Raw genomic sequence first — 144179 nt, 5'->3', positions numbered from 1 at the left:
CTGACTGGTCTCATTATTGAGGTCACTCAGAGATCTGGCAGGTTTCCTTTGCTGGGATGGCAGAGCACTGTTCTGTTCAAGCCACGGATATCCTCAGGAAGCCCTCTAAAAGGGTTGGGCTGTGGCCCCTGCCCTCACCTTCCTCGACAGTCTTCCTCCAGTGGCTCCCATGACTAACAGGACATCTTTTAGTCAGACGTTTACTGGCTCTATGTTTTGTGGAATTCTCCACTGTAGCACCCTCAGTATTTTTCAGAATAACTGCATCTGGGTGATGCAACATGACACATGCACAGCCCCTTTGATTTTATTCACCCACCCGTCTTCTCTTATCTTTTTCCATATTTGTCATATCTGACTTCTTTTATCTTTCTGCTGTTTCCAATGAGTGGTTGGCAGAAAAGTGGCACTACTGTACCAGTCCAGGGAAAAAGATGGGGTTGGTGAAATCTTTACTGCTGGAGGAACTGGAATTGGATGGGTGGATGGAGGGCTGGGCGGAGTAAAGGATCAGTTACTTTTATGATGAGTTGTGTGGGGACTGTTGGACAGGCGATCTCTTGCGGGTTGGTTTTAAGCTGGTGTGTCCATGACTCAGGGGTAAATCTGGACAATTCTATTGGTTCACTTCTTGATGAAACTTTAGTACAATGCAACATAATACAAGCCAGTTGGTGGCAATTTCAACCTGCCGCTCCCGTCCTGAGGTTGTGTAGCAATTGAAAGTGATCATACTACTGACATTCTAGCATTACATCAGATGCATGGCTCTATTGTAAACTGTTGTCATTGTTCTTTCCCCTAGAGAATGGGTTAGTCACAAGGCCAGCCCTGTAACAATAGCTAATGCCATGTACACCACTATTGAACCTGTACGTAACCAAGCCCCAGTATGATGAACAGCCCTGACAGGAATGTGAGTCCAAAGGACTCAAAGGAAACCAGAGCAAACATGTTAGGCCCAGAGCTAATGGCTTTTAGCTTTTCCAGAATGTCTTTCTGTCTAGTTATAATAAACAAGCCCTTTCTTTGACACATCTAACATGATGTGAAAAACTTGAATTGAGTGTGACTTGATTGAGAGATTAGCTGTGCACCTTGGCAGTGATTCCTAAGCATGCAAGGAGACCCATGTTATCAGTGCCTTGCATGCTGGCTGTGGAATTTTTTAATAACCTTACAAGAGATGGCTTTAGTGGTGTGCCATTCAGATGCTTTGTAGTATTCAAGGTATTTATTTAGTGAAATGTAAAGGCGAACACTGCAAGATCCTCCAAGTGGAAGTGTTAAATGACAATCCTCAGGAAAGATATTCACCAGATTTCCTTGAATAACTTTGTGTACAATAGTTACAACTAAAACCCAGGAACTTTTTCTGTAATGAATAAAATGAATGGGTTGAATATATTCAATACTGTCAAATAGTGGGTTTTTGTATGAAAGGGGTTACCGGGTTTCATCCTGGTAGTTATTTTTCAGACTTTGGCTTTATGTTGTTGTTGTTTATGTTTCAGGTGTTTTTTTTAATAATATATAATAATATTATTGTAGTTTAAGTTTCAGGTATAAGCAATGTTGCCACTAAACGGCAGTTCAAAGTTTTTATTTGTTACATGTTAGGGTACAATGTACAGTAAGCAAAGCAGTAAAATGAAAAAGTTTTCCTATATCATGAAAAATATTGCATATGGTGGGAAATATCGCAATAGTCAATATTATCAAATAGGGGCCCAAGCCTCATAGTGGTGATGGAGAGTAAACTGGTCAAGATGATGTCTGTTTGTGGGTTGTAACTGACATAAAAATGACAGACACAGTAGTTAACAAAGCAGTGTACATTAACTAGTCATAAATATACTTTGGAAAAGTGAAATGTCAAGCCTTTTTAATAAATTGATCCTACTTCATATTGGCTCAGTGAATGTCTGTTGAGACAAACCACTGCAGTAGTAAGAATGCAAGGAATGCCATGGCTAATTGATTAAGTGAGAAATGGCTGCTGGGCCTTCATGCTTTTTCCATTCCTAACTATTTTTTAATGTTTGATTTCTGGCACGGGTGCTGATCATCTCCACTCCTCTGAGGTAATCTAGGTTGCATATTGTGTAAATCACTTGGTAATGGATTAGAAGCAATCCTATCAAACATTACTGAAATAGTCTTCCACTGTGGTGCAATACCAGTAATGTGTGTTTTGATCACAGCAGTCACTAACTCACAGTGATAGCTTTTACACAGACTAGCACTTCTCACAACTGTCTTCTAGCGCATTATCCCCTGACATTTATCCTGTTCTCTGTTTTGAGTTACACAAAGTCTTGGAACAGAAGTGGCATGTAGCACAGTTTTCTTCACTGAGGTCTGACACATTTCAGCTGCATTTTGGGAGTAGCCATCTTGATGGAACTGACAACATCTTGGACTTGAACAGCAAATGACACATATACGCTCTTTACTGTAAATACACACAAACTCACTTGCACATTCTTGCTTCGGTATTTGTATGTTTTGTGTGACTATTGTTGCTATTGTTCAACTGAAAATAGGGAGTTGGCCTCCCTCACATCCAGGGTGGAGTTACTGTTACATCAGCTCCAGTATTAGCTTCTACTGCAAACATCTATGAAACTAGATGTTTATAATATTAGTCAGTTCATTTGTAATATGAATTGAAAAGGATATTGAAAAGGAGTAAGAATTTATTTGAAGGTTATTGGTGCACTTGGTATGCTAACACACACCAGACCTGTGTTTTTTAGGTCAGATGGACTGTGATGGATTTAATACTCATGCATAGAATCTCTATTGTAGATGAAAGTTTTCTCTTTCCAGACTCCAGATGTTTTATCCCTCTCTCCACCCCAAAGCTGCCCTAGTCGATAGCCCACAAATCATCCCTTGTCCAGCCTCCACCCCCACCACCCTGCCCACATTTCTTAACTAGATGTGTGGACCGCTGTCAGATCCAGCATGCTCTTCCACCTTCACTCTCACTTAGACAGATTCTCCCCTCTCTGAAATGTGGATCAGTCTCCTGCTTCTCTGTTGACAGTGAATCTGACATACTGAGAAAGCAATCGGTTTATCTTTTTAGTTTGAACCCTTTCCCTCACCCACTGTGATTCACAAAAAGGCATTTGCAACACTTGCTTTCACATGCTGTGTTACAGTGGATATGCATAACTGAACATGTGCGGTATCACTTTACAAGGTGGTGGTGGAGGTGGGGGTATGAGGGTCAGCTGTGTTGCACTCCCCGTGAGCAAATGCCACTGGAGAATGGGAGGAATCTCAGTTATCTACGCACACACATGAATGTTTGCACACACAGGGATGCATATGGTCACAGACACACATCCATCTGAAAACAGCAAAGCACATGCAGCTTTACCTGTCCACGGCCGAGGTTTACGTTCAGTGTTCCCTCAGGCCGTGGGGGCAAGAAAATGGCATAGCTTAGATAATTAACTCTGCTGCTATGACCCAACTAATCTATCACTGTTAACACCGACTGAACTGGCAATCAAGAGTTGGTGTAATCTCAGGACAGGGTTCATTCTTATCTTCTGGATGTGGCAAAAAGTTCAGCACAGTCATGGCATGTGTATGTTGATTAGAACATCTTGGAGCTTTGTAATGAGAGCGTGCTTTCTTGTCAGTGTGAGGAATGAGGGGGAAAGCGTGTGTCTGCTCATGGAGCTTTCCCAGCGGGGATCTCTGTCATCTCAAACCATATGTCTGGCCAGAGCTGGATTTCTCAAGAAATGAGAGTGGGAGGAGGGATAGATCACAGCCAGCCAAACTTTACTTTTGAGACAGAACGTGTGTGTTCATGTTTTGTTGTTCATTCCACAATTAATAATCAGCATTTCATAACTCTGTCCACTGAGCTGTGTTGTGTAGGACTGGCTTGCTTCAGTTTGTTTTGGTCTGATGTTTTTGAAATCTCCTGCATGCATGTGTGTGCATGCTAATGTGTGTTCTCTCTGACTAGACACCCATCACTGAAGAAGGCCCTATACCCCCGTGTGTGTGTGTATATGTATGTGTGCGTGAGTGTGTGTGGGACACTCTCACTCACACTCAAAGTGATCCATTCATTTGTGGCCTGGCACCCAGATAGGGAGTCCGGTTGAGAAAGACAGAGACTGAGAGAGACTGTTCGGACCCTGCACAGTGACTCAATGCTAGCTGTCTGCCTGGCACAGATTAGATCAACACTGATGAATATTCAGCAGTTGGCCATCACTGCCAGAATGGCCTACATTTCGATCAAGGCGAGAGATGGGAGTCTCACTCTCACCCTTCATGCAAAAGACATTGCTCTACATCCTGCAGAGAGTCTGAAGGGCTTAATTCAAGAAATAAGTTAATTGTTTGTATTTTTTTTTCTAGTCTCATGGCAGAGCTATAAAGTTAGTCAGATAATTGAGAGGGCTAAAACCCAGATCATTTGTGCATATGTCCCAACTTAAAGATACAGTTCAGGTTTGGAACACAGTCTGATGTAAAAGGAACTAACTTAGCATAATCGGACCCCATGTGTTGATGAATTGTATTTGCTGTCTGGTTTCCATAATAAGCCAGGTCTGAAGTCACAACACTATGAATGTTTCCAAAAGTAACCTGGAGGCCCATCTTCAGCATTATACCCAAAGAATATTCTGTTGGGTGAGCTCCCTACTGTTTGAAGCACGGCTTCCTCCCTCAATCCTAAACACATGTCTACCAGACAAAGACAGGAACTGTGCGGATCTAAACTACAGCTAGCAGGAAGTGTGTGTTTGCTTTGGAGTTCATTGAATGTCTGAGGAGGTAAAGGGCATCCCAGATATGAGCCCGGACATCGACAAAACCATGCGACAAACCATGGTTCGCCAAAGACACTCACTGAATGGGACCCGATAAGAATCAATAAAGGTCCAAAGACCTTTTATTGAGGAGTATTTTTAGTTTTTTCTGTTTGTATGGAGAATGTTGATGAATATGAACAAAACATGCTTCAATACATGCATGTTTTCTCAGTTTGCACTAGTTGATGTGTGAGGCAGTGTAGGAAATGGCGATGCATGAGGGATTATGTTTGTGTGCCTGTGCCCCACCAAATCAGTTACGCTGGTACCTTCCATACACCACTAATTGTAAGTGGCTTTATAAAGCTGTGCTGAAGGTAAACGGAGAATAACAAGTCATCCAAATGGAGATTTGGCAGATGACAGCATTTTTGTTTCTGTCGAATTAGATTATCAGCTGTCCTTTTTTAGGATGTTGTATTTCCCAGGCTGAACCATTTCCTCTCTTCCTCTCTTCCAGGATGGTTCTCTGGGCAACATAGATGACCTTGCCCAGGAGTACTCTGAGTACTACAACACCTGCTTCAGTGACGTCAGCGACCGCATGGAGGAGCTGCGCAAACGACGAGTTTCCCAAGAGCTTGACATGGTAAATGCACGTTCAGACACAGACACACACACACACTAAGAAAAACCTTGTACAGCAACCAAAAACAGCTGTCATTTCATCTTGCTTGCCTACAAATTGCTTTGGACAAATGAGTCTTTTTTTGTTTTGTTTTTTGCAAATCCTTTAATAATGACCCCCAAAAAAATCCCTTTTAGAACAGTCTTGTGGCTTTACACTGTATAATTTCCACAATCATAGCCAACAACCTGGCAAAGACAAACAGCAACAGAAGGAATATGAATGTGCACTTAGGTTTAAGCCTTTCACCAAAGACATTTTTCCTTTTCTGGATGTGAATGCAGTGGTGTTCTGGGGGTTCATGGGGGACTTTGGGGGTCCTTTTCACAAGGATGTAGGGTAGTGGGGCACCCCTTTGGTTGCCAAGCTGCCAGCAAACGTAGGATGGTATGCTGCTGGTGCTGCACACACAAACCGGAGCAAGTGTGGAGTGCTATGCTAACTTCATATGACTTATTCATGGTGAATTAAATCAGTTTGAAGCTCTAGAAAATGTAATTTGGGATCAATAAAATCAATTAAACAAATATATATAAAAAAGCCTCTTCATTATGCCTTTCTGACTAAAGTTACAGTTTAGATCTGCTTGAAAGTAAGATGTCCAACTTAAATAAAATAAGGATGATAGGTGTCACAAATAAAACTGTTCATGACTCACACAGATTTTGCTCCTCAGCTTTTCTTATTTTAGCTCCCATCCAAATTGTCTCAGTTGATATATTTTTGTCTGACATTGCTGGTTTTCCAGTTTGATAGGAGGCCTCATCTGCTTGAAGACAGACATGTGGTTTTGCTTGGGCTGACAGGTATAGCTTGGATGGATAACTGATTTATTGCAAACAGACATCCTGTTCTCACAGCTTCCAGGAGACGGATAGGAATAGGATAGCATAAAAAAAAAATCATAGCTGTGGATATGTAGATGCATTTTGCCTCTGATCAAAGGTTAAATGTTCTCTCTCTGTGGCCACAGACTTAAATCTACCTTTTCCCTTCACGTGACTTTCACAGTAATAACGATTACCTCTGGATGTTTTGTAGTTTGAGAAAGTCTCATCCTGAGGAGATAAAACAGGGGAAGGGGAAGCAATCAGGGCAGATTTTTGCAGCCTGCGTAGAAGAAGAGAGAAAAGAGCTGACTGGGCCCTGAGCCTGAAGCCCAGCACAGGAGGAGGATAAGGATGTGAGCAGAGGAAGACGAAGGGAGGAGGATGAGGGGAATGAAGAGGAGGAGTGGGGAATGTGAGAGCCTGCAGCTGTCCTGCCACTCTGCAAAGTTTGGCACCAAAATATAGGAGATGAGAAGGGAAAAAAAACATGAAGGAAGGAATATGGGTCAGACAACACCTTATTGAGAGCTCTCAAAAGCGTATTATCAACCCACGCTATATGGCCTGACCTTTGCCTTGCATTTTGGTACAGTGCTTTTCTAAAATTAGGTTTTGAGAATATTCAAGTCTACAGCAGCCTTTTCTCTACCAAGTTTCCAAGGGTAAGAGTAGTTGAAGACAAAATTCATCCTCTTAGGCAATGTTGATGTTTTTGTTTTCAGCTTCATTTTTCTACTGGGCTGGACACCTTGATGGTCTCAGGCTATGGTGCAGTATCTTTAAAACGAAGTGAAATACATTGTGAAAGTAATACACAAGAGGAGACGGGGAGAGAGACAGGCAAATCACAAGAGGCTCAGATGAACTGAGAATAAGGCCAGACAGCTGAATGGACACCCAGTCAGAGAGAGAGAGAAGCAAACGACTATTGTATCTTGTGAAGTGTGTCCAGAAATCAGTGGCTGAGAGCCAGCGTCATGCAGCCGTCTCCCTCTGGGCCAATAGCAAATAATTAGAGAAGGTCACAATGTCCAAGAGCCACGTTAATGGGGAGACATTTAGCAAGTGGCATTCCTGAGGGACATGGCCTTTAGGGAAAGACCTGTCACTTGTAAAGGGTACAGGATGATGGTAGAGTAATCAGGTCTCCACAAGACCTACTCCCTCTCCGGTCATTGTCTTTCTTTTCGTCTGTATAAAGATCCATAGGTCAGCTTTTTTCTATTTTTGACACAGTAACTTCAATTCTTTCACGTCTCTGATGGGCTTGTGACCTTAACTTTGACCTGTCCTTGTCTTCACACTCTATAAGAGGAGACAGAGGTCAAGATAAAGGAGTGTAAAGTTAAAGTTTGATGACTGTCTGACTTAATATGTTAACTTTGTCTTGTCTGCCGACAACATATTTGGCAATTTGCTTTTAGAAAAGTCCCAGTGAAAGCCCCAGTGTCTATAGTTTAGCTGTGGTCCGAGCGGCGACACCAAAGAGAAAGAAGAAGCTCTCTTATTTAACTTTCTGTTCTCCAAAACCTTCTCAAGTTGACTTTCAGGCTGGCAAGTGTACAGATTTTTTTTTCAAAAATGGGAACATTTTGGTTTCTGTTTGAGTTTTTTTGTTTTGTTTTGTTTGTTTTGTTTGCTCTTTTTTTCTTGAGAAATGTTCTTGCAACATTAACATTTTTACGGAAATGTGTGGAACTTAACAGTAATGTTTGTTTTCGCTTGTACAACATGTCTGCCAACTCTTGAGGGGCCTCTCAATTAACAAAGTCTGTTGTGGTGACACCGGGAAGGTCTCCCTATTAGGAGCTGATGATAGAGGCTCTCAGAGATGCCTATCGACGTGCCCGCTTCCTGCGTGGTCTCAGCTGGGTTATTTCTATGCATCTTCGTGTTAGTTTTTGAGTAACAGGGACACAAGGAGTTAAATAAACATCCCCCTTTGGGAATGTGACCTATGGATTAGTGCTACGATGCACAGTTTCCCAGCGCTTCCATAGACAACAAGAGTTTGGATGGCTCTCACTGGCATGCTGATTTGGTGATGCGTAAGGTTTATTGTTGGAAGTGACAGGAAGTATTGAAATGGAGCAACAAGTTCAGCAACTTCAACAAAACAATGTTGTTTCAAGTGACAGGTCAGTGAACGGTCAGCCAAAAGGGTAAAGATTACCTTTTAGCCTGAGCTAGAAATTTCAGATCCATCCTTTGTGGTGGATAATTGCTGGTTTAATTGCTGTCAATGTAATTTTGTATAATTGTAGTTGTTTCTTCCACCTATTTAACAAATTATCAAAAAACATCAGCCATGACTCAGCCCATTAGAAATAACATGGTGCTTACAGGCACGAGTCTGTTTACTTACACATCATTTAATTTCCATACATCATTACAGAGCTTCTAAATTTGTTTTAGGTTTCTGTCATTGTTCTTTTCAGCTTTTCAGAAACTTTGTAAATTTTCTAGTCTTTTATGGATGGAAAGACATCCCAGAGGACCTCCAAGTACTTCCGACCTGCCTGTGCTCCATGTGTTACTCTGAAGATATCAAATCTTATGAATCAGAATAGGTGCACCAGTTTAGGAGGTGGATTTTAAAGCTTTCAAACTGGAGCTATAAAGAAAACTCTGGGAATAAAGGCTGTTATAAGGTTAACTCCCATGTTAACATACATTGTACACAGAGTGATTTGAAGCTGAGGTGACCAGAACACATTATCAGATCTGCATTTACTAATTGTCTGTCTTTTCTTTCTCATTTTCAGTTCCTTTTCACTAGAACATTGCTTCATTTCTTTAACTGTTGGCAACACAGCCACATAGTCACATTGTTCAGCATGACTGTCTTTTCTACTGAAGGTGAAAATATGCCAAATGGACATAGAAACTACAGGAGGGATCCCATCTAAGACGTGTAGAGACTGGTTGTTGGGATGGATAATTGTGTATAGCCGAGGGAGGAACACATCAAACTAGATGATAGCATCTCTCTTTTAAACCACAGTGATTAAACAAATGGCATGTATTAAATACAGATCAAGATGGATCGTTTTGGAGTTTGTGGTTGTAAGACAAACCTTTTTAACACATTTGTACATGCTGTAACCATGATGAGGCATTGCAACAGTATCTTTGGTAACCTGCTTCAGGCTAATTTTGAAGTTGTGGTAAACAGAGAGGTCATGAAGATTAAATCCTTTGATGCTTTGGCCAAAATTCTTTAGTTGTTGGTCTCACTGTTGACTTCATGACTGAAGCACTTTTGCCTCAGCTGGTGTCAGACTGATCTGCAGGCCTCAGGAATGCTTTGTTATGGTTTTCTAGCTGAGTAGTTGGACAGTTGGGGGTCAAGTACAGACTTGTGTTTTGTTTTGTCATGAGGTGAGGAACAGTGTGGTTAATGTGCTAATGCCTGTGTGAAGTTCGATCGACAAAGTGGGTCAGTTCAGCTGGGTTAAAGCTACAGTGCATAATAAAGACAAACTGTTGTGAATTCTGCTGCTTATTTCTCTTTTCTACCTTCAGGGTTTTGCCCAGAAACGTCGCGAGTCAACATGCTCAGACGGCGGTCTTTGTTGGTATAAGATCACTTTCAAATTATGTTGGCATAGCTGTTTTTAGCACCTGTGGAAAGCAAGTGGTATATTTGTAATTTTATTGTATGATTTATTAGTCAGTATTGGGATCATGACTGTCATTGGAATTTGTAATAACTCTGGTATTTGTGTTGAAATACCAAAACAATGATGATCCACACGGCTCAGGAATGCTTCGCACTGCAGGCATGCGAGCCTGTGCTGCAAATATGCACACACGCACACACACACACACACACACACAGTCTCAAAACTTCTGGAACGGAAGCAGTTTGAGGTGTTACTGAGTGTGGTCATGGTTTTTTGTTTCTCATAAGTGAATTTAAGCAGCTCAGAGGTGGCATGGCCCACTGGTTTATAGTGCCCACTGAAAACGTGAATTTCCTGTTTTTGTGTATGAGATTTTTAATGGCGGTGCATGCTCGTTTGTTTGTGTGTGTTTGTGTGTGTGTGTGCAATCATGTGAATGTGTGTAAAACTTGCTATGAGATCCTCCAAATGAGCAGGTCGTGCTGGCTTGCACCATACCATACTGGTTCTACCGCTAACGTCTTTTTGGGCTTGCACCAGGCTTTCCAGTTGGTACCTGTCCGTCCACATGCCCAGTCCTACCTGGCAACCTCATACTCACCCACTCAGTTTTACTCAGCCATTCCAGTTGGCATATCTCCACTAAGCCACCTGGTCTCTAGTTTTACCGCATACGCTCCCTATTTTTGACTCCGAGGTTGGCTCGGTAACTCTGCTGTGGGAAACTCATGTCTCTGGTTGGCCTTGGAGTCATGTTCGGACTAAACTGCTGCTATTTAACACTCATCTGTGTTTCTATCCTTTCCCTCTCATTAGCAGTCTGGTCCTGCAGCAGCAAAACAGAATTTAGCAGTAGTTTCTGGGTTAATGATGGAAAGCAACTTGGTGCTTGGAATTGCAGTCACTTTACAGGAGCTTTTGATGATGTAGTGTGTGTGTGTGTGTGTGTGTGTGTGTGTGTGTGTGTGTGTGTGTGTGTGTGCGTGTGTGCGCGCGCGCGTGCGTGTGCGTGCGTGTGCGTGTGTCTGCGCGTTTGCTCGTTTGTTTGTGTGTGTACTGGGGCTGGGTCACTTCTGATGCAAGCTTCCCTGTCTGCCGACATCGTGATCCTCATTAGCCAGAGCCCTCTCTCTTGCATGCTCCCTTACTGCCTCCTCTCTCTTTTATTTTAACTCAATTCAGTCACGCTTAAGCAATCAGAGTCTTGCGTTCACATCACACTTGCACGCCCGTACACACAGAGTGGATTGTGCACAAACAACCCTTTGGACATCTGGAGGGAAAACACATGGCACACGCACATACACATAGTTTGCCAATTCGGGGTAAGTAGGGCAGTATCTCAAACTGATGCTGGTGATTTTATGCAAAGGAGAGCATTCCCCCTCTGGGAATGTGATGTGAGAACTAAGGTTCACACACGCACACACACACACACATACAGACACCACCACAAATACGCATCGATTAGATATTCTCTTTCTGAGATTCTCAGTTCTGCTGGCAACCTCTTCACCGTTCACTTTTGCTTCTCCATTAGAGATGCATAAGTCTGAGAGAAGCCCAAGTTTACTTTGGGAAGCTTTTACACAAATTTTCTCTCCACATCCTGCGTTGTGACAAATTCATCTCACGGATCTGCAGTGTAAGGCAAACGGGATGTAGGTTTTGTTTGTTTTTCACTGATCTTCTCCTCGTCTTTTCACCCTCTCACTCCCTCTTTCCATGTCAGAGATGGCACACACAGACAGGGAGTAAGGGGAAGCTGAGGAGGAGGAACAGAGAGCTGCTTTGTGTCTGTCTCTTAGGGGCTCTATCTGTGGAAGTGGAGGCGAGCTGTGTGTGTAGGTGCTCCTTAGTTTGGGTGTCTGTTTAGGTTTATGTCTGTGGTGGCATGTATGTGACTATGTCAGGGTCTGTGTCTGTATTTTTTTGAGTGTGTCCCTGTGTGATGCAGTGAGCTGAGAGTTTGGCAGTGTGTTTTTAAAAATAATTTTAACAAGCAGCTGGCATGGTGCCTGTAGTTATCCACTGGCATGACAGCCATATCTCTCCTGTTACTGCAGTCCAGAGAAGTCATCAAAGAGGATCTGATAGCAGAACCAATCTGCCACTACCCTTGTGAAAGTATCCGTGACTGTGCATGTGGACACACATGTTGTTCACAGTGCCTCTCCTTCTTTATGCACCTTTTTTTTTCTGAGTACACCCACATTATTCTGCACAATGCTGTTGTTTAAACGGAGCTGATTGCCAAAGTTGTGCTTGTTTAAGGGATAGATGTGTTGTTTCTTTGTCTCACATAAGCTCTGCCTCCGCAAAAAAAAAAGGAGCCACACAGCCCTGTCCCAGATTTTCCCTGTGCACAGCCTGGTAATGTAATGAGACAAGCCCTTGTACGTGTGTAGGCCTGGTAGATGAAGTTTTTGTGACCTTAGGCATGTACCTGCTCTCTGACTTATGGGAATCCCTATATTCAATGGGATGGACAAATAGTTTTTGCTTGCCAAAGAAACTTCCGGACCCGTGCCTCTGCCTGCTTGATCACCGTAACAGACAAATAGATAAACAGACAAATGAGCAAGGAGGACCTGCAGTGCTGAAGTTAAAGATAAAGCCAGCCAGACGGTCTCTCTAACATCTTTGCGCTCTGCCTGCAGTTGATTACAGCTGTGATAAGTGTAGGGTTCAGGCTAATTTTGAGGCTTTTAGCCACTTCAGCACTTTAGGTGTTCAGCTGATATGACCTGGAGGCTACAGGCTCTTAAAGAGCTCTTAAAGGAGGTTATGTCACCTTTGACTAAGTCCTTTAAGTATTACTCATGCTTAGTGGGTGAGGCTGTGGAAGGATTGTACTCCCCTCACCAAAGCCCAGTCAAAGAAGGAAAAAGGTTAAACTTAAGGTCACTCTGATTAGGAAGCATGAACAGACCCAGTGAAGGAAGCATATTACATTCAGCTTCCTGTGACTGTAATCCTACAACTGAATATCTGGGTGTGGGAAGAGAGGATGATGCACATTTCTCATGAATAACTGATTTGCTATTCCTGCTCTCCTTTTGGGAAACTCCAGATTTCATTTGTCATTTCTTTGTGACAGCAGCAGCAACTTCCATTTAGTGGTTTTGGGGAGGTAGTCACCTAGCAGCTGTCAGCCTGCCTCCTCAGGGCCCTGCAGGCATCCTCACTTCACTAATGTCAACTCCTTCATGCAAGCATTCTGATTCTCTAGTATGATTAAAAAGTTAAAATGCCCCTAAGATGATTGACTGATGAGTAGAATATCTGTACAAGATAAGGGAATTCACATCAGCTTTATCCGGGAAAGTTTTGTGTTAACCTTCAAGTGCAGCATCAGTCTGCTAGGGAAACAGAACAAGATGTGTGGGAGTGTGTGTTGTTTTTGTGTTATTAACATCCAAGTCCTTAAAACTTCTTTTTACTGCTTATTTTTTCATTTCATTTTGTACATGAACCAAAATACAAATTTGTAATATCAGCCAATGCATTTCCTGTAATTCTTCTGTATGTGATAAAATATGAAGTTAGACAGAAAGTAGAAACAGGAACTTGTTTTAGGTTATGTTTTCTCACTGGGACCTAAATGTCATGAACTGAATCTCAGCAATACCATGGCATTGACACTTCCTCAAAAATGTCCCAAAATATGGAGGCAGAGAGGTCATCACAAAGGGCTACGCTTAATATAGCTTTGACTAAAGAATCTTATTGACTAAGCTCATTCCCATGCCCCAGGCATGGAAAGTAAAGCCACATTTTTGTCATTGTGCAGTGAGCAGGAATATGACCACTAGAAATGAACAATGTTGACATGATAGTAACCTCAAGGTTAGGGATGCAGGCCTGTGAGAATCTGGATACTCGGCTTAAGCAAAGTGCTTTTTGTGGTGCTGAAGAGCCCACAGTATAAAACTGTGGCACAAAGAGTTAGGTAATCTCCTCCATGAGAGGAGACAAGAACACACCAGCAAGAAACTAGGAAGTGGACCGATCCCACAAGGCTCTTCATTGGCTTTGAGTGATCACATGCTGCAGGGTGAAATCTAAGTTGCAGACCTGCTGTGATACTGTAGTCCCCATGTCTGTCTACAGAAGCATTTGTTTCGAGGCACAGCTGTATCTGGATAAGCCATGATGAGCACACCTGCTTTAGGCATATGTGAGCACCAACAGTGAAAACAGCCCTGACACAGACATTTTCCACAGTTTTTGTACAAAACAGTCATTTGAGTAGTTTGTTCCTTAAATTCAAGTCCAAAGCTTTGCCCAGTCTGGATGTCTGTTTTCCATAGAAGCTATGTTGCCCTTGTGTGCTGCCATTTCATTTAGTCAAATGTGGTATGTTGTATTCTAAAGCAGCAGGTGTTACCTTATGTTGAGGGAGGGGCCCACTAACGTCATTGTGAGCACACAGTGGAATTCATGGAGCCACTTGCGTGGGTGCTTTTGTCATGTCTTGTTTTCTCGAAAAACACTGCACCACTGCCATCGGTATTCTCTAACAATTAAAACAGGTATTGCAGGTTCTGATACCTGAAGCAAGACTTGACTTGTCGAGCTGTCTGTGGAGGGGCGCACACACGTGCTTGTGTTTGTTTTCACTCACATGCAGGTGTGTCTACATGAACCTGACCAAAGAACGTCTTTCCCACATGAATACATTGTTAAGGATACCATCCACTGTTTCTGGTGTCAACTGACCTTTCTTCTCCATATGAAGAACTTGTTTTACCTTTTTAGTCTTCTCTGTTTTGTCCTTGCAGTTCATATTTCCCCAGTGTTATTAAGTGATTGATCTCTGACACTGACACCTGACCTTCTTTCTTCTCTCTCGCTCTCTCTTTTTTAGGAAAAACAGGACACAAGCACCACCTCTCTGCAGCTGCGTAATGAGATCCAGGTAGGCAGATATATTATGTTCGCACAACATAAAGTAACATGTAACAAGCTTTATGGTGTCAGTTTTACACATTCCTGTCTCCTTCTGTCTGTCCTCAGGAATCATTAGGCTTCAGCAGTGAGGTGTCGACTCCAGAAACGGACAGAAAGTAGGTTTTTTTTCCTTTTTTTTATTTTTTTATTTTTTCACTTTATCACTGTAACATGTGACCAGGGCCAGTGTGGAAACCATGAAATGGATGCTTGGATTGAAATGTGTGTCTGTTGCATGTCAAAACAATGTGCAGCGCAGCCTGCGTCTGGATCACATCAAGCCATATATGCCTGCACACGAAATCATGGATCACACATGGCCTTTCTGAATGTCTGCAGCTGAAGACGGAGGAGGCTAATGGAAATACACGCACCTCCACATGCAGCTCACGTGATTGATAGATCTCTTGTGTGATAGTTTGTACAAAAGGTCGCCCATGGGGTGCAGAGGAGGTCACCCCCTTAGGTGGAAAACTCTTAAATTCATGGATGAGATTGGTGATGTGTGAGTGAGCATTTGACACAGTCTCATCTTTGATTGACCTTGGTCTTAGATGTACTCACACATGAATGAAAATGCAGACGGACTGACACAATTCAGTTTCAGTAAATCCTTACAGTTAAGACATTGAAACATTTGATATATAAACAGAATAAGAAAAAAAAACATATAGTATATTTAGTACAATCGGATACAAATAGGCATTTGATTTGTAAGCTTTTTAAAGAAATAGTTTGACGTTTTGGAAAATACACAACAACTAATTGACACCATGTTACAGTGGGGTCCAAATGTCTGAGACAAACATTACGCATACGACCTGCAGTTGGTCCCCTAAACTCCCTCGGTCACATCCCTGCTGTGGCTAAAGGAAAACCACTGACTGCTTCCTCCGCCTGACCTGCTCAGTCCAGCAGCCATTCTCCGCTCCCTGGCCGTCCATGCTTCCTTCCTGCCTTTGTGTCCAGCAGAGGAGAGGGGGAGACAGAGAGGGTGATGGCCAAATGATTACAGCAAAGATGCATGAATGAAAGAGCAGGATGGAACCGGGCATGGGTGGGGTTCCTTTTCACTCGTTCCTGTAACCCAAAATGTGTGTGTGTGTTCATTATGCACATCACTGAATTTTGTCTGCATCAAATTTCTCCACCATGTTCCACCATGAGATCACTGTTATACTGTTATACATATTTAAAAAAATTCAAGTTAGTCAGCAAAAGAGCTTTTAAAATACTCTGTTGTCAAACAGAATTAAGTTCTCTGCGGTCTCATTCATTTGACCTCTTCATAAGCACCGGGTTCATTTGGTTTCTGTTAGGCAAGACCGAAGGTCAAGAATATATTCAAATTTTTGCTCACAAGATGATTAATGAAGCCTTGGAAAGTGTTGCTCATTGTTGATGATTAAAAAATATCCCCATCTCTTTAAAGAAGTGATTTAATGATGACGAGTGGATGGACAGATGAATGCAGGAACTGGGAGCCCCAGTCAAAGCCCAGTGCCATGTTTGCCAGGGCCAAAGGAGAAATAAATGTTAGTGTGACACCTTTATCGTCATTCTTCCTAATTATATGTATTTGTTCCTGACCATCACCCCTGCGTGACCCTCAGTGGAATTGTCATGTTCATGTGAAGACCACGTGCAGCAGAGGAAGTGCATACCACAGACATGATCTCCTCTCCTAAGGCTGTATATGTTGCACAGACAAATGCAGAGGATGATGGGAACCAGATGCCAGATTTCGAATGACGTCTCTCTGCTGTTCGAGAGAGGCCCTGTAACTGTGCTGCTCTCCCTCTTCCTCCTGTCAGCCTGTTTTTTCTCTGTCCTCCGTCTCCTTTTTCACAATATTCAGACTTTATCTCACAGTCAGTCTAATGTAACAGCTTTACATTTACCCCTCTCTTCACCTCTGTCACTTTCTCTCTTTCTTCTTCTTGCAAAAACCCAAGCTCCGTTTCTGGTGTGAAAGTTAGATATGAGGCGCTTTGTATCACCTTTATCTAATTAACCTCATTTTTAAAGTTTTTATGCTCGAGGACAAAATCCTGCCCCTCAGAACCTTTCTTTTTTCTAATCCATCCTTCACTGGCAGCCCCTCTCCTCTCGTTCACCGCAGCTCTGCTCTCTATAACAAAGCCCATTGTCCACTTTCCACTGTGGTGAATGGGTTGCAGGTAGAGTGATTTATCATGTGCAGGCAGACTGATAGACAAGCCCCCTCCATTCCTCAGACACATTCCTCACAGCCCCACAAGGAACACGCATGCACGTTCACACGCACACACGTGGATACCCCCGTCAACACCTCTCTGCAGGACAATAGCACCCAGAGGAGATTACCCAGACTTCATCTCGGGGCTGTGCCACCCCTACATCAGTGTGTCTCCTTGTCGTTTATTTAGCAGGAGGTGGGCACAGCTCCCATAATTCCTGCTATGCCAGAGATGATAACAGAGCACTCTCAGTAGGCTGTAGGGTTCAAGCTGGGGACTTCCTGTTTTGGAATGTGATTGATTGGTGGGTATTGTTGCGAAAAGGGGACCAGAAGCTTATCAGTGAGGTTAACAGCAGACGTAAATGGATCGTGGTGAAAGCACATGTGTTCACAGATACAAGATACAAATTGTTGATTGTTGGCTCTAACAGGGTTTGAAGGGTACATCTAGAAGCATTTGTGCCCAGCTCATGCAACTAATAATCAGATGGAATTTTTCTCACTTAATTTATCAATTTATCATTTGTGGAGCCCTCATGGAGCTGTTATTTGCTGCTAAGAGTGGACAGTGTGTGTATATGGCAGGAAAATACACACATACTTAAAGGCATCTTCAAATACATGTTCAGTTTTTTCAACTGTGTGCGTTTTATCTGTATGATTTTTTATTTTCCTGCCATATGACCTCCTGGCTTCCCTTCCATGTGACCTCTGACCTCTTTCATGGTCTTCCTGCTCTTCCTGTGGACACTGCCACTGTCGCACAGGGTCGCTGCCTTTCATTGTCTCGTCTAGAACACCGGAGATCACCTCGCTCCAGGTGGCCAGCCTTGTAACCACACAACAACACACAACTCGCTATACACACATACATGTGTGCATTGCTGTGATTTATGCTGAGCATGGTGAAAACTGCTGGTGAGACGGTGACACACAGCTGTGTGTCCAAATCTTGCTATGTGCTGTTCTGTCATCTTTTTCCTGGACAGCAGCTCAGTCACACAGTGTAGGAGCTGTGACTGAACCTGTGATTCATATGATAGTCGTCTATGCAATCATCACTTATTCAACCTTCATCCTTTTTCCTCCTGATGTTAACTAGCTGCTGGCTCTCTGGTGTGTTTTTCTTTTGTATTTTGTCTTTTTGTGTCTGGTTGTTGTATTTACTTGGGCAACTGGTGCATATTTTCCAAAACATTACTCATAGTATTACATCTCTGCAGTTGTGCCATATGTTGTGAAGCCTCATGCTAAAGCATTAACAGTATTCACAGCATATCATTTTGAAAATTACTAAAGCTTTACATCCCAGTCAGGTAACACACTGTCAGACATATAATTTTCACTGAGCAATAATTTTCACTTGCACTCATAGCTTCAGAGGTATTAGCCCATGTTTGATTCAGCATAGATTTGCCAACTCCTGTTAATTTGCACAATGCAAGAAGTATCATGGAAAGCAACTTTCACCTATTCTGCATAGGGTCAACCAAAAGTTAAGGTACTGTATTTTTTTAATAGGCCTTAAACAGAAAGTTAGCTTCTTATGCTAATGAGATAAAAGCTGTTAAATGTGCCTTACTCAATGCATAGAGCACAATCTAAATGGAAAGGCATGCCAAAGATTTAAGGTTAAACCAATTAAGTTGCCTAGCTGCACAATGCCTGGACTGACACACTCTTTGAAAGACATTCTCTGAAAATGAGTGCATGGATGTGCGTGGGTGCATGCATGTGTGTGCTGCACGGGAGGTTAATTTATAGAGCATGGAGGAGGGGGGAGCAGCGCTGCTACTGAAAAGCTTCCATTGAGTGAGTTCTTTTAGCATTAGCTTTGGCCCTAGCCTATCTGAGAGGGGGATGAGCAGAGGGGCAAACCATACAGGCCTCCATTCAATTAGCATCTCATTATGTTGCCATGGCAGCCAGGCTTTAAACCGCGTGAAGATTTCCCATTGCACCCAGAGAGGGCTGCCATGTCGGAACAAACATATGAACACGTGCACACACACACACACGCACGCAGCCACTGGAGAGGGAAGTGACCTGTACATCTTGCTTTGAACCTGTCACACACTTCACTAGCAGCCACCTGTCTCAGCTGTGTGCCCATGTGCAATTGGCTTTCGATCATAAAGGGTGTGTGTGAAGGTGTGCAAGCAAGAGACAGTAAAAGAGTGAGACAGTTACGCCTTTAGTAGCAAGATTTACTTAATAGGTCTCTGAGGGTCTCGACTGGACAAATTGGCTGTTCTTATCTCTCCCGTTCCCCCCTATGATTTATTTCCTTTTAATTGAAAGGATGGAAAAACTTAGTGTGCAGCAGCCACCACCACTCATTGTCATTCCCACACTCACACACACACAAACACACCTGTAGGGCGTTATCCACAGACATAATCTGTCCTGAGGCTTCACTTCCCCTTTACCATCTTACTCAGCCCACTTAGTCCATTCTGAAAACAAGTCTCTCTCTCTCTCTGTGAAGTTTTCTGCAGATACTTTGAACATGAACTGCTGATCCTCAGTTATTTTCCATCTCTTCCTCTCTTATGCTCTCTCTCTCTCCTCTCCCACTCCTCCTCTCTTCCTCGTGACTGTCTATCCTGTGGAGGGAAGTGGAAACACAAACAGGCTGAGTCTGCCCTGTGGTTTCTCTCCCCCCCCCCCCCCCCCCCCCCTCTCCTTCTGTTCTTCTCTTCCTCAGTCCCATACTTTCCCTCTTCACTTTCACGTGATTGCTGACTCTCTTTCTTCATCTTGTTGACATTACTCCTCTCTCTGCAGCTTCTGATACACTTTGCATTACCATCGACTTCATCTACCCTCTTGTTTCCACAACAGGGGTGTCACTCTCTCCTCTCCTCTCCTCCACCTTCTCCCTCTCAAGCCTCAGGAGCCTGGTTTGTTATCACTAAAGTACCACCACTGACCCCAAGTGGTGAATAAACTAAACTGCAACTCTGCTCCCAAAAACTGTGCACTACATTTATGCTTGAACATAGTCAGTGTGCTTTGAAGGCCTGTGGTTGACAGAGACGAGAGACTTTATGATACGATGTGAGAGTAGAAATGGAAATTTGCATTTTTCTAATGCTGATTCTTTCTTTATTCTTTTTGTCTAGAATGCCCCTGCACAAGTCCAGCTCTGAAGATGGATCTGGAGGTAAATTGAGAAGAATTTTCATGTTTAATATTTCCTGTAAGGATTGACATTTATTGGGTGAGACTGAATGATATGATTGAATCACAAGACAAATGTAAGGGTGATAGAAATGAAGCAATAAAGTGAATGGTCCATGTGCATGCAAATATGTACAGAACACAACAAAAAAACAGTGCGTAGTTGTGTATCAGGTGTGTGTTGCCTCTTGTGTGACTGATGCTTCCCTCCCCCTCAGGTAAATGGGACAACAAGAAGAAAAACAAATCTTTTTGGCAGAACTTCCGCAAGTCTCAGCATAAACCTGTCGTGCGTCAGACATCCAAAGGTTTGTGTGGCGCTATTTTCCAGATCTGCTTTACTGAGTGGATATTGCTTCATATTTGACCTTCTGCTCTTTGCTCTTTGCCCCCGTCAGGAGAGGACATTGGCTACGTGGCCAGTGAGATCACCATGAGCGATGAAGAGCGAATCCAGCTGATGATGATGGTGAAAGAAAAGATGATCACTGTAGAAGAAGCTCTAGCTCGGGTAGGAAACTCCACCAACCGCCCGCCTCATCCGTTGCACCTTCCGTCCATATGCCCTCCCCACTCCTCCTCTTAGGACTAGCGGTGTGAAGCCTTCCTTCAACCCCCCAGATCCCTTCACCTCCTCCTGGATTAGTTTCCACCCTTTCGCCCCTTCTTCTCCTTATTCCCACCATTTAGCACTGGCTTACTAAAATGACTCACTCTTACTAACCCAAATAAGGCCCTAAACACACACACACACACACATACACATACACACACACACACAAACTCCAGATCAGAGGTTGAGGAATCTGGGGATTTTAGGGTGTGAGTTCTTGGAGTGTGTGTGGGTGTGTTGCTCAGTTCATACTTGTGGGGTTGATGGTCATAGTAACTCCATAGCCCCATCTGTTGGGGTGACGCACTGGTGCATTGTGGTTTTTCTCTCTAGGTTGACATGGTGGATACTTCTTTGGCCTTCCTTTCAATTTCCCTACACTTTTCTTTTTGATCTGATTTTCAGTCAATTTCTTTTGATTGTTATTTTTCTCTTCATTCTTTCTTCACCTTCCCTCCTTCCATTCTGTCAATCACCTTATGTAATACCCTGCTCATGGGTAGCATGACTGTCCAGCAGCATCTCAGCACTGGATTGCTCTCCACAAGGCAGAAATTATTTATCCTCCTACAGTCCTCCAGGTTATTTTTTTTCCAGAACCAGCCAATGGCTTGATCTGAACTTCTCTCTCTAGTGATTGATACAAACCAATCAATTATCAGTCTTTGTGGATAGAGTTTTTGAAATGTTGTTGTGCTTGTGTGTGGTTGTGTTTGTTCTCTGTCTCATCATATTTTTTTAATTTAATTTTTGTATTTATTGCCAATATCGTGGTATGTAGTAGCCTATATGTCCAGAGATGTAGTGGACTATAAACACAATCATATTGAATCTGCCTTTCAGTCCTCTTTTATTTATAGAGCAAAGATTGACCAACTAAAATTTATGCCTTCTCTGCTATGACAAAAGTCATACCATGCATAAAAAAGTTTACAGGTGTATAGTGACTTTGACTAAAAAATATAGTGGACTTTTTTATTTTGATAATGGCTTGCATAATAAACACCAAACTCAAGCCAGGGTACACTTTCTGTTTACCACTACATCACTGGTTCTGTTCTGCGTGTGTGTGTGTGTGTGTGCGCACATGCAGTAGTCTGTTAGTATGTGCAGAGATGAAGCATGCAGGGTGAGAGTGGGTGGCCCCGACCTGTTCCTCTGCCTCTCTCTAAACTCTTCTTCTCCACGTAGCTGAAGGAGTATGAGCGCAGCAGACACTCCAGCAGTACTGACACTGCAGAGTGGACTGACGGATCTGCACCCAATCTAAACCAGTCCTCAAACTGCAACGTAAGTACACCCCCACCCCATTACCCCAACACCTGTAAAAACCCTGACCTTTCCCCTTTACTCTGCCTCTCGTAACACTCTCACCTCGACCACTCTCACCTCTCAGTTTGATTTTTCAGCCAAGGAGGTTGTGGAGGAGGACGGCCATTGTTTTTGATGTGTGTATGCGTGGGTGTGTGTGTTTATGTTAATCCAAATGTTAAGAACTGTAACCTTAACTAGTTTTCTTAGTTTGATGTCTACACTTTGTATACAACCCACCTGTAGACTTCCCTTTTTATTTGAAAAATTTTGAACAGTTCAAATGCCATTGTGTAAACTCAACTTTTATCTTGCCTCCCTCTCTCCTTCCTTCTCTTTATCTCCCCTTCTCTCTATGCTATTTACTCAATAACAGAACTACAATATATCTGCCTTTGCACATGCATTCTCTCCACCATGTCATGTGCATCCTAATAAGATGGGTGTTACCTCTGTGAATCTTGGCCCGTTGCTTACATTGGTTTTATTATGCAATATGTTGTGAGTCCTCTTCCATATTTTATCCATCAGGTTAATTCTGCCATATACTCATTTGAAATTTGTCCCAACAAAGTCATAATTGGCTGCAGTAGTGACAAGGTAATTGTCTCATGGAATTTTAGATCAGGTCAGTTTCCATCAATCAGTTGTAATTGTAACTTCCAGAAAGCCAAGTGGAGAGTCAGACAAAATCCAGCCAAAACCTCTTGTGGCATAAGTGCTTGTTAACATTGATTTTGTCAGCTGTGATCCTCGGAGTGAAAGCCTCCAAATCTCCCCAGTCACCTTTTAAATGAGTCAAGACCTCTGAGGATACTTCATGTTGTGAAGTTGGTCCCGTAACGGATGCCATGAGTTGTGGAGCTGGAGCTCAGACAATCACATCCTGTTGGATCTAGTTTGGTGTTTGTTGATAATCAGTTGTTTTTTTCTGTTGTATCTATGTTTGCATAAGCTGGAGCTGTTTCTTTTTCCTTTTTTAAATGTAGGCCAGCCCTAAAGCAGATTAAGGACTCACAGTGGTTATGGGCTTTTTGACTGGTTCTGTAACATATGGCATGGGAAAAGCATGCAGTCATACAGAGTCACACTCTGACCCAGTTTTATATAGGAAGTGAGTTTATCCAAACACAAAAATTCCAACTCCAATAAATAACTTCCTGCACATGTGTATCATTGATGTTTTTAAATGTGCTACTAATTCCGAGCTAAAAAGCACTGACATTTTCTAAAAAAACATCTCTTGCATTTATTCATATTCACTAATTGCAAATGAATGCATGTGCATTTTGTGTTCGCGTTGTTAAAGTAAATGGAAGGTTGACCCTACAGCCTTCAGACAGATGTGCTAAGATCCTGGCCAGCGCTGCATTTCCAGAATCACAGTTTCTCTTAAGTGAATTAGCATGCTTTCACAACTGATGTGCTTGACTTTTACACATTCATAGCTGACCCTGTGCCTCTTCAACTTCAAAGTAATCTTTGGTTTGCATTCATTAACACAAGAAAATCGGTTCTTTGTGGCTGTTTCTTCCTGTAACTGAATCAGTAAATCCATGAATAAGAACTCATGCACAATATTTTTCTCACATTGCCAAGGGTCCCTATTGAATTCTTCTTCTGGTTAGTAATTGATGATTTCCTTCCATATGAAAAACAGGTTAATTATACCATACATGACCTCTGCTCCGGCTTTCTCCACTGTCTGGCTGTCTCATGTGGGTGTGTGAATTCTGCATGAGTTTGCTGATCATCGCATCAGTCTGTTAACCCTCGCACTACCCCCTCTGCTGCCAGCTGCTCACTTCCTGCGGGAAGAAGATTGATCGATTGGGGGGTTTTATGGGACAGGGGAGAGGATGAAGAGTTACTGAAGGAGGATTGTGTAGAGGAACACACAGATTGGCTCTGGAGGCTGTGAACAAATGCAAGTGCTGCAGGCAGACAGGAAACAAGGGAGAGAGAGTGAAGATAAAGACTTTGCACTCACCCTCAGGGCCAGAAAAGGGGGGAGTTCTGTGTCTCCCCTTGCCCCGAGTTCCAAAATTGGCCACTACAGGAAAAATTTCTACTCTGCAGGGGCCTCTATTGGTGTCACATGTTGCCCCCTCTCCTCTATAATGAATGGAATTAGGTCATTCCCAAATTCAGATAGTAACAGTTCTGTGTGTCTGTATTCTCTATGCAGACATGTGAATATACAGTACATATGTGTAGCTGACTTGTTTGCAATATACAATTCTTTGGCTGCTCTGTGCCTTCTTTCTGATGCCGTGTTTCTCTGGTCCGTCTTCCCCCGACGATCGGAGCCCACATTCCAGGGCTGGCCATTAGCGATGTGGGGGCCAAGGCAGGGTCAGAGGGGCTCAAATGATGGGATTGTTCTCCGTGCACAACACGCCTTTTCTCTGCTAGCTGTGCAGCACGGCTCTTCCAAACAGTCCCTCATTCCTCTGAACTGAATTCACTAACAGGCTGCATCTGTATCTGCCAGCATGTGCACAGGGGCCCAGATATTATTTTGGATCATACATGCGTGAGAATGTGGTTGGCACATTATGGATTTGCTGGAGCTGCAATTGCTAACCTGTTGTATGTTAACACTGGAAGTGCTACCCTGCTGTTTTAACTGAGGTGGTAAGTTTTAAGGAACATTATTTCACTTCAGTATTAGATTTTCTTATATGATTGTCCTGTTCAGTTTTTGTGGTTCAGAGCAAGCAGAAAGATTTTCGTGTGCATGGGATTATAGTTTTTTAGGTTTAAGGGCATCTTCCAAGTTGTGGGAATGATCCTCAAGGTAATTTGTGAAGTGAAATGGCAATTATGGTGGTGGAATTGTTGCTTTGACCTTGTTTTTGATGGCGGCTTTCAGCTCTCCTTGATTCATGGCCTCATATGTTTGGGTTTCTTTCTGTGTGTGTCTGTCCCCCTGGTCATTTGCATGGATGGTGTCTCTCAGGGCTCGGTTAGGTCGTATATGTCAATGTCAGCTCTTTATCGTATCCTCTTCTTTTTCTCTTTCTGTCACACATGGAATAGAAGAAATCATGAGGGTTAACTGCTAAATTGCTGAGGCTTTTGTGTTATCCCCACATATCAGAGTCATATAACAAACTGACCTCATATGTTTTTTTGCACTTCTCAAAAACAGTTGTTTAGAGGAACCAAGATCCAGGAGCTGACTCAAATCCAAACCTTTGGTGTGCTCACTCATCTCAGTCTTTCTGCTGCCTCTTTTATCAATCCTCTAGGACACAGACTTGTTATTACACCACATTCTTTGAAGCTATTACACTCTAGCATTGTCCAGGGCAAATGGAAATTTAAGGGAATCACCACAGTGGCCAGAATTGTGTGGTTGACTTGAGGGATTGTCATGGAGAATTGGGCTGAGGGGTAGAGGAGTTATGGGTTTTCAGAGCCTATTTCTGCGGTTTGTCAGAGGCCAAATAAATGGCTGTGCCCCAGCTCTGGTCTGCTGCGCCAACATGATAGAAGACCTAAAAGTTGCTCATGCACCTATGAAGGTGGTTAAGTGATGGCACAGTGGGTTGAGTGTGATAGAATGGACTTCATAATGCTGCACTGATCAATATGTTAGCTGTTTTCTTTTCCTGCAGGGCAATGATAAGTCAGGGTTTGTTACACTCACACGTCTACAGGAATCAAAAGGTCATAATGTTGCTGTGGTGGTGTGGTGCCGTCAAGGATTTGCGGACAATGTCAGATTTGTTTGCTTCAACCAAGCCACAGTTGTTAACATCATCCCTACTGTAGGTCAACAGCCTCTGAGCCAGGCTTGCGGTCTAAACTCAACAACAGCGAGAAAGTGGTTTCTTGCTCATTGGCTTTAGAGCTGCAGGAGAAGACTGTGTTTTTTCAGACAGAGAGCTAAGCCCTGCAGGCCTCCTCTGTCAAGTGTTGTGTATGGAAGCGTGCATGTATGCATGAGTGTCCCTCTGCAAGCGATGCAGTCAACCTCGACCGCGGAACTGGCAGTGTGTGACCGGAGAGGTGGTGTTGCTGTGGAAACCAGTAGCAAATAGGAGCAAATTAAGTCGTTTGAGCTCCATGATAATTATGGTGGTTTCTGCCAGACAATCTTTATGCCAAAGCTCAGCTCATCACCATCCTCACATCAAGGCTGTAGCAAGAATATGCATACACACATAGAGCTTGGGAGCTTTCTCTGTGTATGTGTATAGATGCTCAGTCAGAGTAGGGCTTGTGCTGTATGTGTGTATGTGTGTGTGTGATGAAACTTAGCGACTTCATTATTCTATCTCTTTTCCGCTCCACTACCACTGTGCAGATTTAAACGCAGGGAGAAAAAAAACACCAAGATGATGACACCCATAACATACGACCAGTGTCCTTTCATTTCCTCTGGAGTAAACGGTCTCTGAAGGCAACATCAACAATAGACCGTTTATTGTAATACTGATTCACTGTGCAATTCAGTTTTACCCATTTTAAAAAAAAAAATATCTGTATCATCTGGTTCATTATTTCAGTGCATATTTTCTGCATTTGCTATGTATATGAACTTCACACAATGCAGTCTGCCACCATCCTTCCAATCCTCCATTCCTCACCTCACTAACTGTGACTCCATTCTAAAAAATGTTCCCATCTGTTGTATTATAACAGCATCTCAAAGCGTATTTGTCAAACTTTGTGCTTTATTTTCTCACTACCTTTATGTTAGATAAATTCAAAACAAAACCATGCATTTCTGTTATTACTGCTTTCATGAAATGTTTGGCCGAACTGGACAGAAGATTTTTGACCTGTTTGTCCCTTTTACCATATCATCCCTCCCTCTTTCTCTCTCCCACCAGTCTCGTGAACAGTCAGACGATGAGCAATCAGAGGACTCTGTGAAATTCAAACGGCTTCACAAACTGGTTAACTCAACACGCCGTGTCAGAAAAAAACTCATCAAGGTGGAAGAGGGCAAGAAACATGGCTCTGAAGGTTTGTAACCCTTTAATAGTGAATTCCTTTGGTTATCTTACAGCTCAACATGGTTTGAATCTGTCAATATCTGTTTATATCCATCAATGAATGCTCATGTGTTGTATTACCCAGGCACATAAAGGTCAGAGTTTTAGGCTTCATATGTCTACTGTATATACATTTCAACACTTCTAACATTACTTACTACAACTGTATTTTGCAAATCTGTTAGAAGCTCTAGATTAATCTGTTGGTCTTCACTAAAATGAAGCTGAAGTTCTGTCATAGTAAAAGTTGTGTTTTGTTTCCATCTGAGGGTTATTTGAAATTAATAACTCATGTGTTAAGGATTTTTTTTGCCAAAGTATTACATTCTCCTCCATTAAGGGTTTTGCCTGAAACTCAGACTTTAAGAATGTGTTTTGAAATGTTTGCTGGCTAGCTGTGGTTTGAAAAACCACAGATGGGTCATGGGACTGCACAGAATCTAATGTCTAAATCCTCCTGAGTAACAAACTAGTCATGTTTCTGTCTTGTTTAGATTTTCTGAATCTGGAGGCACCTCCCACCTGTGAGGACAACACAGCTCTGTATACAGGGGTCCTAAAGAAGCCACCTTTGCCCCAGGAGGCCTCTCTGCCCTCCCTCACCCAGGATCAACTCTCTCTCGATGGAGACACAGACAGTCTGACCACCTCCCCTTCCTCCAGCAGCTTGGACACCTGGTCTGGACACAAGTTGGTGAAGACCTTCAGTAAGTCTTCCAGCACCCACGGTCTCATCCGACCCCCAAGGAGGACCCCGGTCAGCTCTGGTGGTCTGGGAGGTTCCATCTCCGGCGTTGGAGGTAGTGGCTCGTCCTTCTCAGAGTTGGATGGCTGTGGATTGGACGACGAGGGGAAACTGTCACGCTCCACTACCGACAGCGAGATGCGGAAGGCCCTGGGCTCCATCTCCCATGGGGTAAGTAACAATGAGGCCCTCTATGCTTACTATGGCCTTACCAAACCTCGTCCCAAACCCCATGCCCAGTCTCGCTTCCTGATCTCCCTGGATGATGGTCCACAAGGCAGCCCTAAACACCAACCTGCCAACCGGCACCATGGCAGCTGGACACACCGGAAACCTGACCCCAACTACGCTTATTCCACCAAGCACCTACTGTACCAGCGCTCGCGCAATGCCAAGAACCCTGTCTCCCCCCTGTCTGTCACCCCCTCCTCCCCTGCCCGCTGTGATGTAGCCAAATCAAAGGGTTTTGGAAGTGGTGGAGGGGGCTGGGTGTTTCCCTCTCGCAGGCTGCGTGGTCGAACAGCAGTCAGTGAGCTGAACATCACCTATGTGGTGGAACGGAGCCTGTACGGTCACCTCAACTGGGCCCAGCTGGTCCGCCCAGTTACCCTCAGCCGCGCTGAGCGCCGCTGTCTGTTGGAGGAGGACCGCGACGCGGACAGGAAGTGGGCGGCCAGTGTGGACCGCTGCACCAAGCGTGTGCTCTTGCGCATCCAGCAGAAGTCTGTGAGTTTGGACCATGAGGTTCAAATCGACCGCCTCGTGTGAGCAGGACTCGGTGTACTTCAAAGTTGCAGAATAGCTCAGAGGTTATACTAGGAGGTGCAGCAGACATACATAACAAAAGACAAATGTCTTTAACCTATTTAGTTAATAATGCCTGTGTGACAAGACAGAAAGTAGTGCAGCTGTGCTCATGAATTGAAAACGTCAAGAACCAGCCTATCACAGACATAACTGCCCTTAGAGGAATGGTATCTTCCCTGACCTTTAAGTGAATGCCTTTGGCTTCAAACCTTTTTCTTTCAGCTGAAAATGAAATGATTATGGAATGTGCAGTGCCCCACTTGGGAGGTTAAGTCACAGCAGAGGTTTTATAAGTGCCTTTTATAAATGTCAGATCCCTGAAGAACAAATGCACTCGCGCAGTCACACTGATCCCTGTGGGCAGAGAAGATGCTGTACAAGCTTGGAGGAGCTCATTCTTAGAACTGCATAGCATGTAGCCTCAGAGACATACTCAATGAATGGCCTTAAGTCAAGTTCAGTGATAGATATGTGTTATCAACTTTTAAAGTGATCTTGTGAGGCCGAGCATAGCAATAAAAAAAGTGTAAACTACAGAAAGACAGACAGACTACATATACTAATACATATTTATACCACAGTGAATATAGAAGGCCAAATTTATAATGTTGGCAAGCATTAGTAGTTACAGATACTGTAGGTGGTGTTATAGAGGAGCTATCCTGCAGCTTTGAGGGTACCTGAATCCTATCGTGTACTAGTGAAATCACTGGAGGTCGTTCTCATCCAAAAACTCTCCGAATCCACTTTTTCTGTTGTTGCTTTTCGTTTCTTTTTTGGCCCGTGCCTCTATAGTTGCAGATGTGATTTTTTTTTTTTTTTTTTTTTTTTCCTTTTTTTCTGGTTGTTTTTCTTATCATATAATTATATTCGAAAGGCATTTATTTCTGGGTGCATGTCCATTCCATCAAACATCACCATTACATTCAGAGTTCTTTTTGGGCGTCTCTTCAAACATTTTTGTTCTCCAAATTGTGCTTTTCCTGGGAAGTTGCTATGTGGACTGCAGCTGTGGACATCTAATATAGAAACTATTTTCTTAATGTGCACTCAGAGGTTCTTCATCCAGGGTTTGTGGGAGTTTAGTTGAGTGGTTTAGAAGTTTTTGAAGCAAAGGAGAAATGCCACCAAGTACCCCACATGAACTGAGTGTTTATTTTTGGCAGAAGATGCTTTATGTGCATGTCTGTGTCTACATGTTTGTCTGTGACCTACTGCAGAGCTTGGGGAGGATTCAAAATGTCACAGCCAATTTAGTGATAAGGTCCTGGATCTTTTCCTCTCATGTCATAGTTCCTCTTTGTGTCTACCCCTTATTTTGCTGTTGACCTCTAAAGTCAAGAAAAAAACCTCCATATCACCCCTGTCCTCTCAGCAGAAACAATTTGCTCTCTCTGAAAATGTTTCTTGTGAGAATAACATATTGTCGGCTCTAAGCAACCAGCCTAACTGTTGTGCATGCTTGCATACTAAGCCCAGCTTTGCATTTCTCATAATTAACCACAAAACGAATTGCATCAGGCTGCACTGCAATGAATATACATTCACTTGTAAAAGTACACTTTTATGTTTTAGCTTTGCCACATCAAGTAAGGTTAATTTTGTCTAATATTTTCTCAAGGGATTCAAGTTTTAAAGCACATGAACAACTTGTCGGAGCCGACTGTGAGCTCTCCATGGTCAATATAACAGTTAATTTGCCTAGGACCATGCAGTAACTCGCAATTTTAAAGAGAAGCTCATATAACAGTTTGTGTTACATCATGTCTGTTGGCTGTCCACAGTCCCATATGACATCATGCCCCCACATATGTACAAACCATATACCCATGTTCATTAATCAAACTGTTGCCCGTGTCATGCCAAGCATGAGTCATTGTGAGTTGACCCTCGGTGGTTGTGGATGGGGATTTTGTGTAACATGACCTTCTGAGTCTAACTCATTTGATTGTATTTTGGCAGAGAACGTGTAGCTTCGGAGGCTTTGACCTGTCCAACCGTTCACTCCATGTGGTCAACACAGGCTCGGAGGCCAATGTAAGTGCTGGCAGCTTGTGAAATTAGAAGAGGCTGTGAGGGGCATGAGCGGAACTCCTGTCATACTAAATCCTCTTTTCTCCTCTGTTTTCTGCCTTGTTTTTGTGACCCCCCTCCCGCCATCCTTTTCTGTCTTGCCTTTCCTCCTCTCTTCAAATCACAGAATAAAGAACAGGAGGCTATATACAGAGAAGTGGTCAAATCCCCCACTACGTCTCGGATCTCACTGGGCAAGAAGGTCAAGTCGGTCAAGGAGACGATGAGGAAACGCATGTCGAAGAAGTACAGCAGCTCCTTGTCTGAGCAGGTTAGACATAAACACACTTGGACACGCACAAACACACATGTGGACGCAATGCTTATTTTGTAGAAAAGCTCAGGTTACTTTGAACATTGCACACTCTCCCTTGTTTTAGGGCAAGTCATGTATAAACAGTCAAACCTTAACGTTGTTTAAAAAGGAACACATAACTGGTCCCGCAATCTACACATTATGTGTTTAATCCTTCAAACAAGTGAGCCAAGCACAGCTGTAAAGACGTAAAAGCTGCCCATGTTCTGCAAACATTGAGAGGAAGTTTTGCAGTGTGTAAGCCACATACTCTGTCCACAGGCTGTGAGTGGGCGGGAGTATTTGTGTTAGTTACAGGATAAACACAGAGCACCGAAACACACGCACACACACATACATTTGGATTTCTCTCTCTCTGCTGTGCTGTCCCAGGGCCCAATGTGTAGGGTGGAGGTTGTGCTTCATGTTGAGCTCATGCAGTGATGCAAGTGTCCCCCAGGCCAGTTGTTAGGAAATGGAGAATGAAAGTGTGAGAGTGGACAATGGCCGTCTGATCTGCTCTGGCCTAATTTTTCTGGGCATCCAGTGGCTCCACCAGTGGCCTTGCCAGCCCTGTAGTTTGATGTCGCCCAATGAAATATGTCATTAATGTGGAGCTGAACATCTGTCCATCATGGTGGTCCTCAACACTGTGACCCACATTTCCTGGCATGAGTCATGGAGCCACTAGTTGGGAAGGAGCAAAGGAAAATTAATTGCCATGTCACAATGTCTCAACTGTGGTCATTTTATAGACCACAATGCCACCTAGTGGATTACTGAAACAAATAACACATGTACAGTAGTAGACAGTTTGTTGCTACTTCATGATTAGAGACTTTTTCACTTCTGGAAAGAAAAGACCAAAAATTAAAATTTTAAATAGTTAATAGTGGTTTGATTTAAACAAAGAAAAAATGTGGTTTTTTGTTAGGTAATATACCAGATTAAATGATGTTATTACTTCCATAATTTAAGGTCATTCCTGCTGAGGTAAGTTGTTCCAACAGGACATTAGTCAGTGAGGGATCTAGCATGAATGGAAACCAGTGGCCTGTCAGTTATGGCAGAAAAGAAAAAGTTTTTATTCATAATGACTTTACGGGTTGGACGCTTTTGTTGCCCTTGCTAGTGCAGCTTGACTTCAACACATAAAGGAACATCACATAAAGTTTTTCTTAATACAATGCTCAGGTGCCCATACGAACAGTGAAAGTGTTATTGTTCCCTGTCGTTGCTTCTGTTCATTTATGACTGTGGAGAAATTCCTTCCTAAAGCGACTCCAGTGTAAGTGATGGGGAACAAAGCCCGCAGTCTGTGTTAAAATGAGTTCAGCTAAAGTTGATATGAGGCTTTAGTTTGACTTGACAAATCAAGCGTCTTCCAACATTACAGTCTTTGTTACAGTCCTTGGCTCAGCAAGGACTTACTTTCAACGAAGACACAAACAAGATTCTTAACTAGAGGCTATAACTTATAAAGATACCAACTTTAGTTTTTGAGACCGTTGAAGCTTCATTTTCTTCAGAGACACTTTGGAGGTCATTCTCAGACAGGCTGAGGACTGTGGATATGTATCCTCAGCGCCTATATTTAAATAGAAAGTTTTGTCTTTACCATGCATATGAATAGGAGAAACAATTTTAGTAATTAAAACCTGTTTCAATGTTCATATGAGGACGTGAGTATTGTTTTGTTGCAGACTTGAAATATTGTGAACTAAACATACTGTTTTTGCAGGAAGTTCAGGTGCTAATATTATGAGGCCTTGAAAAGAAAGAATATGTCTACAATAATTGGGAAAATTTTGATTAATAGCTTAATCTCATTCATAGTGAAAACTCAGTTTTATAAGTGTACATCTGTTTTGGACATCAAAAAAATACCCCTCAGTTTTTCCACCACCTCCACCTACGATCTACATCCCTCCTCGTTTCCATTGTTTCTCCCACATGTCAACCTCTTAACCACCCTGTCCCAACTCTCACATCTCTTTATCTCTGCACAATATTCCCTTTGTGATCGTCCCTTGTGTCCTTTCATTACCCATCTGCATCTCCCCCTCTCTCTCTTTTTGTCTTTCAGTCCAGTCCAGATGGAGCCCCTGGTTCCCCTCAGTCCCCTCAGCCTGACACCGACTCTCTGGAGAAGCCGAAGCTTAAGGCTGGAGGCTCAGTGGAAAGTCTGCGTAGTTCACTCAGCGGACAGAGTTCAATGAGTAAGACAACAACCATAGGTTTAGAAAAGACATACTTGTTTTATCAGGCCTTTTGTTTTATTACACTGTGAATATGAGTAAAAGTTTCAAGATTGTTGTTTGCTTTTGTTTCTCAAAACCATTATTTCAAACCACTCATTCCTTGATTTTACTCTGTTAGTTTGAGAGCACTTAAATAAGATTATACTTTAGCCATGTAGTTCTAGGGTATCAATGTATTATTGTATAACTGATGTGAACATATTCTATATAAGTGAAGGTAATCTAAAGATCTAAATGGATTAAAACAGACAGCCTGGTTTGAGCAATGCATGACACTAGATGGTGCTCGTCACATTTGCTGTTAGCAGTTGTATATTTCAAATACAGGGCGATGACTTAACCTTCATGCTTCATGTTTTTTGTGGAGTGATCTCTCTCTTGATCACACCCAGTCCCACCAGCTGCCTTGTGCTTTGTGATCTCAGTGTGTTTTTTCCAAGTGTGTTTTGAGCTCTCAGGTCATCTTATATAATTACATCTTCTGATTACTTCAACCTGGTATTTCCGTCACATCTTTGTGGATAAGTGTTCAAGTTAAGAGTGAATTGAAGACTTGGCTGACGTACAGTGATTCAGGGCCATAGAACACACACACAAACATGAGAGCAGACAGGCAAACATACGGTAATGATTAGTTAGGAAGTCTTGCCTCTCCAATTCCCACACGTCGACATGATTTCAGCACTTTTCCCTCAGACACTGAGAAAAATATGCAGCAAACACTCTGCTTCACCCAGGATACGCAACACAACTGTTGAACTCCTCACTACTTACACAGAAACTGAGAAGATTAAGAAGTTGCAGAATAAAGTCAATGCAGTCTTTGAATAGTGTATCCAGCCTTGTGAAGCTCCTTGATACAAACATCCTTTTAAACAGTGATGATGAAGAGATTCAGTCAGGATTGACTGTGTTGATGATAAAAGAGAAGCCTCCAGTGAATCAGTGATTATAACTGCATTTTTGTATTCTTAATATTTACACACAGTAATTTTCTAACCTATATAAATGTTGACTTGTGTGTCTTTCTGTCCAGGTGGTCAGACAGTGAGCACCACCGACTCATCGGCCAGTAACAGAGAAAGTGTGAAGTCAGAGGACGGTGATGACGAGGAGCCACCTTACAGAGGACCCTTCTGTGGTCGTGCCCGAGTCCACACCGACTTCACCCCCAGCCCCTATGATACAGACTCCCTCAAACTAAAGGTGAAACACATTACGATTATGCACAGCTAGTTTGTATTCACTTATGTGCAAAGTCAATAGCCACAGTCTTTTATGCCTGAAAGTCTCTACCTCCCACAGTCTGTTCACCCTTTTGATTTCACTTCATGCTTGAAGACAGTTTTTGTAATCCAGTTTTTACAGATTGGAGCTGTAGAAAACTGCTTATATTTTAGAGCCACTCAGTGCAGTTAAATTCTTTTAATGGCCATGGAGCTGCTGCATGATATGAGTTCAGTATTCAGTGTAGCAACAGGGTCAAAAAGTGAAGGGTCATTCTTTCTAAATTCTTTTCTTTGTGCTCCTCCAGCGTGGTGATGTGATTGACATCATTAGTAAGCCACCCATGGGAACATGGATGGGCCTGCTCAACAATAAAGTGGGCACCTTCAAGTTCATCTATGTGGACGTGCTGAGTGAAGAAGAGGAGAAACCGAAAAGGCCCGTGAGGAGGAGGAGAAAGGGCCGACCACCCAAACCCACCTCTGTGGAGGAGCTGTTGGAGCGAATCAACCTCAAGGTAGAATACCAGACATGTTTGATTTGGTAGTGAATACCAAATACAGCAGGATGGATCTACAGCATCATGTCAGTTCACAAGTTTTCAATTGCAGTAAAGATACGTAGATTTACACTGATTTATGTCGAAACCATGCAGAAATCAGTGTATCATCCAAAAACCTCACCCACCTGGTACCTCAGTGGCAGATTTCAAGAAGAAAATGAAAATATTTTAGCTATATAACTTTTTTGCCAAATATATAACACATTTTGTTGACAAGCAGAGATAAATATAGTGCAGGTTATTATAGGCTGCACGCCTCGGGATGTTTGATCTGACACTGACGCATAAACACTATCACCCACATTCTCACAACCACACCCCAACAAATAACTCACATCTTTCATCAAAACCTACACATACATATGATGCTCCCTAAAATAGAGAAAGAGACTTTGTGGGTTTGTCTGTTTTATCTCTGGCCAGCCTAATGGCTATGTCACAGATTAAAGATGAATGTTACAGCAAAGGCTTCCTAAACTGTGATTCTGAGTGTTACAAGTGCATTAGAACAGACATGTCCCCATAGTCACCACCAGATTCCTGGATTGGGTGAGTTAGACTAAACACATATAGAACATTAGAGAGTTTCCAGGTTGCAGCCATTGTGCATTCTCTCTCCAGGTGTTTGAACCGCTCTGTGTTTGCTTTGTAGGCTGCTAATGATGAAAAAGTAAAAATAAATTCAACTGCCACAGTTTTCTTATCCAAGAAAAATGATCGTGTCAAGCATCATTTATATTTGAGTATTCAACTTGTTGGACATAAGTGGTCTTTATTTTTCTTGTTAGATATTCAACAAATGAGCAGACAACAAAGGTAAAAAATGTGGCTACCTAAATATAACTAAATGGCAATGTGTATAGCTTGATTTTTTGAAGCTTTTGTTTCTCAAATCAAGTCAGTTTTTTTCTAGTTTTAAGGTAAGAAGTGTTTGATACTGGCTGGTTTTTAATTATTGGCTCATTATTGGCGGGCTGTATAAAAACAACTGAATTGTGATTGAGCCACCATGGATGAAAGGTGTAGGAATATTGTTTTTGTTTACTTTTGATGTGCTAAATAACACTTGGTCAAACTGGCATGGTTTGGTTAAACAGTGCCTGTGTGTAACCATAAAGTGTAAACCTCCACACCCCTGTAACTTTTGGCCCGATGCATCGTCTCCCAAAAAATGGTTGGATTTGGAACATGTTGAATTTTTTGACTGGCTGAAAAGACAAAAGATGCCATGGCTGAGAGGAGCCTGCCTGTGTTTGTGTTAGTTGGTGGTCCTTTGTTTAGTCCTGCATCATCCAGCAGAAATAGAACAGAGACACACAGTTCTCTGCTGTGGACTCCACCATTGTAATTGATGGTCTTGCTGGTGACACAGAGTCTATGTGTTCGTCCAACAAAGTGTGTGGGTCACACAAACGTAGAGCCCAGTAATATTCAAAGTGGAAGCAGTTATGAGTGTTTGTGAATGAGAGTGTCAGCTGACAGGGCGTATCTAGATTTTAAACTTTGTTTTCTTTGTCTGTGTCCTCTTAGATAGCACAGTGGTTTGAGTGTGTGTTTCCGTGAGTGTGTGAAACTTAGTCTTCTGTGGTTGAGGAGTACTTTGATGCAGAGGTCTCCACCTTAAGTTTTTTTGTGTTCCCACATCACTTTGGCGAGTTTTCCTTTCAAGTCCTGTTTGCCATTTTGGTCACAGCTAGAATATCTTGGGGCTGTAGCCACACACTCCACGCTTTTACTTGTTTGCTACAGCTAACTCACTAATGTCGGCTACAACTCACTTTTGTGCCGTATTAAAGCGTGTTGACAGTTGAGGCAGCCTTAAAAGAATTAGCATGACTTAATGTGATTACATGCTATCTAAACAGAAGTTTAGATTTGGCTCACCGGTGGTCTATTTTACACGTCATCATTCACCCCATTCTACCTCTGTGTTTGTGCTTTATGTATTTAATGCTTCTACCGCAAAGTTGTTGTCACTGAGCCAATGACTCAGATCCAAAGTGTGTTTTTCCTTAGTCTTTAGACTCCCTCAATCTTAGCAACGCAGAGGAAATGTTAAACTCAGACTGCACCTTTCTGTCGCCCAGGAGCACATGCCTACTTTCCTGTTCAATGGCTACGAGGACCTGGACACATTCAAGTTGCTTGAAGAGGAGGACCTGGATGAGCTGAACATCAAAGATCCTCAGCACAGGGCCGTATTGCTCACTGCTGTAGAGCTGCTACAAGAGTATGACAGTAAGTAGACTTCAAAACATACACACATTTCGGATGAGTGAAGACAAACTCCCCGCCTGTTTAAAAGATGCATTATAATGTGTGGTTCAATTAGTGTACTCTCAATTCAGATCATGGTGTATATTGGGATTTTGCCTCAAAACGGACTATTTTCCTGAGAGAGATACCTGCTGAGTATGAGTGTGGCTGAAATAAAGACGCCATCTTGAAACCTCAGTACACAGCTCTCAACAAATGTCACTCCAATTTTATGGTAATGCAACTGAATAATTTGTTCAGCTGCAGTGGTTTCTTCCAATTATTTTTTATGATGCAGGTCAGCTGCATGCCGAAAAAATAAGAATGAAATGAAATGAATGAACCAACTAAATTTTAAAATCAATTCAAAAACTTCAAAACTTAATGCTGAGAGGTTTTTGTTTTTGACTGAAAAGAACAACAAATTAACAGGATTTAACACTATTAACATGAAAGAAACAATTCCACCCTAATTCTAATGATGATGCTATTTTCATTTCTTTGTATTTTTAGGCAGCAGTGATCCAGAGCGCAGCGGCCTGTCAGGCTCCCAGGAGAAGCTGCTGTCTGAGAGTCGGGGTCTGGTGGGAGACTCCCCGCGGGACTCCGGTTGCTATGAGAGCAATGAGAACCTGGAGAATGGTAATGATAGCTTTGCTTAGTGTAGTGTGCTTAGTGTTACCCAAGGATCACTGGGAATTAGCCTAGCTAAGGCCTAGCCCGTGTCTAGCGTAGTCCTAGTGCCACAGTGACTCCTCTGCCTCTTTCCTGTCTGGGCTGCCACCTCTGCTCCATCTCTTGCTATGCATCTGCGCTCTAACACCCGGCCCATCTCACTCCTCTGGACCAGCATCTGTCAGTCAAACAGCTCCTCTCTCTGCTGCATCTGCCCCCAAAACCTCACCTGCACACGCCTTTCACCCCTGTAGTTTGGGTGCTGCAGAGAAAGAGTCCCTTGTTACTTTCAAACCTTCTTACCTTTTACCTCTCTTTCACTGCACTTTCTTCAATACTCTTTCCATCCTATAGGCGCTGTGTATCATCAGTGCCCAAGTCCACTTGTAACTGAAAGGGAGCCAGGCCCCAGACCACTAAGCGTAGTCCACCGCACATTGCTGGGAGCACAGAGGGAGAGATGCTCTCCAATGCACAGAACTGTTCTGATGAGAGCACATTCATTGCCCAGTCATGGACTCAGATTCCCAGCTCTCCCACCTGTGGCTTCAAGGCCAGTGGATGGATACCAGGAAGACGAATATGGGCTCAGAGAGTATTTCTGTTAAGTGTTTTTAATATAGAAACAGAGCTTGCTGAGTAGCATGTCAAAATGCCTGTTTATTTGCAGTGGTGATTCTATAGGCTGATAAGGCTTTGAAAACATGTACAAGTCAGGTAATGATTCACAGCTGCCATTTAAATCTGTTGTCTTCATAGCATTTCTAGATGTCACTTCCCTTGTGTTCATAGTGACCATATTGCACAAACAAACAGTATGTGCCTAAACAAGATGTGGATGAAAATATTTTTAAATTGTAGTGCATAGATTGTAAGGAAGTTTTGATTATAGAAGTTTATTGAGGTCTTACTTGTTTTGTTTTGTTTTTGTTTTTTTTAGACTGCTCTGTATGCTTTCTTCTGCCACACAGATCATTCTTTTTAACAGCTCCATAACTCATAAATCACTGCTTTGTCAAACCTTGTCTTCTTTCTATATCTGTTGGGCCCCAGTGTATCTACTGGATTTCCCCTTTGTGTGTGTATGTGTCATTCAGGTTCAACAGTAAAGTGTGCAATCTGCCACAGTAGAGATTTAAGTTGTGGAATAAAAACCACGTCTTAAAAAAAAAAAAGAAAAAAAAAAAGACTCTGGGACTGCTTGCTTGATTTTTAAGTTTCTCCTTTTTTACTGTCTGTTTTTCCTTCCTTGCCACTAAACACTGTTCACAAACTAGTCGCATAACTTTTAGTAAACATTCTGCATTTCTTCTTGCTCGTTCAGGGCTCCACAGTGCAGCTATAAACACATAAAGTAACAGCATTTACTAGAATGAAGAATTAGCATCGGAAAACAATTCCATTTGAAATTAAATCATTGAAGCTAATTAAAAATCATCGCGCAGATTGAGTTTTTAAAGCATTCTCCATTGGAAAATAAAATGGCACTGTAGAGCCCTGAATGTATGCTCTTTTAATCAACAGACTTTCTTCAACATACATACATGTGTCCGATCAATTTCCTGTGACTATGTCATAATTCTACCTCATATCATCACGACCTCTGTAATCTATCTACCTTCACTCGTAATGTTCACATGCATACATATTATAGTGAGATATTGGTCAGTGAAATGAAAGGCGGGTAATTTGGAAAAAAAAAATCAATGATACACACCATAGTTTAACATGTTTTATTTGTTTTCATGTATCTTAAACCAGTCTAAACAATCACTTCATTTTAGTAATCATTAGATCAGTTTGGTCATAGGTATCACACTGTGTTCTTATTTGTGCATCTATAAAACACACTGATGATGTTGTAATCAATCCAGTAGCACATCATCACTTTTACTGATAAATAGCCACATGGTCTGAGCTTGTCTGGCATTTTAAATTTTGAAGGACTGTATGTCTCACTGGACATTCAGAAGACCTCACTCACCTCTGACTTCATTTCTGGAGATGAATGTTGTAATTAAAGTAAATACAGTATCTCTTGGACCTGTCAAGTCATTAATTTATTATATTCCCTTGTAAATAGCCATAGCAAAAAACACCAATATGCTTAACTACCTTTCTGAGAACTTGAAACATTTCATAACATTCCATCTATTGAACCTCTTTCTATCGTCCCACCACTTAAAGTCTTTGGCAAGTCACACTATGTGGCATCCACCCATTTCATCCATCCATTTTGCTCTGTAAGCCAAAGGATAGATGGTAAGTAGCTTCGGCTTTTTTGAACCAATGTTTTTGAAATATCCCATCCAGATCTTTTTATTTGAGGATTGCTATGACAACAATAAATCAGCCAGTTTGGTGTTGAGTCAAAGAGCTTATCCCAGTGGCGCTCCACCCCTTCTCCATAAACATTTCTGTGCTTTTGACTGTGGTTTACAGATAAGCCTGAGACAATAAGTTTATGTGAGTAGATTATTTATTTTCAAATGACCTGGCTTTGGCAGACTTGTGAAAAATAATTGATGCTGCGAACATGTTTTTTAATGATGCAAACATTTCATCACATCAGAATCCTCTACTGCTGCCAAAACTGCAGCCATCACAGGAAACAAAGTAAAACATTAGGGATGAAAGGCAGTAAAAAATAAAAAAAAAAAAAAAAAAAGCGCACTCTTTTAATATGCATCACATTTTATATTAATGAATGCATTGCTACAGCAAGCTGGAGAATGAGGGACTTATTTCCTGTTAGTATTCCTGAAAAGAGGAGAAACACTTTGAACTTTTTTAACAGTAAAGAAATTTGGTGACACTGGGTTGAGGATGAATATTTTTATTTTGCAGGCAAGAGCAGGAAAGCTTCCCGTTCCAGTCGTTCTTCAGCAGGCCTCCAGTCTCCAGACTACCCTACCCTCCCCATGACCCTTTCAACAGAGGCTCTGCAACAGAACAGCAAGAACCAGCGCACAAAGTTCCCGAAAAGCTTCTTCATCAAACCCTCCCTGAAGGGCTTCAACCTGCTGGGGCTGCGCAAAACCCAAAGACAGTCCCCCATCCCTGCCAGCCGCAGCTGTGAGGACCTGGATGGACCCCCACAGCCCACTGGACCCTGGAAACGCTCCCACTCTCTGGGAGATCTGCACTTGGAGCAGACTTATGAGCAGAAGACGGATCTCGGTGTGGAGTTTAAACCCACCAAGGAAGAACCCAAGTCAGGCAACAGTAGCCCCACCAAGGTCTGTAGAGACAAGGGTTCCCCACCTCAGAATGGGACTCCAACAGTGAGCCCTAAAGGAAGGGCTGAGAGGCCGCCCATACCCTCCCAGTTGCCTCTCCGCCCAACTTGTCCGACACCCCAATCCCCCACTCACCCAGAGCCCCTCTCCAGTCCTACTCCAAGTCCACCTGAGTCTAGTGGGGAGAGGGTCATTCGGACTCACCCTAAAAAGCCTCCAGTCCCTCCTCCTGTTCCTGCCAAAAAGTCTAAGGAAAGACTAGCCAATGGCCTGCGTCACCCCCCTCTCTCCCTGCCCTCCTCGCCATCCCCAACACCCTCCCCTACCCACTCCCTCACCCGTTCTCACCCCAGTAGTCCAATAATCAGAAGCAGCAGCAGCAGCCCCAGTGCCCCTGCTCTACCTGCCAAGACCCCGAGCACCCCTGCCAGCCCCTGTGCCACCTCATCGGCTTCATCCATGGGCGAGGAGTCAGGCACTCCCCCAGCAGTTCAGCCTCCTTGGCTCTCAGATCTTGGGGGCAAGGTGGCTGTTGCAAGAAAAGTTTCCCATACCAAGATGAGTCCTGACCTACTCACTCTGCTGGGACAACGGATGGAGGCCGAGGGAATTGATCTAACAGAGGAACCCTACTCTGACAAGGTCAGTGAAGTATCATTCATCTAAACATGAGATAACAAAAATCTCCAGGTCACATACGGGATGACTTCTGGTTGTGTTGCATATCGATACATACACCAATGCACCACTTGTATTCAGTTAATGCATCTTTATACACTTTAAACAGATGCTGTCATTCAGACATTTTACTAAAAGCACAAAACTTACAAATACTTAGATAAGTTTTTGTAGTAGGTAGTAAGGTGTGGAGATGAGGTGAGGAATTCTATTAGAAACCACATCCTTGCTAACGTATAACAAAAACATATGAAGTCATATTTCCATGGTTAGTGTGAAAATCAGGCTCCAAGACACCTCAGGGCTATACTTGTCTGGCGTCAGGCTCTTTTGGTTTAGCATTGTAACATGCCTAACTTAACTCAGTCATAATTTGACTGCAGCTTGGATCCAAATTGCTCTGTGTTAAGGCCAACAACATCAGTGGCTTGCTTTGGAACTCATTTAGTTTAAAAATAGACACTAATAGAGAGTCTAAAGTTTGTGTGTTTCTTTCTGTGTGCAGATGCCTTTTTGTATGCAAGGGCATTTATTTGTGAGTGAGGGTGTGTGGGTGTGTGTGTATGCACAATAATAAATACACTGCCTGGAGCTGAGGGGGGAAAGACTGTGGGTTGAGTTTCACTATGATGCGGTTGAGACTGTTAAGTTTATGGGCTGGATCTTACTGAAGGCAGACGGGGTTATAAAATCCTCTGCCACTCACCAGACCCCAGGCTGGGCCCCTTTAACATGGCAGAGCCTCCAACACTGGCAGGAAAACAACATACACACAAACACACACAGACATCAAGGGATGAGGTGAGAATTAGTGTCTTAGACCACAGCACAGCTCTGCTGGATTCCTGTTAGTCAGAAGTGGATTGGCAGAGACATGAGAGGCACCCTGCTGCTGCAGTAGCAACATGTAGGGCATTAACGCAGTCACTGGTGTCAAAGGACATACAGGTTGAAAACAGTGATTTCTTCCATTTGTAAATTGAAATTTGCTATAATAATAATTAATTAAAAATGTTTTTTGATAAGTCATAATTAGGGCTTGGTAACAAATATCAGTACCGACTTCAAAGTGTCTGTAGCAATGAGTATTTAAAATAGTCAGTTATCAAAAGTTGGCATCATTTTGAATCCTTTTTGATCATGTCTTCATATTTGCTGATTATAAATTGGGAAATCAGCAGACTTTAAAAACATCAGACACTTTTTTATTCAAGCAAACTTTTTGTAAGAGTTCAAGACATTCATAAAAAAAGTATTATTTTGGTAAAGGTACCAAATCTCAGATATCGTATTGGCAAGGCAGGGGTATTATGAAATTTCAAACAATATCCAGCTTTGGGTATAGTACAAGTGAATGAAATCATATTATTGTAGTACATCTTGAAACTCGTTCATTGTTGGCTAAAGGCATCAGGCCCAATATAATCCAGGCAGTGTGGAGGCTAGGCTTGTATGACCTGCTCTCCATCCCTCTCCCTGGAGGGATCAGTTCCTCCATCCACCCTCGCTTTCATCTTCAAAAGACCTCCGGTCCAGTTTGGCCAACCAAAACCAGGGCTTGCTGGAAACCTGCCAGTGCTCCAGGTGTAAACACAAAGGAGAAACAAAACAAAAGTGTTCTGTAAAAAAGTTCCGCTCTTTCAGTTCTCTGTCCTTCTTTTTCACATAGTCGCATTAGTTATGTTAGTGACAACAGGGATTAGAATATGGATGATTTTCTATAGAAGTAGCAGAAAACAAAGTTTAATTATACTGTCCTCTTTCTAGTGTCTTTGTCTTCATATTTCCCTGACTCCCTTTAGAATTGTGGTCATTACCTTGCCAGACGATGTTTTGTACTTTGGCCCATAACTTGAGACTGTTAGTCTGCTTCATTCATGAACTACCAGATTTGCATGATGTTCATAGTAAGCATATAAATCAAAATGCGCCTTTATCTCAGTCCACTTCACATTGCCCATAAGCCTCTCATTGGTTGTCTATCCAGGGCCTTTTAAAGCATCAAACAGTCTTCTTTAAAGCATAGATTGATGGTTTAAATGTATTCTTATTTCCATATATGCGTCTTTAATGTCATCTTTCTACACTTCTCTCCACCAGCATGGTCGTTGTGGGATCCCTCAGCCGCTGGTGCAGCGTTACTCAGAGGACTTGGAGCAGCCTGTCAAAGATGTGGCCTCCGCCATGGACCAGCTTAGAGTCAAAGAGCTCCGTAAACAACACCGCATGGCTGTAAGACAATAGCACTGATTTTACTTCATAGAGCTTCATATCAATGAAGACAATTATGGAGTTATAGAGTCATAGAGCTATAGATAAATGCTTAGTGAGGCTTTCCTAGAGTGTAACAATGCAGGCGTGAAAATAGGCCAGTTGTGACACTAAATTTCCCTGTATCCAAGTCTGGCGCCATCACTGAGGAACAGTGCAAATTGTACTTAAATATTTAACAACCCAGCTAAATGTGGAGATATACTTTTTATACTTAAGTGGCTTAAAATTAACTCAAGATAATAAACCCTATCTTTACCCCATAACTTTACACGATTTGGCAAATAAAAGTTTGGGAACACAGCTTGTGCTGCCAAAGTTGCCTGAAAATGTGAAACCTTGACTGTTTTGTCACCACATAGAGGAACTACTGTAAATAATGCTGTATTATCCAACTGTGTCACTCAGATCCCCTCCGGAGGTTTGACAGAGATGTGCCGAAAGCCTCTGCCCTCAGGTAACATCAGCACGGTCTCTGATTGGCTTGTCTCCATCGGCCTGCCCATGTATGCCACGTCCTTGGCAGCGGCAGGAGTCGACACGCTGAGTCGTGTGGCCTTGTTAACAGAGAGTAGTGTGTGGGAAGCTGGGGTGCGGGATCAAAGACACGCCCGCCGGCTGGTCAGTGAGGCACGATTGGTCAGCGCGCACAGAGAAGTGCAGTCCTAACCATGTTGGACTCAGCTTGGATAAACAGGTATCAACTCACTGGTCAGTACCGTCTCATTTAAACATGGTCAGTAGGTGGCCAAAGGCAAATTGGCCACAGGACTGAACTACCACGCAGCACTACAGTACTGCCTGTCTCGCACGCATCAAAAGACTGAAAGTGAGACAACTTGCTCTCTGATGTTGTCTCTATCATTCTGACTTTCCTAAAATGTTTACGACATTGAGGAGTTTCTCCTAACAGCCAAGACAAAATATCAGATGCCTTTTTAAAAAAGAAAGACTGTAGACTCACGCTGTGGGATGGCTTCCATTCTGAAGACACCCCCAAAGTCTTAAAATAAAGACCTGGATCTGCCTTTAAGGAAGATAGCACACTCTTTTGTAGGATGGATGTTCGTTTTGTTTTTTTTAAATACAGAAAGATGGTTTATTTCCTGCATATTTCATAAGTGCTCCATTTTCATCTCTTGTGGCAAAGCAACATTATCTGAGGGTCTTTAAGGAAGTCGCTTGGCCAAAGCGACTTCCTTCACACTCAGCTTCTCATTCCCACAAACAAAGGTTCATAATGACAATGACAGAGTTCACTCAGTGTCTGGACTTCTAATCCACTAAACAAAAAAGGAATAACTGGTGGTTTTGAGATGGCGTATTTTGTATTATGTTTCTGTATTATAGCATAATGCATATATTAATTTTAAAATGATTTATATGGTAAAATTTGTGTTTGCCTTTTGAATGTTGCAGCCTTATTTTGAGGTCAGCTGTCAGTCATTCCAAAGCTGAAACGGCTGACGTCACACCCTTATATTTCATATTATACTCTATGTCCTATATAACTGCGAATCTTGGATGCACATCCAGCTCCAATATGAATACAAGTCTTACATAAAGCTCTGTTTTACTCCAGTTATCTCAGTCAGCTTCATAGCAACAATACATTCCCTGTGTATCCAAGGACATTTTAGTTGCCTTACCATTATGAATGAATAGCTGGAAGGAATAGAACATATAGTGTTGACTTAACCATGACTGAGACTGAACTGTGCTAAAGGTGGAAGCCTTTTTTTCTGAATGTGTCAAAGTCTGAGGAATAATTGAGACACGGGTTTTATGAACGCATAAAAACACACACAGATCATATACATGTATGTGGACCACTGACCATGCTTCTGAGGAGATGTGGTTTTTATTCTTGTGAAGCTCAGACGATAAACCACAACACCACAGGCACCACCCAGACTTCACCGTATGTTGAACATCCCTTCACCCTGTTCAACACGGTCACTGGACATGTTCCGCACAGAGAGTTGTGGGACAGGAGGAAATAAAAATGTTCCAAAGACACAGCTGGCATCTGGACTGTCATATCTGGAATTTATTGGACTGTCTACACTTTGGTTGTAGCGTAGAGAAATTTGATTTATAGCTTTGTTTGTAGCTATAATTAATGCCAGTCTGAAATTCTTGATTGGACATTTGCCAAACACATTGAGGGTGGATGGTAAGAACAGTTACATCAGGTGAAAAGCTGACCTCCGAGGTCAGCATACACTATGACAGTGAACAGTCTTGAAAATCAGGGAAACACTGAGTCGGGTCAGCCTGTTACTTTGGGCCAAAAACAAAACTGAAAACACCCAGAAACTCTTTCATTTGCACACTCTGCATAAATGAATCTAACAAATATTCCTCTTTTTTTCTAACAGTAAAGTTCTATCTTTCATGACCAGGACTGAACTAAAGACTTATTCCATGGATTTCATATTTAAATTTGATGAAGTGTTATTGCTAAATTGCAAATAGCTTTTTTTTCTTTTGCAGTGGGCACTTGATAGATAGATGTTTGATGCCTTTTTTCACTTCAATCAAAGTGGTGCTCTGGGAAACTGAGGACAGGGGGTCATTATTGAAAAAGTAAAAGACCCAAGAAGTGTTTTGTAAAGAATGAAAATACTGACACTGTAAATGCACTTTAGAGGGTAAATCTAGCTGTTTTATAGGTAAAATTGGCTACATTTTGTTCACAGGTCCATTAATGGGCATCTATTGTCAGGTATTGTTAAGGGTTTTAATGGGTTATGCTGGTATTTTAATTTAGTATTGAGTTCCCGATGCCAAGTTTAATAACAATTCGCGAGTTAACCTGTTCCAGTTACTTACTTCCAGTTTGTTTTTGCGGTCTTACAAAAAATAAATTCTTAATTACATATATGAAATGCTTAGCAGAAGTTGCACATTCTGTATATGTAATTGATATTTAAATAACTTATTTTTGCTTTTTTTCATATCAACTGTAATTAGCTGTACTATATGAATAGCAATACCTTCCTGCATAATGCATATTGCTTAAGCCAGTGAGGAACTACAGTATGTATTGTAATATATGTGTACAAATTATTTTATTTGGTTTTCATCTACCTAATGATTGTCCATACAGATTTGCTTGTGTATTGAAACAACAAAAGTAATGTCCATAACTATTTGTCATTCTGAAATATAATAAAAACTGTTTCTTGCCATACACTGGCTTTCTGATTGCATTGACACACACACACACACACACACACACACACACACACACACACAGTAATGGAAAGACTTGGGCATGGCCTCCTGGCTCTTTTCATCATTGTGGTTAACTGTGACACTGCATATTGTCCTGTTGATAACTTTAATTATATTTTAGAAATAAAAATGAAAAAGCATTTATTCACAAAAAGAATAATAACACCGGTCTGTCAAACATGTCATTATTTTATTCTTAGCTTCCTTTCTTTGTCTTGCATTTAATATTAATTTGGGGTTTGGTCAAAAGGAAAAATATAAGACATTTCTGTAACCTTACTGGAAAGTGTACTCTAAAGTATATCTGAGTAACAAATTCCTGTACTTACTGTCAGAAGTAAGTATAGACCTCTGAAACCAAGGAGCTTAAAAACATTGTTTTGTTGTGTCTGGCTCATTTAGAAAACTATACACATGTGCTATGGATCAAGACAGCGAGTTCCTCTGCAGCTTTATTCTTCAGGTCAACTGCCTGTCTGGCTCTTGTTGCAGAGCAGCTGTTGTCAATGAAAACACGCCGAGGTTTTCTAGACCTAGCCATGTCAAGGAGCCCCAAACACAACAGGTACGCACCAGACCGCGGACCCCAGTTTGATAAAAATTCATTCCACAGGACAGCATCTGAGGAGATTTTCCTTGCATAGCTTCAATCTCAGCCTGTATTTGGCTTTCTCCTGATTGGAAATACACACAGACACAACTTAACAAGAATATCCTTGAAGAAGAATAAGGACACCTCCTGTTTAGTGTCTCAATTTACTAGCTGCTATTACCTTTAAAAAAAAAAAAAAAAAAAAAAAAAGGAGCCACTGCACAATAGTTTTCATCCAGCTGTAATGAGCAGTTAGCCTTCACTCCCCTGCTCTGTCTTCAGCAGATATAATAGCTCATCTAAATTAAAATATCTCAGGACAAAAAGTAACAGGGAGAATAACAATATCATATCATAATGATATCACTCCAGCATGCCTTGATATAACTCGATCATGGCATACTTCATCATTACAGAGCGTGAACGATTAGCAGGTATAAAGTCACAGGAGACTTCTCGTTATTACACAGATGCCCCAGAGTGCACTAATAAACTGTAAATCTCTTGCCTCTTGTTTACCCCAGGGAGGTTAAAACTAACTTAAATAGTTCCTCTCAAAGTTTGTGTTGTGAGTGAAGCTTACTTTACTATTGGAAGGCAAATCCAGCTATTTGAATTTGTAGCTCCCAGGGTTATTACCACTGCACCTGCTATTGATTCTTATCATGGTAGAGTAAACTCAATGAAGGGGCTTTTAATCTAAAGACTTGCTCCAGTGTGCATGCTCGAAATGAGGTTCATTTCTGTCGCTCTCCTACTCTGTTTCCAATTACATTATTTGCACTAATACCACTTTACTAGTGCACACAAAACTTTGAGGAGCCACAGGTGGACGGAGACTGTTTACTGAATCTGTGAAATTTTTTAAAACAGCATATCCAGAGGAACTTCAGTTGAGTTCAAGCCCCAGAATATTACAAACTAGTACGCAGACCTGCCACATCCTGAGGCACTGATTAAACGGCTAAAACCTGCCTCACGCAACTGAACTCATTACACTTTAAACATCTGTCCTGGTTGTTCTGTCTGTGAGGAGTTTGTGTGTGTTTTGATGCAATCCAAGGACATGTAACTGTGTCTAACTGGTTATCTGTTATCACTACAGGCTGGCAAACATGATGCATTGATGGATGATGTACATTAAAAAGATATTATACCATCAGAAATGAAGTGGTTTAAGTCCACTGGCCAGATCTTATGATTAGACTGAATCTGATTCACTGCAGTGACAGTACTGACATCCATACTGTAGTACTGTGTAATCAACTCCTGTGCTGCATGGCACACTGGGCTGGCAGGGCTGTAAACCTATAATGCATTCACCCTAATTGTGCCTAGCTTGCAATATGCAGTGTACTGCACTGTGCTATTTACAATTCATTCACCTGTAGAAGAGCCAAGGCAATGGGCCTCAACAGAATGATTCTGTTCCTCTTTATTGCCTTTGGTCCGTGAAGCCAAATTGTTTTTCACAGCCACTGTTGCTCCCTTGACTGCTGTAGCTTCACCAGTGAAAGTGGCTCAGCCTCTGTGCTGAATGACTGCTTTCGCCTCCTAAGTGCAGGTGTAGTCTAATTGTGGATTCTGGCCCTGCGTCGGAAAGATATATGGCTCAGTGTGCAGTCCTCACAGCTGGCCTGAGGGGAAAGAGAAAGTTTAAAACACACACACACACCAAAACCAAGTCTTACTCCTCAAACAGCGCTTTGAAGGTGTGTGGAAAGTGAGGACCGGCCAAAATGTCCTCACTTTCCCAACATGTTCAGTAGACTGATAACACAACTTCTTCCACCACTTCACACAGTGAATACACTGATGTTTCGGGTGTGGATTATGGCATTTTAATGTCAATTAAACCTCAATTATTAATAAACTAGAATAGACATTAAATTAGACATGAAATTGTCGATCTTCTGGTAAAGGACAAATCTTCACACTTACTGAAATTACAATTGCGTCAGTCTCCGTTCAGGCCGCTACAAATCAAACTGGTTTCAAGGAATCGCCACAGCCTGAACCTGTCTCTCTCTCTCTCTCTCTCTCTCTCTCTCTCTCTCTCTCTCTCTCTCTCTCTCTCTCTCCCTGGCCACTGGGTGACGCTCTTTTACGCGCTGCGGTCCACACCAAATCCCCCTGTATGAGGTGGAAGTTTTTCCTCTTTCCACGTTCAGTAATCTGACACCCAAAGGATTCGGAGCAGAAGGATGGACCCTTAACTCCGCTGGAAGGACGGAAGGAAGGAACAATCATCCAACGAGCGCAAACGAGAGGGACCGAGCAGAAGCGAAAGGCTGTGCGCAATAAACAACCCCGTGGCTGCGGCAGCGGAGGAGAGCTGGGTCTCCCAAATAACTGGCCGTCCGCCTCAAATGATCTCAAAGCGACAAGTTCCACTTTCCACAGGCGGATGGGTGACTTTCCTCGGCGCTTTGTGAGGAGGAGATGATGAAGAATTTCAGCAGCAGTCCCCTTCACAGCAACAGCCAGACTTCCAATCACATCAGAGAGCGAAATAACAGAAAGTACAGCTTACTCTCTACTATACCGTTGCGATTTTCCCTGCGAGGTTATGGTTTCTGCATGGCTACGCTGTTCCTCTTCTGTTTCGGCTCCCTCTTTTACCAGCTGAACGGAGGACCCCCTAAAATCCTGCTGGACATCCGACAGTATCTCGGTAAGAACTTTTTTCTTTTCCTCTGCTGGCTGAAACGCGTCATCAAGGAGATCCTTTTCAGTAAAAAAAAAAAAAGTTACACACGTATCTTTAGTTGCCCCTCTTTGATGGGACGTGTAAAAGAAAGTTTATTCACAGCGAATAAGAGAATGAAAGCGGCTTGCACCTCTCATTCACCGCCGGCTCCACCGGAGGCCACAGCGTCCCATCGACCCCTTTCACCCCAGATGAGTTATCCTCTTCTCCTGACACCATTCAGAATCTTTAAATCATCCAACTGGCTGTAAATGAAGTTGCTGTAGAGTAACACATATCCTCTTAAAAACGCGCCTTCATGCACAACCGTCTCATGTTAAATATTACAGTCTCCCGGTATCTGCAAGTCTTCCCCAAGTTTAAAATTCAAACTTTTCACAACAGATCCTGAGGAATGCGCCCTCCTCCTCACCATCTGATTATCAGTTCTGACTTGTCGGAGCATGATTGAGATCTATTATGGTAACAAGAACTTAGCAACTGTTAAAGCTGATAATGTATGTGGACGGAGACTAACACCTCCGCTTGCACAGCCAGCTGGTGCGCTCCTCTCAGCCACACGGCGCTCATTGCGCACGACGGGCACCGCCAGGACAAGGCGCAGCAGTGTTTCTAAAGGCTGGATTTATGCTGGTGTTTTGAGTCAGCCAAGCGCTTTTCTGTAAGTGATCAGAAGCAGGGGCACAAGGTTTCCAATTTAGAATATAAAGACCTGAAGGGAATACTTCGTTTAGATGTGACTTGGCACAGCTATATTACTGTCACTGCACTATACAGGGTGATATCAAGATGAGAGTGGATGTATGTGTGGCTGTGTCTCCATGGGTAGTCTTTAGGATGACACGTATCATGAGTCAAAAAAAGGGAAGTGTGTGTTTGTATGTTCATGTTTGTCCTTGTGTTCTAAAGCCAGCTGATTTCCTATCATCATGTCTGTGACTGCTTCAGTTTGGTGTGCAGCAGCAAAGTGTGTGTCTCTGTGTGTGTGTGTGTGTGTTGAAAGGAGGTTGTGTTCCTACCTATTTCTTACAGGGGGGTTGAGGCCTTTATGACGTGATAAACATCTGGAACAGAATGAGAGTCACTCACCAAGTCAGCCACTAATCCCATGGGTCAGATTGGTTTCCTGTAGACACACACACACTCAAACACATGGATACATGCGCACGTGCCTGCACACTACAGCTGCACAATACTGTCAAGAAATCATTTTGATTTGATTTGATTTGGTTCAGTGTTTCAAAACATAAGCACAGGCAGTTTTTTCTGGTGTTAAGTTTCTGCGGCATGTGAGAAAATATTTAAACAATCAAAGAGTCAGTCTTGACAGCTGGGTATCATGGAGAGCATGAATACTTTGCTAGGAAATGCAACTTGATTGCCTGAGCAGACTCTATATACACTGCACAACATTTACTCTGATGAAACTGTGCAGCCTAATGTGATTTAGAAATTGCAGCAGTCGATGCTTGTTCATTCTGTATTGCAGTAATTGCACAAAGCGATTGTGCACACAGTCAGATAGCCTGTAATGTCTCTGACTTTCTCACTAAGCAGCGCTCCACTCCTGAGAAGTGCTCTATAACCTGAAAAACATGCCCGCAAGTTTAAGTGATCAGCTGAATCTTTGACACCTCATCACACAGGATGGAGTGTGGTATTAGCACACAAACACATCTGCAAACACACCCACATTTCAAAACCTTTTTTGCACCATCAAAATCCACCAGCAGTCGTCCATGTGTGCACCACGAGGGCGAGGAATCTCCCTGTTAGAAGACGAATGAGTGTCTGGGCCCACCTGCGCGACGTGATCCTCACTGCAGCTCTGCACAGAGACCCTGAGGGCCAGAGCCTTGTCAAACACTGACGCCTCTATACTCTTCAAGAGTGGGCTTCCTTATATAACAATGACACAACTCCAGTGTAGCACCTCCACTGGGCTCTGGATGAGTAATCGTCTCCACTCATTAAGATGCTGAGGCGAGGAGAAAAAGCTTTGTTTCTGACTGCAACGAGTGACAGTGTTAAAGTGGTCATATGAAGTTACAAGCAGCAATTAAATTTTATGTTTTGGATAGTCTTCTGATTCCTGAGCCTTAGTCAAGTAGCAGGATTGTGATAAAATAATAAAGCGTTGTAGTGGATTCAGATGTGGTCTGCTCATTGTCTTCATTCTGAATAAACCGGTGGTCTTGAGTACTTGAAGAAGAGAATAAAGAAATCTGGTAGAAAAGAGGGAAGGTGGAGAGTTTCGCTGTGCAGGATCCTCATGTGCTTTGGTGGAAAAAGAGCCTGTGCCGGCGCTTTGAAAGAAAGTTTGGAGGGAAGTTATTTTCGTGAAGAACTTCACATTCCCTGGTTTCCCCCTTTGTCACCTTCACCCATGTCAATTACAGACACGCTTGTCTCCACCTCAGTCTCTCTCTCAGTCTTCACTCTCTCTGTGTCATACACGGTTGTGTGAAACAGCTTGCCACCTGAGTCAGGAACTGGATGTAAACTCCAGCAAACACTGTTGGAATGAATAAGAGAATAAAGAGGAGATGCAGCATTAATAATCCTCCTCCTGTATGTGAGCAGCCTCTTATGAGCAACCAGTGATTGGTTGATTTATTTACCTTAAGCTGACTTTTGTTACTTTTGGCTGCACTGTGGCAAGATGAAGGTGTGGATTCCTGGTGGGGTAAGTGAATGTGGGTGTGTATCTGGAGGAGAGTAGTAGGTTGATTTTGTGCAAGTGTGTCTTAAGTGTGTGTGCTTCTCTCAGGCACACACACCGCAGAGGGAACAGAGCCTGTTTTGTTTGGGCCAGCGGCGAGTTTGGTGTCTGAGGGTGTCACTCAACGTATAGCTGCAGTAACTAAAACGGCGTGCAGACCTTTAGACCTGGATTTACAGCTTGCCCACCGCTGTGTGTTCTCCATCACCGACTCCCTCTCACACTTTCTCTGCCTCTCTTTCCCTCTTACACACATACATACCGATATTACCCTCAAACAAGCCTCTATTTGAGCGATGTGTCTGTGTCTGTGTCTGTGTGTGTGTGTGTGTGTGTGTGTGTGTGTGTGTGTGTGTGTGTGTGTGTGTGTGTGTGTGTGTGTGTGTGAATGCACAATCACACCTGACTGTCTAGCAGTGATTCCCCCAGACATTTGACGTGGCTGGGCTGGGAGGTTTCTGACTGAAACATGTTTCAGTTCATTGTTCTTTAGAAAAGTGGACAACTTGTTTCACTGCTGTAGGCCACTCTGACTGTTAACTAGTCAGAGAAACACCAGTGTGGAGCTAAAACTGAGCTGAATGACAAATTAGCTGTGATTAGTAGTGAGCCAGGAATCTTTTTATAGAAGCAACTGCCTCTATTCCTGGTAAAAACGCAACATATAACAGAAATATCAGATTAAATATGAAAGGCTTCAGCAAAGACTGAGTCTGAAGCCATGAACCCGCTCCATTCACATTTCAAACGGTAGTTGACCCAGCGTTGTCATGATCTCAGGGATTTTGAATGCAATGATGGGAAAATGAGTATTGCTCTTCTGTGATACTGCACACCACCCTCTTGTAGCTCCTTGGAGCTGAGAGAGCAAAACACAGAGAAGGATCTAGAATTTTTCTCTGTTCTCTCAAATCTTCCACTTACTGAACTGGATCCTTCAGGATTAGTCAGCATATACCGTGCGCCTAGGTCTCAGACATGTGGATGGATGTAACAGATTTTTAAGGACACGTAAGCACACAGGTCTTCCTCTGTGTTTGTGTGTGTGCGTTGTTACAGTTCCCAATTCCCCTACCATAAATCATAAATGCTGAGCGGTGCGACTGTCAGTCTCTCACTAAGCATCGCTCTGCCTCTCAAAAGAACTTTGTAGCCTTAAAAAATTCACACACATAAATTTAACTCACCAGAAACTGGCAGGTAAAGTGTGTGAGTTGCAGGGCGGTGTTGGGGATTACACAGGTATGTGTGGACACAGAGGAAGGTTCAGGATCTCTCTCCTCCCTCCAGGTTCTGTCTTATTTACAGCAATGCTGGGCAGGAAGTGGGTGAAAGCAAACTTTTAAAGTGAATTCAAATGAAGTTTAGTTTGGCGTCTATGAGTAGTGCTACCAATAAACTTTAACATGTATTTAAAGAAGAAGAGAACGAGAATGGCTACAGAAGTGGTGGAAAGGTTGAAAGATTGTAAAAGACCAAAACAGCGGGGCTAGCCCTATAAATAAGTCTGTCACTGACTGACTGACTGCTTGACTGACTGAGCGATAAGGTCGCACCACTGGTCGGCCACTCCAATAGAAGTTTTCCAATTGGTTCTTGCGCTTTCAAAATGTTTTCACGCCAACAAGCAGTGCTGCCAACTTTGCACCTTTGTCCCTAGATTAACCAACTTTTCAGACTGCTTTAGTAACTTTAAAAATAAATAAATAAATAACACAATAAATGTGACAAATCTAGTGACTTTTTGAACAAACGTTAGCTACTTTCTGTAGAAAAGAGTCACCAGTATGCAGTGTGAGCACACCCTGCTGGCACACCTCTCTGTGCTGACTGCACGGCAGCCAACATGGATGAGCGTTTAATGACGATGTCACAGTTATGAAATCGGGATTTTAGCCGTGCAGAACGGCAGCTCGGAAATGGCTTTGAAGTGACTGCTGATAACATGTAGTCTTAATGTGCCAGTCACTATTTCCTACTTCATGATACGTTCCATTGTCTCACAACAGAAGTATATATAAATGAGAACAGTTTTATTAGGAATTTGGCTGTAATAAAATACCGTATATGTGAGCACAGAGAGTAAGAGGGAAGCAAACAGATAGAGTTTGACAAGGCAGAATATGATGTGGTCCGGCCGTATACTATGTTTTAACTTTTGTTATCACAAAAATAACTGGTACTGGTAGTTATTCACTTTCCCTGTTTTTACTCAGCATTTTGAACTGTAGACACTTAACTCACAAACCTGTTCCACTAACCTCGAGTCTGACCTGTTGCCCTCATTTTCTTAAATAACATTAAAACACATTAAAGCATATTTGGTCAAGTATTTCAAGCATGCACGCGCAGACAGGCATACTGTGGTGAGGAAACTGACAAACAAACTACACATATGCAGAAGAGCTTTGTTGAGTGAGCCAGACATGTAAGTGTGATTTCTGGAGCAAACTCACCTCTCCACTCACACCAGTACGCCCGCTTCCTGTTAAAGGATATTAAAAACACTGTCTTTATTTCACCCAGTCGTATTTTGTTCTTCAAACTGACAGATTAAGTGGCACTGAGTCTTTGACCAGAGAGACCGAGTCCACACTTTTAAGTGTCACATAAAATAAAAAATCAGACCAGTGCTGGTCAAGCTGCCACTCAGCATTTTAAAATGACTAACAGAGTTGCCAGGTGTGTACCAGTCTGACTCTGGGGTGAAGTTGGTCATGTGGAAAAATACTTACGCTTCCCAATTATTCCCTCACTCCTTCGCATTTTTTTGTTATTTACTTGTGCAAAGTTTGAGCAGAGGTGGCAAACAGAAGCACAAACATACATTTTTAATTTAATACTAACGGCTGCTGCTTCATGATAATCTCATGTTTAGTGGGCGAAGATAGAATAATATTTTGCGTCAATCCAACACCTCCAGCTGTCAACACTCATTAAAAGGTGAAGGCAGGACAACTTGGCCTACTTTCTCCATACTCCCTCCACCTACAATATGTTAGTCCTCATGGAAGTGTCGGGGAAAGCATTACCTCTGACAAAACCCAAAACAACTCCTAACTGACATCACGTCCGTCCTAAATGCCAAAACAATCAGACGGCTTGTAATTCCCTCTGGGTTGGTAAAAAGAGCAGTCCTCCCTGCTGAGGACAGGCGAGCCTCACTCTGTTTATTTACCTGCTTTCTAACGTGCATGCCAGCTTGTTAATTGGGTTTTGGGGTCAATAAGTGGAGACAGTTTTTACTCTAATGGAAACCAAAAAAAAAAGAGACTTGGTGCTTTTATTTTAATTTTAGGATTTAAAAGAAAACAAAAGCAGAAATTTGATCAGTATTTAATTCTGTCATAAGCACGTGGTTCTACATAGAGTAAACGGATTAGCATATTTTCTTTCTCATTGGTTATGATAAATTATGATATTTAACATTCCTTATTTTCCGAAATATTACAAAATGAAATCATGTGAAAAATGGCTTCATGTTGACCCCATGATTACATAATGGAAGCAATTAGCATTACCAATTAGCATCTCTATGCCTGAGAAGCTGCCATTGCCCTCTCCAGAGAGATGGGCAAACACTAAAACAACACAGGGCAATTATCCTCCATTAGTGCAGTTGTTTTCACCACACAAAAAGAGCAGATGTAAAAAAAAAAAAAAAACTGTGACTGCTGCAGCTCAAGGCTTGCTGAGCAATGATGGTTATAACCCAAGAGAAATCCCAGATAAATTTGTGGGCAATGGTTTGTAACTAGGCTTGTGTGCTATGCTACTGTATGTGTACTGCGTCTGCTTTTGGCAAACGACTGCAAATGACTGATCAAATTAGAAACTTGTTCTGCAGAGTTGGTATGTTAAATGTGTTGAATTCAATACACAATTATTTGCTTTAAATAACATTTTACAACTTAACAACTTTTTTTTTTTTTTTTTTTTTGCAAATGTGTCCTAAGCCACTTTTCTCTTAGTCAAAACTGAAAAAAGGGTCTAAACCGTGGCACATTATGTTATTATATATATATAATATATTATATATAATATTTGAACAATGCTTGTAGGTGTATTTTTGATCTTTGTCATGAGCCAGGCTATGTTAAGCTAAACTGACTGGTGCACATAAACCCTCATAACATTTCAAACTGTCATTTTTTTCCACACAATTATTTGAACAGATATAAGCCTGTTGATTAGTGAGCTTTAGATGTGCTGGGAGGCAGGTTTGACAGAGCCTGGGTAGCTGTTTGCCCCTGTTTCCAGTCTTTGTGCTGAGCTAAGCTAACCTCCTGCTGGCTGTAGCCTTATCAGTCTTCTTACCTAACTCTCCAGAGAGCGATTAAGTTTATTTCCCAAAATGACAAATTATTCCTTTAAAAACTTTTATAGCTGAACTTTATGATGTAAAAGTGAGCTATGCTCCACACACCCGAAGCTTGAGTCTCTGTCAGCCCTTTGTACTTCATGTAGTCAAGAATACATTACACACCAGCTCAGAAGGGGGTTGTTTTTAGGAACTGTGAGCTGTTGCCAAGACACTGATGATGGCTGGTTGTGGTGACTTTTATGTCAGTGCCTGTGGTGGTGCGTGAATGGGTGGGTGGCTCAGGGCCCACAGCCACTGGGTGGTACCTTGGCTAATTCTTGTAAGAAGGCGACTACGTATATCCCATAATTTAAAAGATCAGTGCCAGGATAAATAGAGGTCCTGTGAGAAAATGAGGTATCCACGCTCTGCATGTAAACTGTATGCCCTGCTTAAATCAGCTCTCCTCTGTTCATCCAGAAGGACAAGACCTCTAATCTGAATCAAGGTCCTTTGGCGCCTGAATTAGAAACAGAATAATTACAGTCTGCTGCTGATTTTTGGATCAGCATCGCCCTTCCTCATACCCTCCTTCCTCATATCTTTGTGCCCCGGTGTTGTTATCCTATTTGGGAAATTTCTCTGTTTGTTTTGGCGAGTGTTGAACTGCTCCGCATTCCTCTGTTTATTGCCACAGAACACCCAACATGCTCAACTACCCACATATAGACTTGTCAGCTCTCGTCAAACAGCAGGTTTGTGTGGTCACTAAAGTCAAGTAATTATTTTCCAATTTGATTCAACAATGGGATTCGGACTTTTCCCTCATAGCTCAGGACAAACACGCAGCCCAAAGCCAAGTAATTGGTTGTTATGGGACTTGTTAAGAGGAAACATGCTGCCCGGTGGTCAGCAACATACCTTGTTCAAGGAACTCTGCCTATCTTTATTCTGAGTGAGTTTACCACAACTCTGTCTGCTAGCCTCATTTCATGGCAATGAAAAAGTATATAGTGCTTTAAAATAGCAGCCTTAAATATACAGCAAGGCAGATAGACCAGCAATGCCCAGCCCATGTTGTTAAAACCACTACGTGCTGGTTTGGGGAGATGTATTCCTTTGCACTTTAAAGTTTTATATAGCCTATGCCCTTTTTGGGTTCAGCTGAGTGGATGAGAAATCCAGTTTTTCTTCTGTTTTCTCGAAACTTTGTGAAAGCTATTTTGTGTGAGTATGAGAGTCCAGAACGTCTTAGGTCATACAGTCTAGTGATGTGCCAGTGATACATCATCGAATCAAACTGTATGTGCATTTTGTTGTGACAAACAAGATGTAGTCACTGACTAAGCTGAATAAACATGCTAACTTTTTACTTGTCTTGCTCTCTTTAGTCCTTAAGTTTCAGAAATCACTTCAACAGATTGCACAGATCATCCTAACAGGTGGTAAATGTTATCCTGCCAGACACCACGACTGAGACCTAAGGGCATTGCCAGGTGTGGGGTTTTCAGAGTTGTCAGAAGTTGTCTTTTTTGTAAAATGATACAATTATCACCTTCTACAGCCTTCAGCTTTCACAGTGTTATTATAGGGGTCTTTCATTTGCTCTGCACAGGCCTGTTTTTTTTCCCCAAAGCCCTGAACATAAAAGTTGATAAACCACATGAATTTGTGTGATTTTGCTTCCACTTATTTGTGTGCAGGTGCATGCATGTATACACAGTTAGATGGCTTTTAAAAGATCCCCGTTGGTTCCCGATGAAGCAGAACTGGACTCAGATTAAGGAAAGGCCATTACATAGTAATTAAACAATGTTTCCATGAAGTCAGGAATATTGGAAGACTGAGAAACACAAACATTCACATTCATGATCTCTCAGCTGCTGCTTAGCTTACATAAAAGATCCAAATTGTTTCATTGATAATATGCAACTGCTGCAAGAAATGACTTTATACATTCCAGCTTCATTTCATTGCACTGCAACATTTTCCTCTGTTTAGTCTGAAAGGTGTTCTCTCCTTTACACTCCAACTTTAGGTATTTTAACAACACACACACTCTTCACACAAGCTAGAAAGAATGCATTTATTTTTGTTTAGAGGAAGATAGTTTTTACAGAGCCTCTCCACATATCTGATGGCCAAGCTAAATAAAGAGAGCTCCAGAGATGTCTAGTAACCCCTCCCAGCTCCCATCCAAACAAAGTCTTATGTAATTTCTCCCTGTCACTCAGAAAGTCATAACTTTGTAACTTAGACAACAGCCTGAAGTAGACCGGTACACTTCAAAGTTATCATCATTTTATTGCTTGCTGACACCAGAGATTTTTAAAGCTGTCATTATTGGATGTGTATCTGCTGCCAATATTCCCTAAAGTGACCTTTATAGTCAGATTTGATGTAAAATCTAACCCATATTGTCTTTGTATTTTCTGTCTTTTTTATCTATTCATTTTTTACGAACTTAAAGCCTGAGGAAGCTTTATTTAATTGCACAGCAGTCCACATCACAAAACGAATTCTAACTCAAAGCTATTACCAGTAGTGACTCTTCCTGTCCTTGCTGGCAGCAGGTGGAATACTACAGTAACTTTCCTTAGAGAATAAAACTATTTCATTGCTCCGGAGCTTCTTGGCTGGGCTGAGACAGATAAATGTATTGATGCCGAAAAGGAAGGGGTCGACACTGAGGACAGCCTGAAAAGCATTTTTGAAATGTTCAGATGGAATGTGGTCGTCCCCCGTGGAAAACAAACCTCACCTCAACCAAATCTCACACCCCTATCTCAAAATGTGCTCTCCCTCTCTGAAACCCACCTTTGTCTCCCACCACTTCTCCCTCTGTCTTTCTCAGTCTCCTTTTTGAGCTTAAACACTTCTCTCTCTCAACACCTGCCTCTTATGCAAAGACAGGAGTGCAAACCGTGACTGACAACACATCATATCAGGCAAAAAAGTGAGGGTTAGTGCTAAAATCCACATCCTGCCATCACCTGTCACACGTATGAACTCTTCAATACCTGGATCTTTCTTTCTTCATGTTTACCCTCCATACAACTGATGCCTCAGCTGCTAAAGCCGCAGCCAAGGGGTACTGTAGTGGTAAGCTGCACCCATAACCCTGTACAAATGTTCTGGTCTGCAGGAGAAACCACATTTTCCAGATGTTTCGAAGAGACATCTTGAGTAAAAGCAACACAGTCCAAAGTTAACAAAGTCTTTATCCAAAGACACACAAACACTCAGCTTCCAAGAAGTTGTTCTTTTTCCTGTCCGGTCAAGACTGAGGTTGAGTCCTTTTCCTCAGCAGGGGATTGGTTCAGGAGAGAAGTCAGCGGGTGTGGTGAGTGGTGTTAATTACATGGTGTTTGTGAATTTTCAAAAGGAAGAGTGATGAACTGAAATTTAAAAGTTATTTTGCAATCATCCTGAGACGTTCAGGAATGTAACCTGCCACAATAAACTGGTATCTCAAGAGGTCAAAGGTCATGTTAGGACCTTGGGTAAACCCAGCTTGAGGTTAAATGGGTAACTCTATAGTCTAGTGCTATTTCTTACACGCACAGTGTTGCTACGCCCCTTGAAAAGCCATCAGTTGTCTGGCCTGGTTCATTGGCCCAGATCCTGGTTTGTGTCGTGTTTCCACTGGCCTGGCCCAGAACAACCTTTCTGCTGCACCAGTCTGGTTTGGACTGGACTGAATTCATGCCAGCTAGACCTGCCTGTCCTGTAAATTCATCCATCACTGTGCAGAATGCTGTTCTAATTCTTTACCACAAAGTCTAACCCCAGGGATAACCATACTTTCTTCCACTTTTTGTCCAGCCTCCTTTTTCTCTCTCTGTCTTTCTCCCTCTTTTTCCAATTCCATCTGGTCCTTTGCCACTTTCTCTCTCTCTCTCTCTCCCTCTCTCTCTCTCTCTCTCTCTCTCTCTCTCTCTCTCTCTCTATGTCTCTCTCTATGTCCTCATGCCATTTACCTCTTCTCTTGCCACTCTTTATTCTTTTTCTCTCCTCCTCCTCCTGTTTCCTCTCCTGGAAGTCTGTGCAAGAAACTTTCACGTAAATTCTTTCCTGGACAGCTCTGTTCACCCAACTCTGGGTGAACAGATGCAGCCTGTGTGTTGTCCTCTGCACTGCAGTGGACGTGTATGACACACACACACACACAGACACAAAAGTGCCACTGGGTGCGTTGGATGTGTGGAACTGCCAGCTGGAACGTTTGTGTCTCTAATCACTACATGCAGTTCCATTACATACTCAACCACAGGCTTTCAAAACCACTGTCTCTCTGAGATCTCCTGTATCTTCTCCACCCATTCGCGTGCCCATTCATGTGTGCGTGTCGCTGTTTATGCATGTTTTATCTGTGACTGTGTGTGTTTGCGTGAGTCTGCAGACCTTAAACAAGTGTCACCATGCTTGTGATTTCACAACTTCTCGTTCTTGTATATGTGTCTCGGTGCTGCTATGCTTTGTAGAACTGCTGTTGGTATGGCTGCTGTTTCACTGTCTGAGAGGAAAAAATCGAAACTTTTATGTCTGTTCGTAAAATTTGCTTTAGGGAACATATAATTGAATGCAATCTACTGAGAAAAAGATTATAAACAGTAAAGGGAGATATAAAAGGATTCAAAATACAGTAAAGGAAGCGATAAATGATGTGATATTGAGATCACAGTCTTTGGGGATTATTACCAAACACTACTATCCACTTCCATCAGCCAGCTGTTTGTCTTCAACTTTCTGTCTCGTCCTTTTTAACTTGTGTCTGCTCTTTATTAACTCTCCAGATACAAAAAACAAAGTCTCTTTAGAGGCGCTAGCTACAAAACAATCATCCATCATAATTATGCAAGTGTCTTTGAGCCTCCTCACCCTGACACATTTTCTCTTTCTCACATACTTTCATAAGGGGGTTGTTGTGCACTGTGGCTCTAGCATGAAGCTTGATGTCGTCTTCAGCCGCTCTGTTCTAATGGGGTGCTCCTGAGAGGCTGAAGAAAACCGCTGACCACCAGCTAGTTTAGCCCAGCCCACATTGCTAAATTAAAGAGAAGCTCCATCTTCAAGGTCACGCTCAGCTGGAGCCTGCACTCACAGACGGCAGCCCAGTGCACTGGAGTGAGTAGTAAACATACAAAACATTCAGGAACAAGTACATTTTGTTTATTTGTGGTGTTATGATGCACCATGTTGGAATTATATGCCTGGTGTTTCCTGTTAGTGTAGTTAAACAAAGGAATCCAGCACTGAAAACATGCCAGTGAACTGCAATGACCACAATTCATTGCACATTTATAGTCATAGAGCCATTGTTAGTTTCAATAGGGCATGATTGCATCACAAAACACACATAAAGCTCTATTTAAATAAAAATATCTAAGGACAAATTGAATTAAAAAGTATATGTATGTAAAAGAAAACATGTATTATCAGCAAAATATACTTTAGTATCCAATATAAAAGCATGGCTCCTTTTAGGTGGAGCTCCTTTTTTTTTATCCCTTTATATACTCTTTTTTTAATCTATAACAATTTATCATGACTTAACAGATGATGACGAAGTATTCTGTACGTAAAATCCTAATCAGAGGTCTGATAACTATAGCTGCTGGATAAACGTAGACAAATCATAAGTACAGTATTGCCCCCTGAAAGGCAGCAGAGAGAGTATGAAGTAACTTCTCCAGGCTGTTGTAAACTTCCAACCTGTGCCAAGCATCAATACCCTCATTCACTGATCCACAGGCACACATCACTCAGCCACATTTGTGTCAGTAACATATATTAAGATAGACCGTGGCGTGGAAGCTGAAGAAGCCTGTCTATTTATAAGAGTGAAAGATCCCTGTGGGTTGGTCTAAATAAAGAGGTTGAAGGACCAGCAGAAACTGGGCTCATGTGGGTTATCCTTCCCACAAAACAATTCCTAGCTTTCCCGGCTACTTTTACTCCGCAGAGATGGAAAGCCACACCGCTCGAAACCACGCTTTCAAGGAGTTCGCATGTCCTGGTTAACATCCTATCTTTGGAATATTAAATATTTTTTAGGGAAACAGGTGGAAATGTAGAGCGTCCTATTCTGCACTCTCTTCTCATTAGCCAGATGTCCTCTGCTTCCTTTATCTCTCCTCTCCCTCTTTATCTTTGTCTCTTCTTTCTCTTTAATCCCTCTGACAATGTCATCTCCCAGACTAGAGTCTTAGCGGGTGGGATAGATTCCTGCTTGTATATTTATAGGCTGAGCTAAAAGCATTTGCCCACACAAAATCCCAAGCATGACACATTGATTACAGGCTGGTGCAGACTGTCTGAGTCGGTGAACTGTGACCAGCAGCATATGGACAGAATTGACCATGAGTGACCACAAGTACAGTCGTATGAGCATATGAGCAGTGCTGTTGTGCGGTTTATGTCTGACGTCTCTAGAATGTGACATATGACAAGTGACATATTGAGGTTCAGATGTAACTTGGATCCAGCCCTTTCTAAACCAATATGTTTAAAACTGGGTGCGGCATTTCTTTCTGCCACTCTGCTCCAGTTTTTACTGTCCACATCACCTCAATATTTACTACAGTGTCCATTTTTCACACGTCCTTTTTTTTAAAAAAAGGTGCAAAAAATAAATGAAGGCATTTCAGTCGCGGACCGTGAATGAATGCTCGTCATTCAAAGCCAGACTGCCTGACCGCGATTGAGAGTTAATCATCATAGCTGCCCTCAAATGACAATGAGCTGACCATCAGATGATGTTTATGAATGGAAGCTAGTTATTTCTTGCCGCAGCTCTCTCTGTGAGCTAGTGTTTGGCCTGAACTTGAAGCCGTGCCCATGTTTCCAAGAGGCCAGTCAAGGGTGAGAGAGTTTCCCTCACCTTAACACCATACAGCCCATATTAGCATGAGTCAACAGCGCTGGCGTGTGGATGCTGTGTTTGTTTGCCTCTGCTTTGCATGCATGTGTACAACAGCTATATGTGTGTGTGAGAGAGTGCGAGATAGAAAAGAGTGTGTATGTCGGGCTCAGCAGGGTGCCTGTTGGGAGGGAGGGCACAGCACAGGGTCTCAGTGTGCTGCCTCTAACCAAGCTGTGATACACTGCGTAACCCTGCCCCAGCACAGCAAGAGAGGCAGATTTAGCACCTTCAACCCTCCCAAAGGCCTTCCCTCTGCCCCTGATGACAGAAACAGAGGAGGAGGACTATTGGCAATGTGCTGGTACTGTAAGGAAACCCACTTTATGAAGAAAATTAGCTTCCTAATGACCCATAATAGGTGTATATTTCTTTACTGCTTCTCCTTCAGAGCTTGTAGTTTGGGTTTTGTTGCCAGAGACAAGACTAAAAAAATGACCAATCATGCTCAGAAGCTTGCTGTGTATGTGTCAGCATAGAAGGATTTGCTCATTAGCGCGTTTATTAGCTTAATGAATAGCCTCTTTATCATAACCGTTTAGATTTAGTATGTTATGGCAGTTTAAGAGCCTATTGTTTACATCATCAATGTTATTATCTTTCTGCTCTAATTATGAAGTGGTTATTCAAAGAGACAACAGGGTGAAAAGGACCAGCTATTTCCCAGCAGCTGGTGGTGTGGTGGTTTCTGTGTGGCGATAAGAAACAATGATTTGAAATTAAGCCAAAGAAGCCACAGAGATCTGAAAGTTGAAGACTGCTGGTCTCTCTTCCGTTCTTTTTTCTTTCTCATTCATTCTTTCTTTCTTTCTTTCTTTCTGTCTTTGAAATGCTTTTTTGACAGAGTATTACATGTTGTTATGTGTCAAGGCTGACAAGTACAGGGAGAAGGAGCATGCAGTAAATGAGTCTGACCACCTGCTTAGAGCATTTGTGCTCATGTGGTATGCTCCCTAACCACTCGGCTATCTGGTTCCCCCATTTTAGTAATTTTTAGTAAATCTAAAAGTTCCAGGTTCTCAAATGTGAGAATTGTCTTGATCTTACTCCATAGTAGCTAATTAAATGTTTTTGTGTTTTGGACTGGTGGTTGGACAGAACAAGACATTTAAAGAAGCCTCCATGATTTGACAGTTATGTTCAATGCAGCCAGTTAGCAGAACTTTATAACTCACTTTAGTGAAGAAGTGAGTCTACGATGCTCAGTTACTAATGCTCCTCACAACCCTCAACCAGCATCTACTTTAAGACATGAAAGAAAAAAAATACTGTGGGTGGGTGACACTTCGTGTGTTTCTCAAGCTAGATCATAGATCATCCTTATCTACACTGTTGCATCACACAGACCACAGTACCACAGATTATATGAATCATTTGACTGAACATCAGTTTATGTAGGTAGCTAATATGATGTGTCATCTTGAACACTATCCTCAGTAAGTTGCCTTGCTATATACTTTGTGTCAACGCCTACATAACTTGGTTCAGCAGGTTGCAGCTTTCTGTCCAGGGTTTACCCGGATCTAACTGTGATACAGCTGCCTTTGATTGTTATGCACCAGGGGCATGAATCAACTCACAAGTCCTAATTTAGCTAAACTACGTAGTAAACTACCATGATCAGCAGTGCACACAGGCTATGGTTTGCTTTCATATTGTGCCTTTAAATCTGATTCATGATGATGGTGGATTGATTTTAAAATGCCCTGATTGCTACTGCAGTACGTAGCCAGTTTCAGGCTTCATCTATAAATACTTCTTTGCTGTTCTTGGAAGTGTGAGCTGCCATCTGTTGTTTATTGCTGGGTTGTTGCTCTTTGCTCTCTTTTTGGCCACAGTGGTCCAGTCCGATGCCAAACGCCTATCACCGAACTGTTCAAACATTGTCACTTTGTTTACATTTTTCACTTCAGTTAAATAACACTTTTTTTTTTATCTCCATATTAAAAGATCGGCTCGGTCAGGATGCTCTGTGGTGACAGTAAACATGTTTTTGATTATGCAAGCTTGATAGGCAATACCTCAAATGTTATTCAGGAAGTTTGTTAAAGTTCTCTTCTTCACTGAGGCACATCACCATCACCAGCATGTGCTCAACACATGGCAAGTGCACTTTATTTGGCACCTGATGAGGGTAGGGAAAAAATAACGTGTAGGGAAGTTTGTGTGTGTGCATGTGCATGTGTGAGCGTGGAGTTTCAGGAGGCACTATGATGATGTCATAGGGTACAAGGTGGTCTGCTGCAGACGCACATCCTGTGGCTTCTGGTAGCAGGCACTGTAAAATGTCTTTGCTCACACACACACCCAGACCCACACATACATACACACTTCTCTCTTTCATTCTTTTTCTCACATGTGCACATGCCATCAAACACACAAAATCTAAACCTTTCGCTCTTTCTTTTGCCTTGTTTTTCTCCATCACTCACAGACTACATCAGCAATCAAATGTGCATGTCGCCACACACACACACACACACACACACACATATATATGTATATGCACACATATCCTAAAAGAGCTGAGTACAAAACAAGGGAGTGGCAGCGTCCCAGTCCAGCAGCGGTTTAACCTGGCACTGACCAGAGCTGCAGTGCAAGACGGAGCCTGACAGCAGTTTCCGTCAAATGAGTATTTATGTAACAGATGATGCAGGCAGGGAGGCCAGGGTTCTGCCACCATCCACTGTGTAATTAGTGAGAGGTTTGGGGATTTGCGGATTCTACTTATACATGTGAAAGCACAGGCATGCACAAAGGCACACATCACATGCATAATACAGTAATACTGTAAGCATTTTTAAGCATGCACGTACAGATTTTTTAAATGCACCAACTTTGATTATGAGGCTGCAGAAACACACTCACAGTTATATACACACACACCAGCACACTGGCAAACAGAGTGCATTTGCCCAGCACTGCTGTATATGGAAAAGAGTTGAAGGTGGAGAGGGAGAGTCATGGTTTGGAAGAGTTTAATTCTTCCAAATTAGTAATTATGTAAGAATAATATGACCCAAATATGATTATAAGGTTGATGTATTAGTTGCATTAAGTAAAGCAATTACCTTATTAAAATAAATCAGATATTGAACATTTATGGAAAACTCACTGGCATTTGAGCACAATGTATCTTTGACTAGTGTTGGCCTTATTCCTGCTCTGATTCCCTGTCAGCAGTGGGCACAAGTATTTTGTTTCTGACTGTAACTGACTGTTTCTGTCAGTTATGAGATTTCCATTGCTGCACTTATGTTTGGGCTTTATTATGGAGGCAGCTTTCCTACTTTGTTTTATGTTTTTCTCCAGTTTGTGCACTGTTGCATATTTATTTGTGCTATCATAGAAGCTGAGATATGCTTTATTGAACCAACTAGTATTTACTATTTCCACAATGAATAAAAGTTGGGGATTTTTACCCCAATTTTCTTTGGTTTGTTCTTGGTTTTGGTTAAAATAATTAACTATTTCTGATTCCTTAGTTTGTATGCTATAGCAAATCAGTGTATGACAAGGGAAATTTTTTATTTTGCATAGAAAAGCATATAGAAAAGTGTATATATATATATATATATGTACACACACACACACACACATATATATTAATACCATTATATGTACAGAGATAGAAATTAATACAAGAGGAATTCATTGCATTGCTGATGTGGCTCATATGTGTGTCAGTTATTTACCTTATAGCTGGAATGGGTCATCTCTGTGCTGAAATCACACCTCTCTGTGTCAAACAGAACAGTGTAACAGTCCTATAAAGGTCTATTGTTGGGGCTCATGAGAAAAGTAGCACGCTTCAGTGGACCACAGTCACTCATTGTGTGGGGCTCTTGCCTTTTCCCTTCTGTGGAAATATTTTATGACATGGCCTCAGTTTTGACAAGGCTATCCAAAAAGCTATCACAACCAACTAACTTTTTCTTGGACTCTCTTTCCATGCCATCATTTCACTGTACAACCATCTTTATCATCTGGCTTTCACAAACCTTTACTTTTCTTTACATCTCTTGTCGTCTCTTTCTCTCTTTCTCCATCAGTCTTTCTTTTTTCTGTCCCTCACTCCAGTGTGAGACTTAGCACCACACAGGCTCTCTTTATGCAGTCTGTTTGTTCTGCCATACCTGCCGTGCTCGCTGGTGAGAACAGTCTGATGAGGACTGCTGCTGCTGCAGAGACCGGCAGAGATTAGATGTTGGATTTGAGACTAGAGGCATCGTAATCAATAGCTCCTTCACACACACATGGTCTACATGTACACACATTGACACACACATTGTTACAGTTAGGATCCCGCCATTGCTTATAACAATATACAGAGGAATGCATGTATCTCCTGCCATGACCCATAAGATAAGGGTCTTTCTCACAGCTGGATGAGTCCCTGAGCCAGCACTCCCTGGCACAATAAAATTCCCTCACAATTCTTTAGCCAAGATACTCCTTGGTCATCAGTTTGAGTTTTTATGAGTTAGTTCCTAATTTTCATGACATGGGCACATTAGATATCACAACACAGAGGTACATAAGTATGTATTTCAGTCCTGTTGTGTGTGTGCACCGGTGTGTCTAGTTTGTACATGGAGGAGTTATTGTGTTTCCCTGTCTTGAAGGGGATTTCAAGCCATTGAGGAAGCTCTAGCTGCCAGATAGTGCAATTCATCTTTTTCTGCTGACCTTCGCAGAGGGCTCACAAACTGATTTGATAACAATTTGTTCCCGTTTCCCTGTCGCTGTCTCTCACTCTTCCCCTCTCTGACCTGACTTTATTTCTTTTCATTTCCTCACTGTGCTGTACGCTACAGCAGCTGCTTTTCCTGAATCTGGCTGTGTCACATGACAAACTCAGAGGAATTCTGGTTCTCTGTAGGAATTCCCTTGCTCTTTCTGATCCCTCCCTCATGTGGTACTTTCTGTCTTCCCTCTGTTGCCCCCATTCTGCCTCTTTCCTCTGTTCCATCCAGAACTTTATCCAGACTCCCACAGGGCGCAGGTCAGCGGGTGATTTACATAGCACACCAAAGACGTTCTGCATGTGTGCACGGCCATTTGTCTGCAGGCATGTATGTTGTTTTTTGCTTGTAATGTAGAGTTGAAGAAACCAGAAGGAGACAAAAGAGACAACTGATTAAGGAAATAGTTTGATATTGCACAAAGTGCTCTTATTTGCTTAGAGTAAGATGATACTACTCTCATGTCTATATGCTAACTATGAACAGCCACAGCTGGTAGCTATACGGTTAGCTTAGCATGAAATCCGCCTACCAGCACCTCTAGATCTAATAAGTGAGCTCTGGAGGTGCTGTTAGGCAGACTTTTTTACATTTGGACAGAGCCAGGCTAGCTGTTTACCTCTCTCTACAGTCTGTGTACAGCTAAGCTAAGCTAAGCTAAGCTAAGCGTCTCCTGGCTGCAGCCTAACATTTCTCGCACAGACTTGAGACCGATATTGCTCTTCTCGTCCAACTCTCCACATGAAAGCCAAGTGCATCCCCCCGAAATGTCAAATTATTCATTTGAGCTCCGATTCACTAGTCTGTAGCCTCATTCAGGCTCCTGACAGATGTGATTGTTTTTATGGCTATGTGTTTCATATGTGGGGTTCAGGCTGGCCGCTCTCTTCAGCAGTGACAGAGCAGGGTGCAGGTCCTCCAGACTCCAGCCTTTCTCAGTGGTCACACGCACATTGAAGCATGAAACCTAAAGCAAGCTCATAGCTGACGCTCACTGTGAAATCACACACAGTGGGAGAAATTCTGCGGGTTAAAGCCTCATGAACCAATTTTGCGTTCATGTAGAACAGTTAAACATATAAAGCAAAGTTCTTTGGCATGTAACAACTGGAGTTTCTCACCCTCATCATTTATAAATGCTTCTGTTTTAGTCTCTTTACAAAGGAGGAGGAAATAGAACCCCAAGTGGCCACCATCATGACAGGCCAGCAAAAATTCAAAGTGCATGTTAAGATTTGGTTCACCAACAGTCTAACAATATCTAGTTTGGTGATGATTGTGCAGTCAGACATGGGTACACACCCAGCTCTTTGCCTCATGCCTCATTCGTGACTCAGCAGAATCACCACTGAATCCTAAGACAAGGGTGTTGGATGATTGCAGTGTCCACATGCAGCTGTCGTCTGGTTTCAGTTGACATTGTCATGATGAAAGGAGTTGTAATGAAACATTGCAATCATTTTCTATGTCTTGAAAAATGTAGTGACAGGCTTCAGAGTACTAAATCATTGTCTGTTAAAAAAAAAAAAAAAAGGTTCAAAAACTGATTTAGTTTGGTGAGGCTCAGGGCAAAGAGAGCTGTATTGTAAACAAACTGGCTCATTAAGACTACATTACCTTCCAAACTGCTGGCCTAAAATCCTGATTTTATAACCACAACATCGTCTGACAAAATCACCACACACAAGATGAAGACATGTTGACTGATGTTCTAATAGTGTAGCAACTCACAGCGAGATAACTACTAAATTTACTCTCTAAAACCATGAGCTTTCATTCCTTTTCCAGTTGTGGATGGCACAGATGTCACTAGTGGTGTTTGTATGTCGCTGCCATTTATACGTGATGCATTTCCAAATCTGGAAGGTTTTGTGAGCTGGAGTAAAGCCTGTGTGTGTGTGTGTGTGTGTGTGTGTGTGTGTGTGTGTGTGTGTGTGTGTGTGTGTGTGTGTGTGAAATCCCACCCCCCACCCCAATGGATATTGTTGTCTTTTATTCTATTTTTCTTTATCAGTCTAAAAGAAAGACTTAAAAGGTCCCCTCCATTTGACTTCTTTTGTAGGGGTGTGTGGGAAAAATCTCTGGTCAGTCAATGCGGCCACCTGCAGGCCCTTTATCCATAAGGACAGGCTAGCAAGACAACTGGTGTCGTGCCCGCATGTCCACAAGCAGAGACGAGGTATGTACAAATGGCACAAGCACTCTGGTGCTCTTAAGAACGGAAGTGCAGAATTAGCTGACAGGGCAGCATGCAGTTCACCAGAAATCCCTGACAGCATCACATCCTGTCATTAACAGTGTTCTCTGCCTCTAATGCAACAACATGGTCGGCCACAGGATATAATATGACAGGATGATCAGAGCTCATCGCATCACTTCCTCTCCAGTTGATGAGTGATTACTTCTCCTACTTTGACTTTGCGGCGTCAGACATCTATTAGGTTTTCAACTGTTTGCCCAATTTTCTACTTCATGGCTCATTTCTTCATTTCAAAGCTACCTGATTTCCAGACTTAGATTTCCAGACTTTATGACAGCTCGCTGGAAAGAGTAGGATCAGGCAAGGTCAACATTCATACCTGTGCTTGTGTAGAAATCAGGTCATAGAAAAATGTCACTAAAAACAACGCTCAATGTAGTTTACTCATCTAAATTGAATTAATTACACTGCAAAAAACCACATGTGGCACGCACCTGGAGAGCAGCCCTTGCTCTGTGCTGTGAAATTAGAATCTGAAAGTGTTTGAAATTTTCTCTTAAAACTTTAAATTTAGGAATCCTGAGGCAGCATGGCCTTGGGGCTTGAAGAAGGTACTGCTCCTCGTGTGTTTGCCTGTCATGCGCAAACTGCCTCATTTGATTTTATCCCCTTTGCTTGTCTCATTGACTTCACCTCTTCAAGTTTGGAGACATCAAATGACTCAGCTGGGGTCCTGTGTATTGATTTACTTTGTCAAGTGTGAAATCTCCTAATGGTAGTTGGAAAGTGACTGTTGAAAGTGCGTTCTTTTAAACATCAAATTTGAAACGCACTGGTGGCTAATAACTGATCAACCGTTATGAAACAAAACATGCAAGATTTGATTCCTCCCTTCAAACCGTGTCAGTTATGGATACCTGTCATGGATGCTATGGGTTGTCATATGGTATCTTTGTCAACTACAGCACTAGTTTACTAGTTTACTATTTTAAGGGATTTGAGTTTCACTTGGAAGATTTCCTCTTAAATTAGATGAGTCATTCCTGTTTCCTCTGTTCTTCACATAAGCAATGGAAATGATTAAGCTTTTTTTTCCCGTAAAGTATGTCTTTTATTTTTAACTTTCTGGCCATATGGCTGTGAAGCCACTAGAGTCAACAGTTCTTTGCTGGGTCATCAGTTTAGTGGTGCGTCGCACAGTGTACACGGTGGCAACCACTGGTGTCCACAAATGACATGCTGACAGTCACCCTGAAATCTCCCAACCCCTGTACATCTGTATGCATTTGTGTATGTTCTCACTGTCCCCCTGCTGCTGCATTTCAGTAACCAAAATTTTAGGAGAGCAATAAGTCCACAAATTAGTCTCCCTACCAGGTTTTAGGCTTTGGGCACCTGCAATAACATAAGAGAGGCACAGCTGTTATATTCATATCACAAAGTTGTTTGACCATTGTTGATTCTCATATGACTGAGGGGTGATGTGGAGAAGGGCGTAGTGGGTGGAGACCCTGACCCTTAGCTTAACTCCCCTCTGTAATTAGGTAGCTTGGTCAAGGTACGGGTCTTAATGGAGGGCCACTCCCACACTCCAAATCAAAGGGTTGGGTGACCACACACACACACACGTATTTTATAGACAAACACACACAGAAAAGCATGTATGTAACCCATGCACATTGACTTTGTTTGCTTTTGCTCTCTCTTATGGCTCAAATGTTTAGTAAAGACTGTAACCAGAGACATGTATCTAAGTTTCACTGGGTGTGTTTTACACAGCTGGGTCAGGCTGGAGTTATGTAATTTTCAACTCCAGTGCAGACTGTCACGAGATATCTATCTGTCCATCTTTCCAAACTCTTCCACACTTTTTCCTTTCTCCACTGTTCCCATTTAACTGAAAAACTACACTCCATATTCCTATAAAACTGTCAGCAGGGACATGAAGCAAGCACACACCTTTTTTACTCTCATTTTAGTCTGTGGTATATACAGAAACTACAGCAGGATGTGGTTAAGGATGAGAAAGTTTAGTCTTCACAGGCTGAGGGAACCTGTAATCTGCTTTCACATACTTGTAGAACATTCCAGGGGAGCAGCTCTGTAACCCTCCATCTTTGCTATGAGTCGTGTCCCATAGCAAAGAGAAGGCCCCTTAACCTCAACCCTTTTCCTATCCTCTTGGCCTTCCTTTCAACTGCCCATTCCTGTGTGGTTTTCCGCTCCCACCTCGGCCTATTCTGGGACGTGTTCTTCCCTAAGCTCTACTTAGCTAGGTCGCCAATTTCACAAAGCAAATGAAATGGTCTATGCGCTAAATACATGTTTATGAAATTCCCGAACTTACTGTAGCATTCCTGAAGCAGGCCAACACCAAGGGGAGAATTCCAGAGGGAGGAATTATTCTGGGCTGGGTTGGCCAAAACCTGGCGGGTTATTTCTTTGCAAGTGTAGAGATCTGTGCATTTGTTAGAAATTATTCCCAACAATTTAATTGATATTGATACCATTCATGACTTACGGACCCAAATCTTTTCTCAGTGCCAAAGAGTATTAGTCTAGTATTTACATTATATTTAGTCTTCTTCTCAAAAACACACATTTGTACCTTATCAGCCATAATAACATCTTTGTTGCCTTTCTCCTTCTTGAGTGTGGTTCAAGTCTGAATCACTGTCCACATCACTGCCTTTTTCAGTAATTCAAAATAGGTCTGTTGTTGTGCTGACTGACGCTCATTTCAGATCCTTATCAGAGTTTTTGTACATGGCGTTAACAATGGCACTTTCATCTTCAGCCAGAAGTAAAGCCACAGAAAAAATGTGAAGAAAATAGCAACAAGTGTGGATAAGAGTGACGTAGCTGTACAGGTAGTAGTAACTCAACTTTCAGAAATAACAACGTCAAATGACCCAATTTCTCACTGGAGAAAAAAGTCATGCTCAACTCAGCTAATGAGGTGACTAATTGATGTGGGTGGTGATTTGCTTTAACAAGTTCATGGACAGGAGCAGCACTTTAGCTTTTTTTTTTTTTTTTCTGTGTGTTTGTGTGTGTGTGTGTGTGCTGGGTCCAACTATAAAGTTTAATTGGCTGCTTCCACTTATGTAAATAAAGGGTTCATACTCAGTGTCCACATTTTTTAGACTTTTAGAGTTTGTTGTCCTAAAACTTGTGGGAAAAAGCAGTGTGTCGTGGGTTTCCCCACCAGATTTCCCCTAATTAGTTCCTGTTGGATTTTTGAATTATGCCAATAACAGCTTCTCAGTGTTTCACATTTTGTCCTGCCATTTCAATCACACTGCTTAATATCTCAGCTTGATGATGTACAGTATTAGCTTTCAGCTTGTATTACTTGCATGTGTTGCTCAGAAAATCATAAAGAGTGTTGATTTGTAGCGACCTCTTGTGCAGTTTTTTATTTTTGTTTATTTTTGTTGTTCTGAATTAAGGGAAGACAAAGCTGTTGCAGGAGTGGAAGTGACCTCTGCTTACAAACAATTCTGGTTATTTTGTTTGTATTTTTTTTAGACTTGTCTGGTTAATATATCGACCGTTTTACAGTTCACTGATTAAAACTTAAAAGCACCACTGATTTATGTTGTTGTCCATGTTGCAGTATTGATTAGATAATTGTACTAAGGAATGGTTATGCAGCTGCTCTTAGCCAGAGGCGAGTTCATGGATCTTGTGACACAGTAATCCAATTAACCATTTAGCTACATGCCTATGCATACCCACAACCCAGTTAGTGTCTCCTTCAGTCACTCACTGACACACAAACACATACACACACACACACACAACTTGAGGATGTATTCAAAGGTGGCACTGACCTTCATTTAATTTGTGAATTCTTCCTTAACTTCTGAAGTGAGCCCTTTGGCCTCTACTTCCTAATCCGCTTGACCATTCGTGACCTGTATTTTCAGGGGTTACGTACAGATGGATGACAAAACAATGACAAATCCACATTAAGTGGCAAAGTACAGTTTTGAAGGCTCTCAGTCTCACATGTCCCTTCACCTGATTAAGATCTGAAGAATGTCCAGGCCGTGGAATATGATTTCCCAGATATCCTCTGAAAGCACCTGTATTTGTTTCTACACTCATTCATTCATCTTTTTCCTGTAGTTTGTGACTTATAATAATATAATAATCAGTGCGAAGAAATGGTTAATTAGTTAAATATAGCACTGGTGTGGAAGGTTGTTCTTGTGAATTTCAATGGATGCAGAGTGAAGTCATAGTTGCAGCCAAGTGTGCTGTGGCCTGGTCAGTGTTGTTTTGGAATTCAGACATTTCTTCATCGAGCCAAAGAATCCCATGAAAGCCTCATCATCCTTGCTGACTTCTAATGGGGGATCAGAGGACAATGGGGTCAATGAGTACAGTACACTGTACAGTGGCTGTTAAAGTTCATTTTCCTCTCTCTGTGGGTGGTGGGGGTGGAGGGCAGCTGTCAGCTTTTACGAGCCTCGTGCCTCGGAAAAAATGAGTTCCAATCCCCTATCCAAAACGCTAATGAGAAGCACACACGGGAGGGGGGAGGGGGTGGTCACCGTGGAGGGGTGGTTGTCCATGATGGATGACAGAAGAAGAAACAGAAATGTCTGCCTCTTTGCATCCTCGCCCTGCCATGACCTCAAATGCCTCGGAGAAGAGCAACAAACACATGCCTCCCTCAGCATTCCTCAGGAAAACAGTGTAGAGACATAAAAGAGGGAAAAAGACAGACGCTAAGATAGAGTCTAAAAAAACCTCCTGAGCTGCGGTGTCAGTATTTATACATCCAGCACCTAATGAATTATTGAGCCACAACATGCACAGGAAGCCATACAGTTACTGTATTGTGTGTGTGTGTGTGTGTGTGTGTGTGTGTGTGTGTGTGTGTGTGTGTGTGTGTGTGTGTGTGTGTGTAAGTGTGTAAGATGTTGTAACAGAGCCAAACTATGGCAGATTGGATCTCAGTATAAGACTAATTAGTCAGAGCTTACACACCATTATCTAAAGTATAAACAGTACTTACGAAGTCATACAATACACTTCCAGCACCAGCATATAATAACAGATACAAGTGTGTGCCAAGTGGGAAGCTGTGGCTGGTTATAAACCACTACGTGCGTCTGTGCATCATATCTTGCTATTCTCATCAGTGTGTTGGATCACATTTCAGAGACACAAAGAGAGACTGTTCTCTTATGTAATATTTCCTCTCTTTATAGCTTCACTCCCCCTACGCTCTCCCATTTGTCGTTCTCTCCTTCTCCTGCGCCAACCACCTGAATGTTGTAAACGTGATGGGAAGTGATGCGTCTCTGTGCGTCCGGCTGCTGGATTTGGAGAATGGTCTGCAGGGCGGGCACGGAGTCTTGAATGACCTCCATTATTTCCACATAAAACAGCTTCACAGTGCTCTGTATATGTTGTATAAGTAGGCTGCAGCTCCCATCATGACATCTTCACGCTTAATGGACAAGAGCTATGCTGTTTTCTTTGGGTGACTGTGGCAGAGGATGGAGGGTGAGGGGGCAGTCGTCTGGGCTTTGAAGCAAAGTGCCACCTGTTGTTTCATGTGGTTTCTCAAGCTGTAGGGTGAGATGGACCCCTGGAGGGTGAAGAAGCATGGCACGGGGGTGGAGTGGAACTTAAATTGAATGAATCTGATTAATGTGGCAACAATAAACAAATAAGGTTTGGGCAAAATTCAGGATAAACGTGAAGTACATACACGAGAGACAGATTACTGACGAGGAAGAAAGAGAAACAATTACTTTATCTTAAGGGTCTGTAAATTCCAATTTATTTCCAAGTAATCGAAACAGAGAGTGATCACTTGGTACATGTATTTCTATTGTTATCATGATTGTAAAATTTGTCCATTGAGAAGTGCAAAGGGATATGTTTGCTTCATATGCTCATTACTGTCTTGGTCAGGTTCTTTATGCTAATAAACTAAAATATGAAGTTGGCTTTGACCCCGTTCATTAGTTATGAATGAGTATTCCAGTCCTTTTCATTTTAAATCGCTGTATTTCCTAATCCTGGTGCATGTACTCCTTTGCAGGTGAATCCACATATCTGGATGACCACGGACCCCCTGCTCCAAGAGTAAGTTTCCCTCTGTCTCTCAATGTCATGTACCATTTCTCCTCGTTTGACCCTATTTTTTTTCCTTTTTTTTTTTTGTCCTGACCTCCCTGTCTCTGATGTGCTGCCCCGTGTTTCCAAGCCAGTTCATTCCATTCAGGATAAGGGTTAGGTCTGTGTGAGGGTGCTGCATGTAAACTCACTCTAAATACCAACTAGACCTGGCTTCAGTGCTACAGTAATGCTCTGAACACAGTCTCTCTCACACACACACACACACACACACACAGTGCTGACACAGGGGCCTTGTATTCATCCAGCTGCCATGTCTGCATGACTATCTCTCCTCTGTGCTCCCTCTTTCTCTCCCTGCCAACTGCTTTCTTCCTCCGTCTGCCCCTTGTTCATTATCTAGTTCTTTAATCGGTCACCGCCTCATTTTCACCTCATTCCTCACAACTCTTCATCATTTTTACTCCTTTTCAATTTTTAGTGATGGAGTTATTGATTTTTATTTTATTTTTTTTTTACTTTGGCACACAGCTAACCTGAGACTTGATCTAGTTTGGTCACAGGTTTGTTTGTGGCTGACATGAGCAGCTGTTTTGATTCAGTGAGGTCACATGTGGGCTTTGTTTGTGAGTTATGTGTTTACTTTGAAAAGCCTGTTCTGGCCACAAAGCCAGACCAGGCAGCCACAGAGCTTGTTTCATACAGATAACAGTGACGGGTTATTTATATGAAGGAAACTGTGGAGACATTGTTGGAATTTGTCAGCACTTTTATTTTTCAGGGAAAATATAAATAATTTTAATAAAGAAATAATCTGAAACAAACCTTTATTATTCACTTACAGCAGACTCACAAGGCCAGTTTACTGTTTGCTATTCAGTCTCTAAATTGTAGGTAGGAGGCCAAGCTTGTAATATTATAGTGCTTGCTAAAATTTAATGTAAATTAAGGCTCATAAATCTAAATTGGTTTCCATTCCCGGTTGAGGATAAAGTTGAGCGTGTAGCAGCTTGACTGTGTCCTGAGGCAATTGATTCTGAATATTTACATTATACAAACACAGAAGCTCTGGAATTCATTTTGACACAGAAAAGTGGGATTCTAATGGAAAGGAAACGTCTCCAAGAAGCTTAGGGGAGTGATAAAAATGAATTCACTTAATGGTTATTTCTTTAGGTTCTGAATGTTGTTAAGCAATTAAAGAACTGTTATTATATGTCAGAAGCAGCCATTACCAGAGATGTACTCTATGTACTAAATCTGAGCAGTGAATATTGACTCCTTTGCCCCAGGTTTCAGGTAAAATGAATGTAAATTATTATTGAGACACTAGAAGTCGACATCAAGTAAAGATTGAAAGTTAGCAAAGATGTAAATAGAACATTACCAGCCACTGAAAATGAATGTGATTTTAAGATGGGATAATTAATAAATAATACAGCGATTTACATACAATTTCAATTTTTTGCTGTGAAAAGCATGACTACCTATTGTGTCATAATGTGTTATGTTGGTAGATTTATAAACATGCATTTAAATGCAGAAAACTGTTGTTATTTTTTGTTGTTACTTTATGTTTTGGTTGACCCCTGACCCCCAGAGATATAACTGAAATGAACTTACCGCTTATTTCTGGAACCCCATCACGTTCTCTAAGTTTGAAATCAATAAACTATTCTGCCTCTCCTGCCTTTCACTCTGGCTCTGTGACATGAAATTTGACTGCAGCTGTCTTTTGCAACCACGGTAGCTTCAGAGGCTTTTCTAACTACATACTGCCTCCATTTTCACAGACCAGGCTGACAGTGATTATACATTAGCTGCTAACTCTGATTGATTCCATATCTGTCGTCATCTCATCTCCCAGACGGATGATGCTGATGCCATGTCAGCGGCGAGCACTGCATCAGCCACATCTCTCATTATCTTTTTGTTGACATCCCACTGCAATGAGATTCAGCAGAGGTTGGTCGCATTACAGCATGTGCGCGCAGAAGGATGGGGATTCTGGTAAATGTAGGGAAAGATTAAAAATGGAGCTGAAAGCTCAATGTAAATGAGAGTGCATGGAAAAACCACGCAGCTCTCAGAATAGCGTTATGAGTTTTTATGTGTATGGAAGCACGGCAAGAATGTCTACACTTTTACACATTCACAAAATGTGTAAATATCATTTTATAGAGCACATTTTCCAACATGTTTTTCCTAATTCCCTTATTGCACTAAATCCAAAACAGAACAGTTTATAGCCACCATATATTCTATTCTTTAGAGGAAGCTGAGATGTCTTTGGAGAGTCTGTAAAGAAGTGAGTGGCGATAGATAAGCTCTGCTGATGTTGTGAGCTGATATTTTCCATATATAATGAAATCACAAGACAAAATCAAAGACATTTTCACTCTGAAACATTCTAATGTACAAGCTAATGTCCATAAAAGCATGACAGATTATTGGATATTGAACAAAAGCGTTTCACTCTCCATTTGTCACACACATATCATGTTTCTGCATTTCTACAAGTGTAAAACATTAGTTTTAGATTAGGCAGTTTCCCATTTCCTCTCAGCAACTGAAAATCAATTCATCGTAAATCGCAAAAACATACTGTACTGCCACTGCTTTGATCATGGAATGTCTCTGTCTCTGGTTCGGAGTGGAGATGAATGGATAGATAATTAATGAAAGGAAATGCTGAGAATATCCACTGTGCATTGACTGAAACCTTACCATGCGGATCTCCACTCAGTGTGGGATGAGCAGTTGACAGTGGAGAGCAATGAACCCGAAGTAGAGCTTAACTAAAACCAGCAAAGCAGTATTTCCCAAAAGCAGAGTGCAGGTTAGATGAATGAGTGTGTGTGCGGTGGTCCTGATATGTGGTAAACCATGGACATGTTGTCAAATCTTGCTGTTAGATGATTGAAGTTGACATTTAGCAGAGTTCAGTTCATTCTCTGCAGAGACGGCTGGTCAGGCCACGAGACAGAGACGATATTTTGCGTATGTTTGTTGAGCTCATGTCATATCTGAAAATGTTGCAAAACAGCGTGACGCCTTTGGAGGTTTTGGTGCAAGTATGTGTGTGTGTGTGTGTGTGGGCAGGGACCTCGAAAAGACTCTAAGAGGAGCGAAAGTAGAAGAGAGAGAGCGTGAGAGAGAGGAAAGGTGCAGGGCTCCTCTATCACCTCAGTGTCTGCTTGATATTGGCTCGAATGCGCCAGAGCTGTAAATACCACAACAACAGCCAGACTCATGGGAGGAGGAGCGCCCAGATCAGACACAGAGGAAAACAGTGCTGTTACATAATAATTTGACTGGAAACCGACTATTGACAAAATCCCTCACTGGCAGACACTGCAAACCTTTCTCACAGCGAGCATCATAAACCGAGGCGCTACAGAGCGGGAGCGACAATAGCACAAGCTGAAAAGGTTGCCCTTTCAGTGCTGTCAATGCCGACGGGAGATTTGGACTCTTGACGGCATCTCTGATGTTTTTCTTGTATTATACAACACCAGGCTGTTAGAGGTCTGACAGTCATTTGTCATCATATCAGTGGGGGATGTTGCCCTGCAAAACACTGCATGTATTTCATCTGCCTCATTATTGTGATAAGCTCAGAAGTCTGTAGTTACTTGGCAAACACTGAGGAATGCTGGACTGCTGTCCAAGAGAACCTTCTCCCATCAGCTTGAGATCTTTTCCCAAAACTGAGTGAAATTGCAACCACTGACCATGATTTTGTGTTTGTTTTTAAACACCACCAATTTTTTATCTATAAAATTACTTTGATCTATGAGAGAGCACAGATTTCCAGTACACCCTCCTCCCTCCTGGGGCAAATGTACCTGTGCATCCCGTTTTCATATTGTGTCAAGCCAGTTCATCTCTAATGACACCCAGGGTAAAACCACCACGGCTCTGGGAAAAACAAGCAGGAAGTGAGATTGAGGGAAAATGCAGACAGTGATGACCTGTGAGCAGACTGATACTGATACCCTTCTTCCCTTCAGTTTGTCTTCCAAATAGTTCATCCTCCTCACTCTCTCTGTCCTCCGTCTTCGCTCTCCATCCTGTTGTTGCTTTCCCTGTCTTTCCACTGGATTCTGGCAAACATTCAGAGAGGCCTTCTCGGTTTTTGCTGAGCCTGTTCTTGCTGTTCTTGGGTGGGACAGGACAAAATAAGTCTGTGTGTGTGTGTGTGTGTGTGTGTGTGTGTGTTTGTGTGTCCATGCTGAGCCGTGGTGTGGAAACTACTAGCAGAGCTAAAGATCACTGAGATTAACTAAAGATGAGTAATAGTTTCATCACAGCAGAGAGAGAAACAAGCAGGTGAGGGCTCAGATACGTCATGAGCCAGTCAGTCATTCAGTCACCTACAAAACTATCCTAATTGTTCATAAACTAGCCACCTCATTATCCAGTAAACTAGTTAATTCAGTCAGTCAGACTTACGTCCAAACACACTGTCTCTCAAATATCCAGAAACCCCCTGGGAAAAGTACAATCACCATTCCAGACTGGGAATGCCAACAAGAATTTATCACTGCTGCATTTTCCCCCATCTGATTTACAGGAAGGCTTCACTTGAAGAGAGGAGGGGAAAAAGTTTTCAAGGCAACAACAGAAGTGATCTGTCTTTGTTTTTTTGAGGTAGATCTCTATCATGTTTTAGAGAAATCTTCCAGATGTCTTTTAAGTAACCCATCTTCCTCTCTTCCATTCCTCCTTTAATTCCTTTAACTGCCCCTTGTTTTCTTTCACTCTTAATCTCACTGGTAAATTTGCTTGGATAGCCTTCATTCTTAAGGGGCCATTTGTTTAAACTTAGTAGGCCCTTGGAGATAATTGCATAATTAGTGCATTCTTGAGTCTCATATTGAATATTCATGTCAGCCACAACCTCTTCCTTCCTACAAGCAAACTTATGGTAACAAATCTGTTTTTACTCACTCACATCCACTTTATCTGAGGGTCTGAATCATGGTTGAGCTTCTTGTTTAATTGGTGACTCATGATGTGTGTGTGCGCGCGTGCGTGTGTGTGTGTGTGTGTGTGTGTGTGTGTGTGTGTGTGTGTGTGTGTGTGTGACACTAAAAATTTGCATCAATATCACTTTACAGAGAAGTCACTGAGTGTCTGACTCACGGAGTTGAAGGGAGGAATAAGTATATGAGCAGGGAACATGATACTGGCATTTCTGTGCTCAGTCTTTGTGTTTGTGTGTTTTGTTGCTGAGAGGGAATATGTTGCAGGGTCAACTGAGTCCAGCCCCAGGGAAAGTAGGTGTGGGAAACAGAGGCCAAAGGTTGGAAAAAGAGGCAGCAGTGTTTGATGAATTTCCTCAGTTTTTGTCCTCTTTGTATCACTTTTCACACTTTTCACACACGCAAAACAATCCTGCTCCTCAAAAATGTGCTAAGACACATATCAGTAAAATTTGTATAAAAATATCTTATTATACTTGTAAACAACATGTTCTTTAATATCAGTGATATTACACCGTGAAAAAGTACTAATGTATCAATAGTTCATTTTCATTTCGTTTCAATTCATTTTTCACTCCCTTTATTGCCTCCGTATCAGCAACTTATGGTGGTGATATGGTGATTATGTTTCTGGGTTGTACATCCATCCGTCCCATTCTCCACTGGGACCTTGCGTCAGTCCCACTCTTGTGAACACCTTGAGGGAATGTCTTCAAATTTGGCTTCATTTAACCTCAAGGATAATAAAAATACACTTAATACCTTTTATTAAATTCCTTCAAAGTCTTCACTACATCACTACATATATTATATAAGTTCTGACAGACAGGATGTAAACTGTATAAAAAAAAGTAATATAAGTTAATTAATTTAACTCAATTTTATTTTATTTAGGAAATTTAGCATATATATATATATATATATATATATATCATGTATTTAATCAAATCTAATAATGTAATTATTTTAATTAATTTAACATTTTTTTTGGTATTTTAATTTAATTAAATTTATTTTAATGAATGTAATGCAATGCAATATAATTAAGTCGATTAGTAATTTAACTAATCTACCATTTGGGTAGATGATCAGCAAGTCCATTTGTTGTGTACCACTCCTATATTTTCTTTCCCAACATTTCCTATTTTCACTGTCACTGTTGATTAATTTAATACAATTAAATTATTTTCAGTCAATTTTATTCATATTACTAATTTAATTTCACTCAATTATTTTAATTCATTACATTTAAAAATGAATTAATAAAAATTCATTTATAATGTAAATTTAACTCAATGTAATTTAATTAAGTAAATTTTATTTTATTTTATTTATTTTTTAAATGAATGCCTTTTATTGAATATCCAAATCTGGACAGACATGGTCGTGAACTGCATCTTGACTGATTGAATTAGGCATACAACCGCAAGCCAATAATTCTAGTTCTTTATTTTTCTGTTCATGTGTTTGTTTTTATGTGTGTGTCTGTAGGTGCTCCCGTTCCCCAGCCAGGTGGTTTATAACCGCGTGGGGAAGTGTGGCAGCAGGACAGTGGTCATCTTACTGAGGTTACTGGCTGAGAAACACCAGTTCAACTTGGTCTCCTCTGACATCCACAATAAAACACGCCTCACGAAACATGAACAGGTAAGGTAAATGAGATGATGGTGCAGGGCTGGATATAAAGGTTTAATCAATGCAAGGTCGTTTGTATGATCTTTTGTCATTAATCCTTGTAGTGATTGACATGTAAATGAGTTAATCCATGTTAACTTTACAGCTCATTCCATAGAAAACTACCAATGGCAAAGGGCTTTTGTTTATTTGATCATTTTCATTGCCCACAGTTACAGTTGCTTTGACCATTTCAAACATTTTTTACATGAGGTATTCAAAGCAGAAATGTATATCTGACATAGTGATACAGGGGAGGCAACAGCTGACAGAGGAAAACCTAAATTCAGAAAATGTGTTTTTATGGTTACGAAAACAGTCTCTACCAAGTTTAATTCAGCATCTGTAAGGGAGCTTTTGAACATGTACTTTGTTCATCAGCTAATGGAATTTGCCTAGATCCTGGAAATGTTTGGGCCCCTGTGGGACCCAGTGGTCTTCATATAACACTTCTAAAGCCAGTGCTTTATGCATTCGTCATCTGTATATAAATAAAATGAAGTTCAGGAAGACCTAAATTCATTTATTTTATCCTTTCATTCAAAGCAGCTGGCTGTTGTCAAATCCTTAGGGAAACAGTGTCCCAACTGAAGGTAACACTTAAGGGAAAAAACTTAATTGATTTGTATTGTGCACTTAACTATGTGGTCACAGTGAACACAACAGCAGCGGGCGCTCATTCGGTGTTTGTTTTCCTTCTAGTGTGAAAAAAAGGCCGAAGGATGGTGAAGCTGCTTTTATTATTTCTTGGAATATCTCGAGGACATGAGGGTTGGCTTTACAGAAGGAAAACTGCTTTCGTTTAAAAAACCGCAGCCTTTTGAGACACTAAGAAGTGCTGGCCTGTGCCCGTGGGATTTCCAATGCAAATGCTAATATGCATAAAGCATATCTAAATGGCACTCATTTTAGCAATTGAACACACATAATCTTTCTCTTCTGACTCTTTCCACTAAACCCAGAGATGTTTTATTTTCATGACATAAACAAATAAATTGTGCAAAGAAACGGTTTTCCAACTGCATTAGGAAAGGATTCATTGGGCACTGTGTGTTTTGATGCAAACATGACTTCAAGTTGTAGTTCCAAAACAAGCCTAGTTTTGGCAGGATATAGCTGACCAGATGATTTGGGTTCAGGCTCCTGTGAGAGCAACTAACAACTGTATTGAAGTGTTGTTGAAAAACAATCCAGTGGAGTAATGTGTATTCAGGACTTTTAGTTACGTAAAAGTGCCAACACCACAGTGTAGACATACTCTGTGTCTAGTAAATGTTTTAAAGTTAAATTTACTTGCCTGTAGGTAGCGGTTCAGAAGTATTAACAGAAAAATGCTAACAAATATTAAAAGTAAAAGTACTCATAATCTGCAATGGCCCATTTTAGACTTTGAGATTATTATATGGTATAGTAATTTCCCTAAAACAATCTTCTTCTCCCCCTTTAATGTATTGTGTTTTTGTGTTTTATTACTTGGGCAAATGAATTGGATTATTATTACTGTTTTTTTGACACCAATGCAGAATTTTAAAAGTTGTAGTTTGTTGAGGAAAAAGGTGGTTTTAACTACATTTTATTATACATAATATTGATTAGTATAATGAAAATACAATATCTCCTTCTGACATTATACTTTAGTATAATGTCTTTACCTCCAAACTGTGCTTAAATACAGGACTTAATGTAACCTCTGACATTTCCTGTTGAGGGTAGAAGCCAGGGGAATTTCCTAGCTGAGTTATTTCCAATAGAACTGATTGAAGAAATATTTTGATTACTCAGAACCAATGTGAGGCCAGGCTTCCTCATAAACACTTTTGCCACTGACACTTCCCATGAATGCAACATCTTCCTTAGTCATCTGGGTAAGAAAGCGTTGCCTTATTGCACCAATGACTCACATCCTCACATGACACTATTGACAGGAATAAGCTGCCGCTGAACATTTGTGAATGGTAAGCAGATGCTAAATATGTATAACCATTACTGACCGATTTGATGTAAATGTTTAAAGTCAATATTGAAACAGCTACTTGTTTACCCATTCATCAAACCCTGAAATACCGGCTGCACACAGAGTGGCAGAGCACCATTAGACTCATTAATTTTCTGGACATAAAACATCTCTGTGAATGGTTTCTAGCAATGTTTCTCAGGAAGAGTGTGTGCATTCCAGTGTCTGTGCAAGGCGGGGGTCTGTTTTAGAGTGGATGTCTGTGCTTGTGTTTTTGTGTGATTCTGTAAAGTGCGTCCCCATCTTTGTGTGTTTATTTGCATGTGTAGTCTTGTGTGTTGTTGACTTATGCAGATGCAGACGCACATCGCCTAAGTTTAGAGATGCTGGTCTCATCAGTTGTGGTTCTGGCTCAGGAGTGCAGCTTTTGGACCATCTTCCTCCTGGCTCTCCCAGTAGTCTGCTAATGGGTTTGCCCAAGGTTGATGCCTTGTTCGTGGGCTGCCAAAAAATGAAGGTGCCTTATTTGTCTGGAACTTTGCAGAGCCTCTGCAGATTTGAGGCATATAGCATAGTAACCCATCTGTCCCTTTCAGCACCGGGGGACCAGGCTTAGTGGGAGAGGGAGGTTTAAGACATTTCCTGGAGAAAAAAAAAAAAAAAAGAGAGACTTCCTTGAAAACCTCCAGAAAAAGAAATACAGCATCTTTATTGTGTGTATGTCTGTTTTTATGTGGGATCCTGTTTCCTCTCTTTTACTGTACCAAAAATGTTAACCAGCAGACAGATGCTCTACAGCCCTGAGCCTTGTGTATCTGCATCATTTAGCCACAGATCCACAAACACCAAGAGGCGTCTGGCCCCAGTACAAGCAGGACTGTAAATAGTAATTCCCTAGTAGCGTCTCAACAGCTACACTCAAAGGAACAGTTTGCTTTTGGTCACTTACTGAAAATTGGATTGGAATTGGTGCTAGAAAAAGTTGAAATTTTGGTTGGAAGTGGCTGCTTAAACTTTGGGTTTTTTTTTTTTTTTGCAGACTGAGGATATTAATTTTGATGTAAAGCTCTCACTTCCTGTGTAAAAGAACTCTTTGAACAGATACATGAATTATGTATGGGCGGTTGCTGTAATATCTAAAATGATCCTCTACTGCGAGTGTTGATTGTTCAGGCTCATATTGATTTTTGAATGTGAGACACAGAGACAAATTGAACTGAGTTGAATGCAGGGCAGCAGTCAAAGCTTTCTGTGGTTTTGGCTCTTCCCTTGATGAACCCTGTGAGGACGCCACGGGGGCTCAGGAAGGACGGGAGTGGGGGTCGGGGAGGTTGCAGGTATGCTTGGAATCTCAGACTGTCCTCCACTTTCCCTCTGTCTCCCTGCAGTTCTCCCTGGTAAATGAGAGGGGTGTCTGGCCAGACACACCAGAGGGGTGGGTCAGAAAACACACACACACACACACACACACACACACACACACACACACACAAGCTCACCAAATGTGCCAAATGTGTTCAGGGTCTGCACATCAACCTGGGTGTGGGGGAGGGGACATGAGGGGTTAGCTCTGGGCTAATTGGTCTGGACTAACGGTCAAGGGGGGGCAGTTTGCTCAAAATAAACTTGTTTTTAATGCTGAATTGAAATGGATTAATAGAGACAGAGAGTGTGGAGCTGAGCAGAGACACAGCGAAGTGAAATAAATTCTACAGCGCTAATGAAAGTTTTAAAATTGATACTTTATAGAAGGAGTCACCCGCAGAAAGTGGAAGCGGAGTGAGTGGAAATGTACTGAGTTTATAGAGAAGAGGGAGAGTGTGAAGCCCAAATCTGACTGGGGCCTCAGATTAACTGCCCTGTGTACATAAACAAGTATACATATTACTGTTGCTGTCCAAATAGTCTTGCTATGACGTAACAGGTGCCTGTACATAGTTTATAAGAGCAGCACATTCAGACGGTTCCTCAGATCAATGCCGTTTGCCAGAGAGGGCTGTATATAAAGAGTGATTCAGTCCGTAAAGACAGGACACGACAGAATATGGCCTTTATAGTAGAGTCAGGTATGAAGGAAACTAGCCTCATTTTTTCTAGTAAGATTGACAGCAATGAGAAAGAGGTTATGGTGCTTATACAGTAGTAATCTTTGATTTGAGAAAATAAGCAGATGCCTGGGATTTTAAAGATGCAGTTTGCAGGTGACAATTTTCAGCAGGGACTTTATTTATTCTTCTTTCTTTTTTTTATTATTCTTTGCCTCTTTGATTTATTCTTGGTGTCAAGAGCCATGTGAAATGAAAAGAAGTAAAAGGAAATAAAGAAAAATTATTGCCATGTCTGCTGGTTTGTGTAGAGAACAGCCACTTTTCCAAGCTTTCGAAATGACAGATTAGTTTAATCAATCCTTCTGTTTTCTCACAATCAGCTTGCTACTGCCTGTCTCCTCTGAATAACCAGACTCTCTCTCTCTCTCTCTCTCTTGGTGTTTGCAGAATCTGTTTTCATGGAGTGCTTTATTGATAGTGTTTTGGCTCCAGCCAGAATGGAAAGAATAACTTGCCAAGCACTCACCCGAGAAATGATCCAGTTACAATTGTCCCCTGTGATGCATAATTCACATATAAGTTCATCCACTGTGTTTCCAGTGTGGAGAATTTTTTAAGTGTGTGTAGGTGGTGTCCTCTTTTGCTCTCGCAGCTTTGGGGAAGTTTCTCAATTTCTCCAGAGTTCATTTTCAGTACACTGATCTGAAAGATAAAGGTTTTGTGACCACAGGTCTTTCCTGTAGAAGGTAGAAATTGAGAAATACTGAACACAAAAAAATAAGACACCTGGCATTGAATGTCCAAAAAAATGGAGTGGATGCCACACGAGTGGACCTTTGAAAGTATTATTGCATTATCATCTTGCTGAAGGTCCCTTACTATTTTAATATTCCTCCCACTTTCCTGCATCCTGCATCAAGCCAGATGTCCCCACTCCACAGGTCCCTACTCCCACACCTCCGCCTTCCAACAATATCATCAATGATTACAGCAAACACAGAATATTGTTTAATGTGAGGTGCCATGCACAAGCATTTTATTATGTGGTTGGCTGGAAGGTTCTGGCTGCTCTGACCACCAATGGCAGCGTCCCCTTCTATGTAATCTGGATTTTCAGAGCCTTTACAAAATGAGGTGTCCCTCACACAGCTGCTGCTGAAGCCTCCTCTTCCTCTGTCTCTCCACGTGTATGCCTCCTTTTTCCCTTCTCTCCAGCTTTGTTCTGTCCTTGGCCAGGGTAGCAGAGAGACTCATTGAATTCCCCATGTGTAGTCTCAGCTGCTGTTCATTATTTATTAGTGCTTGCCTATTAAAATCTACATTTTTTAACTAATCATGTACAAGATTATTTTTATTCTGCCCTGTTCTTCTTACATTATTCCTGCCTGTCGTTTGGCGCAATGTGTGCAGCGGGGACAGAGCACACACCCATCACTGTGGAGAAATGGTTTCAATTCACATTAGCAGCACCTGTGGCTTGGCTTCTGATTAGCACAATGGGTATTGCTTGTTGATGGGAAGCCAGTGAGGGATCGGGTCATTGTCTCTGCAGTGCTGATGCTTTTTTGTTGGTTGAGGTTTCGTCGATGTGGGGCTTGGGATGCTGGGGAATAGGACGAAACAAACTGGACCGTCGTGTATTCTTACTGGCAGAAGACAAGAAGCAGCTGGCAACAACATGGCGGTAGCAGTGGCACGTGGCTGTCTACATCCTCCCCAGGGCAGCAGTGGAGTTAGCTGGGACAAGGACCACAGAACAGTGTAATAAGTCATTCTAAATTAGGGAGATAAAAAGGAACATTTAATATAACATGAAAAAAGACAAATGGGTCTCACATGATATACAAACTTTTGGAAAACTTTTTAAACTCTTAATGAATTCATGGACTAGTTCCTTGACTATTACCCTTGTGGGCATTCCCGAAAGGCCTGGGATGTCTGACACTTCCAGCACTTGGCCTGTTCTACCTTGTGTAGTCTGGCAGAAACACTTCGGTATTTTCAGTTGAATAAATCTGTTTTCTTAATGTCCAGATATTTGAGATTTGGTCAATTTCACACATGAAGAGTAAGTTGATACATTGTAGATTGTCTGATAACCAATCCAGTATGTACAATATGTGATAGTAAATCTCTTATAGCTCTTATTTATATATATATGAACCTATTGTTTAAACCTATTGTCAAGTTCGTGACAAGACGGGCATGACTCTGAATCATTACTCTGTGTTTTTGTTATTTTAAAATTATACCTTCTGTCTGCTCCACTGATGCAGAGACATAACTTTAATTGTCACATATTTCTTACTGTACATGCGTGACTGAGATAACTGGATCTCACATACATAATTATTCCATTATGGAGCTATTTATGTGAGGAATAACTAGGAATTAGGGTTCAGTTGCATGGCCTCCAGTCAAAGAGCTCATGTGAGGGACTTGCACTGAACTGTACACGGCACCACTGTGATATCTCATGTTTGTTTTGGCTACTGTTAGCCCGTCTCTCCATGCAGACCTAGAAAGCCTTTGGGATGTGTTGTTTTGTCTTGTTTTTTTTTTTGTTTTTTTTTTTTTTCTGCAGAGGAAGAAAGAAACTTGGAATAACAGCTTTAGAAATGTTGGCTTTCCTGTGTATGACGTGGCCGAAGGGAAACTAGAACTATGGTGATGAATATTGTCAGATGAACAAAACAATGACATTACTTCATGCAGTTGTGCAGTCCAGGCAGAGATTCGAACTGTGGTGAGGTCAATTTGCAATGGGGGATTATATGAATCAAATTAAGGTGGACCTACAGCTGCATAAATCTATAGCCAAAGTATCGTTTCATCCCTGGTAACATGCTCATTTCAAACATTCAACCTCAGGCTCTATATTCTTGTTTACATTTGACAACACCTGAAGATGCTCTTTGTTCTTTCTTTGTATTGGGTTCATTAGGAAGTCTCCATCAGCATAAGGCAGACCCGCTCTCTGTTTTAAGTCTTGCATATGGTTTTTGCTATCTTCTGTTAATGTAATAAGTGTTAGATTTCTACCATGACTTTATGCATTGACAGTTAGAATTGGATCTCCACGCGTCTCAGTTGGTTGCACAAATCTTTGGTAGATGCTGTTTTACTCTCATTAATTCTGTGAGTCAAATTAACTGTGTGTGTGTGTTTGTTTTTTTTTTAGGTGGATCTCATGAAGAACATCAGTAATATCCCTCAGCCATTCCTTTATACACGGCATGTCCACTTCCTCAACTTCACCAGGTACAGCAAATACGTTAACTTGTATTTGTTTCATTCCATATGTCGTTTCAGACGGGCAGCACGTGTTAACTTGTATTTTTTATTTCTCTCTGTCAGGTTCAGGATAGAGCAGCCGGTCTATATCAACATAATCCGGGACCCCATCAACCGGTTCCTCTCAAACTACTTCTTCCGTCGCTTTGGTGACTGGAGGGGCGAGCAGAACCACCTCATCCGCACTCCTGGGATGAAGGATGATGAGAGATACCTGGTGAGGCCTTTGTTTTCAGGCAGCAGTTGATTCATGTTTCTTCCTTGTGGAAAAAGATACTAATAATTTGCCAATGATATGAGTCTGCTCAATACATAAGTGGGACATGCACCACCTTTCATTAAGGATAACTGAATACTGTATGTCTCTGCTTGAGAGAAAGTGTAGACACATTCTGTGCAGGTACATGGGGCTTGTTGATTGATTAGCTGTAGTTTGGTGGCCAAAGCTTTGCATCAGCCTCGGAGTATGGTGAGGGGTTGGTTCAGGACAAATCCAGTCAATCAATTACTCAATCAATTTCATTTAAAGTGCAGAATCACAATGTGGCATGGTGGCTTTGCTACCAGAGAGAATACACTGGAAAAAAACATACACCAAACAAATGAAATAATAAAAATAAAAAATAAAACAACCACCTTAAAAACATCAGCGTTAAGGATGTTTGATTATAATAAAAATGACAGTAAAAATAATTCACTGTCAGTAGGTGTGGTTTGGGCTCATTTTCTTTTTATTCAAAGCTGTGCATCCTTCACTGTTACATATTTTTTATTTGTGGTAAGGAGAAATGACAAGGTCTCACCAAATGCCAATGTGCAGAACTGATGAATAGATTTACTCTGGCAAGTCCGATGTTCTTTTTTACAGTTCTTAAAGAAATCAATTTTAAATATTAATTTGAGCAATTTTTCCCACTGATAAATGTTGAGGATTGAATTCACATAACTAAACAATATGGCCCTAGCTATAGCAAATACACGGCACTTGTAATTAAGCTACAGCTTTAAAATGTGGCTTCTGGGGAGGCACCACATTTGGTTGCCGTGTTGTGACCCCAAGAGAACCAGTGCCCGATGCAAGGAACTTTATAACAATATTATTTCAAGAGTCAAGCATATACTGAATCTTTTAGCCTTCTTCCCCTCTATCTGCCTTTCATCTCAGTCTTAGTGCCCACAAGCCAATTTATTCTCATATGGACATTAGCTAAATCAATGCCACGGATGTTTATGGTTTGAAATACTAATGCGTTTGCAGTATTTGACAGAGCTGCACAGTCATTTTATGACTGAGTCACTGGCTTGCCAATAACGGTACTTTGAATTTGTATCTGTTTTGGCTCCAGTCCAACTGCTTTCATAACCTAAAGCTCAGTTGAGACATGAATTGAAATGTTATATACTAATTTCTTAGTCTGGTATGACCTTGATGTACATTATAATTATGGAGGAATGTATAAAAAGGAGTATTTGGAGCACAGAGAAGCAGTAATGATCCTGGTTGTTGTACTTTGTTGTATAAACACGCTGATGTTTGATCCTCCAGAAAAGAATCGCAACCAGAAAATAATCCTGCTGACACGCTTTTTTTGTGTGTTTTCATCCATTCATTCATTCATTAAATAACTGATAAATAGCACATAGTGTGTCAGCTAGATCACTGAAATCTCTGTATCTGTGTTTGTTGTTATCTTGAGACAAACATTAACTTCCTAAATGCTAATATATAAGTAGCAGAGAATTTCTTGAGTACAGAAATATATTAAAACCACATTCTACTCTCTTTGAAGATGTTCTACACGTGGTGTTGCTGGAGGGAGAAAGGCAAATTGTAAGGACATGGCAGCCTGATGCCAACCCAATATTTAAATCTTATTATGATTCCAATTAGAGACCCGATTTAGTATAACCACATCAGAAACTTGGTATCCTACATCTGCCTTGCAGAGTTGTTTACCCCTGTAGCACCATAATAAAGGCAGTGCATCTCACATTTTACAGTTCTTGCCATTTGGAGGCGTACTTTAATTTCCGAGTTGCCATTTTTTGATCTCTGTGTGAGTTTTACACTGTGGAGGAGCCACTTAAATACAGTTTGAGTACAGGTTCATACAGTACAGTTGGCAGAGGAGTGATGGGTTTAATGTAGGATTGGAATTCCCCTTAAGTAAAACAAACAGCTACATGCTGAACTAGGAGAAAATAGGCAAAAATATCAAATATTGTAGCACTAAAAAGAGATCAGGGCAATAATTCTATCAACACCTGGTCCAGATTTAATGGCAAATTAATATCCAGGCACAAACACAGGTACATTCCTATGGTCCTCTGTACTGCCAGAGACTCTGAGAGCTCAGAAGGCCATGTCTGCAGCCATATTCAGAGGCTAACAGGAGGAGTGAATGTCATTCTGGCTTGAGTCTGACTGGGTGTAATTAAGTATTGCACTGCTTTCCCTGGAGTTTTGGACCATGTGAGTTGAGTTATTAAAGTATGCAGACCACGGGGGCCCCTTGCTACAGTTAAAGGGGAGAGGGAGGGCTATGTGGCTGTAGACTGACTTACCTGTGTGTATGTGTGTGTGTGTGTGTGTGTGTGTGTTCACTCTCCTGTACTTATGAGGACCAAATGCTCTAGACAGGGTTAAAAACTGGCTGAAAGCTTCCAAAGTAATGGCATTTTGTTGTACTTTAGGTAGTTAGAAAATGTGATGTGATATTTTCCCCTTGAGTCACTAAAGTGTATTGTAAGTTTTGCCTTCTTCCCCATCACTTTTATTTAACTCAATCTACCACAATCTAGAACTCACTCTGGAAATATCTACAACTTTGATTTTGCTGCATACCAAATGCATAGACGTCATGTCACTGCATTGGCATAGTGTCTCTCAGATGGCACCATAGCTGAAAAGACATATTTTCAGTGGTGCTGGATTTGCTTTCTCTTCTTACTGCTTTACATTGCTGTTGCTGGTATTATTTCTTTGTACTGACTGTGCTCAATAGCAACTACAAAAACCTAGCTTACCTCATCAGCAAAAACAGCTTGCAGTTATTTGATAAATCATATCTCTAAACAGTAGCTGCAAGCACGTGCCATGCTAGCATTGGTAGAGTTATACAACTGCTTGAAACTGTATATACCCAAAAATGTACTGAACGTCCCCAAAAAACACTATCGCTGGCAAAAGGATGAATTTAGGAATCAGCATTTAGAGTCACAGACAGACACAGGCTGATGTGTGGTGTAAATATTAAGGAGTTTGACGTATACCTTTTACGTAGATTAGGTTTAAGGATTAAAGATTAAACTTTATGTGGAAATTGTGAAGAGAGTCCAGCTTTCAGATTCTGTGAGATGGAAGCAGCTGTCCACACACATCCAAGGGTTCGAGAGGGTTAGTGGGACTCACTCCACCAGACAGATCAGCAACCCAAAGCAATAAGACTTCAGCACTTATCCTCAGCAACACTTTCGATGTTAAAATCCAAAATAAGGCTTAAGTTTCTGTGTCTTGTGTGGAGACCTTAGGTCCAGATTTTAGGCCAGGAGATGAGTGTCCTCACAAGCATAGCACTTCAAATACATGTGTGTGTATCAGCATGTGTGTCCTGCTATGTCAACACTCATGAGTTCAGACTAGTCTTGGATATATCCCCTGCCTGGTGTGTATTAGACCTGCCAGCCCTGCGCTGGGTGGATATGGGGGGTGTCAATGAAAGAACACTGTCAGTTTGCTAGCGCGGGCCGAGGGAACCTGATGCACGTGTTACTGAGACATTCCTGTGGTCGGCTTGGATTTTCCGTCAGTCCCCACACCCCTTTTTACACTCACATACACTACACTATACAAAGGCATGCACTGGACACTTGAACGCAGAGTGTACTGAGTATATTCTCACACAGGACTGAGCACATGCGTGGACTGTCACTTAAGACCTGAATTATTTTTATTTGGGATGGAAGTGGGTTTTAAAAAGACAACTCAGATTGATCTGGCCAGATTATTTTAGCTACTGTATAGAGTTCAGTATATATATATTTGCCTTACCAGGAAGTAACATGTGTGCATTGGTGTGCATTCATACACATGCGAATACACATGCAACTACATGCATCCGTGAAGTAATGCAGTGCCTCTACTGAACCCGATGAACACAGATGAGTTCTCACGGTTCAAAAATACTGGTCCGATCAGGTGAGATTCCCACGGCAAGTGAAGATCATCTGCTCTCTGTCTTTGCAATGACACATACACACACTTTAACAAATAAGTGCACACAAAATAAGAAAGGCTTTCCTGGCATCAACCATGCCCTAGCATGCACTGATATTAGACACACTGAGGTGGTGTACCTGTCGCAGAGTTTATTGCCTAAGGTGAAACCGAGACAAGCTTGACTGGTTGCATAATTGGGTCTTGACAAAGTAGCAATATATATGTTTGTTTTTTTTTAAATTATTAATGTGACTGTGAGGTTACGCAACTTTGCATCCCCCCCCCCCAGTTTTTTTAGCATCTCTTGTCTTACTCTTTTGGTTTTACGGCCCTAAGCTGTAGTGTTCGGTTCACTTTCACCTCTTTCATCAGTGTAGCTTTGGGTTGCAGCAGCCAGTTGTCTTCAATGCAAAAAAAAACTAAAAAGAAAAAAAAACCCTGTATGCTACCTGTCCAGCACCAAATGACAGAAAAAGGTAACAAGCATGGAGGAACATTTTAGCAGCTAAAGACAAAAACAAAAAAAGGATATTGAATGTTGGACTTGAATTCATCAACATGACTCGAACGATACTGTTGCTCAATAACTGCTGGATGTGGAACTGCTCGCTAACATGTTCAAAGGGTCAATTTGAAAGCCAAAAATATGTCATTGTTGTGTTTACAACTTGTCCTCCACTGCCCCCGAGTGGCCAAGAAATTTGTTATTGCAGGTTTGAATATGATCTGACCGAGGTCTACTACTCCCATGCTTTCTGATGGAAACCAAGTCAAACTGTCCCATGGGAAAGGTTTACATCATCAAATACTCCTGATTTAATTCATGCACACAGTCCATTCAGTGAAACAGGAGGCCGTTGTAGAGATTAGGGCCTATTTTGCTACAGTTTCTGTGACTGCTCAGTTGGCCTAATCCACACTGAGAATAGGAACAATGAGCCTGAGTGTGCACACAGGAACTCTCTTTAAAATACTAATGGGGCTTTCTTAAGAAACTGTGTATTGTCTGTCCACCGTGTGTGTGCGTATTTGATTGGACGTAGTTGTATATAAATGAGTTGTGGCTGGATTCCCAGAGGTCCTCTAAATGTAGAGGCATAAGGGCCCTGTATCAAGTGTCAGAGAAAAGCAGAGGAGGGACCTTCTGGCTATAAGCCATGTGTGTCGAGGAATGGCGTCACATGTGTCACTTCCTGTCCGCCTTTCTCTGTTTCTTTGACTTCGGCTGTCACTTGTTTATTCACACATTTTCTGTTTCTAATTTGGCCCGTAATGATTTTCTTGGAAGCTTTAGTGCAGTGCTGCATTAGGCAGAAAAAGCCATTCGAATTCCATTCCCAGTGTCTATTTATTAGCATGGCAAGTTTAGAGTGTGTATGTGAAATGTACTGTAACTGTTGTATTTTAGTTCAGGTATCTTTGCATGTTGCTTATAGTTTCTCACACAGAATATGCTGCCAAAATGTTAGTATTGTATTGTATCTTTTGAGATAATGTAGGCAGCAGGACAGGGAGATGTACTCATAATTGATTACACCAGATGCACTGACACTGCCATTCTTTAAATAATGAAACACAAGAAGAACCACAAATTGTTCCTATAAATTATGAATCAAAGAAAAGCGGGGCAAACTTATCACAAGTCCGGACACGACCCGTACACTAACAACAGCACAATGGTGAACTGTTTTCTAAAGGTTCCTCTGGGGTTTTGTTGTGGTTTCTTTGAAGAGCTTTCCAGTGGTTTGCTTCACTGATCACCAATAAGTCCTGTTCGCCATGCATAGTACAGCTCAGAGTAGTCTGTCATATAGTTCAAACAAACCCCGCAGCCACTCGATGAATCAGAGATACAATTGTACCACATTGCTCAGCTGCAAGGAAAGAATAACTGACCAAGTGCATAATTTATGTCATCCCGGTTTATGTATGCAGACATCTGTGCAGACCTTCACACTCACCCTGTCATTGCTACCTCAGAAGGAGCTTGAGAAACATGTATAGTCATCCTGGTCTATCGGTTTTTGTCGCCAACTGTCTCAAAGATCAAAAATTGCATCAAAACAGACTTCACATCATCATGCTATTGTTAACATGCAGCCAGAAATACATCAGAAAAAGCTTATAAAAGAGTGACTGTAACTTTACCTGTGTAACTGTCTAGAAGGAACACAATCGTAAAGGTAATACATGTTCATATACACGTGGTTTCTTGCCTTTAGTCCTTGTTTACACCCCTGCCAGCGGAGGTGTTTTTTACTGCTCACTCACCAGATTCCCAGTGTTCACACGCGGGCCCCTCACATCTCACCCTCAAAAACAGTCTGCGTCCTCTGGGAAGGTCTGGGCCTCTGGTACTGTCTGACTCAACCTAATCTTTGTGATGGACCGTGTTGGCCCCAGTGTTGGCTTTGACAAATCGCTCTGTTCAAATCAGCCGTTACCAGCTTATCAGGGCATAAATCTAAAGGGCAAGCTTTGACGTAATCATTGCACTTTCAGTTTGCTTCCACTTTTACACTCTATTCACTTTCATATACACACGTCCTTTTGCCTCATGCATGTAGCCTGGTGCTACCGTATGTGTGTGCAGATGAGCACGAGCATGTGGCGTATCTGTGTGCGCCCCTGTGCATGTGTGTGTGCGTGCGTGTGTGTGTGTGTGTGTGTGTGTGTGTGTGTGTGTGAGTCATGCCTCATGGAGTGTTTTGTTGCTCAGGACTCGTTGCCATCCATAAGACTTACGTCACCTGACATGGATTTGACTGCTGGTTCCACAGCACTCAGTGGCTGGCCAGCTTCATTCCTGCATGTGTGTTTTTAATCTTTCCTCTGTGTTTTTCTTTCCCCTTTTCATTATTTAATGGCTACCACATTCAGACAAAGTTCACAACTCTCATCAGTTTTGACTTCTCAAAAGTGTTTTGTTTTTTTTTTCCAGTTTCCAGAACATTAGTTCATACATTATTTTATGCTTCCTTTATTTGGCATCTCATCTTCTGAGAGCAGCTGAGGTGAAGAGGCAGAGCTTATCTTTGTGCACAGGATGTTGTTAGGCTAAGTACTTTGGCCTCTCAGATGATACCATCAAGGAGTTGGGGGTTCACAGAAGTGCAAGTGAAGAGCTCCCTCTAGTGGCGCAAGCAAAGCATTACAATTCTATTTGAGATTTCTCTTTCTTGCAACTGGAAAGAAAAGTCTAAAGAAGGTGTAATATATAATTTAATGGATTTTTATGTATTCATCTGGTTTCAGGATATCAATGTGTGCATTCTAGAGAATTATCCCGAGTGCTCCAATCCCAGAGTTTTCTACATCATTCCCTACTTCTGTGGACAACACCCTCAATGCAGGTATCTTCACACTCTTGAGTGGCATGACAAAGCACTTTCCTCTTTGAGACATTCGGATAATTTGGTATTATTTTATGTCTTATCTTGTAAGGTTTTTTTTTTTTTGCTGCTGCCCATTTCTGTGTCTGTCTTTATATTTCAGTCTCTTACCCTCATTTTTCTCCTCTCTCCACCAGAGAGCCAGGAGTATGGGCTTTGGAGAGGGCCAAACAGAATGTGCTGGAGAACTACCTCCTTGTGGGAATCCTGGAGGAGCTGGAGGATGTTCTGCTCCTGTTGGAGAGGCTCTTACCTCATTACTTTACTGGAGTACTCAACATTTACAAGAGCCCGGGTACACTCATGTTCCAAAATGTCTTTTTGTTGAAATATCACATTAGCTGATTAGCTGATTTCCCTCTGAAAATTTAAGTTTTTGCAACTGTATTTTTCTTGAGAATGGTGCACGTTGTTGTCTGATCCTTTGACTGGGTTCCCATCAAGTTGCATGCACCTGACTTCCTCTTGGTGTGTTTTATTGTCTTGCAGACTACAGGAAGATGGGGAACATGACAGGCACAGTGCGCAAACACACGCCCACTCTGGAGGCCCTGCAGGTGCTATACCACCGCATGCGCTACGAGTATGAGTTCTACAACTTCATCCGTGACCAGTTCCACCTTATGAAGAAAAAAATTGGCCTCAAGTCTGTCTCCCAACCCCCTGCCTACTCACCTGCTTTCCTGCGGGATCTGGCCCTCCGAACCCCAGAGCCTCTTGATGAAGATGAGGAGCTGGACACAGACCTGGAGGATGCCAACAGCTGGCTGGTCCATCCCTAAGGGCTCTTTGATGAACAGTGGACGTAGCCAAAAAAAAGCTGATTGGCTAGAATTGGCTGGCGATAGCTGGAGGCAGCCTGAAGGCAGTGGGGAGCGTTCCCTGTCTTTCAGCGATCCCAAGAAAAGTGGGGTGTGTTCAGGGGTGTGCGGATCGTGATGCTCGTGTTTTTACGAGCTCTGTTTTCCATCTGCAATAGACTCCTATCACGACAGGCTCAGCACTGAGGACTGTAGGGTTGAGTTATTGGAAGGACAAAATGCTCTATTTAAAAATTGACCAAGGACAATGGGAAATAATGTTAAGCTCATTTTGCTTGACTCAAATTTTGTTGTAATTTGAGCTTGTTTTTGGGTTTGATTATATAAAAAAGAAAAAAAATCTATCATTGCTGTAATCTCCAGGAGAGATTAGCGCAAGATGTGGACAGCTAAATGTCTTGGGAAATATTCTAAATGTTGGTCGCGCGGATGTTTACTGTATGAATGGACTTCAGAGACACTGCCCAAAAGAAAGGATCATAAATTATGAATGGATTAATGTCGTGAAAGCTGGAATGGAAATGGTATCCACAAATAAAAAAGTGCCAAAAGTCTTGTATGTATATTAGTTGTCCAGGACTGTTGTAAGTGCCAAACCTCGCCAAGAGTTCCAGTAACTGTGTGAGAGGAGCCTCTGTGCACAGCTGGTGCAGTTGTGTGACATAGTCAAGTCAGTTGTTATAGTATTGGTTTATAACATTTTTTTAATTTGTCAGATATTATTAGGTATACATGAGGGTTAAACAGTGAGCACTCAATTATGAATTCAAAGAATTCCAAAGATGTGTGCATGAATGATTGAGTTTGACCAAACCAGTAGCGTATGTTAGGATAGTTTTATTACTTGGGACAGGTCATTAGTTGAGAATATATGCTAATATAACAGCATAAGCATTTATGGAGCGTAATTAGTTTAATCCAAAGTTTAAAAGATTGAGTTTGCCAAATACCAGTGTTTCTACTGCGATGCATCACAAAACTGTATGAGTATAGTGCACTTTTTCTGAGGTGACTTTTACTGAAAATTCTGCAGCAAAATGAGGGATTTGGTCACAAAACTGGATACTAATTTGCCTTTAATTTCAAATAGGATTATGTTACTGTTCAAGTGTTCATTTTGGTCTGTTTTCTCTCTCAGAACAATATCATGAAAGAGTGTGAAGTGTTACCAATCCCATCTAATGCAAATTTCTAACCCTCTAGCAGCTATTCTGAGTGCATGTTTTTCATCACTCATGTAAAAGAAAAAAAAAAAGAAAAAAAGAAAAGAAATCATGCAGAGAACAGTAACCATAAGCTAATATGTGACTGTCGTCTACGTATTTCTCTCTATCCTCCTAATCTCCATTGTCTGTACCTATTCCTTGTCCTGGTTTGTGTTCAATGTTTCCTTTTTTGCCAATTTAATTTATTATTTTGTACTCATTTGCATTCCAGATAAGATTCTCAGGAAGGAAAAAAATGTTTAATAATTTGATGATTTGTACCTTTGGTTTGTGGCGGCTATGAATCTACTCTTGGCATTTTAAAGGTGTCTTGAGTGGGTTTATATCAGCAGCTGAAAACTGAATAACAACTAATGCAGTCCATCAATTTACAGCCTTTAAAATAAATGTCCTCTAACTATTGCAGCAAATGACTCTGCTTTACTTGAAGGTGGTTTGTCGTGAAACATATGTATTAGGCTATTTGGCCTCATCTTCAACCTTCTCCAATGCTGCTTCACATATTAGACTGATTGTGAAATTTCCTTCCCAGCTTCAGTCTGGACAACACTGCCTGACACATCTGTTATAGAAAAGGTAACTGTAATTTTCGAGAAACACATCACGTTCCACTCTCACCTGTCTTCCTTCTCTCTCTATTTGCACTTGATCTTAGTCCTGTCATTTTAAAATGTAAACATACTCTAATACATAAATGCAGTTTTAGATGATGCATGAGTAGGCACAATTGTTGCCTAAATCCTAACATAAGAATTATCATTTAGTACTCAGCCACTTAAATAATGCGTAGAAACTCCAAAATGCTTGTGATGTAAACAAAAACATATAAAAAAAAGATAAAATTATGCTGTCGTCTGTCTTGCCATGAATTTTATTTTAAAGCTTTGGAAAACAAGCTAACTATTCTCCAGTACCACTGCAGTTTTAACAGAGTACTGTTTCTTAAAACATCTATTAAAAAAATCGCAAATTGATTCTAGCCCAGATATTCATCAGTGTATCTGGCCATCAGTGTACAGATAAATGAGCCCAAAGGCAATGGCGATGACCAGTGCCTCAATGTCCTGATGGGTAAAGAACTGAGCTGGACAGTCATGAACATCATTTTTAGCCGTTTGCTTTTTCATTCTGTACATCTTACTCTGGATGAAAGCAATGACAAAGTACCAGACATGTAAAAAATAAAATATATCACCAACAAAGTTAGGCTTGCAGTCTCACTATTAAGTGTTGTGTCCTAAGGAAAAATTGAGCGCTAACAACAAAAATGATTAATAGTTAAAATGATCAATAAGCTCACTTTCTTTCAGAACAATTGTATCATACAAAAAATTTAACAAAGGCTGCACAACTTTAAATATATGATCATAACAAATACTCTACACATTCTCTAGGAATTATAATTGTTTTTTATGTCATTATTTGACATAAAAATAATTGACTATTGGACTACACAAAAAAAACCTTGAGCAAGATTTGTTTGATGTAACTCTTGAACATGACCAGCAAATGGTGTCCTCTTCCCATTTTTGCAGAAACGCTTGAGTCAGCTTAAGTTTAAAAATACTTGTTAGCAGTCAGTATTCTGTGGTATATTCTGCTGATGTTGTTTTTGTAGTTCTAAAACATCTCATAAAACACAAAATATAATAATTTAATGATAATGGGATAATAGTAGTAGGAGTGGAAATTTGGCCAAATGGTCCATAATTTACTGCCATTTGTTTAGTAGCCCATGTTCCAGCCTTTTCCATGTGTCTTTATTACAGTGGAAGCACTGCTGCAATATAGAGGATCTTACATTCCAGTATGTCCCTTAGCTCTTCACCCTAAAAACAAGTCTTAACCTTCAAATAGCCTCCTGTGGAAGTGAGTTCTCTTTCCAAAAATGTCCTGTCTGTATACGTCAAAAGTTCAATTTGGTCCTCATGAAGATAGAACAACAACACACACACTGGAGGTTCCCAACAACTGTCTGCACTCCATAGTGTCCAACAACAACCACACACTATTTGGAGAAACAGTGTGGAAGTTCACATTAGCAGACTGGCTGTTAAAGTTCAAGTGAAGTGCATTACACACATCTACACACACACACACACACACACACACACACACACACACACACAGGTCATGCATCTGCAGAGTAGTCTATTCCAAAGTTGAGCACAGAGGGTTTGCTCATATGCTGGGAGGTGCAGAGCGAGCTGGTATTGTGGGAGTAGGACCTCCTCTCCAATGGCAAATAGGAAGCTGTTAGTGTTAGAGGGCTGTTCCTAGACCTTCCCTGTTTTCCCAGTATGATAAAAATAGATTCCCTCCTTCCCAGCACCAGGTTGAACCCTCCGATTTCCCATTTTGACAGACTGTGAAACAGAGTGAGTGGTTTTGAAGAGGCTCACAACCTCAGTGTTGGCCATCTTGTTTATTTTTCCATAATGAAATAAAAATAATACTGACAAAACAACTTTTTATACAAAAAAAAAATCTGTTGATTGTAAAACTGTTAAGGAGTACTTTCATCACCTGGTGATCAAATATTGATTGTCAAGATTTTTTGTTCTCCTTCAGATTAAAACACAACACAATGATTTGATGTGAAACTAAAACATGCTAGTGTATAATAATAGTATATAATATTCAAAGCAGGTGAATACAACTCCAAACTGTTGTGTTTCATTCCTGTCTTTGGTCCAAACATCTGGAGATCACACCTTGACTCACAGTAATGCAGTATTACTTTATATACTTTTCCTTCCATGTGATCCGCATCTAGACTTCATACCCCGTACTAGCATGACAAAAACTAGGACACCAACTTACACACATGCACACACTTATACTCACATTACATAACAAAGTTAAAGCTCAGCAATGGTATCTTAAACAAGATGGAATTGAGGATGATATCAAACAGTGTAAAATTAAAAAAGAAATACCTTCAAAATGATATTTTCACAGTGATATCAAAAAGTGGATGACCTGAGATTAAGTAAAAAAAAAAATTGAAAAGGTGACTTTCAAATTAAAATTAAGGCACTTCTTTCACATTAGAAATATGCTATTGTTTTCATGGTGGCAATATAATATAATATATGGTATATATTTCAATGTATGTGTAAAATAACCAAGACACAGCCATGATCTGCACTTATCATGAGGTAACTAAATCACAGTGCGGCATTTGGCATAATCATGACTAATTTGCTTTACAGTCTCTTGTAGTATTGATTATTGGTCCTGTCAGTAATATTAACACTGTACTCACCACACTAGGCAGATGATCAGAACAAACCATCAATTCAGCCAAATGCAATGACTGACTTCCCGCACATAATTTTCAAGATAAAGATGGTGTCAATACAGCTAAACTGTTGGCTTGTTTACAGCCTGTCTTATGGCCTGACTGTTGTTGTGGCAGTAGTGCTGCTTTCAATGACCTCTGCAATTACTTTAGTGGGTACAAAGCTTTCATAACTAACAGAAACAATTGGCAAAACTACCAAAATAACGACTGCCGTTTTTTCATAGACAGAAATTATCTTTTCATATCCTTCATTTTTCCATTGACACAGAAGTGCGAGCACCCGCACGCACACACACACACACACACACACACACACAGAAGGCTAAACTGGAGGACACTTTGCAGAACAAAATGTCAACATAAGCATCATTTCAAGAGTTCTGAGCTTGTTCTTTTTCCATTTTTTTCAAATGATCCAATAAATCAATGGTGATACTGTTTCATCTTTGCAGCCTTCATTTCCACTCTCTTCCTTCCATTCTGTCTTTCCAAAGCTTTTTTTCTCTGTGTGTCTGTCTCTGATTTTCCAGCAATGAACAGCTCAGGCTTTAGCTTCGTGTTGGTTCATCTCTAACCCATCCTGTTTTTTGCGTCCCAGAGCTTCTGCCTCCTCCAAGGTGGTTGTTAGAGGTTTGCCCAGGGTCTCAGGCAACAGCAATGTCAGCACTCCGATGATGAATGCCAGGATTCCCACGATAAGCTGCACAGGGGTCATGATGAAAGGAAAAAAAATCAATTTGTTAAAATGTGTTCTTTTACCCTTGTAGATAAACCATGACAAATAGGAACAGGGTGCTGAGGCGACAGAATGGACAAGGTGAAAAAAGGTACTTAAACATTCAACATCTGTTGATTTGAGAGAACCAGCCAAAAGAACACATGCGTACCTGAGGCAGGTACACCCAGACATCAGCCAGGTACACACAGAAGGGGGCCACCACACTGCCAACACGGCACATCATACTGCCGCTACCTACTGCCAAGGACCTGGAGGGAGATCACGCACAAGGTCAGCAACATTAGAAAAGACAGATTCACTGACGTCAGTGTACAGACATAAGGCTTTCAAAATAGAATAGAAAATCAAGTACTGTAAACTCTTTGAACAGCAACATTACTTTTTGATCAAAGAATGTATCACATCTGCAACTGTGCATGCAACACTGGTTGTACTGTTATAGACAAATATGTTTCTTGACTTTTCTGTTTCTTTTCAAATCTATTAGACATGAGAAAACACTTAACAACTTTAATGTGCCCATAATGATATTCTGTGGACAGGGGTAGACACATACAAAAACACATACAATGTTGATGACACTCATGACTTCCTGTTAGTGCTCAGCCACTTCAATGATGCTCAGAAACAGCAAACAGGCTGCGACAAATAAAAAGACAAATTGCAAATTTACCTGATGATGGTTGGATAAAGCTCACAGGTGTACAGATAGATGAGACCAAAGGCGATGGCGATGGCAAACTTCCCTATCATACAAAGAGCGATGGCCAGTGCCTCGATGTCCTGTGGAAAGAGGGTGTGGGGTGGAGGGGGGGTTAGAGTGGGGAGTAAAGAAGTGAGCAAGACAATCATGGACATAATTTTGTCCCATGGGGCAAAATGTAATATTATAGCCAATGTTTTTATGTATACAATGTATACACTTGACCTTTGACCTTTAGTCTTTTCATCAGACCCCTGACTCTTAATACTTTAGCTTTAAACAAGACACTCTTACAGCACTCCACGGAGGGGTGAAGTGACATTCATGCTGACTCAATTCTGCTCGCATTTTCTAATAAACTGATCTAATAAACCGAAGGGATGATTGCTTGCTCAGTCACTCCCTTTTAATTCACCTCATTATTAAACCTTGTGGCATGGGAACCACTTTAACAAAACAGCTTCTTTTCACATATTCATGCATGTGTTTATAATGTGTGAGCATGGCGTGGTTTATCTATCTGTACATACATGTATTTCATATGTGAACCTGAGTTTTTCATGTTTTAACAGTACAGTTGGCAAAAGAAAGCTACACGGCTTCCCTTACCAACACCTGGCAAACTACAACTCACCCTGCTGCTGTGATGTAATAGATACAGGCAGCAACACCCGGCACAGACTGACAATGCTAAAGATACACAGAGAGAGGAGGGAGGCTGTGTGAGGTGATCCCACCCAAATAAGCTATTTTTAAACTGCTGGCCTGAAACCAACAAGCTTCATTTTAGGCTGTTCTGAAAGTAAAGGTCTTTGTTATTTAGCCCTGTAATTTACTAATCTGTTTATTAAACATCTTTGGTGTTAATCAGTCATTGCCAAGGTCTGTTTGCATAGTAGCAACAGTATGTCGCCACATGTTAATATATGACACACACAGGGCTGTTTGCGTGGAAAAAAAGAAATGTTTTCTTGGCCCCTCTGAATCTGAAGACTGGTTATCCTGTCCAGATGCCGGGTTTGGCAGAAAGCTATACTGTGTGTCACCAGAGTGTAGGACTTAGTAAAAACTTACAGTGGTTAGATGTGGACCAAATACAGATAAGGAATAAAGAGACTAAAATAAGTAGAAGTGTTAGGCTTAGTGCTATTAATGTAACTCCCTAACTAATACAGTGCAGTGTTCACATATCGACAAACACAGCATTCAAAAGCAAAAGCACTCAGAGTAGCCATGATAAAAAAAAATTAAAAAACACTTTCTAAGACATCTGAAACAGACTGAAGAATGTAAAGAAAAAACCTAAGCCCAGAAACAGAAAAGCACATTGTGCAGAGATCTACAAAGGGACCTGTAGATTCTGAAAACTGAGTCTTAGTAAACCACTCCTAACAGCGGTGACATCCATGAGAACACAAATACAAGCTTAGGTTTGTTTTACACTTTAGTTTGTGTAAGGACTAAAGAAACCAGATACAATGCGTTAATTCAGTTGGAGGTAGGTGGATTTTGTTATGCTAAGCTAAACTAAGACGTTGCTGGCTGTAGCTTCATATTTACCGTACAGACTTGAGTGTGTTGTATATAGGTCATGTCACTAAGAAACTGTCACCAAAACAAGTTGACGTACAGTACTTCAACTGCTCCTCTTCTCTCATACATTAGAGACCCTGACATGTTTACCAAGGTAAAATATAGACAGTATCTGTCCATGTAGTTTACCAAAGGAAGTTACACACACTCTGGTATGTGTGTTAAGTCAGCAGAGTGTGTTCACTAGAATGTGTCTCTGTGGAGGTCTGCAGAAGTTACTACATTTACACAAACAAAGAGAGAATTAAAAAAAGACAGATGCCGCCTCCATAGTTTCCACTGTCTGTGAACGGTCGTTTTTCACGCAACGCTTGTTGACTGCTCTGTTCAGAAAGGTTTCCAAGGTCAAAGGTCATATTTACTTGGACATTAAGTACCAGCTGTTAGCCAACCCAACCATAAGCAGGACTAATTTAGGTCATAGCTCAAAACACACACACACACACACACACAGAGTTGAGTGTGTCATATATTAGTACTCAACAGTGAAAGTGGTCCAACAGCCCAGGGCAATGCCAGGACAATAAACTCCAGACAGATTGTGCCAGTGGAGAAAATACTTTAAAAAATACTACAGTAAGCCTATTTCTGTTACTGGCTTTCCCTGACAGATGAATCCCCACAACTAATAGACCTCATTGACAACAGAGTCACTGGCCCTGTTCGGACCTGACATTGATCTGTGTCTTCAGTGATCTGTTTACAAGTGGAAATAGTAAGATATTTTTGGTTCATTATGAAATTCTGACGGGACTAGTCAGAACGTCAGTAGAGTAGGCGGTCCTTAATTGTGGCTCAGGATGCATTTGCATAGATACTGCTGTTAGAATGTGGCCATATGTGGCCCAGACCAACTCCGCATCTGGTCTGAGTGATCAGATGTCAAATCTGTCCTGAATGCATCTTGGGTGGGTCCACACCTGTACTTAGAGCTGTCCACTTGTGATCAGATTACCCGAGATGTATGTTAATTTCAGGTTTGAACTGTCACATGAGTAAAGCTCCAAAAGCACTTAGACATCCGGATTTTCAAAAGTGTTACAGATGACCGTGGGACCAAGACCAACAAGCATTCCTTGAAGGATCATTTCCCCGCACTGATTCTGAAAATAATTTGTGTGGTGTCTGGCTAGTTCCTCTAAATTTGAGGTGAAATTCTTGTTACACTTGAATTTTGTTACTTAGATTTGTGATTTTCTTTATGGGACCGCTAAAAATTGTGCTGAAACCAGTAGTTTTATAACCCCAAACCTCTCACACACACAGACAATCTTTGCACGTACACCAGGCACCACAATGATGAGCATACAAGCGACCCCGGCCAAGAGCAGAGCTGGGGCACATGTCTTCTTCCTTCCAATTCGGTCCATTGCAAAACAGCCAACCAGATACGAGGGGAGCTCCACTGCACCTGGAAACAGCCAATCACAGCAGCTCTCAGTCTGAGGTTATCAGGGCCCTGACACACTGACTCTGTGATATTCTATCTAGGGGACCTAAATAACCAGTATCTGAAATGTTGGCAAAGCTCAGCTTCCTAATTGGCTCTACTGTATGTCTCTAATGTCAAAAAAGCAGGGATCATAAATGTTCCTACTGGATGTTAAAGGAAGCACATTAAATCAGCATTTTCTGTTAAGAGAAAGGAGGACAAAGCAAACTTTACGCAAAAATTGTAATGAGCATAACATCTGCTGAAATGTAATTCCCAGACATTAATAGTACCAAATGTGGTATTTATGATGTACATTTCAAAATAGCATTGCATGAGCAGTACATCAGTTTTGGATTTGTTAAAAAAAATAATAAAGAGAGGTTTATTATTGTACAAATCTTATTTTCTTAATCAGATAAAAAGCAACTGTTTAGTTGGCAGAAAGCCAGAGCTGTAGTGGTGATTTACTGCTTACAGGGCAATTTCTATGTCCAAAACCAGAGTAACAGTAAGCAAAGCAACAGTGGTGACAAAATATTCTCCTTGGTAATATACCACCTGAGTACATGATATTTAATAGTGTACAGCACTACAGTTATGGCTTAGATTCTCCACACATTCTTGACACTATTTGATAAATAGGGCTGGACTAGGCTCAGGGTTAATAGCCCTATTTATACATGGGAAAAGGCAGATCTGTCATCAGATTAAACAAGCTACCTGAAAGAATCACTAGCCTCACTGCACACACTGAAACAGATGGAAAGAAACGCACAAACACATACACGCTCTGCATTTAAAATCCAAATGTGATAAAGAGGTTTAGCAGTTGTCAACAGTTGCCCAATTCATCAACAAACCCCTCTTCATTAGCCAATCACTTACCAGCAAGGAAGAGGTTAATGTACTGGTTTCCACCTAGGTTGACTGAGCCTAAAGAGAAGACATAGTAGCCCAAGCTGCCGATGAACCAGATGGCCCACACTGTGCACGTACGGCCCGCCATCCTCCAGCTTCCAAACAGATCCAGGATGGACAGCTTCTTTTCACTCTGCAATGGCTGCTCCTCTGCCTCCTGCTCCAGCAGAGCTCTGCCGTTCTCCCTCTCCTCTGGCTCCAGGAGGTCTTCTGCCTTCAGCCGGCATTCAAGGCCATTGAAGCGGGCAATCGCATCCAGCAGGGTCTGAGCGTCCTTGTGACGGCCCTTGGCCATCAAGTAAAAGGGCGTCTCAGGGAACTTCCAGCAGAAGAGCAAGAAGGGCGAGGTGCAAGTGGAGAGGATAATCTGGTACATCCACCAGACCCGCACCAGGTAACCAGTCAGCGCCACCACCATGACGCCGACTGCAAATGCCGCGTGCACGTGCATAGAAGTCCATGTGCGCACCTTGATGCCAGTGAATTCGGTAACGTAGACAAACACCACCACGAGGTAGCCACTGGACACCTGCCGAGAGCAATGAAGGGAAGGAGGATAAAGTTTTGAATATACATGCTTGCAATATTAACGGTGAAATGTTGAGCTAAATTTATTGGCACTTAATGTCAGTATTGTTAACTGACAAGCACTAGCACGCAGTATGAGGATAGAAAGGAATTATAAAATCTGTTTATTGAAGAGTTTATTGAAGTGAGCAAGGGTGAATTTGATCACTTATTAATTCAACTCTTGATCTGTAAAAGAAACAGTGTGGCTTTTTATCTTTTTTGCTTTCTCCATTTGCTGTTCACTAAACCAACCAACCACCATTTGTATGTACAGTATCATAATCACGGGAATATTAACACTGACACTTAGATGTTGATATATCTGCAAATTAAAGCTAAGTATGTTTATGGCTGTTTTTTTTTTTTTTGCCAGATCTTTAAATCACAGTGTAATAAATATGGCAGTAACCGGACCCTGCTTATAGGGCAGAATATGCACTGTGTTCAGTGTGGCTGAGCAGTATGAGCCTACACTGTCTGAGAGTCTGACTCTGTGAAAAACAACAGCTGTAGCTGAGGAGGGCTGTAGGGGGATGGTAGAAGACGCTGAGGAGTGAAACAGTGGGCAGACTGTAGGGGTTCTCTCAGCACAACTTTACTGCCATGTGGGCTTGTAACTGTAATGACTCCCTTCCTTTGCCTTGTAAACATGTTCCTTTATGCACATTAAGTCACACAAGCACACATTTAACTATACAAAGACACACTGAGGGCACCGATTTTGTCTCTGTTGCTTTACTTGCTCTACTGCTGCGTATCCCTCATATTCCTTATGATTTTTTTTTTTTTTTTTTTGCACAAACTGATTTCATTTGTAGGATGTAATCTGATGCTAACATTTTAGGAAATCTTCTAGAACATCAACTCAATTCAGATGTTAATGTCATATTTACATATACACAGATATGTATGCTTGGCATGCAGAAAAAAAGATTAAGCCCTTAACATCTCCATAAATTTCTTTTTTTTTTCTGGACAATGAAAAATGTGAAGAATTATGCTATTTTATGCTTCTGCTATTTTCTTGCATTCCCCTTGTTATTATATATATATATATATAAATGTAAATGGTTTTCCAAACCTATTACTATATAATAAGACAGTTTCTATTCTACCTTATTTGCTAAGTAAATACTTTGAAACTATCACAACCTAAGTATAACAACTTATGCCTAGTAAGAGGGCAGAAATACAGTATGTACAAAGTTACAGTTTTACAGTTATATTTAGCTATATTCATATTATAAACAGCAAATATTGTGCATAAGCTTGCACGTTGGCTTGACTACAATATGACTAATAGGAGGAGGCTCCTCATATATTCATAGAGAACATTAGCAACTGGCTGAGAGATTGTTTTGTGCAGGAACATCCAGAAATTGGATACACAGTGAACCTGAAGAAGAATGTTCCTTTTCAAGCAGAAGGTAGAAAATAAGGCACCTCCCTTGTCCCATGTTAGCATTCATGACAGAGATGTCTTTCAAAATGATAACATTTATAGACTGACATTAGGGTACTTCAACACTGGATTGCCTTTATAAGCTAAAGTGCCTGGAACAGCACTGGATTTCATATCGTGGTGAGGCCACTATCTTAACCATCGTTAATGAAGTTACCGTTCCCTCAATCGTCCGTGGCATAAAACAGACGCACAGAAATACGCAACCATACACAGTAGAGAAGTGCACATACATGTGTGCGCAAGTTGAACTCACCATGGCAAGGAGGAAACGAAGCACCATAAAGAAATAGTAGTTTCCAGAGAATGCTACAGCCACCCCGAGCACAAACTGAGAGAGGCTGGTGAACATCAGGATCCTCACACGACCAACTCTGGAGGAGAGACACATACAGGAAGAGAGGAAGAGGAAGAAAAACAGGGTGAAAATGGGGATAAATAGACACAGGAACAGAGGAAAAAGTTATTTAGGTCAAGTTTACAGTAGTTAGTGCAGTAAGTACTTCAAATCTAAGACCAGTGAAGTTCTGCTTCAAAATATGTTAGCTTTAGGACTGCAAGTGATGATTATTTTCATTATGAATTAATCTGCCTATTATTTTCTCAATTAATCTGTTAATTTTTTGCCACCAAATCATCAAAAAACTGTGAAAAATGTCCGTCAACATATTGACAACCGAAGGGTCACATCATGAAATGTCTTCTTTTGCTTGACTAACAAACTGAAACTACAGTTAACAACAACATAGGACCAAAAACAATTCTCATTTCAGAACCTGAGACAATGTCTCAATGTTTGGTGTTTTTGCTTGAAAACCATTAACCAGTTAACAAGACTGTTGCTGATGAATTATCTTTCACTCATCTACTCAGTTAATTAACCAGCCATCGGCTCAAACTGGAGGAACAATTGTGATGCTCACTGCGCAAGTTTGAGTGACTGAGGCTTCACTTCTTATCTTGTAACCCTGCATCAGTTATACTTGTACAACATCTAACCTCAGTATTACACAGTTCTGTGGAAACCATAAGCGTGATATTACATTTTTCTTTTAATATGGGAGAGGTGCTCCACACCCCCCAGTGTAATTCATTGGTAGACAGACTGTGAAGATTCTCACTCATCCAGGTCATGGTTATCCAAGAGGGGTTGAATCAAGGGCAACTGGACTTGGTTGTACACCAACCCTTCTTGGATCATTGTCAGCAAAATTTGACCTCACAATGTGAGCCATGGGGACCATGGCCTGACAGTGCCCACTGCGATAAAACCATTCAACCATTGGCCACTGTGAATAAGTGCATAGATTAAAAAAACATAAAAATAATAATTAACCCATTCAAAATAACCTCTGCCATCAGCACTTAATCCTAACCTCCCCTCTCTCAACTGTTACTGTCCATAATAATAGATAGTTGGGCAGACATCAGATCAAGTGCGTCGACTCTGACCTCATCAGGCAAAACTCCTACATCTAAATGCTGACCACTTAAGTTCAGTCCTAGCTCACCAGCTGGCTGCTGTTTGGCCAGCTCACCAGATTTGTTGACACCTGTTGTTCCCTTTCCATTCTCATCTCTTCTTCCTCCCCTTCTTGCTGTAACCAATCATCCCTCACTCCAGCATCATCCACACCAACTGTCCACTTTCCCTGACACTTTACCTGTCACTCTCATCATCCCTTTCCTACACCTCTATGCTTATGAGGGAACCATGGGTGTACACTCAGTCCTGTGCTCACACTCCCGTCCCTGAGCATGAGAGAGATTAGTGTTGAGTTTGATGTTGAGGCAGAAGTGCAAACATGTCTTCTGTATTTATGACCACTCATGTGCTGTCAACCTGGCTCCTGTTTCCATGCACACATGAAAACAACTTCCTTATATGGCGAAACTCGTGTCTTACATCATATAATTTACCTTCCCTGCGAGAAAGTTCCCTCCCCCTTTGTCTCCATCCTGCAGCCCTTGCTTACCTGTCAGCAATGTCCCCAAACACCAGCGCTCCGATCAGCACGCCCAGCATGAAGGTGGGCTGGCACAGCTTGGCCAGCCACTCTCTCTCACATACCAAGTCCCAGTCTGTCACAATACTTTGGTGAACTTCAGAGTGGTCATAAACAAAGTTTCCATCACAGGCTTTCACAGTTTTATTGCCGTCAAAGTCATATGTAAAGTCTTTGGGGTTGATGCGCAGGGCGCAGCGGCACCGGCTCAGCTCCCACTGTTCTCCCTCAGACGTCCTCATCACCAAGGGCCCAGTCCGTGATTTGAATACCGGCAGGATTTCTTCCAGACTAGATGCTGTCAGGTTACCGTACAGGACATCAGTGATGTTGCCGGGCACATTGTACACAAAGTTTGGCGTCTCCACCAGAAAAACAGAGGCCAGGTAGTGGATCCCACAGGCTACGGCCTGGAAGACTGCTGCAAAATACAGACATGCCTGAAATCTGGAGATAAAGAAAATACATTTAAAATATGCTCACCCAAGAGGGGATGATAAGTAGCATTCCTGCCCCGCTTACATATTATACCTGTGTTGTGTATACATATTTACGAGACACAGCCTTTGAATTGAAATTAATACAGTGAGATATTCAAAAGACAAGTCCATATAAATGATTTTAGACAATAATTTTTAGACAAGTTGGACTGTGCTTTGAACATGTCAAATTATATCATCCCCTTATTACCTCTGTGTCTGTTGGTGTGTTTGTGAGCAGAATGAGGCAACATAAAAACGGGCACAGGCCAGGGAAGAACCAGTTACATTTTGGTGCAGACTCGGTTTAAGGGGTGGATCCAGGAATTTTCTTTTTTTAAACACTTTTCTTAATATTATAAGAGGGCTTTTTTTTTTTTTGACACTTTCTTATTGTTTGGCCTTAGCTGAATATGCACTCCACTGGGTGTCATTCCATTATTAAAATCCATTTTCTTGCACACAAATACAGAACGCAATATAAAATGCAAGAACAAACTGCACATAAGATGTATTCATTTGACATGTGCCTTCATAAGTCACCGTGAGAAAGCCTAATTAGGGAAGACACTGAAATAATAAAATAATAAAAATTTGCATTACTGTAAAGTGGGAAGTTGGACGGTTTTGGGGGAAAGCTCAAAATAGATAAGCCTACATTCTGGCAATTTTAACTGTTCAGCAGACTTAAAATATGAGGAAACTATATGCACATCAAAAAAATTAACTTCTTTATGTTTTTCTCAAAAATCTACAAAGAGGAAAATGAAAATGGAAATTAGGCTAAATGATGAAGAAGTATACTAATAAAGTGTAAATGGGACAAATTCTCCTGTTGTTAGTAGTATTTGCTTTCATAATGACATTTGTATCAGGAATTAAAAATAACCTCAGCAGTTGAGAAGTTACTGGTCAAAAGCTGCACCAACTAGTTACTGATGATGCCAAAAAGGAAAAATAGCCCGAACGCGTCCACAGAACAAACGAAATGTGCCAACTTCACAAGTCTGGCGAAGAGTAGAAAAGCTCACGGTACCTTTTGAAATGTCCGAGCTCGTCAAATATTCTTTCCACGGTCATTTTCTGACAGCGGCTCTGAGCGTCTCTCTCCCCGGCGGCCAGCGGATCCTGAAGTCACACACTGAGGCTTTCACGGCAACGGAGCGGGGGTAGGAGGGAGGGGCGCACTCACACACACACACACACACACACACACACACTCACTCTCTCTCTGGGGGTGGAAACTAGCCCCTTTGACTGGAGGCGATGATGTTTTGGAAAAGTAACGGGAAAAGATCGCAATAAACAGCACTGATGCGATCTATAGTGTTGTGTTGTTCCGTCTGATGTTTCCTTTCTGATGGGTTCACTTGTGTTAGAAGACACAGCCTCCTGGATCAAGGCAGACTTAATTGATCAGGCCTTTATGTTGCCTGACTGGAAACGGCTCTTCTGATCATGATAAGTTGTGCCCTTGATTACATCAGTAATGTCTATATTGATTCTATCATTATATCTTTCTCACACAATGAAGTAATCGTGTTAAGTGCTTCCCAAGTGGAAACCAGGTTAAGTTTGATTGAACACAAACGCATAAAGTCACTTTTGAATACGTGATCGTCTATTCTTAGACCTCATAGACATGTTTTCTGGGTAAAGTCTGATGTCACCTGTAGAGCCAAGGCTGTTTATTCTTTACACCCCCCCCCCCCAAACATCCTCGGCCTCTGACATCATGGAGCCACATTTCCTCTGAGGTGTTAGCTGGTCCTGTCAGGGTCAGCATTTTCAAAAAACTGCACAGTACTTCAGTACTGTTTTCGTGATAGTTCTGTTGATCAACTCATCAATGAATTGATGGATCATTTCAGCTCCACTCAAACAAACATGAAATGCTTTGCATGTACGTGTGTCTGTCTGTCTGTGCAGGTGAGCATTAGTCTTCCGAGTTAAATCAGACCATTTCTGACCCTCTAAAGCCAAACAAGCTTATTTAAAACTTGCACTATAACAACTACCTCAGTGTAAAAAATCAAAAGCATTTGTCAAATGCATTTGTGTTAAGTTTAAATGAGCCATAGATACAGTTAAGTGCCATAGTTTTTACCACAGTGGTGATAACTTCCCGGATTACTCCCTCCTTTAATGCAAAAAAGATTTGACATGGTAGCTCTGGCCATTCATGCAGTGTGACAGTAACAATTTGTAAACTGCATGTAACCTTGAAATGAACTGCATTGCAATATCCTTAACAGATATGTAAAATTGAGGAGACACTGGTTTGATAACCATAAACAAACACAACTGAGTGGGTCATCAGTCTCTTCTGTCCCCTACACTGCATTTTACAATCAGGGCTGGGTTTTGATTTATGCTATGCTATGCAGACGTTGTTGCCATAAACCAGAGGGTGTAAGTGGAGGTATAAGCTATTCCTTATGATAAAGGTTATAGCAGTAACTTTAGCTATTAAGGAGAACTAAATGCAGTGTATGCTATTGACACTGGCTGGAGTTTGATCCACTTTTTTTTTTTAGAGAGCTGTGACCTCCTCCCACTGACCTGTCAGCTTTTATTTGCTGTCCACCTCCTTACTTGCGTTCAAAGATATTGAAGGGGAGCTGATAAAACTCTGTGGCATGTGGTCAGGTCAAGGTGTTTATCCTAGTTGAGCAGTGAAAGGTTGTTTTTGTATATGTCCCGTTCTGTTCTGTTGTTTGTTGAAGGTGTGGGAGAAAGAGGCCTCCGCAGATTTATGACCTCAGATAGCCCACTCATTAAGTCTGGAGATACAGAATCCATCTGTGATTCACTCGTGACCTGGTGTATTTAAAGTTTTTCTTATTTGTGACCAGACTACATTGAGAGTGGACAAAAGTGTCAGTGTGGATTACTGTATTTGAGTGTGGCCCCAGCCAAAAGCAAACACATTCTGACCTTCACCTGCTCCTGTCACAACTGGCTGCTTCCCACCGAGCGAGGCTTCGATAAGTTTACCCAAGTTTCAACCAGAAAAAAAAAAAAAAAAAGACTGTATTTTCCTTAGCAGGCTAACCTATTTCAGTCCAGTTTAGTCTAGTTTTACCTGCTGTGTTGTGAAACCTGCACACACCACAGCACATACATCAGAGCAGCTGCTGTTTGTGTACAAGATAGCATCAAGTTCATCCCACCTCCAAGTAACCTGCACCCTTTCTAAAGCTAAAAAGGAATTTTCTAATCTGTGAACCTCACCTCGTCTTTTTATAACCTATAATCACACATGCACCCAGTCTTTGTTTACACGTTTCTTATTGTAGTTGAGGTGTTGATTGTCTTGTTGCTCTGCGCCCGCAGGAGGCTCAATTTACATTTTCTTCCAAGCCTCTCAGGCCTTTGTTTTCTCCTTAATACGGGTATCAACAGGTGATCTACTGGCTATAAGGTCTATTCAGAAAAGCTTATCTAACCTGCTGCTGAGACATTGCTCCAAGAGAGAGTTATCCAATTGTAATTTCACACATATTGTGTCATACTTAAGATTTATCTGCCCAAAACAATATTTTTTGTCATCAAAATCGAACAGTAGCTAACTTCTGTTGCCTTGAGCAGTGTTTACCTGCCGAGTTGACAGTGGGTCCCTGCAAGACCTCTCTCTGAGCTTTATACTGACTTCAGAGGAGAAAAAAAGAGACAGATTTACACACATGCGCTCCATGAAGCAGATTTTGGCCAGATCCCGGCAAATCACTGCAATATGTGTAATGCCATTTACAGAGAAAAAACCCATCTTCTGTGGTCAGGCTGGAAAAGCCTCAATAGAAAGCCTGTTCCTGAGACTTTGTTCTGAAATGTTTAGCCTGACATCCTGTTTTGCTGTTTTTCAGGATGTTAACAAGGGCACATAATAAATCATATGTAAACAGTTATATACACACACACACACACACACACACACTCATCTCCCATCACGTATAGTAACACAACATACAAATACACACAAAACCTGAGCACTGCATCATTTTCAAATGTATCATGTCGCACATCATGTAATAATTTCTGAAGGAATCTAATGTCAGTCTACCAGGGGTGCATTCTTTCCCCATTCTCTCATTGCTTCCAGTACCAATATCAATTGCATTACCATTTGACCTACATCACTCCAGAACTGCAGACTTACAGTGAGTTCTAATCCAATCCATATGGTCATGGATGTTCGTGAATGACCACTTGGTGGCAGTAGAGATTGTCATATCCCTGTTGATCTGTTCCCCAAACCTCACTAATGAATAGTTTTTCTGTTCCTTCTTTGTCATTTTCTTACCTTCTTACCCAGATGATCACTCAATTAAATATCTTACATTGCCAGAGAACTTTCTAATCACAGAAATGTAAACTAAATATACATTTAAATACATACACTGAAATTGTTTAAGTGATTTTCCATTAGGACCAACAGCACTGGTATTGTTATGGCAATTGACCATTTACCACCAATATTATTCCTCCAGTGTCTATAAAACTCTGCATTTTGAAACTAGCACGTTATGTTACATAGAAACAAAGCAAAGCCAGAATGTAAAGGCCTGTATTAATGATGTCTACAATGTGCCCTTCAAATTATAGCTCAGCCTGTCACTATGTCTCTCTCCAACCAAGTCTACTGTCATAAATGTACTGTATGTACACTGATGTATGTTTATTGTCCTCAGAAGACAAATTGATTGTGAAATGATCAGAAAATACAAGAGCATCACAAAGAAGTAATCAGGTATTATTTTTATTCCAAAAAAGAGAGCTAATTATAAGCCAATATCTAAATACAAAAGTTTGCTGTTGGATTGAAACAGCGAAAAGAAAGGCAGCCTTATCATTGTCCTGCATCGTTGTAGATGTAGCTATATGAGAATGCTATGTGAAGCAAGGCAAATCCTACACTTTAAATCCCAATCCATCTGTGATACAAAAATGTTAAGGACTGTTAAAATGAAGTGAAAAATAAAAAGCTTAATGTTCACTTGACATAATCATGCATCCCTTGTAAGCTTGACAATTTTTTATTTTTGAGTTAATTTTACTAAAATGTGTACAGTCAATATAGCTTAATTAGTATAATATTAGCATTATGCATTATAGCAGTATAATATAAGGGCTTTCAGGAAAAAAAAAAAAAAAAAAAAAAAAGGTTAGCTGCTAGCTGCCGGGGTAGGCGGCTAGCTCGACCCCAGTGGGCCCTGCGCCCTGCCATCAAGCTGGACGCCTCGGGAGGCGACTTACTCCCAACTTACATGGGCGCAAATCAGGGTTAAAAATAAAAAACACACAACAACAATGTGATTCAAACTTGAACAAATGATAAGTGTTGAGGTTCAACAAAGACACTGTAAAGGAAATTGTTTTGTCATGATCTGTGTATCAATACAGAGCAGAAAACTGTAAAACTCTGCACTCAGTTCCCACTAAGTGTTACGTGCAAGGCTCATGTGTCACACACTGGGAATGTTGTGCACCGAGTTTTACACAGTTTTCTGCTCTGTCTGTACACAGACATCCACAAAAGCATTTCTTCTTTCCTGTGTCTTTGTTTAACCTCATCAGTGATCAAGTGTTCAGTTTTGATTTACATAGTCTTTCTTTAAACAGATACTAATCTCTCTGGCACAACCAGTACTTTTTACCCCCATATGCACAAGCTTGAATTCCTCCTACAGATTCATTTTACAGGTTTACAAATGTTGATTTACAACTACAAACTTTGGAATTATTTGTGAAGATTACGTTACAGCTTTAAAATCATTTTAACCCTGATTTGAGCCTATTTAAGTATGGGGTGTTGTCATGCACATGACTTACCATTTCTTGCTAGTCCATGAACAGAGGACCATAGGTGTGGTATTACTGTATTAAATAAAATGACTACATTCATTGCAGGGCAAACAAGGACATTTTAAGCAGCTCTTTTTATGTGAAATGTTTTGAAGCATATTAAGGACTTAAAAGACTTAGCAATCATCCATTTAAACATAATTTCAGTATGTACAACAGTATGAAAATTAAATTTACTAGTTCAAGCACAACCTGAAAATGTGATATTTAAATGGTACCAACAGCTAACAACTTAATTTGTTTTTCAAAGCATCTGTTGCTAACCTAACATACATATGTTCAGACCACATTTCTCAGCATAAAAGAGGCTATGTTAAACCTTTAATTGCTCGGTTGTGGTTCACAGTTTGTGGAGCTTTGGTCATTAAAGTGATAAATCAAACAGAGTGGTTACTGAGCAGTTCCTCATTAGTTCGTTACATCACAGTAAGTTCCTTTACAACAAATCAGACGTAGCAAGTCTCCAAACAAGTATTTCGATCATAATATTCAAGCCACGGTGACTAATAATTACATGAAGGTTATTTTCTGATGCATTAGTGAGTGTAAGAAACAGCATCATTTTAACTCATCTTAAACATTTAACCATGGGTCTGTGTGGAAAGGTTATTACACAATACAAACTGTTTTCAATTAAAAAAAATAAATAAATAAAAATTGCATATTTACAAAACACTCTGGCGTAATATACTGGCCTTATACTGATGTTTGTCACACTGAAAGTTACCTTGACTCCACCAATTGCATATTTTTCCTAATGCTAACTGCCACTCATCTGTGTCTGTTCAGTTTTGAAACTAAAGCACATGAAAAAAAAAAAAATCTTAGAAATATGCTATTGATCAGTCAAGGTAACTTTTAGTGTGACAAACATTGTATAAATTCAGCATATTGTTTCTCCACACGTGGCATTAATTTTGAAAACATTTTTGTCAGATGTTGGAGCGTTTTGTAAATATGCAAATATTCATTTTTTATAGAAGCAGTTTGTATTTTGTGTAATCGCTTTTCCACACGTACCTATGGTTAAATGTTTAAAATGATATTCTGTTCACTCATTATGTGTATGATTATTAATATATCTGTGGCCTGAATATTATGATTAAAATACTTGTTTGGAAACTTTCTCTGATTTGTTTGTGTGATCTCAGATGTGAGGTAACTTCTGTCAAAATCTGTGAAGATACAGAGATACAGAGCAGAAAACTGTAAAACTTGATGCTCAATCGTCCTACAAAAGAGTGTGACACTGTCTGCTGCAGATCCTGAAAGGTCTGGTAGATTTTACCCCCTCCCACATTAAGAGCAATCAAGTGCAAATGATGAACTATTACAGCAGAAAGACAGACTCTGAAAGTATAGACTCGCTTGCAAATGGCATAGTCTGGAAAAAAAAAAAAAAAAAAAATCAAAGGCTTGCTCTCATCAGTCAGGCTACTGAAGTTGTATAGCTCAAGTTACTCTGAGCCACTGGGGTTAATGAGTTACCTCACTAACCCCATAATTCACAGTAGCTGTGTAGTGTACACCCTAACAGGTCTCATGTAAACTTGAAAATTGAAAATGTAATTTTTCACACATGCGTCTGTTCCAGGCTTACACTGGACTCGGCTTAATGAATAAGAGCAAAGCAGGAGAAGCAGTCAGCAAGTTCCATTTGATATCTAATCTTTTTCTTGCAGTCAGGTGGGAGTAGTTATAGTTGAGTGGTCATATTCCTACAAATGAAAGAAAGCTTACTTACAGGTCATCATATCATGAATAAAGCAACAAACAATTCTAAATCATCACTCTCACTTTAGATATATAAAGCAACTATAAATATGTAGATGACTATGAAGATCCTGGAGCAGCTGCTTCTCCACCTAAGGCCACGGGTTGAACACACACTAGACCCCCTACAGTTCACTGACATGGAACATATTAGAGTGGATGACAGTGTCCTGTAGATGCTCCATTGGGCCCATACTTACCTGGATGAGCCATGTGATTACACAAGGATTGTGTTCTTTGATTTTTTTTAAGTGCATTTAACACCATCCAACCCCCCATTCTCAAAGACAAGCTAGAAGAGATGGGGGTGGAGAGACACATACACTGTAAGATACAGGCCACCTTGGAGAATACCAACCACCCTCTCAACAACATCTTTGTAGACCAGAGAAGCAGCTACAGCAGCAGCCAGCGTCTCATCTGGCTGCACTGCAGGATCTAGACTGAGGTTCAGCAAATCCTTTGTTCCCACTGCCATCAGACTGTTGAACACCTCAGCCTCCGTTATGACACAGATTTAAATCTTAACTGAATACATTAGTGAGCTACTAGACAATTTGAATTTCTCCAAGGGTTTAATAAAGTATTTTATCTTTTTATCTATCTATCTAATCATGTGAGAACAAACCACGGGGATTCGATGTGCTAAACAACAAAATAAACATGACTTTAGGAAATATAATTAAATAAACTACTCACCCAGGAACAAAGGTGAAATGATGGAGGGAACCAGCTCTGCTGAAGGGTGAATAGAGAATGGGCTCAGGACACAGAACAATGGACACTCAAGGCACCTGTGTGAGCTGCCCAGTCAGCACACCTGTGCTCTTCAGGCCAGCAGCCATGTGACCCCACCTCCAACAGGATGTGTTATCTAGGGTAAAAACTAAAAAGAAAATGCTCCGATTTGCATTTTCATTTTCACATACCCATGTGGGCGTTGTATGACCACATTTGAATGAAAACTAAAAAAGCTGTTTGACATTTCATCTTCAAAGACTTCACCTGCTTTACAGTGACAATATTCAAATACAATGAGCAAACAGAGCCTTCAGTCCATTCATTTGCATTTATATGTCACTACGCTCCTTAGGGGTCGAAATGAAAATGCACTCTGTCAGTCCTCTCAACAAGGCTGGTCATCATCAGTGAGGACGTGACTCCCTGTCACTTGTCTCTTTGTCTGTCTGGAGCAGTGGCAGTGATTGTTTTTGAGGTCTGTGTACGACATTGTTTTATATAAGTACAACACGATGGAAATTACCAGATGTAAGATTTAAAGAATTTTAACTCTATCACAATAAGTGATAAGATGCTAAGAGACTGGTAGTTATTCTGATCCCAGTTCACAGCATAGATGCAACCATCTGTGGGTATGATTCTCTTCAGCTCAGTCTGCTCCCTCTGCAGCTCCTCTTTGATCGCCGACCCATATGCACTCTTCTTCTCAGTCAGCAGGGTCTTTGGATCTGGAATCTATTTCAAATATAAAACATATACAAATTATATGAGTTTGATGTGTATTTGATCTCTTCTAATGGTGACTGCACATACAGTAAACTCAGAATTCTGTCTTTATTTTGCAACACTTAGAGTCACTCAACAGCCAAAAAGTTATTTGACTGATAAATCAAAGTTTGGGAGCATGTACACGTCTGAACTGCAGGTCTGGGGTGACCTCTAGTGACAGGACTGAAGTATTGCTCTGTGTCTGAATTGACCTCAACACTCAATCAGCTTTAACAAGACGTGTTCCTGCCATTTAGACATTCATTTTCTAGTAATCATGTACTCAAATATTAAACAATAACAACCATGTAATTTGAATAGGTTTGTTTGGTGTGCGTTTAGGGATTTTTGCTGCTAAAGCTGAGTAAAGTTGCCCTCAAAACCTGGTAACTCCTGTTTATTTTCATTTGATTTAATTGATTTTCACCTCCAGCAAAGACTTTTTGAACCTGAGAAGAACATATTTATATTGATAATATAATGATTCACCAGTGCAGTTTCATAAAAGCTCTCCTATGAATTAAATCTATTTTTCATATTCCCTTTTATTTATGCACTTTTAAGATGTAATGTTCACATATTTTGCAGCAAAACAAAAACTTCAGTTGAGCATGAGTGTAAAATCATATTATCTGCCTAAGTATCTGGGCAGAGCCCTCCTCCTCTGTGCTCTGTCTTAACTGTATGCAGATGCTGAGGGAGAAATGCACGGTCCCCTGGCGTAGCCCTGCCCATATCTAGAGTTACACAGTAACCCGAGAGTCTGTGGGGCGGGAGAGGCAACTCGAGGGAGGGGGCAAAGCAACAGAGGGGTGTGTGTATGCGATGTGAGTTAGATAGAGAGAAAAAGAAAGCAAATTAAAGGGGTGTGTGTGTTTGGTGAGAAGGGGGACTTGAGAGTGTGAGGAGGGAGTTCCCAAAGTTTTCAAAGACGGCGGCACACATCGTACTTCTAGATGTGTTTGCAGAGCCTCATGATACACACGCCAACATGCACACTCCCGTTCAGGTTAAGATGCAGGCACACACGTGTGTTGGTTCACGAGCAGAGGTGTTTCTTCACACATTCTTGTTTCATTAACTTTACTCTCTTGGTCTGAGAGACGTTGGACCTGAAGGAAAGGGGAGGCTGGAAGAGAAGAGGAGAGAAGAGAAGAGAAGAGAAGAGAAGAGAAGAGAAGAGAAGAGAAGAGAAGAGAAGGACAACAAGAATGGAGTAGAAAAAGCAATGGGCTAACCAAAACTTCCCATTGAGGAGATGGACTGAGGCGAGCCAGAGAGAAACAGAGGACAAGACAGTGACTGGACATGGGCAGTGAGCGACTCACCCTGGGATTGCTGCTGCGTTTGGGTATCCTGCTCACTACCGTGTATGTGTGTGTCCATGTTTACTTGGAGACAGGTTGGCGTGGAACACCTGCACCCCTGGCTCTTGAACATCCCATCCAGTCTAAGCAGCAGTTGGGCCAACAAAGCAGAACCAAGCGGGTCACTGCAGAGACCGAGGAGCAGGACAGGAGTGTTAAAAGGAGAATCTCCTATGTTCGAACTCTGAAAAAGGACAGTCCAGCGAAGAAGAGGGATGAAAACAGAGAGGACCCCTCACCTCCATGCTGCCCACCTCTCCGCCCGCACAGAAAGGTATGTTTAAGTTTAATATCCCATCAGGGTTCTGTTCTTAATTGCTGCGATTAAGATTCTTGTAAAGTAATCTGATCCTAAATCAGCGTAGTAGGAGACAGAGCAGCTCAATAAAGGAGCTTTCACTCCATCTCTGTGAATCACTGGCTTAAATCTCAGAAATCCCAGCAGGGTGATGAAGGAAGAACAGGCAGCAGAATCAATGCATGTTCACTGAACGCCTCTGAAATGCTTTGAAGTTGAAAATGACAGTTTGCCACTAGAATTTGTGGCCGTGCAAAGCAGCATTTATTAGCTTTAGTTTTTTTTTGATAATCATAGACGATTTAAACAGGTGTCACTGCAACACAAACTACAAATCAAACACACAAGAAAATCTATTCAAATTCTGCTTTAACAAAGGAGCATTCAGATGCAATGTCTTTTAAAGCAAACACAGCCATTCACACACATACACACACATGCTCCAGGGGCTTGACCTTTGACCTGTGAAGGGTGTGTTAAAGGACCAGCTTAACAAAACTCCCACTTCCTTCTCTTTTACTGTCTCGTTGTGCCTTTTCCTTTCTTCTGTCTACAGTTGATCTCTGTTCTCTTCTCCATCTCAGTAGCCTTTATTTTGTCATTCGATCTCTGCGTCCATCCATCTCCCCTTTGTTCCCTTTCACTGCTAAACTCCACTAACCCTCCCGCCGCCACCACAACAAATCTGCCTTTCTTTAATCTTGCTTTCTTTTGCATTGTTCTCTCTTGCATTTCCTACTTCTGTTACTTTAGGGTAAGACATGCTTGTTTGCTCACATTTGTCTTTAAATCTTTAATGACTTAAACCAACTTGAGTTTCAAATGGCATGAAAATCACCGCAGGGCTATTACGCCACACTGAGAGATCAGCACTCATGCGCCATCAATAACACATAACACCATATGCTCATTGTCCCTGCTTCTTAACACAAAATTTCTCACATAAAATGCCCTGGAGGGGCCCTTAACAAAATTTCTGTGTCATGCGCTCCTTCCGTTTAACCCTCTCTCTCGTTCTCTCTACCGACATTTCTTCTTGCTTTTTCTCCCTTTAGTCTCTCATCTTACTCTCTGTCATGTTACCTTGTTCCTGTTCTTCATGCTCTCATCCTTACTCTTGCTTTTTCATCTCTCCTGTCTGTCTCAATTTGAAGTTTCAGTCTCGCCTCTCACTTCTAACCCATATTTCTCTTAGTTCCTCTCCCTTCCTTCAACCTCTCTCTCTTCTCTTTCCCGCTCTCTCACTGGCTCCCTGTCTCTCGGCACATATTCCTGCATGGCAGATGAAATAATGGCCAGGAAAGCAGGTCTACTGCTCTGCGAGGAAGATGACAAGGACACCTCCAGCAACCTTGATCAATAGCAATGAATGGAGTTCAGAGAACATATAGAAGCTCAGTTATCAGTTTGCAAGGTGAAAAAGGTGAAAATCCATTTTTTTAGTGAAGCTTAGCGCAGTGCTTATACTTTTCTAAGCATTTAATGATTTCAGAATTTCAGGATTTTATCATTTGGTTTGTTTATGTTGGCATTTAGTGAGTTGCAGTGCCGTACTGTAAAACTGAGAGTCAGCACACCTCCAGGCGATTGGCATGCTGTTTAAAGGGCACTGCATCATTTTGGGCCAAAAGGGATCACAAGATTCGTAACATTAACATTCAGCAGTATTTTATATTTCTGTTGCCCTGCCATGTTTGGGGTGTTAACTACAGTATAACTGTTTGTGCTTTCGGCAGACAGGGGGAGGATTTAAGGTTTAGGTTGCTGCCGAGCATAAACAAACTGTTAGCTGTCCCTCACACTTATCTATTTATGAGCTGCTGTTTGTAACCACATCTGCAGTAAACTGATATTAGTGCATATGCTGCCACACTGTCACCTTCCCAAGACTCAGAAGGAAAATAGGCAACTGGAGCTGGAATTGTAGATGTCCACATTTTATTGACTTGAGTTCTGCTGATTTTGCATATAAACCAGCAGGTCTTGAACTGTGCATCTACTGTGTATCATAAATGTGCCAAATGTTACAGTATCATGTTGCATATCAGTACATGACAAATCAAGTATTGTGCAATATGTTCTGTATATAAACACCATAAATGAAGACACACCTTAGAGGGACTTTTTATGTTAAATACTATTTACTACTGTGCACAATATTTAAAGTGGGCTTTATGAAGCTGTAATCTTTATGTAACACTGTCACTAATGTCACTGTTTTGTAATGAGGGCTGAGTGCACCCATTTAAATTTCGCCTCCCCTTATTTTTCTTGTTGCTATTGAACTGATCTCACAGCAAATGTTTTTATCATTTTTCATTTAATATAATCCATCAGTATGGTTGTACACCTGCATTGTGAGTGAGGACACTTTATACTCTGCTTGATTAGGTTTTGCACCAGTTTATGGCATTATACAGTTTGCACATATGGGGTTTCATTTGTGTCTATCAAGATTCAGACACAAATAAAACTCCACGTCTGTCTGGTGGACAATGCTGATTCCATCTGACTTCATCACTTACAGTAAATATTTGCACTTTCATGTTGATTGATTAATGACATTTTACAGCGTACCAACAACTGCAAGGTGACACATCTTTGCACCTGCTGCTGTCGTCCTTGCTGCTGTTTGAAATGTCAAAAGTAAAGGATTTTTTGCTTCTAGGCTTTTGTCTGAGCAAAATGAAGTGAGAAATCATCCAGAAACTCATTCAAGAATGTGACAAAGACTGTTGCTGACAAGTACTGTATATGTGTGTGTATATGTTTGAGAGAGAGAGAGAGAGAGAGAGAGAGAGAGAGAGAGAGAGAGAGAACCAGAAAGAGAAAGAGACATCTAAGAGTCTGTTTTAGTTATAACCAGTCTCTAGAAATCTAATCTCTTTGCTTTCAGACTTCAACATAAATACACACACACACACACACACACACAAACACACACACACACACACACACACACACACACACACACACACACACACACACATTTTCTTTAATGATTTACCTCTTGCAGGCTTTATTCCCCACTGGCAAAACAGGAGTTGGTAAATTATAGACAGAAATAAAATGTACTGGGCCAAACAACAGCAGCAGAGATGGAGGGAGAGAGAGAGACACAGCATTCACTGATGACTCAGCCTGCTGACTTTAACAATAATAAACAGACTGCTGCCCTTAAGTCACAGTGACACACACACACACACACACACACACATACACACCCTAATACAACTCTTTAACTGAAAGCTAAAAAGTCACCACAAGTCACCAGATAATGCCATATGCCAATTTGCATGAGTATGCTTCCTACACTCACCTACTGCCATTGGTAGGTGGGGAACCACCATGTATACCCCACTCTGAATAATTTTCACAAATTAATATCTTGGATAAATACATTATAACAAGGCATCTACAGCTACACTACCAGCTGTGTGAGGCGTATGAAGGCACAGTGGTGCTTTTAGCTAAAAAGGTCATGCTAACATGCTCATAGTGATGATGTTAATAATAAGTCCACGCTGGACGACACCTCATTTCTGTCTACTCTGTACACACTGCATGAAAACTTATGGATGTCTGTCGAGCTCAGAAGAGAAATTCCTCCTTTGCTGCACTGAGGTTTCTCCCATATTTCTTTTCCTGCTAAAGGGTGTTCTTGTGGTGATTTTGTCCTTATCTGAGGGCAAAAGGTGTTGAATGTTGTGGAGATTGGAATGACCTCTCAGACAAACCGATGGATGATTTGAGGTTATATAAATCTAACTTGCCCTCACTGTGAACTATTTCCCCAGATTCTTTGTGTTCTTTTCATGTTATGCAACTTCCTGCCTCCCATCCATGAACATTCAATTAGCTGAGATGTGTAGCTGTAAGAATAATCGTACATTGACAGATTGAGGTCTTTGTGGTGTATCTACTTAAAAGCTTAAGTTACACACTCTTATTATGAAAGCATGAAAAAGGTTAATGTTTGTATTTATCCGACATACTTTTTATTATGTTTTATGTGCAGTTATCAAAACATATCAGACGTTGAAGCAGCAGTTCGGCAAATACAGCAACAATAGGAAGCATCTTGACCCAGCAGTGAACTGCAACAAGTGTCTCATTACTCTTTGTATTGTCAGCTTTGAGGTGCACAGGTTTCCTACAGTATGAAAATACAGGCAGGTCCTTTCTTAAATGTAAGACCTATTTTCTCATAAGTCCTGTCAAATAAAAGAGAATATTGGTAGTCACTGCTGCTTTTACTTCCCAGCTCAACTCTTACTTACCTCTCTTACTTCTCTAAAGACAGTATCTTCAGTTCGCAGCTTTGAAGTGATTTGTTCTTAAGTTTCCTCCTCAGGCACTCCACACATCACTACCACTGACAGAAGTCTCCAAAATTAATGTAGAAATGAATTATTAATGTTAAACTGTTACACATATAGCCCTTTCACTGCATATCCATCTTATCAACTCTCCATGCCCTCGCGCCGCATTCACAGTGAAGGTGTCGTGAGTGTGGGAGATTTTGTACAGGATCTCTTTCCCAGAGTCAGAGATTTCTCTCAGATAGACCAGCTGTCATTCACACGTCACACACGCTCAACCTCAAAGCTCATAGGCAGGCAGCGCTCACAACAGAGAAGAAAAGTGGTACCATGGATCCTCTCAGACAGGCGTGGTAGTTTTTGAAGATTTTATAACATGAAACAGTGAGACAGCCCAATGACATGATCATCCAGAGATGTCAAGCTGACAAAAAGGCAATCTGTGGAACCCCGCAGATTCACCCCATCTTTTTTATGTTGATTTACGCAGCCAGAGCAGGGGAGACAGTAACTATTAGTAAAAATCATCAGCTTTCTTCATTATCCTGTTGATTTTGGCAACGATGACAGATTGTCAGAACTTCAAACTAGATGTTTCTATTTGTTCAGCGACAGGAATCCAGCAGAGGGGATTTAAGCAAACACTTTTATGGCCCTCTGAATGAACTTTAATTCACTCTGTTTCAATAAAGAAGAACACTTGTGATTATGCTAATTGATTCAACCAAAAAATACTAATAACCGAGAGCAGCCTGAACTGTAATTGAGATGATTTCTTTTAATTAGATGGGACACAAGTTCATTTCAAGTTCAGGCAAGTATTAATTACTTTTGTTCAAATAAGCATCAGTGCGATACCAAATGAACACTTTGCTGTTGAGCGTTGATTCGTTCAGTGTTGGGATAAAGCAAAAACAGAAACGGCCTCTTTGTGCTGTCTGCACCAACCACTGCCAGTCAGTGTTAGGCCCCCAGTGGAATTTCTAATGCAGAAACCCAGTGACCTTGGTCATGTCTTGGAGAGCTAAAAGACCTCGGCTCAACAGAAAGAGAGAGGAAGAGAGAGAAAGAGGGGGAGAGAGAGAGAGAGGCTGTTAGAAAAGAATGAGAGGGGTTGACTTCTGTAATCTCAAAGGTGTGACTGGAATCAGTTCTCAGGCATCTTTGACCTCTAGCTGGGGGATCTGGGGAACCAGGGAGCCACAAGAAATCACAAGCCGGGAGGCAGACACGTCACCTCGGTCGCACTCCACCCCTTGCTCTTGAGCTAAAAATTTCACCCATTATAAACAGTATCTAGTGCAGTTGCACTCCCTAGCTTGGGTTATTTATACATTTATACTGACTGTTTCTACAAACGCAGTCCCTGAAACCAAGAACATTCATGGCATTTTGAAGTGACATTTGTTTAGGAATGTACGTGTTTACTCACCATATAGTCTTCGCAGACTAGATTGCAGCAACGTGCTACACCTTGATTGTTCAATCTGCACAAAAACAGAAGTCTAAAAATGACAGGCTGATCCATCACATGGATGACTGAAGAGAGCAAGATAACCACCTCGTAATGTAGGATCACAAACACTTTGAAAGAAACATACATAGCAAGGTGTAATAACTCCAGGCTGCAGAAATCAGAGCAGGGAAATGAACATGTTTAGACATATGAGCGCTTTGATTTCCTACACTTTTACAACAAATCACCACAGTGACATCGTATCACACAATATGCACACACTAACCTCCCTGGAGAAGTAAGCAGTTGTGCACCGGCGCACAGCTTTGCGTGTGCAAAGTGAGATTAGTATCCCAAGTGAGACCAAAAGAAAACAGGCCGACCTGGAATCTCTGCCAAGTTAGGAGGGGAAGAAGCACAAAGAGACCTTTCAGATAATCAATCACCGGCTCTGCAAAGGTTTTTAGAAATCTGATTATTTAATCGCAAGGGTTTACGCACTGTGTCATAAGTAGAAGCATTACAGAGCCCTAAAACAAATTTCAGTTTTCAAAACTGTGACTGTGAAACTGTTGAGCTGACACCTGAAATCTCGTGAACCCAATTTTTAAATGTAGTTCTATACGACACTTCCTCAAACAAGATGATCACAACCATATGTTGAAGATGGAGAAACACAGGCTGCTCAATGCACTTTATATGAATAAACAGTGGATCTGTTGTGTGTGCTAACAGCTATCAGACAAAGACGCCCACTGGAGGGGGGGAAAGTCAGTGTCAAACTGTCAAGTCCAGAGTCCCAATCACACAATACTCCCCTCAGACGTGAACGCCTTGTCTGGAACATTCCAGAAAGTTTGCAGCCTCCCTCCCGGCCGATATGAATGAGTGCATTGACCTCTGAAATGGGACACTCTGGCTCTCATCCTTGCCACTCACCTACACTGCCCCATCCATGTACACACACACTCACACAGAACATGAATACCGGCTTCTAGCAAATGGCACTTTTGTGTGTCGCCGAAATGCCTACGGTTTGTTTGTGCAGCAGAAACCCATTTCAGTAGCATTTGACATGCACCTTAGCTACCTGTGTCTGCTTACAAAGACAACAGACACACAGCCAGCACCACTTAGCCCCCAAAGCAACACAGAAGGCCAGTGAACCTTAAGAACAATCATTTAAAGAGCTTGTTGTTGCTCTAAGCCTTGTATAAAAGTATTTGCCACGTCATCCCTGGTTGGCAAGGATATTCTGCCTCTCTGTCCCCCACTCCCGATCTGTATCTGTGGTATTTATTTGATAGCTGATACTGAGCGATAAAGAGAATGGAAAACATATGGAGAGGAAGAGTACAGAGTAGGGAGATTTGAAGAAATGTCATCACAAAACAACCATTAACATTATGAGGAATGCTGTGGCTAGAAATATACATCTCCCTTTGCCATCTCTTTCAATTTCCTTCTGTTTTTATATCCAGTAATCATTTATGTGTAGCACAGACAAATTGGCAAAAAATAAATTCATGAGTTGAGAAAGAAAATTACCACCTCCCTTTGTTTATCTTGCTGTCACTCTCTCTGTTTTTTCAGCTACATCTCAGGAAGGAAGCATCATATGGTGCTCAGCATGCTCCCTCTGCCCCTCCCAACGAGACATCAAACACAGATCTCATATCTGGGATATTGTCCAGGAAGACACTTGCGTAGATAAACGCGTACGCTCAGACACACACATACAGGCTTTAACTGCCAGCCTGCTAACAATAAGACCCCATCTGTCTCCTCAGACACTCGCCAAGAGGGCCCAATTCAAACATAATATGATCACATCAGTGGCGTCAATCATATATATATATATATATATATATATATATATTTTTTTTTTTTTTTTTTTTTTTTTTTTTTAATTTCAATCCCAAAACCGTTTCAGTCCATGCTGTGGTGAATAGAAGCATCTGTGTATGCCTCCATGCATTTATGAATGCACGCATGAGTGAAGTTACCATGATGTGACTGTGAGGGGACTGTGTTTCCAAGGCAACGGGCAGTTCGACAGGGATTTAAGTTGATGGCATGTGCCAGGACAAGTTAAAAAAAAAACAACACACTGACTTTGATGTGTACCAGTGTTTGTATATGTACGTGCACGCCCACGTACGTATGTATGTGCGTATGTGAAAGAGGGAGAAAAATTATATATTTTCTGATAAGAGCAGCTGAGAGTTGAGAGGAAACCACAAATGACTGTAGGAATCAATCAAACCAAGCCACACACAGCTGCCTTTCCTTTTTAAAACCACACACAGCAGTGAGCAGTGTTGGGTATATATCATAAGGCTGTTAACGACTGTGATTTCCCACTGTGTAAAGTGTCTTCATTTCTGTCATAAGTCCTCTGTCATGCTACTCCTTATGAAATTCAAGGCTGCAAAGAGTGATGTAGTTATTTCAACAAATCCTCCAACCTAAACCACCATATAGGTCACTTGTCTCTACCCTCTGATACAACCCATAAGGGAGTTTCCTCAGTTAGCAGGAGATATGCCACAGGTAACCTGTTGCTCTACAACAACGTCACCTGACTTTCTCCTTTGTTCCCAATATAATTACTATTACCACTTGAGGGCTTTGTCCCTTGAATTTAAACGTCATTTTGGGACATTTGCTAAAAAAGACCAATGCTGTCTCACACGATGGTGCTTAGCAACAAAACATAACTGTATATCTGCATTTTTAAGGAATGAGCGTCTTCAATCCACTTTGATTTACAGCACATGGGCAGATAATGCCACTGCCAAGTAGTCTGCAGAATGGGCGAGTGTGTGTACTGTAATGTTACACAACTGCAAAGCCTCAATGTCATGTAATATTCAGAGGTTAATTCATCTCCACCACTGCACGATAAACCTTTATAGGATTGTTTCAGTCACTTTCCCACTTTGTCCCTCTCTCTCACAAACACACTCATAGTCTCTCTCTTGTACAGTAAATGCATACTAAACGTGGCTTTGTTAGATTTCTCTTACAACCGAGAAACAGTAGAATGGAGAAAGAGAACAATCTCTTCATCCTCCGTCCACACCATCTGTGCCTCAACCTCCAATTTCTTTCTCTCTCTCCCTCGCGCACACAAACACTTTACTTCCAACCCCCACTGCTCATGTGTCCCTCCACTCCTTCACAGGCTTCGTCCACAGCTTCTCCCTCTGCCTTTGGGGACTGAGGCTAAACTCTTCAGAGATTACTGCCTTTATTAAAAAAGATCAGCGTAATCCTTCGCTTTAATTCTGTTATACCCTCTCTGTCTCTCACTGTACTCTGGCAGTGAGCTGGGATTGGCTGATGAGCCAGGGGAATAGAGATGACTGCAGCGAATGGAGACAGCTGGGTCTGGTCCGACTGCCAGTCTCCCCATCTCCCAGATTAATCAGAATGATAGAGCTTAGTAACACAGATTCTTTGTGATTATCATGTGTGTATCATATAGTCATGCTATACTGGGCGGCTAGAAACCCTTTTTATTCTACACTTGTTGTTATGCCTTTTATATAATAAGTAATAGTTTGGCTCTGTCTATTACCAGCTGATATAACACAATATATATTTACTGTACACGTAGGAAAACTTTTATTTTTGTTGTTCTAAATACCCAGTGCGCATGAATGAATCTATACTTACTCGTTTCCAGAGCTACACTACAAATCTATTAACATCTTTGTACACAGCATCTCCAAATGAGGTTGGTGAGATTGTATATTCGTCCTCATTGTCAGAAAATGAATGGTTTTGAAAAGAGCAAAACCACCAGTCACTTGTTTCTAGATAGATTATCCCTCTGTATTATAGTCCATACTCCATTGTTGTCCAAAAACTCAACAGTGAGCCACACCAAAGCACTACGTGACATGCTCCTTCATTGCGATGGTGCCAACATTCACTGCAGCTGATTTTAAGTCAACTTCATTCTGGCACAGCAATTACTGACTAGTTCCCCTTGTGAGTATTAATCTTCAGATAAAAATAATACCCAACAAATGCAAGTGTTATTCCTGTCTGAATAATCTTTGCTAAAAAAGAATTATAGTGCCCAGCTGTTTGAGGTAATGACTTAGCCTTAAAGATCTATGTCTTCAGTTGGAGGCAGGGGTAGGGAAGTTGGAAAGTACTGGGAGACAGAAAAATTTGTTGGCTTATATAGATATAGAATAACAGGCTCCAAATCCTTTAGTGGTGCATGGGTGGTGAAAGAATTAAAACGTTTGTCTAGAATTTCTTGGGGGGCTTATCTCAAACCACTGTTCAATGGTAGCTATTGTAGTAAGCAGTGATAGCTTTCAAGACTAAACCTGCACAAGTTCAAGTTTTAACAACTAAAGAATTTTAGCTGTAAATGTATATCTTTGTTTTACTCCACATCTCATTATCTCATGAATAAACTCACTAAACCTTACAGTAACCTTTGACCCCTAACATCAACAACAATGGGTCGTGTTTGCATCATCTCTCTCATTGAGTAAATCACAGTAAACATCACCAATGATTATTTAATGATGAATTAAATCCTGTCATTATAATGACACACACAATCCAGCTGTTTCACATTCCACTGCAATAACATTACAGTTTGCAAATAATGTTCTCTATCCAGTTTATGAGCAGATTTATTCCCAACATGGTAGCTACGTTTTTCCCCATCGGATCTTTATTTTTAGCTGGTGTGAGCAGAAGAGTCATGCGATGGAGGAGACCAAAATAAATGTCGTTTTCATCTTCAAGAAGTGACATGTCTCACGATTGTACACCCGTCTGTCACTGCAGGTAGGTGATGTAAATAAAAATATTGGGAATTTGCTTTTGTGTTTAATATAATGATAGTGTTTTGCTTGATGCATTGCACCAAAGTTCGAAGTATCATTGATCAAACGCAGCATCTTTTTGTATTCTCTCTCTAAATCACATTAGCACAGGCCTCTGGAGCACAAGTCTCTGATACGGTTCTCTCTCTCACCTGGGTTCACCATCTACTAGAAATCAGAGGGAGGTTAATGGGAATCAACCGCCTGCTGTTTCATTAAACCACAACTTCTCTGCCCGCCCACTTGTCCATTGCATGCTTTGACCTTCATTTGGCACACAGCTGAGTTTTTAGCCAAGCTGTCAGAAAAATATAGCCTGTCAAAAGAACATATCCTAACTTCAAGACACCCCACAGTGTTAGAAAAAACATATTCCACACGCTGTTGAACTGAAAGCTTTGGCCTCTTGACTGCACAGCTTGGTGGTATTTTTCTGAAGCGTCTGGACTCTGGTGAGAGCAATTGCAAAAAATGAGCAGCCAGTCTGCCACTCAGTCACCCTGGCATTTTACCAACAGACAGGGCTGACTTGGCAGCACTCGTTCTGTTGCCTTATGGTTTCCAAATGGGCAGACACGGCTCACCTGTGTCTGGCTCCTCCGTGACATTTAATACACTGGTGACAATTTGTTTACTCAGGCACTGATTGTGCTGTGTCCTCTCAGATGCTCTGACCACGCTGTCATTGATTGTTGTGTATCGACTTTGTTTATTCATAGTGTGAATCCATACACAGGTGTTGAACTCCTCTTCTTTCACAGTGAGGTGCAGTTCTTCCTACGGCTGTGTGTTTGCCCTTTTTTTTTTTTAAATTCCACCTCCCCTCTATGTCGCACTTCTTCTCACCCGCCTTCATTGTTCTGGCAGACAGTCTTCTCTTGTTTTATCCAGTCATCTCTTGTTCACCCATCCATTCTCTTCTCCCCAAGGGATTATTCATGCTTGGCCTGGCTGCTCACACCCAGGCTGAGAGGCACAGATCCACTAACACACCCAGCTCCATCAGGACATGCAAAGCATGCAGAAAGGACCCATAACAGAGTGATCAGAAAATGGGACTAGGAAAAAAACCCATCCTTTTTATAATCCTTTTTTCCCCCTCAGAAATAAAAAAAAAGTGAAGGCAGTAGTGTATCAGGATAAGAGTATAGTAAAATAAAATTCAATTAAATTATCCCTCAAGAAAAATTAGTTCTATCAACTTTCTCCTAAAATGAATTCAATTAATCATCTTGTTTCTCTACCTGAGAGTTCTTCTGCTTTCCGCCCTCACACTTCAGCTCACATTTAAAACCATTTCAGGTCTCAGATCTTCACCTTTATACAGAAAACACACTTCTTCAGCTCTCTTAACTACCACTGCTAATACACTATTTACTCCATCTGCATGAGGTTCCACTTTGTTCAGCGCTCACATAGTTGATTTGGAAAGGTTAGCCTGCTCTAGTTTCTGATGTCATTGTACCAAACCAGTTTATACAGAAGTTCAGTTTATTGCTTACACTTCACCTAGCATTTGAACCCCCTTTTAATGCTTGAAGTTCAAGTTCTCTTCACTTAGGCTGAAGCTTTACCTAGTACTCACTTGGCCTTGCTTCTTGAACTGAATCTTTCAGCATTTCTATTCCGACTGCCACTTCCACTTCTTTCAGCCATTGCATTTCAGCAGGCACATCAACTTTTTTCATTATTCGTATGTTTTCAAATGTTCCAAGAGTACATTTTTCAGCAGCAAAGACATATACAAATTTCTCAAATAATTTTGCCTTTTTTTTTAGTTTCCAATGTTATCAGGCAAGCATAATCAATAACTGCCAATGTTCCAATCATGTCAAGGCAACTACCTGAAATTCTCACGCTTGGGTTTGTAGTTATGTGTAATGTTGTGGAACTAAGGTCTAAAGGGCTGAGGCTCATCAGTTCTGAGTGATGTTCTGTGTGTTTGTTATTAACACTGATTGCCTCTGCTGTCCCTGAGGTGAGGATGACTTGTTGTTGCTTGACTGAACATTCGGCTTCAGACTAATCTCATCAATGCTCTGTGATGATTCAGCAGTTAGTAAGAGCTCATAGGCATGTCTCGTATATTGTTGCATAAATACAGACACACACACACACACACACACACACATCTCTATTGCACATTAGGAAAGAGCAGTGTTGCACCAAAGTTGTTTTAGATCTTATGTTCTTGGATAAAGATTGTGTTTTATTTCCACTAAATAACTTCACTTGAAGAGAAAAATAATTGCAGCCTGTGAGGAAAACAGACATTGAAAGCTTGAGTTGTACAAGTCCTGTACAGTACAGGTAATGTGTGTGTGTGTGTGTGTGTGTGTGTGTGTGTGTGTGTGTTTGTATGTGCCTTCGACGACCCTCTCTCTGTCCTTTGTTTCTCTACTTTTCCCCCCTTCGTTCCTGTTCAGCTCCACTTTACACACTTCTACCTCCCAGGGAGTCCATTGTCCCAGATATCTGCTCTCTGATCAGTAGTCCTGTCTCAACCTGCACCAGGCTGATGTATGGGGCCTGACAGCTGAGCTTTGCAGGGAGGACTCAGTTAGGAGATGAAAAGGGCAGCATGGAGACAGAGAGCTCTGGGAGCTTTCTGAGTCCCTGGGATGCGGAAAGGTAGATGTTATTTTGTCTACCTGTAAATAACAGACTCCCAGATCGTCATGCAGTCTTTCTGTCTCTATAACATTCTCCTGGCTTCGCTTCTGCATTTTGAAAGCAATGTTGATTGGAACTGGTATTTCCGTTGTCTTCTTTGTGTCAGTTATTGTTTCTCAGGTTGTGGGCTTTGCCAGAGAGATTTCTGCTATGTGGTTTGAATCAAAATTGAACAACAAGCACTCCACATGGAGGCTGAGTCACATCACACTTAATACTGATCCAGCAACCACTGTAACTATCTGTACTGCTCTGTAGCACATTAATGATGAAGGCATAAAATAAAATATCTATATATTTATTTGATTAAACTCTGGGCTGTGTGGCTGTGTAGTCGGTCAGCTAAATAATCCTGGATTTGCCAATGTGCCCCTTTAAACAAGGGTTAAAAGGTTGTCAGCTACTTTCCTCTGTTTTAATGACAGGCTATCCATTGCTCATCATTGCTACACTAGCACAACATGCCACTACCTCACCTGATATGTAAGAAACATTTTTGACATAACTTGTTTTCCTGCTGGCTGTGCTGCACATTCAAATTCAAAGTATTTTTGAAATAATGCATTGGACAGGAATATCCTATTCTCTTATGTTACATGTCATGTAAAACCACCATAGCTGTGCACAAATGTAATGATTCAAATGACAAGAGTATGGTTGTATGGTTGATTTTGGAATAGGCAAAATAAAATAAGACAAGTGAATTCTTACAGCCTATAAAATAGCAATGCTAAACTGCAGCCTTTCTTGCTATTACTCCAAAGACGCTAAATCACTGTATATACTGGTCCAAGAGGCTGAGAAATCCATGCCACCCCTTCTCTTAACACTGTGCTATAACCAAACTTAAAGGACTTTCTAACTGTATTATGTCCAGAATGCTATATTATGTACTTTCAGTGCAAATGCCTTTTTAAATTTCCCCACTTCCTCACCATTCAAAAGCCACTATGTTCTCTTAACATTTATCACTTTATGAATCTCTTTCTCCTTTTACTAACCAGTCTTTATAGCCAAAGTGAGAGAGATAGCATGAATGAGTTGTGTGTGTGTGTGCGTGTGTGTGTGTGTGTGTGTGTGTGTGTGTGTGTGTGAGTTTATACTGTTTGTGTAAGAGGCAAATCTAGAAAATCAAACTGCAGAAAATTAAAGCTCTGTTTTGAAACCCACACATGAAACATCCATCACCCTATTTGTCCTGCAGGATAATTAAGTTGTTCATGCATCATGGGTGCAATTGTTTTAAGCTGTGACAATGAACAGAGAGAGAGAGAGAGAGAGAGAGAGAGAGAGAGAGAGAGAGATGGTGGCAGAGAGAAGGGATAAACAATGAAATGAGTGTCAGATTGTTCGAGCCAGAAGAAGAGAGGGGGAGGAAAGAGAATAGTGGGAGACAGGGGGGTGATACGATGCAGAGAAAGAGAGAGAGAGAGAGAGAGAAGAGGGGAAGATTTGAGACACGAGAAGCAGTCAGATGTTTTGACACGCTACAAATCGATTAAAGGCTGAATGCCAAGCACTGAATAGTGTTACGTGGATCCAAATCTGCAGCCATTGAAGGGACAGCTGATTCTCTGTGTTGGCAGGATCAGCATCACTGTAGGAGGAAATGGCACGGTTATTGCAGTCTTAATGTATTAGCGGAGTGCTGTAAGTGTAAGTGTGTGTTCATATATAGTAAAAACATATGTGTGTGCACATGCATAAAACCTGATAAGGTCACTGAATTACACTGAATTGCAGTGATTTGAATTATATGTGATGTAAATGTCTGTTTGTGTCTATGTGTGCTGGAGAAAATGCACTGACCCGTCCACAATCTAGAAGTTTACTCAAACCTCCAGTTTAATGGCAAATCACACTAATCCTCTTTTGTTGAACATAACAGGGTGATTACACATGAAAGTGTTTGAAGTATGAAGCCCATACTTCAGGTTGCAGGTTGTGCCTGCAACCAAAAAGCTGATCTGGGGGGCAGAGGCGTAAGTGGAGACAGAAAGGAAAAAGGGCATGGAAACATGGGAGTGAATTCCAACACAAGGTTGTTTTCCTAAACAGACCTGATGTCACTATAGTTCCTTTTACAGACTGTTCACCAGATGTGCCCACAGCATCAAACAAACCCAAGCACGATCTTGTTAGCTAAGCCAAAAATGATCTGTGCATAACTGTGGAAAATGTGAGAGTAAACTGTATAGCTCATAAACACTGATGAAGGTAGGAGCGTCCTGGGCAGGGAGGTGCTCTATAGTGAAATCACTCAGGATGATTTATACTGCAGCTGCTAATGAACATTTGGCTGTCATGTTTGACCCCAGAAATGATTGTGCAACCAACAAATGCATCATTGCAGCTCTGCCTCTCATTTTCTCTCTGTGTCGCACTCCATCTCAAGCCTCTCCTTTAATCATAAGCAGACACATTCCTGCAGAAATGAAACAGGCTGTAAGGCCGAGCTGTGCCAGGTCTCAGGAATGCACAGCAGCACTTCACCAGGCTCTGCTGCACCGAGCTGCCACAGCCGGCTGATGAAGTCTTATTTTTCAACTGTCAAACACAGCTGGACTTTTTTTTTTTTTTTCTGTACCCTGCAGCGCAGGATGCATAAGAATAAATAGCAGCCACCATTTTACTAAAATAAGAATGGAAATTAACTTTAGCGGTTTATTTGTCACTAACACACAGGTGAGAAAAAATCCTCAACTGAGCACATTGTGACCTAGTTCCATCAGCGGCTGTGCACAAGTGGGTTATAATACCTGAAAGAATAAGGCTCCCTTTGTTGTTGTCCTTGTACTGGATTTCTTTTCAGTGGCCTACTTTGATGTTAGTTAATTGTCAGTTTCTGTGTTCTTTTCATTGTTAATGATCGTGTGTGTGTGTGTGTATGTGTGTGTGTGTGTTCCACTGCAGGCTCCTCGGTGGCACATAGACCTGGAGCCGTGGGCCAGTGAGAGTCATTCTCTGGAGGAAGAAGCTAAAAGGTTCCTCGGATACATCACGAGACCACAAGTGAGTCATAATCATATGAATTCTCCCAGGCTCTTCCTGTATATTTATTAAAATATTTTTGTTTAGTTGTTAGGGACCATGCACAATATCAAAAATAAATGTTGTAACTGGGAGTGGCTGAATACGGTGTACAGTGTATATACATAATCACTAACAAATTTGAGGTACTTTTAGCATTTCCATTTCATGCTACCTCACAATCTGCGCTTATTTATTTTGATGAGTCAGGTACATTTTGTTAACAATAACATGTTCTTTTACTTGTAATAGAGTATAAGTATGAGTATAGGGTCTGGATACCGTCCCTACCACTGGTCATTTGATGTATGCAATTTGGCAGGTCACAATTAAACCATACACACAATGACATATGACATTAAAACAAACATAACAGCATACGCATAACATCATGCACAGCTGACTTCCTAAATGCAGTGCATTGAAGGGTTACAGTACGATCTGATAGGTAAGATTTGAGAGCAGACACGAAGATGCAACAATATTGTGAAAATGTGCAACGGAAAACAGAATTGTTGGCACAATATGTTCCTGTGACTCCATGTGAAGAGAATCTGAACATGTCTTCACAGGGCGCAGAAAGTTTTTTCTCTGCCTACAGGCCTCTGGTTGCTCACTTTTTACTTCATTCCCCTGCTGATGTTCGGCCCATCAGGAAACACAACATCGTAAATCTGCATTTGACTTTTACTGATTGAAGCTATAAACTGATGCATAAATATGGAGAGAAATAATTGGAGTAGCTGTTGCTATTGAAGGCCAGGAAGAGCATTATTCTGACAGGTCTTTTTTAAGTATATCAGGAGCGAGCCTGTATCTGTCAGCCCATGACTGAGATACATTGGCGCTTCTTTCTCATTCGGCTCAGCCAAACAGTATTTGTCTTGCTCGAGAGCACACACACAATTCATTATTCTATTGATTACTATACAGATGGAATTCACAGCCCCTCTTTTCATACTTAATCAATGAGATGTTGTGGTTCGTTTGTTGGTCTATGTCACTATTAAATTACTGCAAATCGATTAAAATGTTCAGCTACATAATTTGAAAATTATTGAGAGATTGATTAAGCCTGGGATTCTGTGCCCTATTGTGAAGGTATTGCAAAGGCACAGTTTCATTTTCACTGTCCTAAACATAGACGGACATTTTTTTCGGATTACATGTGCTCTGGTTTTTATTGTAATGAAATTGGCTTGGGGATAAATCAGTAACTTATCTTTTTCCCTCACACAGCAGAGCCAGAACACAGAGTATTTCACTCCAAATGACTAAGCACTCGTTCTGTATCTTTCACAAAGCAGACATCCAGCTCATAATGAATTAGCCCCGGGATATGTGTGTGTGCGTGTGGTGTGTGTGTGTGTGTGTGTGTGTGTGTGTACACACATATATGCAGCCACTTGTGTGTATTTGTGTGTGTGTGAAAGGAAGGGACAAGGACAAGAACTGAGCGAGAGAGATTGTCTGAGCGTGTGTGTAAGTGTGTGTTTGTGGGAAGCTGTTGAAGGGAACTGTCCGTCATAGACAGTGACAGGCGAGGGTGGAAGGAGTTGGTGGGGGCATAGCAGCATCCTCAGCTGTAATGCTGACTGACACAGTGCCTGGTGGAGCCGCTACTCAGAGTGATGGCTTGCGACACAACTGTCCAATCAATAGCAGTCTGTGTATCTTATATGCACCAGCACACACACAGATAGGAGGAAGTTCTTCTATAGAAGCATTTTTAACAGTGGCTGAATACTGTAGATAATTTTCTCTGATTAGCCTGACAACAATAAGTAATTACCGTTCATTCATTATAATGGATTGTTAATGAAAAAAATTCTTTTGGGTCGTGTTTTGCAGCTCAGTATTCAGTGTTGCAGCAGTCGACAGCTCAACACCAACAGTAAGTCTGCAGATGTGATGTGGCAAAATCACTCAGAGTGATTCTGCATTTCATTGCACAGTGTACACTGTGCGCTGATGAATGCTTTCAGCTGGAACACTAACAATGACGGGCATAATGGAGCGTGTTCCTAATTCATTTAAATGCATTAATGCGCCACCCACGTGTACAACACGGTTCCTGTGCTCTTTACAACAAAGAGACATCAGGTGACTTTTATTCCCCGTCAATCTGCGTCACTGCACTTGACTCAGTCGGTCACCTCCTGCCTGACCCGTTACTGAAAGCTCTGATTAGACGGAGGCAAGGAAACAGTGCCTGGGAGATTCTTTTGAAGTTGTGAAAATATAACTCACATGGCCTGAGACTGTAAACATGAACAGTTTCAAATGGCAAAAACGTCAATTTGAAGTGAGCAATGGATATGATTTTATAAGAGGCTGGGATCCA

At 41.4% G+C, this 144179-nt stretch overlaps 4 protein-coding genes across 10 annotated transcripts in view; 3 read left to right on the top strand and 1 right to left on the bottom strand.

Annotated features, from left to right (window-relative positions):
- sash1a (SAM and SH3 domain containing 1a) overlaps positions 1-47512 on the top strand; it is a 228528-nt gene extending 181016 nt beyond the window's left edge. For 5 of the 6 annotated variants that reach the window (XM_071479305.1, XM_071479300.1, XM_071479306.1 and 2 more), the window contains exons 2-20: positions 5314-5442; positions 14808-14858; positions 14957-15006; positions 20237-20277; positions 20513-20602; positions 20693-20805; positions 22099-22197; positions 27063-27198; positions 27722-28143; positions 30742-30816; positions 30980-31123; positions 33234-33366; positions 34445-34614; positions 34943-35152; positions 37285-37435; positions 37967-38095; positions 40976-42009; positions 44146-44277; positions 44725-47512. In XM_071479305.1, the coding sequence (XP_071335406.1) occupies positions 5398-5442; positions 14808-14858; positions 14957-15006; positions 20237-20277; positions 20513-20602; positions 20693-20805; positions 22099-22197; positions 27063-27198; positions 27722-28143; positions 30742-30816; positions 30980-31123; positions 33234-33366; positions 34445-34614; positions 34943-35152; positions 37285-37435; positions 37967-38095; positions 40976-42009; positions 44146-44277; positions 44725-44985 (3486 nt within the window). In that variant the 5' untranslated portion in view covers positions 5314-5397 and the 3' untranslated portion in view covers positions 44986-47512. The remainder of the gene's footprint in view (positions 1-5313; positions 5443-14807; positions 14859-14956; positions 15007-20236; positions 20278-20512; positions 20603-20692; positions 20806-22098; positions 22198-27062; positions 27199-27721; positions 28144-30741; positions 30817-30979; positions 31124-33233; positions 33367-34444; positions 34615-34942; positions 35153-37284; positions 37436-37966; positions 38096-40975; positions 42010-44145; positions 44278-44724) is intronic. The other variant, XM_071479301.1, reaches the window with a different exon arrangement.
- A 2828-nt stretch (positions 47513-50340) lies between these two features.
- usta (uronyl 2-sulfotransferase a) lies at positions 50341-101881 on the top strand. Of its 2 annotated transcripts, XM_071479311.1 has the most exons (9): positions 50341-50822; positions 71616-71732; positions 77821-77864; positions 84335-84490; positions 91701-91780; positions 91877-92030; positions 99288-99385; positions 99562-99719; positions 99914-101881. In XM_071479311.1, the coding sequence occupies exons 1-9, from the start codon at positions 50591-50593 to the stop codon at positions 100204-100206; spliced, it is 1332 nt and encodes a 443-aa protein (XP_071335412.1). In that variant the 5' UTR covers positions 50341-50590; the 3' UTR covers positions 100207-101881. The 2 variants fall into 2 exon arrangements, with proteins under 2 accessions (XP_071335412.1, XP_071335413.1); XM_071479312.1 differs by lacking the exon at positions 71616-71732 and having other exon boundaries at positions 50352-50822.
- A 1973-nt stretch (positions 101882-103854) lies between these two features.
- slc22a16 (solute carrier family 22 member 16) lies at positions 103855-115873 on the bottom strand. Its single transcript, XM_071479310.1, has 8 exons — positions 115720-115873; positions 114175-114651; positions 112455-112572; positions 110134-110695; positions 109097-109224; positions 106191-106300; positions 105666-105765; positions 103855-105478 (listed from the first exon to the last, which is right to left on the bottom strand). Exons 1-8 carry the CDS (start codon positions 115761-115763, stop codon positions 105320-105322), a joined length of 1698 nt encoding a protein of 565 aa, XP_071335411.1. The 5' UTR covers positions 115764-115873; the 3' UTR covers positions 103855-105319.
- An 8791-nt stretch (positions 115874-124664) lies between these two features.
- mettl24 (methyltransferase like 24) overlaps positions 124665-144179 on the top strand; it is a 31789-nt gene continuing 12274 nt past the window's right edge. The window contains exons 1-2 of the mRNA XM_071479299.1: positions 124665-125471; positions 141719-141817. Of these exons, the coding sequence (XP_071335400.1) occupies positions 125139-125471; positions 141719-141817 (432 nt within the window). The 5' untranslated portion in view covers positions 124665-125138. The remainder of the gene's footprint in view (positions 125472-141718; positions 141818-144179) is intronic.

This window comes from Trachinotus anak, unplaced genomic scaffold (assembly GCF_046630095.1).
Source record: "Trachinotus anak isolate AG129_WGS33_773 ecotype Australia unplaced genomic scaffold, CSIRO_AGI_Tana_v1 ptg000005l, whole genome shotgun sequence".
Taxonomy (NCBI): Eukaryota; Metazoa; Chordata; class Actinopteri; order Carangiformes; family Carangidae; genus Trachinotus; species Trachinotus anak.
The sequence above is the reverse complement of the archived record's forward strand: the minus strand, read 5'-3'. Positions and strand labels throughout refer to the sequence as shown.

Excerpts from the sequence above, each read along its gene's own strand:
- usta (XM_071479311.1), top strand. The coding sequence starts at position 50,591 with ATGATGAAGAATTTCAGCAGCAGTCCCCTTCACAGCAACAGCCAGACT. Across the intron at positions 50,823-71,615 it reads GGACATCCGACAGTATCTCG|GGGTGTGTGGGAAAAATCTC; the intron begins GTAAGAACTTTT and ends CTTCTTTTGTAG. Across the intron at positions 91,781-91,876 it reads CACTTCCTCAACTTCACCAG|GTTCAGGATAGAGCAGCCGG; the intron begins GTACAGCAAATA and ends TCTCTCTGTCAG.
- slc22a16 (XM_071479310.1), bottom strand. The coding sequence starts at position 115,763 with ATGACCGTGGAAAGAATATTTGACGAGCTCGGACATTTCAAAAG. Across the intron at positions 110,696-112,454 it reads TTCGTTTCCTCCTTGCCATG|GTGTCCAGTGGCTACCTCGT; the intron begins GTGAGTTCAACT and ends TGCTCTCGGCAG. Across the intron at positions 106,301-109,096 it reads TCATCATTGTGGTGCCTGGT|GACATCGAGGCACTGGCCAT; the intron begins GTACGTGCAAAG and ends CTCTTTCCACAG.